Genomic DNA, 144,179 nt, shown 5'->3' on the forward strand with positions numbered 1-144,179 from the left:
TTGAAAAATTATATCTTCATCATATGAAATCAAGTACAACCTCTCCCGTTAGGAGTACAATATCTTATCATTATATAATACATGAGAAGAACGTAACCCGAATCAAGCCAACAACTGGTTTTAAAATAAATGTGTTTATTTCTGAGATACAAATTCACTATGAGTGAATCAATATTAATACCAAAATATGCAAGCCGTAATGACCTGATAACAGTATCGTAACTATATCCTTACGAATAAGTATATTTGAAGACGTGGATAACTTTTGAATGAATGCCGAAATTGTTGTGCTTTGTAAAAAATATTACCAAAAAGTATTAGATGTGAAATACATGAATGTATAATAAGTCTGCATTTTGATTTATATCTACGAATGGTGTCCTTGTAACGATGACACAATTCAGCAATTGTTTGGACAAGTTAATGATGACGAAAACACTGGTGTTATAATTTTTCAGTGATACAGAGATTTCTTTCGTTGAAATCAAATACGTTGTTACATACACAAGCAAATAGAACAAATTGAGTTAAATTAGTCCGATATTACTGTGACGTCCAACGGCTGTTTTACCAGACAATATTGGGCCGTAGTACGTCAGAGCTCGTCCCATATAGAATAGTGGATATTTGCCCGTCCAAATAGATGCGCTGCTTCGTCGCTTCTGGTGCCGACTAACGGCCTTGGAATTATATAAAACGGGTATCAATTTGTTCATTTTTTATTTATCTTTTCATTTCTGTAAGTTTCATATACCTACCACCCTTTATTGTCTTATCTTTAGACGGTTTTCACAGATGTTTTTCCGATGGGTATTTGCTAAGTTTAGTCATAAATTGTAATAATACAGAAACAGGTCCGCAATATAATGTGGTGCACAATTAGTCCAAATCGGAATTCAGATAACCTGACGATATACGGAAACTCATAATCTTTCAGTCAGTTTAGTTGAAGTCTGGAGCTGGCATGTCAGTTAACTGCTGTTGTTATTTATGTATTATTGTCATTTTGTTTATTTTCTTTGGTTACATCTTCTGACATCAGACTCGGATTTCTCTTGAACTGAATTTTAATGTGCGTATTGTTATGCGTTTACTTTACTACATTGGTTAGAGGTATAGGGGGAGGGTTGAGATCTCACAAACATGTTTAACCCCACCGCATTTTTGCGCCTGTCCCAAGTCAGGAGCCTCTGGCCTTTGTTAGTCTTGTATTATTTTAATTTTAGTTTCTTGTGTACAATTTGGAAATTAGTATGGCGTTCATTATCACTGGACTAGTATATATTTGTTTAGGGGCCAGCTGAAGGACGCCTCCGGGTGCGGGAATTTCTCGCTACATTGAAGACCTGTTGGTGACCCTCTGCTGTTGTTTTTTATTTGAGCGGGTTGTTGTCTCTTTGACACATTCCCCATTTCCATTCTCAATTTTATCAATTGCAATTTCAAGTGCAGTAATAATATCAAAGAGGTCCAATTGACATATTTCTTTTGTTTTTGTTATTGAAAAAAATAATCTAATAAAGTTTGAACATTAATATTTGCATTTTTAAAGGCCTATACAAACAGGTGTGTGAATTTTTTCTCAATAAGATTGTATTAAAGGTAAAATTGTATATAGGGTATAAAAATCAAAACTTTGAACAAAATCGAAATCATGCAGTTTATTAAGTACTTCCAAAAGTAATTAATCCCACTATTTGTATATGCCTTATTTGCACTATTTATTACAAGACTTTTGTATGTAAAAAATGTACGACACGTCTAAACATCAACCCAAAAATGTTAGATCTGTAAATTTGCTCTCGCAAATTTGTTGTTTTTCCCTCGCCGGGATTCGAACCCATGCTACTGTGATATCGTGACACTAAATCGCCTGCAATGCAGCCGTCTCGCTAGACCACACGACCACCTGGGCAAATTTACAGATCTAACATTGTTGGGTTAATGTTTAGACGAGTTGTATATATATAATGTACACAGCCATGTATCACCATCATTGATGGCGATCCGATGGATAAATCTGTTGTAGAGATGTCACTGACTCAGACGTACTTACAAAATGTACGACATATATATAGCTAGTAAGTAGGATAAAAAGTTTAGTAGTGAAATAATGTCTTGAAGAAAAGATAATGACTCGACTAATAAAAGGAAAATTATAGACCAATCACAAACTAACATGGAAGTTTCTAATAACTCTTTTAATCATATATAGTAATTGTCCTATTATATTTGAAAATTTGAGATGACTCCTTTGGCAAATAAAGAAAAGTTATAAGCACGTTCATTTGGTCCTGACATGGATGATATTGGTTCGTTATTGCCAACGTTGATCAGGTCATGTTTTAAAAGTATTATTTCTTTGGTGTGTTTTTTTAATATTTAAATACTAGTATTGAATAATGAAATGTAATTATAGTTCAAATTTAAGACCATTACTATTAAAAAAGTGCCAATATTTTCTGTTTTGTAATATTATGCACCTTCATCTATATCATGTTCATTTTGTCCATATAATAAGGATAAATAGTTTTACACAAATTAAGAGCTCTCTAAGTCTATGCATGGTTGCTAATATTTATGTCGATAACAATAAATAGTGAAACTTTTTCTCTTTTTTTATTTATATAAGTATACTTGTCTGTTAATGGAGTACTTTTTTTTTTTTTTTTTTACCTCGAATGGATTGTTAGACCTTAAAAAATAATGAAATATGCGTTTATAATAGCAAAATTTGTTGTCGCATAAAAAAAGTTCCAACATTTTGATTTTGTTAGAATATTAAACTATGGTATTTACATGATTAAACCTTTGATTTTGTTCCGCTAAAGATGACTGGTTTTACACAATTTGAGAGCATTTCGAGTCTACAGTTACTAATATTTATGTCGATAACAATACAAAGTGATAATATTACTTTTATTTTTAATAGTATTCTTGTTCGCCCGATAATTAAGAACGTTTAGTACCTCCGGATGGATTGTTATACTTGTAAAAACAAGAATAGTTTTACACAAATATAGAGCTATAAGTCTACAGTTACTAATATTAATATCAATAACGAAAAAAATGACAATGGTTTTTTTATTTTTATAAATAGTCTTCTTCTTGCCTAATAATTGTGTACTGCTTGTACCTCAAGATGGAGGGTAAGACATAAAAGTTTTAAAATTAAAGTTTAGAATTACAAGATTTGTTTGAGAATTAAAATAATAAAAGGTGCCGATATTTTTGATTTTGAAAGACTTTACAAAGGCATTAAAATCATGTTCTGTATCAATAACTAAGAGTAGTATCTACGAATATGAACGTAGATAACGAATTTATCCCCGATCTTAGTCCGAATTGGGCGAGTTTTATGGAAATTCGTGTACACAGTGTAACGTGAAAACAACGTTTTTTTCATTAACTTAAAAAGTTTTATCGAAATTTGGAAATTTTACATATTTTTTACGGGGTGTAGGTAGAACCTTTGGTAGAACCCTAAAGGTAGTCAAATATGAGACGTTTTTAATACGGAGACAGAGAAACTGGATTGAGTAAAATTTGGCGCTCAGTGTAGTGAGAGTTACGTCATATATGGTTTGACGTCAACGTGGGTCATTTGCATAGCTAGGTCAGTAGTCCCATTCCTTGAAAATGAGGCAGTTAAGTGATGCATTTAATGAAATGAGTGTAAATGATCGGCATAATAGGACAAAATCGTTAATGAATTGAATATTTAATTACAAACAATAGTTCACACGAAGCAATCATGGAACTAAGGAAAACTTGCGTGAAGTTCCCCGGGATAATGGTTAGCAACGTCCGGGGATATGGGTTAGCCACACCAAGGGGCTATGGGTTTTGTAACGACGTGTGTTAACCAATCGAAATCCTAGAAATATACTAAGCCGGGGATAATAGTATTTATATATCGATAGCAATACAGATTGACGATATTTTGTTTTTTTTTATATTATTGTACTAGCCTGATAATTGAGTACTTTTAATTCTTAATTGCTTATTGTGGCTACAAAAAATGGGGCGAACAAGCGATTATTTTTTTTTTATTTTGTGAACATTAAATAATAGGTTTCGATAAAATTGAAGAAAATGGATTGAAACTTGATTTACTACTTATACTTTGACATTTCTTTGATTTACCAGCTACTTACATGTTTTTTCCTGTTTACCACGAAATAATTGAATAATTATTTTAACGTCCTAAATTATCTCCATTGAATTGTCATAGACAAAGGATAGATGTATTTCCTCATTCACTGCAAATGACTTATAACAAGCAAAATGATGGCTGTCTTGCAAGAAGCGGAACTGTGCTTCTTTCTAGAACACCTGTGTTCACCTAAAGCTTTTTTGGGTACGAACTGTTCGTTGATATCTGTACCTTTTATTTTTTTGGTGTTGGTTGTCTGAGTCTCTGTCGTTTCAGTGATCATTTTTGTTCTTTGTCGTTTTGGTAATTGTATATAAATAAGATGTGGTATGAGTTTCACTGAGACAATTCTTTATCTAAGTCATAATCAGATTGGGAAGAACCTCTCAATGTTATAACTATCCCTTTTTATAAAGGGTACATTTTATGGGATATACAATACCAATTTGTAAAAAAACACACACTTTTTTAGTACAAAAGGGCACATATTTATATTACTTTAAGAACCTTTTCTCGAAGAACTGTACATCTATCTGGTATTAAATGATCAAGTTTGTAATAGTCCTTGATTTTAATATGTCTTTTTTATTATCAAAAAATAAGTAGACCCGTCTTTTAAAATAGTTATCAAAGGTACGAGAATTAATGCCAAACGCGCGTTTCGTCTACATATGACTCACTTGTGAGTCAGATCAAAATAGTTATCCAGCCAAACATGTCCAAAATTGAAGAGCATTGAGGACCCATCAGATCAAAATAGTTATCAAGCCATACAAGTTTAAAATTGAAAAGCATTGATGATCCAAATAAACTCATCATAGATACCAGGACTAAATTTTGTTTATACGCCAGACGGGCGTTTCGTCTACAAAAGACTCATCAGTGTCGCTCGAATCCAAACAAGTTAAAAAGGCCAAATAAAGTACGATGTTGAAGAGCATTGAGGACCAAAATTCCTAAAAATTTTGCCAAATCCAGTTAAGGTAATCTATGCCTGAGGTAGAAAAGCCTTACCAGGTTATTGATATGCATATCAACACCGAAGTGCTGACTACTGAGCTGGTGATACCCTCGGGGACGAAACGTCCACCAGCAGTGGCATCGACCCAGTGATGTAAATAGTTATCAAAGGTAGCAGGATTATAACTTAATACGACAGACGCGCGTTTCATGTATATAATACTCACCAGTGACGCTCAGATCAAAATAGTTATAAAGCCAAACATGTCCAAAATTGAAGAGCATTGAGGACCCAAAATATCCAAACGAATTGTGCAAAATACGTCTAAGGTAATCGATTTCTTGAATAAGAAAAAGCCTTAGTTATTCAAAAAATTCAAGTTTTGTAACAGGAAATTTATAAAAAAATCACCATATAATTGGTATTCATGTCAACACCGTAGTGCTGACTACTGGGCTGGTGATCCCCTCGGGGACGAAAGAAAAGTTATTTTGAAAATGATGAATTTTCACCCTTTTTTACTTTTCTTCAACAGTTAATTGACCCCTTGTTTGAGAGACATTCTATCACTTAAAAAATTATTCATTTGAAGTGTTGTTCCCAACTTGATAATTTAAAGTTAATACAATTACACGTCTAGTACGGCCTTCAACACAAGGCTTTGGCCCAGACCAAACAGTAAGCTATAAAGGACCCCAAAATGACCAGTAAAAATCATTTCAAACAGGAAACCAACGATCTGATAAATATACAAACGGAAAAATACCTATCACCCACACCAACAAACGATAATTACTAACCACCAGACTCCTAACTGAGTTCAGGTGCATAACATGCATTGGGTATGAATAGTTTTGTTCCGCCGACAATCACCATTTCAGTTGAAGGCAATATTTCTCCTTCTGTGTACTTAATTTTAACAACAAAAATCAGCATGCGTTTGCAGTGATGTAAGTAAGGGGAAGGAAACAAATGTTGAAATGCTGGGATCGCTATTTTAATGTTTACCAAAAAACCGCGGGTAATAGACACAATTATTTTTCGGATGCGGGAAGCGGGAATAATATATAAAACAAAATTATTTTTTTTTTCCGTCAAGAGAAATTATCAGAGGGAGGGTCCGTCGAATAAGGAATTATATTGGTGTGGCCTGACTAATATTTATGACAATAACAAAAAAAAATAATTTCAGTTTAAAACTGCAAAATGTTTTGTCTCATCAACAACAGATGCCAATATTTTCCATTTTGTTAGCAAATTTTACAATGGCCTTAACATCTGTTCATTTAGTCCCTAAATATACACAGTTTTTACATACATTGAGAACTCTCTAATTCTACTGTTAATAATACTAATGTCAAGAACAATAAAATGTAGCAATAATCTTTTCGGTATTTATATTCTAGTACTGGTCTGATAATTGAGTATTTCTCAAATTTGTTTAGACATAAAGTAAAGATATATGTGTTTAAGATTGCAAAATTTGTTGCGTCATAATAAAGCAGTTGCTAATATTTTCCATTTCATTAGATTATTATTCAACGGAGGTTAAAACTTGTTCTTTTTGTCCCTAAGTATGAATAGTTTCACACAAATCGAGAACTCCCTCAGTCTACTGTTCCTTATATTTATGTCAATAACAGTCAGAGGGATAATATTCCTCTTTAGCTCACCTGGCCCACAGGTCCAAGTGAGGATTTGTCATAATTTAGCGTTCGTCGTCGTCCGTCGTCATCGTCGTCTGGTAACTTTAACAAAAATCTCCTCCTCTTAAACCACTGAGCCAAATTTAACCAAACTTGGCCACAATCATCACTCGGGTATCTATTTTCCAAAGTGTATCCAATGACCCTGCCCGACAACCTAGATGGCCGAGATGGTTAAGAATATAACATAACAGTTTTTGGCTTATATCTCTGAAACCAAAACATTTCCAACAAATCTCACACGGTGAAAAAAGGTCAATCAGGTTGAGATCAATCTGCCCTGGAATTTTAAGATAAATCTGACAACCCATTGTTGGGTCGCTGCCCCTAAATTAGTAATTAAAAGGAAATTTTGCCGTTTAGGTTATTATCTTGAATATTAGTATAGATAGATATAAACTTTAATCAGCAATAATGTTAAGTAAGATCTACAAACAAGTCAACATGACAAAAAGTGTCAGTTGACCCCTTAAGGAGTCATTGCCCTTTATAGTCAATGTTGAACAACTTTTTGTAAGTTTTTGAAACCTTTTACAAAAATCTTCTTCTCTGCAAATATTGAGAAAGAATCAACCAAACTTGGCCGCAATCATTTTTAATGTATGTTATGACCCGCCTAAAACCAAGATGGCCGACATTGCTAAAAATAGTACATAGGGATAAAATGCAGTTTTTTTTGGCTCATATCTCTGAAACCAAAGCATTTGTAGCAAATCTGACGAAATTATTTTTCAATAGCCTGAGGTCAATATATATCTGCCCTGAAATTTGCAGACCAATCAGACAACCTGATGTTGGGTTGCTACCCCTGATTATGTAATAATAAAAATTTCAATTTTTGGTTAATATCTTAAATATTGCTATAGATAAAGAAAAACTGTAAACAGCAATAATGTACAGAAAAGTAAGATCTGCAAAAAAGTGAAAATGACAAAAATGATCTATTGATCCCCTTTAGGAGTTATTGCCCTTTTTTGTAGTTTTTTATAAAATGTTTTCCTATGAAACTAATAGGCCAAGTTGATGAGTCTTTTGTAGACGAAACGCGTGTCTGGCGGATATACTTAATTTAGTCCTGGTATCTATGATGAGTTTATTTATCATAGATGAAAATAATTGTAAGCACCACGAATATTAAGGGAAGTAAGATCTACAAACCACAATTTGTCATGACTCCATGTGTGTCCTTTGTTTAATATGCAAATAAGCCAAGGTGAGCACACATTCTCTTTAGAACCTCTAATTTAATAATATTCTTGTATTTCCCTGAAAATTGGGTACTTTATCTCCCTCAGAATTGGCGGTTAGACATAAAAGTGAGGAAATCAAAGTTTAGAATTGCAAAATTTGTTGTCGCATCATTATGAGTTGTCAGTATTTTAACTTAAAAATATCATGTTACAGCATTAAAGGGGCACAAGATGTCAAATTCATGATAACCGATTTAAGTCAAGTTCTCATATTGGATTTATTACTATGTAAAACATTCATCCAAATTATATAAAATTTACATGGCTTGGGCTCGAGAATATGTTGATTTGTTTTGTGTGTATTATAGTCTTGACTCCACCTAACTAACTATCGAGTTGACATCCGATGGTAATATAAGCGTTATAACATTAATATTGATATAAATAGCGATATCGTGCAATTTGATTTTTCTAGGTCTGTTTAATTTGATATTATAGATTAAATATATATAAAATATCGATTATCCCTGTATAAGAATGAACTTTTGTGGATCAAATCAGTCAAACAAATGATTTACCTTGACATTCTTTTACATTAAATTACCAAAAATTCACACGTCATGCGTTAAACATCTCTAGGAAAGAGGTTACATTGAATTTCACATGAATACGGATTCAATGGGGTCGAATTATTCATTTGCAATTCAAAAATTCATCATGAATGTTTCTTAACTTAATTTTAAAAAAAATGAATCATACTGTCTGTTAAAAGCGAATTATTATTTCCCTATTTGACTTTCATTAATGATAAGAAAAAAAATAACTTGAGATTTTTTATAAAACTCGCATCAAGTGCCCCTTTAACATCCCGTTTGTGTCGTACATAATGACGGACATTTTTACCTAAAATAAAAGCTTTTTAAGTCCACTGATTACATGTATTATGGTAATAAATGAAATTATTTCTTATCATATAAATAAAACTTGTGTCATTGTACTGGCGGGATGACTTTTTAAACTTTAGAATGGATGGTTTAACATAAAAGGGCAGGGTATATATTTCGACAATCTTTTTTTTTCAAAAATAAACATTCTTTATGTCTGCAGAGATGAACAGATTTTATAAAATTGACATGTAATATCTAATTTATAAATGTCGATTTTAAATTCAATAAACCATGGAATACGACAAATATTTTAGAATAGGAGTATTGTCTGATAGCAAAATATATAGATAATTTGATGTAAGCTGTTTTACTTCGTGTCTTGAAACTTTGTACTCATAAATCTACCGTAATGAATATTCATTGTTGTTAAGGTATAAAACTTTTTTTATGTTTTGCAGCATAAACTTAACCAAATAATTATGGATGAAATGTTGTAGTGATACTATATATATATATAATATTCATCATATTGCAATTTATTAAAAAGCAAGAAAAAAAATATATTTATATTTGCACCAAATAGTTAACGGGAATAGTAAACATGTGTTTTCTAAGTGCACGTTGTTCACAGGTAAAGATGTAAAATCTGTAGTAATCGTCTGTTTATCTTCAACTTAACGGACACAAAAGTAAAGCGGATTTATTTGAATTGACATTTGAATTCTCCATTAGCGTTAATAATCACAGGTGTGCACGCGGAGTTAACTTGCATTTTATTCACGTTATGCTTGGTCTGAGCCAAATGTAGTATCTTTAATGTTTATTTACTGCTTAATATTGTCAATGTATATTTGTTCCATCTAACAGAAGTTACAATGGAAACTTTTTTTCTGTTCCTTTTGGAACAAATATTATATATCATTTATTCCGTTAGGGACATTTACTGTAATATTTATTCCAGTGGAAATACTATTCCAGAATATTGTTTCCATTTAGAACTGATATTATGAAGGAATTTCTATTCCGTGACATCATTACATATATGGGTTTGGTTCATATTGATATAACCTATACAAATATTATTTTATGCGTTACTTCGATTTTAGAACGTTTATTCATTGTGGTGAGAAAATTCACCAATGTTAATCTTAACAATGTTGTATTCAAGAAAAACAACAGCGTAAAAATTTGAACGTAAAAACATGATTGTAACAAATATTTTTTATATACCTCCGTCATGAATGCTATCATTATAATAAATATCATATAACATAAGTATGAATGTTTATTAAGATCAATCAGGGATGGGCACGATTACTGACAAATGTAATCGATTGATAATCAATTACATGAAGGATTTTTGTGCAATCGATTAATAATCGTTACTCAAATTTTAGTATGTAATCGATTACAATCGATTACTTTATCAAAAGTAATTTCATTACTTTTCGATTACTGTCAATTACATGCTTCAACATTTCAACAAAAAAACAACATGAGTAAAACACAATTATATTGCTCAACATTTGTATCGTGGAAATTCAAAACTTAACCAAATGCATCATTTAAAGAACTATTTCTAAATTATAAGTTAATAGTTGTTGTTTTTTTTAGATCAAACCTCTTCATGAAGATTAGATTTTTTTTTTTAATCTTGAAATTTTGACTTTCAACATAAATGAAAGATGTCATCGCATTGCAGCAATCACTTATTCATAACTAATTGTTTTTCAAAAATTTTGCTTTATTACTGACTTACGTTAGCTTTTTTGTTTTTACTCTAAAAACATATTTAGCATAGTTTATTAAAATGTTTAAGGAAATATGAAAAAAGTAGAAAAATTAGTTAGTTCAGCTAATTTTTAAGATCAACATTTATTTTTATAATGGCATGCATAATTTAAACCTTTTGTTTGGATAACCACCCTAATTACAGATTATTTAACTGCCACTGAAGTACAATTTATAACCTAGGGCTAAATATTGTAAATTTCCTTCTTAATTAGACATAAGATAATTGAAATAAAAACAAAGTATGTTTGTCTTTGATTATCTCATTAGTATTTAGGCAAGAATGTTGTTAAGATTTGTTAACTTCTCCAATCAAAATTATATACAAAATATATTTATAGTGTCAAAGTTATACATGTATCTATTTCTAAAAAGAATTGCAATGCATTGCCATTGGGTCATTGTTAAAAGGATTTTTTATTCTTTTTTAATTTTATTTATATACATGCATGTATATCATAACATTTAAGAAATCAACTGTTTATCTGATCTAAGTTTTTAATTTCAACTCTGATTGAAAATGATGTTTTCAGGAAATATAATACAAATAAGCTGACTACTTTTAAAAATGTAATACAGAACTTAACGAAAGACAGACACATTATTTAAGATTTTTTATATATTTTATTATTTCAAATCTATTTTCTTATTTTAATATTGAAGCTCTTGAATTATTGACAAGCACATACATCCATTTGTTTCAAAAGCTAGATATAAAGTAGATTTAGGTAGGGGATCTGGTTGCTCAAAATGCAGCTTGAGACAAAAGATGCAAATAAGGCAGTTGCTTAACTCTCAAGTATTGTTGATGCTTAATATTTTATCTGAACTATAAAGTGATAACATACATATTTCCCTCTGAAATAGGTTATTTTTCATCATACTATTTTACTAAAGTAATCGATATGTAATCGAAAAGTAATCGATGATTACATCCAAATTTTTGCTGTAATCGATTAAATTACGATTACATGTAATCGAAAATGTCTTCGATTACAGATTACTATCGATTACTTGAAAACATGTAATCAATTACAATCGATTACGATTACAGATTACGATTACCCCATCCCTGATATCAATTATGCCTCAGCGTTGACTTCGTAGTCGGGAATGTGACATCACAGACGTTTATGGGTTCAAAATATGCAACCATATTTAAGAAGCGTCAGCAAGAGGAATAGACAAAATAGTAATGATTGTGTTTTCTGAATCACTGCAAAAAAAGATACAATTTTTCATTTTTTTCTCAAATTGTTTCCATGGAAAATAGCATTAAATTTTAACCGCTCCCACAAATTCAAAAACAATAATTGCAAGGTTTATCCTCTCTGTTTTTTAATCGATTCTTAATTAGATAAAAATAACAGATTCCTCCACTGCAACAAGTGTATTATGATATTTCTCCACTCGAGACAGTTAAATTTTATTATTTAAAGTGCAAAGCTTGTCAAGCTTTTTAAATAGTTAAAATTGCACCGGCGAGAGTGTAGAGGTTGCATTTCTGTAAATATAGACAATGCAATTTCCCATAGGCACTCCTTTTACGGCTGAAACTGTACCACTTTTACTATGAAGATTTGAAAAAAATCTTATCCTAGAATTGAAAGTTCATTTGCACTACAATATTTTTCAAAGGTAAAAATATAGGGCTGTGCAGCATTATATACACCAGTATGTAAACAAAATTAACTTTCTATGAATACTCAAGATCTCCCCAAAAGAGGAGTGTTTTGAGAAACAGCTGTATTCACAAAGTGCAACCTATACAAACATTTATTCAAATAGAAAAAGTTTTTCTCACATTAGTACTCATTTATCAGAATTATAGCCTTAAAGAAATATCTGCATATACTCTACCTTTTTCTTTATTGTACATTTTATACTCTCTCCCCTGTTTCAATTTTTTAAAGAATTTAAAAACAAGACTTTAATCATTGCCAGCTTACCCTATTTGCATATTTTCTGATAAAAAGTGCATAGAACCTGTTTAAAACTGTTTTGATAACATATTGAAAGCATATTAGAACACTATAAATGTACTTGTTAGCAGTCAATCATTACATTATTCAAGATTATAAAGTATCCTATCCAGCCTCTGTCTCCAGTCCACATCATAATGTATGACTATTTGTCAATTAAAGTACACATTTTCTGCCTCAAATGGTCAATTTAGAATTCTTGTCACAACAGTATAACCTGTTACCATATATATCTGACACAATTTAGCTAATTTATATACTAGAAGTGTTCAGACAAAGCCATATTTTCAATAGTTGTATGTATGCAGATACCAGTCTGAGATATAAATTCACTTGAAATGTTATAGAGATGACTGCTAACATCTAATTTTTGCATAACTTCCAGGCATAGTTATTGTTTTCTATATCAAGAACTTCAAAAATATAAAATCAAAGCATTTACAACTTACATTATTTGTTTTATTACCCAGGGGGTAGGCAATTTTCTCTGTTTTTTGCCCCTGATGCCTCAAATTTCCTTCTGTTTCTAGCAATTTGAAATATTTAGTACATATTCAGGATAGCACACACTATTGTACGTTTTGTTGAGATATTTTTATTTTTCTAGCTTGTATTTATGATGCCGTGGTGATAAAAAAAAACCAGATATGGGTGTTGGGGCTTACTTTTGGGATATCAAAAGGACACACACACCCCATACATAATATTCAGGAAGGATCTAATTTCAATGACTGCGAAGAGTAAAAATAAGCACTTCTTAACAATTTAACTTACCAATATTCCATTATTATGAATCAATTTTGTGTCCCGCACTGTCAGTAAACTATGTATACTGTAAACTGTGAATGTATGCTGAGTCATCATATTTAAGGCCCAGGATTCTATCAATCTTCAATAAATATTTATAAAACTTCATATTTAAGTTAATTACTTTTAAATCTGCGAAATAAAGCAAATTTGGTTAAATTCTGAATGTTCCCCTTTTCCGCCCTATGAAGGTTGCAATTCTGTAAATATTGACATTGCAATTTCTCATAGGAACTCCTTTAACAACTCAAACTGTACCACTTTTACTATGACGTTTTGAAAAAAAACTTATCCTAGAATTGAAAGTTCATTTGCACCGCAATTTTTTTCAAAGGTCAAAATATAGGGCTGTGCGGCATATTTTCAACGTTTATAGGCCCTGAACTTCTCAGAGTTTAAACTAACATTAATTTTCTTAACTACCCCTAACTCGAATGAAAGGTTACCACAGATCTCAATATAAACAATGTGCACATGTAAATGTACTGGTAATATTCCCAAGTTATGTCTCTGTGAGATGGAACACAGAGAACACAACTGGGAACCAGTATGTAAACGAATTTAATTTTCTATGAATATTCAAGATCTACCCAAAAGAGGCGTGTTTTGAGAAAGAGCTGTATTTACAAAGTGCAACCTGTAAATATCGTAATATCGTAAAACACGAGCTACAGTGTCAGAATCTGTTACTCTGAAGATTTTCAGTGTTCTTTATATGAACCGTCACCAGATATGATCGCCTTTTTCCATGACGTCACAATATGAGAATTCAAAAGAAAAGAAAATAGGCTGACGTCATAATTAGATTTCGAACAGATATTTCACTAGTGAGAAGAAATATGAAAATAGCACGAAAATAGAGAAATTATATTCCAGTTGTCTTTTATATAAATTATCGTTTATCTTATTTCAGTAAGCTAAGCAAATGTTCTTAATTTGTTATGCAGGTTTTATCTAACTACGATACAAGAATGGAATACGTTATGAATTGTATGGATAAAAAGGAGACAGATCAAAAAGAGTCATTCTGGGTAAAATCATCATCATCATCATCATCATCATCATCATCATCATCATCATCATCATCATCATCATCATCATCATCATCATCATCATCATCATCATCATCATCATCATCATCATCATCATCATCATCATCATCATCATCATCATCATCATCATCATCATCATCATCATCATCATCATCATCATCATCATCATCATCATCATCATCATCATCATCATCATCATCATCATCATCATCATCATCATCATCATCATCATCATCATCATCATCATCATCATCATCATCATCATCATCATCATCATCATCATCATCATCATCATCATCATCATCATCATCATCATCATCATCATCATCATCATCATCATCATCATCATCATCATCATCATCATCATCATCATCATCATCATCATCATCATCATCATCATCATCATCATCATCATCATCATCATCATCATCATCATCATCATCATCATCATCATCATCATCATCATCATCATCATCATCATCATCATCATCATCATCATCATCATCATCATCAATCAGTATCATCATGAAACTCATATACACTGAGGTCATAAAATTTATTAGAAAGGACTAAAATTCCTTTAGAGGCCATCTTGGTTGGTTGATCTTGTAATCGGACTCATTAGATTATAATTATAAATGTTGATCTTTAAAAATAAGCTTAACTAACTAATACTTCTACTTTTTTTTTACTTCAGAGAAAACTTCCAACATTGTTATAACTGTGCTAGAATATATCTGCTTTTAATGAATAAAAACAAACAAAACCATCATCATCGTCATCATTAAATCAGTACAAAAGCAAAATTATTGAGAAAAAAAACATTAAACATATATATATATATATATATATATACATAAGTGATTGGTGGAACATAAAGTCATCTCCTATTCATGTTGAAGGTCAAAGTTTCAAGATTTTTTAATAATTCTGATCCGCAGTAAGTGATTCCATCGACATAACAACTGTCAACTTAGAATTTGCAAACAATGCTTAAATGCTGTTTTTTTTGTAAGATTCTAAATTTCCACTTTACAAACGTTGATCAACATAATTGGTTTAACTTACTTTTATTACTTTTTTTAATTTTGAAGCATGTAATTCACAGTAATCGAAAAGTTATGTAATTACTTTTGATAAAGTAATCGATTGCAATCAATTTCATACAAAATTATGAGTAATCGATTAATAATCGATTGCACAAAGTACCTTCATGTAATCGATTATTAATCGATTACATTTATCAGTAATTGTGCCCATCCCTGATTCAAAGCGATATAATGTTGTTTCTAAGAAACAGATGTATATAGTCCCGTTCTATTAGACAAATTGACAAATTGTCCAAACAAAAACAAAGTGAGGAAACAATCATGGTAGCAAATGATACCCATATAATTTGATTTCGCTGATTTGAAAGTGATAAAATTTCACATGCAAATGAGCTGACAAATCACAATAACAAATTACAAAATTACAAACAAATTGCTTCCAATTCACAGGCCAAACATTAACAAATTGTGAAGAAATTGTTTTGAAATCATTAACAAATCAGAGGTAACTGCTATCTTCTTGCAGCAGATCGCAAACAAATTTGTTTTAAATTGCAAAGAAATTATAAACAAATTGTTATCAAATCGTCAACAAATCAGAATAAAATCACATTCCTACCTCAAGAAAATTACAAAAAAAATGTTTTTAAATTATGAAGAAACTATAAGAAAATCAAGTCTTTAACAAATCAGAAATGAATCATCTTCCAACGTAAAGTAAATCACTATCATTGATTCAGAGTAAATTATTCAAATCTGGAGGAAAAATCTGTTCTGCCCGTCAGACACTCAAACTTTGAAGTGTACTTGTCTTTGGTTTTACCTTAACTACTCCTCTCATTGTTAAGGAAATATTATTTCGGGTTGTCATGAGGGAGCAATTATTCCCTCTGTGAAAAATTTCTCTCACTTCTTCAGAATTTGAATATAACCAGATTTGACAACCATTTGGGAAACAACATTGACTAGCAGCCGATGGGTCAAATCTGCTACAGCTCTAGACCTCGCCAGTAAACATCATAAAAATTAAAACATAAAACTTGCGAGTGCATACTGTCTGCTAACTCAGGAAGCTACTCTTTGATTTCTTGTCTCGATTTGTTTTTCACATATTTTTATTTTGAAAAAAATTTCCACACAGTACTCAATTATAACGAGATATTGAAATGCAAAGTTTCAAAATATTCAAGGTTAACACCTTTGACATGTTTGAATATTTTAACAATTGAATTCCTCAAACACTAATCTAATGACCATGATAAAGATAAAGACAAACACAGAAAATCTGAATGCAATAACATTGTTTTCATTTTAGTAAATCATCAATGAATCACACCATGATGTATAGCTAACAAAGTTAACAAATCATTTTCAAATCATTTCCTAATATTCGAATGCCAGTTAATAAACTCATCATAGATACAAGGAATACAATTTTCTATTTACGCCAAACACGCGTTTTGTGTACAAAAGACCCATCAGAGGCGCTCGAATCAAAAATGTTTAAAAGGCCAAATAAATACGAAGTTGAGGAGCATTGAAGACCAAACATTCCTGAAAGTTTTGACAAATACAGGTAAGGTAATTTATTCCTGAGGTAAAAAAAACCTCAGTATTTCAAAATTTAAAAGGTTTGTTAACAGTAAATTGATCCTTATGAACATATCAATGATAACTTTTGTACAAATCATAACAAAATGACACAATTTTAGCGAACAAAGTTAACAAATCTTTTTGAAATCATTTTATACGATATTCTAAGTAAACAAATCATAAAACAATCACACAAAAACAGAATCAAATATTGTTTGCAAACCATACAATTGAAAGAATACTCCAAGAAATAGGATTTGGAGAGTTTGGCGAATTCTGATTCGTTTATATTTTCTTTAATGAATCGCAAACGAATGTTACTTACAAATTGCAGAACTATGATTGAAAGAAATTTGAATACGATTTTCAACCAATTAGTCCATTTATTTATCTGCATGAGTTGTATGAACAACCCAAACGAACATAATTGGTTAATGCAGCAATGAACAAACAGCCAAATTTTTGTCCACATACGTTATAGATATACACCATAATTTGATTTAAAAATGTGTTGCTAACAATAAATCAAAGGCGAAAACAAACCCATGATAACGCAAGAATCTTACTTCTGCGATTGATATAAAAGTATTAAACTTACAAAATATTTCAGTACGAAATTTCCAAAAAAGTGGAAAAGTACCAATGGCACAATCAAATAACTTATGTCGTGACTGCCTTTGTATCTATCAAGAAAAAGAAATTAATAATTGTAGACATGTAAGACGCCAAGTGTTCCTTCTTAAACGTTGACAACATTAAATCTTAGAATTTGTGTTTCGTATTGGGTATACACAAGGTTTATTTACTAAGCATGTATTCACATTTTAGTAAACTAACATGACTTACCAGGACTTATTTATTACTTCCAATGTATTGCTTCACGGGTATTTACATGGATGGTCTGTTATCTTACCTCTCATACATTTTTAGGAATATAATTGAGTAAAAGCGGGGGGACTGTGTATATTTCATTTTAGGTTAATTGTAGTACCCGCAGATGCACGTTAGTGGTGGTATTACATTTCTTAGTAATAACAAAACAATGATACAAAAGTAAACTGACAATTTTATAACAGACTAAAAAAATGATGATGAACGTTTGAGTTTTATTCATAAAAGACACATTTCAAGGTACTAAGTTCTTATTGTTTGCATTTATTTTTGGTATAAACCAATTAACGTTGGTGCTTAATACTAAGTAATGAAGACTTGATCCCTTTGATAGGACTGTAGTCTAAATACCATTTGTAAAGATAGTCGGGAAGATCAATTTGTTGCACAGTGTGATAGTGACCTAATTTATATTTATCATATACTTAGATCAATTAACATATGATTTTTACTGTATGATAATAGCATTAAATTAACGTAAATTCCATATTTTTCGAATTGGTGTTAGTGGGCTGATATGAAAAGTTTATCACATGCCTTTCCGTAACGTTATCGCATGGCATTCCGGTAATACTCGGCAAATTCCGGAAAATACACCTCAATGCTACGTTTTCAGTGAAAAACATAACAAAGTAGTGTAAAAACAGTTATTTGGATACTGGAAAGTAAATTTTGTAAAATAATAATAATAAAAAACCAAAAAAACCCAAACAAATTATTAAATAAATGCATTTTTTAAAAGTGTCAAACATAATTTAGAAAGTTACTTTAAAAAAGTTGACTTTTCCAAACTGTTCATTATGTATATTGTTGAATTGTTTTTTTGTCGATTCGTCCATATTAAAATGTTTTTCTTCTCTGTTGATTCATATGATAGAAAGATTTCATATCGAATGTACTAAAATTGTGGTACGAGGTCCATGAACTTTTCACTCTATGAACTTCTAGTTTGGAACCACGTAAAAGAATCACTATATGAATCTGTTATTTTTCTCTATGGTTGAAGCATATGATAAAAAGATCATAACATGTCAATTTCTATAGCGCATGTATTATCAGCAGCTCTTGGGCTGATATTGAACGATTTGTTGGCCTTTTAACTTTTTGTGATCTTCATCATGGGGTATAAATATCAATCCAAAGGCTTAAACAGAGAAGATAGCCAATATTATTCTAAATGTAATAAATAACTATAACTCAACGTGTTAAAGTTATTAGTTTTATTATGTAATTTTCATTAAATATATGTATTATTGTTTGTTGTTTTTTTGTGTCTTTTTCAGAGCACGCAATATTGGATTGGAACAATGGAAACTTTATGCTTTGGTTCTGCTATTTTATCAGTCATGTTTATATGTCATTATTTTACCTAAACTGCGCACCTGATGAATAGTTTGTAGACGAACGATGGTCTTAGATTTAATTTGAAAGAATGTTTGTGTGTTTTCCTTTTTTAATCAATATATTATATCAAACTTCAGGGATAGTACGTAAGTTTATTTTAGAATTTGTTTTATTTGAAATGTTTCTATTGTAAAATGATATATATTAGTTTGTTATATAAACAAAAGTTAATTTAGCTATCAATTTTTTATTCTTCGATTTTTGTTTAAGACATTGTTGTTCTCGTTCTTTATTTCAGTGATTAGACTTTCATTTACCTGTAAGAAACTATTATGGTACCTTCAACTGTCCATTTTTTTATGCACTACCGACAATAGTAGAGGGACATTATGGTTTCTGGTCTGTGTGTCCGTTCGTCCGTTCATCCTTCTGTCCCGTTTCAAGGTAGGGTTTGATGAAGTTAAAGTCTAATCAATTTTAAACTTAGTACACATGTTCCCCATGATACTACTATCTTTCTTATGTTAGTGCCAAATTAAAGTTTTAACCACAATTTTCTGTCCACTGAACACAGAAAATGATAGTGCGAGTGAGGCATCAGTGTACTATGGACACAATCTTGTTAAGAATAGCTTTGATTTTGTTACTTTTCTGTTTTTCTTTTTTTCAAAAGATTTATCCTCGTTCGTCGTGCTACCTCCGGTTTACATAAGGCGACTTCTGGTGTCAATAAAATGTTATTAGATTATCTAAGCCGTATTTGGCGCATTTTTTGCGCATTTTAGGTCCTCTATGCTCTTCAACTTTGTAATTATTTGGCTTTATAACTATTTTGATCCTAACGTCACTGATGAGTCGTATGGAGACGAGACGCACGTCTGGCGTATTAAGGATGTACACCTCTGAGGAGCCAAAAACTTCTAGAATTAAACTTTTTTCTAAACCTGATTTTGGATTTATAAGTCTGTTACAAAATAATTGGTAAAGAAAACATCATATGGTGGTGCACTTCTTTTTTTTTGCTACGTCCCTTTGAAAATGCCCAAATTTTGATGATTTTTCCATTTTTCATCGATTTTTACCTATTTTTTCGCTATTATAGTGAAAAAAATCACGGTTACACAATTAAACTTTTTTTCATACTTTCTATGAAGTTGAAGTGGAACAATTTGAATATATGTTACTCAAAAAAACTATAGGTAGGTGTTAATATAAGAATGTTTTATCATATTTTGACGCTTTTTTGTGTAAAATTTACCATGCTGTCAATTTTGTAGAACAAAATGCATACTATTTTAACTTTTAGTTATGAGTGATTGAAAAAATACATATCTAAGAAATTTGAAAAGACCAAAATGATATGGGGTGTACCTGATTCTTGTAAAATAATTTTTTGGAACCCTAAAACATTTTCTCAAAAATTTTGCTAAAAATACTGTCTTGATTGGTCGTAGGGGCTTTAAGGGTCAAAATCGGCCCCACTTCAAAAGTAGACAATTTTTTTCTCAAAATATCCTATAGGTGTCTGCTTTCCAAAAATATATATATATTGTATATATTACTTGAAATCACTGTGTATGACGTCATCAAAGTGAACCCCTTTATTAATACCAAAAACGAATTTTTAATCAATTTTGAAACTAGTGTTGTTATTATTGCACGTATTTGAGTTAAAAAATCAAAACAAAGATACCTTATTATATACAAAACACACAAAAAGACGTTATAAGAATAAATAGTTAGATACTTTCTCTTTTGTGGTCTCGATTATTTGTATTTACCATAGCATATGTTACCATGGTTTCAAAAATATGACGATACAAAATCTTACCCTTTTTTTACCGTGTGTGGAAATTTTGTTTCATCTTAAAAAATGAAAAGTCTTTTTTTAATTGTTGTTTCTGAAATAGCAGACAGTTTGGTCGATGCTTTTTGAAAATGACATTAGTTCATGTATATTTAACCACAAATTAACCAATAGTCTTGAAACGTAAAGAATTTGTAGAATATGTTTATATTATTTCATCTAGTATATCTGTAATTTTTTCTGTGTGTCCGACTGTGAGTATGCATATGTCATTTTGAACAAGAACAACTGCAAATAGTTTAATTAGAAACTGTTCAACAGAGTTAAAACACATAGCATTTTGTATTTCCACAGTAACCGCTACCTATCAACAACATCAATATGTTAAAATTGTAATTTGAAGGAGCGAAAATGCCTCAAATGCCCACCACAATTACTGATGGCTGCTGTAACTTATGTTTGTTGTGGTGAAAAGAATGTCTGTGTAAACCACTATTTAACAAGTACTATTTATTTATTCAATAGAACTTTTTATGGAATGAAACCCTTTAAAAGTGATTAAATTCTAAGTTAAGTAAATGAACAGATGGTTTTCAGTAATACAGACATACTACATATATATACATTAATATTTTAAATATGACTATAACATTAAAAACTTTAATTACAATATCAAGATGTTAAAAAAAGCGGGACAATAGATACCAAATGAACAGTCAAACTCAAAGACGAATAAAATGCACTAGTATAAGGCCCAATTCAACATATTTATCGAAGATTTCTTCTATGTAAGATATCATACTCTTGAAATCGTGAAAGGGGTTGAACATGTGTAACCTTTTTGTTGTCATAACTCTCAACAAAGAGAGATTTAATATGATAGATTGCTAACATCATGATATAAAAATATTTTAGCACATAACATAAAAGTTGACATGAGCTACACAATCATTCTTCAACGCAGTCACTTTCATCACTTTCATCAATAATTTCGGGTTCTGGCATATTACGTGCATCTATGAGATATTTTGTCCAATCGTCACCAGAACAATAGGGTATGTCCAAACAGCGAGCATACCCTAAATACCAGATAACTGCCGAAACGTGTGCACACATACCAACTACTCTTGCCCCAGCACGACATTTGCAGAACCAGCCAAGAACAGTCACTTCATCGTATTGAATCCATAACAAATGAGCTTTAGATGAAACATGTCTACTTTGGATTTTTGCACATATCAAATTGTTTTCCTGTTTATGTACTAGTACCTCAAAGTCACTGTTTTCAGTAACATGTTCAGCTACGTATGATTTAGCCAATTTTATCTGGTAAACGCCTAAGGTAAGGTTTCTGAGATCTTCTTCAGTAATAGAAGGAAATTCAATAGACGCAGCATCAATCTTACACCAAGTAGTAGAATTAGATCTAATGCGGTCAAGATTTTCCGACTCAATTTTTTCTTTAAGGAGATTATTTTGCTTAGAAAGATAAATCATTTTACATCCAAGTAATTGGTCTTCCTCTGGATCACCAGAACTAAGTGGTTTGAAATACTTGTTGCATATTGAGCATACAATGCGTAGGTAATCTCCAATATACGGTATTTGTGAGTTAGGCATCACATGGTTAAAGAACACCCATGTCTTAATTCTGCCATTTGCGGATTCAACTACCCAGCGAATCTTTGTTATTAATCTTGAAGTATTGCTTTCTTCTGTAGTAAACTGTGCCTGGCCTTTCTTTAAGAACGAAGGCATTTCTGTTTGTATTCCTAATTCCTCAAGCAGATCAATTGAGTCCCGAAATCCACGGTCAACAATGAAAACATCATCTTTCTGCAACCAACTTTTAATCTGCTCATTGTCTGAGGCAATTATATGCTTAAGTATATTGGCGTCATTATTTTTACTATCTGCCAGGTATGGACCCATAACGCTGACAAAATAACCTGTAGTGGTTACGAAAACCATGGGTTTGACAAGAGGCCGATGCTTATGCATGCTGAATGTACGGCGTTGAAACTGAAATTGACCGCTTTTCTGGATATATATGTATGTTCCGTCAATTACAAGAATTGCAGGATTGAATTCATTGCCAAATAATGTCTGGGCAAGAGGTCTAGTATGGTTTTTTCAATTAAGTTCTCTCTAGAAATATGGTTGAATCCTAAGTGCTTTGGTACGAATGTCTGCATAAGATTTTTTCTGACTGTTGTAACTGCTCGGCGGATCGAATCTTTTCCTACGTTAAAAATAGTTGCCATAAGTTTGTTGGACATACCTGACCGCATTTTTGTCAAAAAAATGCCTAAGCATGTTCTTGAACTACGCACCTTCGTATCTCTAATTGAAACGAGATGTGATGCTAAATTACTGAATGATGTTTTATCAATGCCTGTTAAACTGATGTACTCTGCATCACTTAATGTGGAGTCTTTATCAAAATTCAATCTTTTGTCTTCATTTTTTAGGAGTAGCATTCTTATTTTTTGAAGAAGGTCCAAAATATCACTTCGGTTAAAATCTGTTGTTTTTCTTAAGTCAGATAAACATTCAATGGCTTGTTCACTGAAATTCTCATCAGAAATATGACCAGGGCAACATCTCGCTCCTGCAGGTATTATAATATTATTTTGTACAAATGTAGTTAGCCTTGTTGAGGAAGAAACAACAATTAGTTTAGGACCTCGTTTCCTGCAAACGAAGCAGGTTGAGTGGCTTCCACCTATTGAAGACAGCGACAACGTTATAGTTTTAGGCGAAACAAGTGTCTGTTGTGATGTGCTTGCTGCTGGTAGTACCTGTTTGTCTGGTTTAGCATTGGTAATTGACTTGTCATCATATTGTCTGTAATATTTACGTCTACATGCTCCACATATAACATCACATATATCAACATTAAGGAAAAAATATTTGTACAAGTATTTGCGTAGTCCTTTATTACCTTCTCCACCAAGAAACCGTCTATCATGATTTTTTGTCCTCTTAGTACAGAGAACACACGTAACTCGTGCTACTTTAGACATATCCTGAAAGATGAAATAGAATATTATTGGAATTAACAAAGAAATTCAATTTCAATTACAAGTAAATCATTAATATTTTTTTCTATTTTGAAACTGTGCGTGTACTGTTTTAAATTCAGCTTAAAATTAAACCCGTTCAAATATGAAGAAATCATGGAGTAGACGGCAAACTAACAACACACTACAACTAAACGAGACAATGAATTACGAATTGTTACATTTAAATAATAAAAGAAAACGTGAATGTTAGTATTCGTATTTAATCATATCTATTCTATTTTATTTTATATTTTATTCTGTGATTTATCTGCTTCAACTACTCGTAGAGCTCAAATCTGTTATACTATTTTTAATAGAGAATGCGATTTGAAAAAAAATAAAACGAAAAGAGAACCATAAACAGTTATTATTATTTATATATTAGTAGACGTATGCGAATCGCTGTAAATTGTCCTATCCTTTGAGATGCACCATTGACATTGTATGTGCAACTAGTATGCTCTGATGTACACTGTTTAAAGCATGCACAAAGAATAGATGTGGTATAATGAATCTTCGTATTGCAGTATAATGATTACTTTAGATATAGGCGTATTATTGAATATATCGTTTGATCAAAATTATCACTTGGTGTAAATTAACCAATTATCATAATTGACGAACAGACGCCATTGATGCCTTGATTTGAATTTCACTACAACAAATAACAAACACTGATTTTGTTTGGATATTGAATTGTCATGGCAACATTTAATCAAAATTCATTCATAAAACAACAACAACTGTTACAACAACAGTACACAACCAAAATATTTGTCAATCAATAAAATGTTGATGACGATTGAACTAATCATTGTATCACAGCTGGGCGATCCAAAGCTGGTGTACTGAAGGGCGGTCCATTCAGCAATATTTCAGAATTAGCAGCTGGGCTATCCATAGTCTGCATAAAATGAAGTAAATTTCGCTCCGGTTGGGTGACTGCTTCAGCATGTTACCATGACGGATATTTGTATGAAGACTGGAGCATCTGAAAAATAAATAAAACCAGCAGCAAACAAAGTTCAATTCTTAAGGGTGGGAGAGGATGGGTCTTAATTTTTTAACGTCCACTCTGTTCAGTTTTCAAGGTAAAAGAGACCGTTAAATTGCACGAACTTTTATTACTCGGCTGTCACATGCTCAAATTAGCATAATAAGAGTAAGGACGACTCGATTTGTCGAGTCTCAATACATGTATATGTTAATTCAATAATGAATTTAATTTTCATTTAATTAAATTCTATTATTGAATATATCGTTTGATCAAAATTATCACTTGGTGTAAATTAACCAATTATCATAATTGACGAACAGACGCCATTGATGCCTTGATTTGAATTTCACTACAACAAATAACAAACACTGATTTTGTTTGGATATTGAATTGTCATGGCAACATTTAATCAAAATTCATTCATAAAACAACAACAACTGTTACAACAACAGTACACAACCAAAATATTTGTCAATCAATAAAATGTTGATGACGATTGAACTAATCATTGTATCACAGCTGGGCGATCCAAAGCTGGTGTACTGAAGGGCGGTCCATTCAGCAATATTTCAGAATTAGCAGCTGGGCTATCCATAGTCTGCATAAAATGAAGTAAATTTCGCCAAAATTATAATTCGGACTTTAGTACAGAATGATAATCCGCCACAAAATTTACCCATGACAATTCAGTTATCTCAAATTCTATAATCAACTTAAAAACATTTAAACAGTCAAAATAATAAAAGATATTGCGAATTCAACATTTATATAACAACCAAATTTCACAAAATAAATGTATTTCCATCCATTGTCAATATGAACTATGTTTATTTTAAATTAAATGTGATCGTGAGGAAATACAACACAATGTGGATACTTTATGAATGTTTCAAGTGCTGATTGAATTTGATTCAAGAAAATATCATTTCCAATAAATGATAGATGTACTCCATCGTCAGAATATAGCGCTGGATGACGGTCGTCAAAATCTGGATATTTGATAACGTATCCTCCATGTTTGAGTATATAAGATCTCACTCCCCTATTTATTCTCTTTCTTGTAACTTCCATGGCATGGTCATCGCTTGAGTAACGCCATGAACGCCTGGGAAGAATGCTTGACCATATAAGAGAGCAATTTGGGAGCATTTGAGACAGAATTGCTATTGTGAATTTAATGTGATATAGCAGAGCACCACATGGTACATTTCCTATGTCATTTCCACCACAATGCAATATCAACGCATGTGGAATTTTGCTGCATAAATTAATTATGCTGTTAACGGTGCCAACAACATCGTCCCATTTCATACCAGATTTGCCTGCCCATCGCAAAAAACAATTATTATTTTTTAAAAGACCTAAATTACTACCTGAAGGTCTGTTCTCTGAGTGATCACGAGCACTGCATATTATTGAAGAACCAATAATCCATATTTCATTACTAAGACAAGCTGAAATTATAGGTTATTTGGTTAGCTCAATTCTTATATAACGTTTAAAGGATGTAGATTTCCAACGACCTAAAGTCATAATGTTTTTATTAGTATGGCCATTTATAGCAAAATGTGTAGCTGCACCTATTCGAAATGAATGCGTGTTGTACTCATTTGGATTACAATCAATAAATTTCATGGTCTTGCATAGTACACTAGAAAATTGATATCGTGTTACACCGGTTTTGTTAAAATGACAAAAAAGTGGTCCATTGTTTTTGTGTCTGATTGAAATAAAGTTTAATAACAATCTCACCGGGCAAATATCTACTTGATTAAACCTTTCAACTGTTAATGTTGTAGATAAACCTTTTTGGTCTGTTTTCGAAAAGGGAATCGTGATATATGCAGATTGTGAATGATGTTAAACATTGACATCGTCATTGTTAATGACATGTTGCGTATTTCTATTAATTGTAATTTCACCAATTCTCAAAAATGCAAAAAATGCTAATGAAAACATGGATCTAAATAACGTACATTCATATACTGAAGAACAGACAAATTGCAACGAGTTTATTAATCGAGCTAATATTTCTAAAGTTATAGGTTTGCGACTATCTACTACACCATATAATTTGTCCATTCCTTTCAACATTTTTTGTATAATGAACGATGAAGTCAAATCTGTGAGCTCATTTATTCGTAAATGATAGCTTAAACCTGATAAGTACACCTTAACCGTTGCAGGAGCATACCCTAATTTTGATAAATAAGCAACATAATTTACTAAATGCGAAATACTGGGCGGCCATGTATTTCCTAAACCTTCTTCTAATCTAAATGAAACAAATGAAGTCAGTCCATTGTTATACGTTTTCCATGTGTTCTGAGAATTCGATGCGTCCAATAGCTTTGCTATTTCTGGCCTAAAATGATCCAAAATTCCTCCGGAATTGTAGCTGGATGTGTATCTGATGTCAGAGCCAGACTTTTGAATTTCTGAAATTTTTTACGAGAAATACAATCTGCAATTATATTTGTATAACCAGGAATGAACTGTGCTTTTATGTGAAAATTGCCTAATAACGACCAATATACTATGTGTCTAACAAGGTTCATAATTCGTATAGATTTTGACGTCTTCTTATTTAAAATTTCAACCACGGCATTATTATCCGAATTAAATAAAATTTTCTTTTTTTGAAATAGATTACCCCATAAATAAACAGATAGTGCAATAGGTATCATTTCTAAATATGATATATCCCTGAGAACTTCAGTACCAGACCATTCTACAGGCCATTTAAGAAAAGCCCATTTACCTTGGAAATAGCAGCCACACCCTTTTGTTGAACCACCAGCGCTGTCAGTAAATAGTTGTAAAACTGAATTTGAAGTCCAATCAATGTCAAGCATGTACTAATGCCGTTAAATTTGTCTAAAAACAATTCCCATACCAATAAGTCTTGATACATGCCTTCTGTGATTCTGACATAAATTAAATGATGCGGTTTCTTTGCGTGATTACTTGCCAAATAAATTCGGCAGGTAGAGCTTTTGCACAAAAAGCTAATGACCCACACAAAGATTGTAGGTCCCTTAAAGTGATCTTTTTCCTACCCAATACCCATTTAATTTTCGACTTTAACTCCAATACTTTGTCCTCCGGAATTTGTATTAGCATTTTTTCTGTGTCTATAAGTAAACCTAAATAACTAAGTTTTGTTGTAGGGCCTTCTGTTTTTTCATGAGCAATTGGGACTCCAAGACGACAACATACTCTATCAAAACTATTCATCAGATTTTTACAATCCTCAGTATTGCTTTTACCGGCAAATAAAAAATCATCCAAATAATGATCAAGATTATCTGAATTGGACTCATTAATTGAATAAAAGTTGAAAATTTTTCGAATAAGCAATTTGATTCTGAGTACCCCATAGGCAATGATTTATCTATGAAATAATATTCATTAAGTTTAAACCCTAATAGATCAAAGTCCCCTGGATAAATTTTTAGCAATCTGAAGGCGGATTTAATGTCCTTTTTCCAATTTCCACATTTGAACCCAATCTTTTAATCAAATCAATAGCATTGTCGAAAGACGAATACTTTACTGTAGTAAACTTTTCATCAATAAAGTCATTTACACTCAAATTTGGCGGAAAAGATAAGTGCGTAATCAACCTAAATCCACAAGTTTTCTTAGGAATTACACCGATAGGCGAACACCTTAGATTAGATATAGGTCTAGTCAAAAAAGGACCAGCTATGCGACCATTTTTTACTTCACTCATGACTTTTTCCCATGCCACCCAAGGATTTTGGATGACTGAATGTAAATTTTTTGATTCAATCCTACATCGTGGACCAAAATAATTTAACCTAAAACCTTCAGAAAATCCCTTATATAATATCATTGCATCATGTTGATTTGGGTAATTGAAAAGGAGTTTATTTAATTCTGTGACATTGATCGGAGTAAAGCCAAGACACCATATGTCCAGCGGATTAATTAAAGATTCTGAAAAATATAAAATTTAATTGTTAAATGTGTGTGGTGCGGCCATTCGAAGGGCAGGGAATCTGCTTCCTCGAGGTCTAAATCCTTGATTCGAATTCGCTGCTCTTTGAAAATGTGTTTGAGTTCTAAGTGCAAAATTTCTAGCAACTCTTACTGTATTTTGATATGTGCCTCGGGCTGCATTTTGAGCACGAGCATATGCCTGGTTGCTATTTGCTTGTTGTGGACAGCCAGCGAAAGGGTGGGCCATTCCGCATTTCATACATAAATGGGTGTAAAAACAATTTTGTCGGTGACAAGCTCCCTTAAAATTGTAATCATAGCATGGTCGATTACCTACACTTGTCTGTTGAATTGTATTACCCTCCGGTTCCCCATTAGCTATGACGGTGTACCATAAAATGCCATCAATGGAAGACCAAGATCTTGTAGGATTGTTTGCCATTCTTAATCTAAATTGCTGGTCATAACAATAAATCTTCTCAAAAGACACTTGTGTACCTCTAATGATTGACATATAAGTGGTCAATTCATTAGCTAAATTTGGAAAACGTTAAATAAATATTTTCATATAGTTTATAAATGCATCAGTCCATGACTCAATGTTTTGAATAGATTTAACTTCGCTGTTTTTGTTTGATGTGATTACAAGTGAACCGGCTGCATTATCATAACTTATAACATTTTGAGGTCTGTCAATTTGACTAATAAAGTTTTGATAAAGAAGTAATGACAAATCTATGTATTCTCTATTCCATATTTTTTCTTTTAAATTTTGAGATACGTAAACATCACATTCTGACTGATTAGGTATAAGCATAGGATCATTATTTATCTCACCATTTTGATTAGGCATTGGTACAGGAGCTGGAATTTCAACTTGCGCAAATGGCGCTTGTACGTTCAGCGCTGGTGTTACGGGACCTTGCAAGGCAGGCTGTCTTTCAATAGGCAAAGGAGCCTGGATTGGTATAGGAAGCGGTGCTTGTACTTCACCAACAACTGCCCCACATCTTAAATTCCTGGTGCAGCAACTGCACGGTTCCTCCTTCCGAGTCGTCTCTCTGGTGGTTGAGCTTCAACAACGGGCACTCGTGCGCGCCCATTCCCATTTCTCCGTCGACCAATTCTAGGCATTTGTATAAACGAAATAGGTTAAAAATTGAAGTACTGACTAACATCACATAATTAGTATCATCTGTCTCTTAATTTAATTTATTTTTATAACAGTATCAATACATCGACTTCAATATTAATTTACTCATATCTATCAACTCAATCATTTAATCTTAAATCAATAATTTAATTCCTTAAATTGTCTCTTATCTAAATAAATGTCTCACCGGTACATGTATATCACGAGAATGACGTGTAAAATATATAAATAAGAATAATTAACTTAATCTGTAAACATACACATACCTGCCTCTACGAATTATAACAGGTATAATACTTTTACATTCTGCATCAAGGATAAATTAAAATGTGAAATTAAAAATATTTAGGCAATGCATGTACTAGTAAAAATTATTCATTTAAAATTTTTCAATACCACGTGGCCCATCCGCACGTTAAATTCGACGAAGTAATAAGTTAATTTAATTATTACAAAAAACATAAATGAAATCTTTAAATCCGAATTAAATTCAAAATATGAATTCTTAAACGAACTAATTAAAACAATACTTATCTTGATAATGTATGTAAAATATTTCTCTTAATTTTTTAACGTCCACTCTGTTCAGTTTTCAAGGTAAAAGAGACCGTTAAATTGCACGGACTTTTATTACTCGGCTGTCACATGCTCAAATTAGCATAATAAGAGTAAGGACGACTCGATTTGTCGAGTCTCAATACATGTATATGTTAATTCAATAAATGAATTTAATTTTCATTTAATTAAATTCTATTATCACACATACCTTGTCTATTAATATTGGTAGATTAAAACACTGTGCGGGACAAATTTGCCATTCCGGTATCGGCAAATCTGACTTTGTCGGTTTACAAGATATCAAAAAAAAAAATTTACCCAGTGATAGATTATTGAAAAATTGAAAAAATGCCATATGTCCCAACTTGTCACTGTTGTCACTCTTGTCACTGCAGCTGATTAAAAGTACATTTCCCATGGGAAATTTGATAATTCCCATGGGAATATTAGAATTTCCCATGGGAACATTGGAAGTTCCCATGGGAAAAATTACTTTTCCCATGGGAAGTTTAGAGTTCCCATAGGAACTTTAAAGTTCCCATGGGAAAAGATGAATACAAAAAGTTCCCATGGGAATTAATTCTTCCCATGGGAACAAATTTTCTTCCCATGGGAACAAATTTTCTTCCCATGGGAACAATTTTTCTTCCCATGGGAACAATATTTCTTCCCATGGGAACAAATCTTCTTCCAATGGGAACAATTTTTCTTCCCATGGGAACAATTTTTTTTCACATAGGAACAATTTTTCTTCCCATGGGAACATACTATATTACAATACAAACATTATTTTCCATTTGAATTTTTTTCTTCAGAAAAATTACAATTTGTTGCAAATACTGGATATATGAATGTATGAGAATAAAAGAGAATATACTTCTGCCTTAGCTGGATGGAAAGCTGAAGGGCATAACACATTTTTGGAACCTTGTAAAACATCTCAGAAAAGCAGATTTGTCTCCGGGACAAGTTTGCAATTCCGCTGAGTGCAAAAGTTGTTCACCTTAATTTTTGGAGTTAAGTCAAAATGAAGTTGATAACTTGGTTGGTATTGGTTCCCTGATATTTGTCCTAAAATTGTTTGGCTCTAGCACCACTGTTAAAAAAGTTATGCCCCTTTTTTCAACAATTTCCTTAGAGGAATAGTTGTTTTCCTCAAGGAAAATCAAATTTCCCTAAAGGAAAAAGATTTTTCCTCAAAGGGAAATTGTTTTTTCCTCAAGGGAAATTGTTTTTTTCAAGGGAAAAAGATTTCCTTCAAGACAACAAATTTCCTCTAATGAAATCATTGTTCTTCAAATTTCCTCTAAAGAAATTTCTGAACATCAAATTTCCCTTATTTGTTCTTGTTAAACATTTCTTCGCTATACCATGTATACAAACAGTATGAATATAATTATTACAAGACTGTATAGTTGATGCAAATGATATTCAAAACTTTCATAAATGTTTGACTCAACATTTTAATGACATTGAAAATTGATAAAGTCTGACTGTTTAGATCTAGGTATTGTTCATACTTTTTATAAAATTTAACTATGATTAATGAAAAAAATTTGTAGCAAATGATTCTGTTTTCTTTGTAATTGTTTCAATGCAATACATTAATAAGCAACCAATTTGAATGTCATACCATTTGTGGTGTTCTAAAGAATTTGTTTATATATTCATGATATTTGCAGATTAAATAATAAAATATACACTTTTCGTGTTATTTTAAATTAAAATTTTCTTCTGTTTCAGCTTGTATACAATTTTCAATCCACTACGTAAGAATTCAGTGAATACATTATTCCATTCACTTTATAACATTTTCCTTCAATTCTAAGAGAAAACATTTTTGCAAATTGTTCTTCAATGATCTTCTTCCGTATATTTGATATGAGGGAGCGATATAAATGAGTGGATAAAACTGGTGTTCCTTTGTTCTGCATTCTCCTTTCTTTCGAATAATATATATAATATGTTGTTGCTTTTATGCAATAGTGTTTTTGTGTATCTATGATAGAACTCCATTTTGTTTATTGGCATTATCATGTGATAATGATGAAATTTCCTGTTTCTTTTTTTCAGGAAAGCACACATTCCAGTTCAAATTAATCCAATTATGCACTTTGTAAATAAATTTCAACTTTAAGTTTCCTCTTCAGTAATGACCTATTGATCATGAAAACCAAGATGTCTGATCACCTATAAATACACAAAATAAACAAATAAAATGTTATAAATGGAGAGAGAAACAGCAATAAATGTTTTTCATATGTATCTTTCTTTATTAAAATTCATTAAGTAAACTTGAAACTTGCGAAAAATAATTAGCTGTGATGTAGACTAGAAAGTATAAAACGCAAAATAAAGTAGTCGCGAAAAATTAGTTGATTTACATTAGTCCAGCATGTCCAGTCTGTGTTTGCAGGAAATTTACATCATAGGTTGCCATATTCCTATTGTGCCTGTCCAAAGTTCAGAGCCTGTAGTTTTTGTAAGTTTAGTCTGACACTAAAATTTAGTGGTTGTTGTTGTTGTTGTTTCATACCGGTTATATTTATTTTTTGTAATTTATTTTGTAATAAACTAGGCAATTAGTTTTACAGTTTGGACATGTTGGATTGTTTCAATTTTTCATCTTTGGGTCTTTTATAGCTGCCTTCTTTGGCTATAGGGTATGGATTTTCTCATTATTGAAGGCCGTCACAGGCCTACAATTGCTTTCTTAAAGCCATGATAGTTTTCATATTTAATATACCACATCTTTTAATTTTTATAGTAATCATGATCATCATCTTTCAAGTTCAACAACTTTAAAAAATAAATAAAAGTGGCCTTACCATTTAGGTTTAGTTTGCTTCTGCAAATTTTAAATTGCCTATCATTTCTGCTGTTTATAATTTCTCTGTATCTTCTATAGTTCTTGTCCTATACATAAAAGAGTAAAAGTTATTATTGAATGGCATCTTGCATCAATATTTTTTTTTGCTGTTTAATGTACATGATGTATATTAATGTGTGTTTAATAAGAAGAGTGCACACGCTGAAATGTCTCGCCTTCTTTTACTAATCATTGATAATATGTTGATAGTCCTAAGTATAAAGCTTTATCACAACTGTCACATAAACTTAACATTAACCAAGATAAATAAATAAAGACTAATGAACCATGAGAATGAGGTCAATGTCAGATGAACCATGCCAGGCAGACATATACAGCTAACAAGGCTTCAATGCAACAATTATAGTTGACCTATTACTTATAGTTTAAGAAAAATAGACCAAATCACAAAAACACTGATCAATGAACCGTGAAAATGAGATCAAGGTCAGATGACATCATCCCACTAGACATGTACACCTTACAATCATTTCATACAACAAATATAGTAGACCTATTGCATAAAGTATGAGAAAAACAGACCAAAACACAAAAACTTAACTATAACCGCTGAACCATGAAAATTGTCATAAATAGCATAGACACCTCTTAGTTTTGAGAACAACATGCGTTAATTGTGCAAGTATAATCATTGATAAATCATGCACAAGATTGACTTTTTTTAAAAAGCCTATATATTGAAATTTTCTGAAAATATTGCATGCATTTATTAATATGACCAATTTCAAGAAATGCGCAAAGATGTGAGATGATTTATATAATTGTAATTTCAGGAATTTACAGTAAAGGCTTTCATCCCCACTGCATTTTGCACTTTTCCCACGTCAGGAGCCAGAAGTTATGGCCTTTGTGACCTTTGTATGATTTTTATTTTAGTTTCTTTTTTAATATCAAAGAGTTTAATATGACGTCCATTATCACTCAACTAGTATACATTTTTGTTTAATGGCAAGCTAAAGCATGCCTCACAGGCAGGGATCCAGGAGGGTCTGAGGGTTGGACATGTTGGAACCCCCCTTTCTACATTGTTCTTTATTGGACGATCAATGCATTTGAATTTTAAAATTAACACCATTCGAACGTAAATATATTTCAAAATTAAGATGCTGCAATGTACAATCCCAGTAGAGCTGGGAAGATGGTATAAGTCATTCCAAAAGAAGAAAGGACATGCAATCTGTGTTTAACTGCAATTGGCAATGAATTCCATTATTTATTTGAATGCAATTCTTTATTAGTTAAAAAATATCAGAAATCAGCATATTCCAGAGTACTATGTGAAATATCAGAATTAAGCAAAAATGAAAGGACTAACTGTCATTGACAAATATTAACTTATTATTTAAAAATGTGTCTATATTCATTTCAAAGTTAACTAAAATATTATAATGTTAAAATATTATAATAAAGTAATTTTCCAATATTTTATTTCTAAGTTGTTTTATTTTTTTTTTAATTGTATGTGATTGTATTTTGTAATTTACCTCTTGTTTCACATGTCAATGTGACGGAGTGTTTTTCAAAAAAAGCATATTGTATTGAATGGGGACATGAAGTTGGACCCCCCCCCCCCATTTGTCTTTGGTTAGGAACCCCTCCTCGGGTTGTGGGATTTTCTCGTTGCATTGAAGACCCATTGGTGCCCTTTGCATGGCTGCTATCTGCTCTTTGGTCTTTTGATACATTCCCCATTTACATTTCGATTTTATATTCAGTTCTATTATAAATGTGAGACTTCTTGTTGATTTGGTTTCACATTTCGGCTTCGTCAGAGGAAAGCGTTCCAGAAATAAAATAGCCTTGCAAGACGTCATAATTATTTGGACTAGATTTTCACCACCATCAACATTGTAAAGCTTGTCTCACTGTGGAAGAAATGAGTTTGGCGCGTTTACAAAAATATAATTGTCTGTGCTGACAGGGGAGTGTGTGTGCATACCATTATTTAAATTTTCTAAACTGTCAGACCTCGAGTGCTGCTTTACAAAAACGATCAACTTACAAGTAATGTAGGGGAAGGAAACTAGCTAAAAAGACCAAAAATAAGCCACAACTAATGGGGTCTCATTGGGGGTTCTGTTCACGGATCTCGCTTTATAGTTACTATTTATTTTTTTTAGATTCCCGCATCCCGCTTACACTATGTAAGTAAACAATTCTAATATTTTTGTAATTTCCTATGTCCCGCTAAACTTCATTTCCAGTTTTCACGGCACAATAATTTGACTATTAGTGACACTAAGTACTGTGGTATTTTCAGTGGGTATTTTACCAATAAGCTAGGCCATATATTTCGGTGTGTAGAAATACCGCAAAGGAATTCTTAATGGTACTGACTAAGAAGAAAGTTTTTGCATTAAGGACACCAGAGACATATATACACATGTGTATATATGTCTCTGAGGACACTAAAACGATGTTTTTAGATCACAGAGAATATGGATATATAGGAGGATATGATTAAATACCTAATATCTGTAAAGTTAGGTATCAATAGATATTGTAATTTTGAAGTTAAATGACTTTTTAATCAACGCGTGCCACTCGGCACGTGACCAACGGCTTATTGCAAATTCACTAATCATCATGTTCAATCAACCTAATCCAATAATCTTTTTATCGTTACTTATTGATTAATTAATGGTTGTTGTTGAATAAACCTAACGGTTTAGCGTGGTAAAATTTCAAGTTTATGAAAGAAAAATAAAAAAAAAATGAATTTGGTGTTTTAAAACTTTGCCTTTGTTATATTTTGTTTTTAAGGAAATTGCTATGCAAGCTTTTTTTTAAATTAAAGAACCCTATTTTGAGATACAAATTGAGACAAAAATGCTTTTGAGATTTCGTTTCCTTGTTAAGGTAACACGATACCGAATGGCATATCTCCCGATTTCCAAATTTTTTGGCACACGTGTTCTTTGAATCGAGTTACATTGGAATATGTAATAAAAAATGGGGGTCACCATTTTTGTTTTCTTGGTATTTTCACATGAAAACGTCAATTTTGGCGACAAATTTACATAGGTATATAGGGGAAATGCCTATTTTCGGCTTACTTTTATAGATTTGCCAATGAATGGCTATGTTCTTATATACGGAGAACAACAAAAAACTAACATAATATCCAAGATTGCAAGCTGAATGCAAACACGTATAGAAAATCATATGTCACTCACCATCCTTGTTTTTGAGATAAATGGCTTCAAAGTTGATGGATACTCTTAGAATTTGACCGAAAACGTGTGACGTTCTTGAATACAGAAGGTAACGTGATTTCTACTCAGAGATATGGAAAATAAAATATGTGTCGGGATCTGAATGGTGTTTATTTTATTTTCATTTCCCGTGTTGGGTTTCGTAAATTCCCTAGTAATGCAATATAAAATTCTACTGATACTTATTTCGTCCTGCACATTGAAATGTCACTCACATGAATTAACATTAATCTCGTCTGATTTTCACACCAAACGAGCATAATATACTTGAAACTTGCTTGAACTGGTTGATTCCACGTGAATCTTATGATAATAATTCATGAAGAAATCACCGGAATTTGGTACATGTTAAATTTACGTAAATTTTTAAAATAAGATTATTCCAATAATATCTTTATTCTGAGATTTAATTAAAATCATGAAAAAACCTTCATATTTTTGTAAAGAACACGTGAAAATAACATGAAATTTTTACGCGTGATTCAGTGAATTACTGAGTTTTTTCAATTTAACTCCATCAATGTCATCAATGGTGGTATCATTGCTTCACCCATGCAGATATAGAGTATACTTTAAAAACTTGATTCAGTTAACAGTTGCTCGGTTTTTGATGGTCGTTAAATGTTCAGAGGCAAATAGTTCATGCATTTTCGGGACGATACATTACAATTTTGAAAACAGTTGTTTATAAAAGACACATTTGATGCACCAGTCAAAAAAGGTTTAACATTCTGTTTGTTGTGAAATCTATGAGAGAAAATAATGATCCTGAAAAAATACATTCTAAAAAATGAAATAACAAACTCAAAGAAAAATTCAAAACTTATATTCTTGACTTTCTACGTACATTCGTATAGTGTACTCTGCGTGGTGTAAATTTTTATGTGCGAGTTGGTTGCTTTTCAAGTTGGAAAAACATTGTAAAATGTATGCAAAATTTCACAAAGTTCAACAGTCTGTCATTTGTGGAAAATTATTTACAAAACAAATCTTGAGATTATATATGCATTCTTTAAAGTAAAACAAACTGCGAAATATAAAAGTTCCAGCTTGAAATTCCACATGTTGGAGATGTAAGCCGGAGTATGTGCTCTGCGTGCCTTCTGTTTTTGATTAAAATGCCTATTCCAGCAATCTGCCATGAACAAAAAATACAGAAAATCCAGACAGTGGCGGATCCAGGAATTTTCGTAAGTGGGGGCCCGCTCAAGTCACGCTTCAATTATTCCCTATATAAGCAACCAAATTTTTCCCCAAAAAAGGGGGGCGGGCTCCCTTGGCCCTCTCCCTAAATCCGCCTCTGCCAGACGATATGTCACATTGTGCACCTTTAATATGAGTAGTAACACCAGGTTCATAATTTAAACCTGAAGCAAAAAGACTACGAAGTACGGGATTGACGATCAACCGGACATGGGTGAAACTATACGATGATACGTGCTCTACTAGTATTTTGGTGACAAAACATATTTTTGATTATCATCAATATGCAGTTCATATAATGGAAAGGTAATTTGGAGATCTAAAATGAAGCAGCAATGTAAGCAAGCTGACATTTCCGTCATTTTGTCTTTGATGGAAAGTTGATTAATTGGCAATTTTACCTCACTTCCTTATTTCATTATGGTTTGAATTTTCTCCAGAAGAACAAAAGTTATAAGACTTAAACAAATATGTATTAGACCGTTGGTTTTCCCGTTTGAATGGTTTTACACTAGTAATTTTGGGGCCCTTTATAGCTTGTTGTTCGGTGTGAGCCAAGGCTCCGTGTTGAAGGCCGTGTATGGAGAGTTGTCTCATTGGCACTCACACCACATCTTCCTATATCTATATAAGAGACTGAAATTTTACTGTGATAATTATACTCCACATACTCATCTAAACTCTCCAATTTAGGGGCCTAACGTTCACTAAATGGCTACAAATTAGAAATAAAAAGATACTCGTCCAATTAGCATTAATCACAATTTGCTTGATGTCTGGTTTTGATGTCGTTAAATGTCCATATGTTGCTTTCTTATTAAGTGCATATCCCATATCTCCATTTATCAATCTAACAGAAAACTGTTGTACATATTACATATTCCATATACTTTTTCTTTGTATTTGTACCTTTACAAATAAAGTCTCATGTTACCCAACTTCCATAATGAGCAAGCAGTAACGTAGATAAGTCTTTGTGCGTAAATGTTCGTAAAACTTTGTCGATTTCTTTTGAAAAAAATAAGAGTCAATGATCTAAATTTTAACAACTAAAGTTTCAAGTGGCGGTTGTAAATTGTAGGATTGATTGCTGGTTGCTTAAAGTCCAGTGGCAAATATTTTATGCATGTTCAGGACGAGAACACGTTTACAATAAATAATACATCCTACAGAGCCAAATGGACGCCCCACTTTGGAAGCATTTTACTGCCGGTCGGAATAAGACCAAGAGACCATATTTCTATCTCTAGTCACCCTTGGGTGTAAATTGTAGGATATACACAAATATAAAAATTATGTACATTGTCAGAAATATAAAATGTACATCTATATATAAATAGTATATTTATCCACACAAAGAAATACATACAGTTCTTTTTTTTTCACATGTATATAGATCTACATGAACGTTGCATGCTTGTTCTAAAAACTCCTTTTAAAAAGGGGGGCGATACGGCGTGCATGAAGAATAAGTATTTATTGCAAAAATAAACCAAGAATATTAAAATAAAGTAATACATGTAAAACACAGTCTATTATGCATCGGAACATATATAGATAAATCGTGCTTAAATTTCAAAGAAACAGAATATTTAAAAGTAAAGTAATACATTTTTAAAGATTAACAATGAGTAGTAGAATTGCCGGAAAACGATAAAACAAATTAGTTAACCGTTATATATTGCATCAAAACTCTCTGCACTCTGCATCTATAATAATTTTCCGTTAAAAATGTCACATAGTATTATTTTTAATTTACTTTGTGATTGCAAAACCTGCTTCATTGGCTTGTATGTTTGAACGTTATTCGATAACGTCAGGAACGGTAACTCGTGGCGTAACGTCATTCGGTATCGTGTTACCTTAACAACACAAGAGTTTACATATATTATCATTATACCTTGAATGAGTGACATATGCATGAGAGTATGTGGTGTCCGTGGGGTTCTTCAAAATCCGATTACAGAAGTAATATAGAAAAACTCCAAGAGGTAAAATTATATTACGTTTTAAAAAGAGACTATAAATCATAACTGTCTCCTATGAACAATAACTTTAAAACTGATGTCAATGCTTTTTTTTTAACAATTCATCTTTATTTCAACAATTGAAGATGAATACCATTTTATTTTATAATGTAATAAGTATCGTGATGTAAGAAATATAATTCACAATGTGTAGGCGCGAATCTAGAGCTTGAAGCGGAGGTTTGGGGGAGGGGGTACGTGATAAATGTTTAGAATACTAGAGAAGTTTTCTTGTTATATAAAACCATATGTTTTTTCAATAAATGGCAAATTTTTTGTTCATCCGGCATATGGTTACTCTAAATAAACTTTTGATTAGTTTAATTATTTGATTACAGATCGTATCTACCCGTTTTGCAATTGCTGTATCACCCTAAATGAGGCTAATAAAGATATGTATAATAAAATATAGAGGTAGCAGTCTTGGATTGTCTTAATTAAATCCTTTGATCCTCTAATTATCAAGTTACCCTCTGGCCAATGTAATTATGACTTGTGTATATTTAAAGAAGTTACTATATATATCTTTATGCTCATAAAGCAAATGCATTACATCGGTACAGAGATAACAAATACAACAATAAATATTTACAATATGTACAAAACAAGCGAGAAATGTTACAAAAGTTACAAGCCAGGAGTACAAGCACGGGCCGACAAACACAAGTATTTATATTTTCTATAAAAAAAACAAAGCTTCTTCAGAACTGGTTTTCTTGTACTTGACATAACTTCAGAGAATTTAACTGTATTTTGCCGTTTTGTAAAATATGCAGTTAAAAACTCTTTTCGTTTTTGATTGAAAAATTTGCATTCAAATATAAAATGATATTCGTCACCTATTTGTCGATTGTTACATAGACTGCAAAAGCGGTTTTCTCTGATTACGTTTTGCCATCTTCCTGTTTCAATCGGCAACTTAGTATTAGTCGTTTGAAACCGACAAAACACAATAGCGTCTTTGAAGTCCAAAATATTAAAATATTCTTCAATTTCAAGTTTTTCTTAAAATTTTTGTAGTTTATACCTTTTGACGAATTTTGAATGAGGGAATTCCAGTTCTGAATATATTGATCTAGCAATCTCTGCTTTATGACAGTTTTTAACCATTCTTTATTAACAAAATTTTGTGACTCCCATATGTTTGAGAAACCACAATCTTGAAACATTTTTTGTATAAACAAGATCCATTTTATCTGGTTATTATGTAGCGACAACGTGTCACCCTATTCAATATATAGTAAAGATAACATTAAAAAATATTTTAAGATTTTCAAGCGGTGTGGTTGGGTGTCACGTTGACATGGGGGGGGGGGGGGCTGGGTTCACCTTAATTATGATTAAAACATGTTTTTTGTACTGCCTCTAATCAACAGAAACTAAAATCTCATTAAAAATGAAAAATCAGAATATATTTTAATATAAAATTTGTAGAACAGTAGTTAAGTATCCCATAAAACATAATGAATCATTATGTATACATGCAGAGATCAAAGCAGGAAAGATATAGTCAATAGAATCTATTTGCATTTGCCTATGTTCTATCCTTATAAAACCTTGCTGTGAGGCATGGTCCCTGACATCAGAAAAATGAATGAAGTATTGGCAACTGGACGTTAAGCAACCAAATATAAATCCTCACTTTTCCGTGAAGTGTTCACAATTATTTGTCTTTTTAAAATTAAAAGGATTAAAAATTCCCAAACTGAAAAGAGTTGAAAATACTTTATTACTTTAGAAGTAAAAATTATAACAGACAGAATAAATACGGCAGAAACAAACAAATGGGAAAAAAATAGAGAACAATTTAAAATACCATATATACATGTTTAAACAGTATACTAGCAGATTATGAACGGGTCAAGGTTGAGCGAACGTGAATTTCTACCTATTACACTAAAAAGGTGACAATCAATTTTTTTAGGCACGTGTCGAATACACATTCGATAACTTTCTAATTAAAAAAAGGTATAATTGTAAAATTTAAAATTATGAATTTTTAAAAGTCTATTTTTATATGCCATGTCCTTTGTAACAGTTGTATCATTCCATCAGGTCCTTAGTGCACATTTTTGTTCTTAGTGCACTAAGGAGATCCTTTGCGGTATTACTACGGACCCCATATATTTGGAACTGTTCAAAATACTGTACATTATAGGTACGTGTATCAGATTGAACAATAATTGTCATATATATAAAAAGAATAGGTAATCTGGTATGAAATATGTCCACTGGAACGACCGTGCAAGTGCTATATATATATTATAGCCAGTCAAGGTCGTTAAAAACTTCCATTTGTTGTTGACCACTGAAAATAAGCTCTTGAATACACGAATCCCCGTTTTATTAATGCCAAATTTATTTGTTAGTATTTCTTATTCTTTTTCTTATGATTTTATCATATTTTTTTTGTGAAATTTTCTGTGTGGTTGAACATGAAATTGCCTCCGATGCTACAAAGAAAATTTGTTTAATGTCAAATGTTGCAATATATGCTAAGTATTACACGTGGACAGGATGTTCCCCAAAAAATAAGTTATACACACCCCAAGGGTACACGCTAGTGTCATATGGAAAATTACTGGGTCACCTGTAAGATGGTAATCAGCCATGCAACTAATCAGGTTACTTAACTGACCATGTCACTTCAATTTAAAGTTTATCGGTAGATCAAAATGATAAATTCGTTTTAATTAAACATTTCAGATCTAAAGGATTTATCATTATAATGAAGTGAAATAATTAGACCATATCGTATTATTTTCAAAAGATTATTTATTTTCATATTTTTTTTATCTATGCCGGGAAAGAATTGAAAACTGTATTTATAATTTTTAAATTTATTTTATAAAAATCCGTGTAGGTCTCATGAAATGGAACCCACGCATTCCTACTTAAGATTTATAAAGGAGTAGGTTCAGTAAGACCCCTTTTCGGCCCCAAAATATAGCAGTTTTACTAAATTGTATAGTACTAGAACCGAACACCTGTTTTGGGATATATATACATATAGTTATTTTACCGTAAATAACTGCGAGAAAATGAATAATACACAAGTTGATAATTGTCTCTTCTCTGCTCATTAATTTGCATGCAATATTTTCTCTGATTTACTTGTGAGATCACCGACACTAAAAATAACACCAAAAAAAATAGGTGCTCGATCCGTACTGGGAAGATCATATCGGATCCTATCAATTTATTGGTTCCATTCCCCCAATTAAATGAGTCTACACGTCTCCTTAGAAAAAATGCCTTGCAATGCGTCTGAACTACTAAGTACTTCCATATAATTTCGAAAACAGATAATAATCTATATCACTGGATGAGATTGGGCTGACGGATTTTTAAATGGAAATGTATTAATTTTTATTTATAGCACAAGTTTTACAAGGCAAGATTATTCACCCTGTTCGCCCTACAAATCAAATGGTTGCCTCCTTACACCTACACGAGCTATAACATATACATATGAACATTTGATATCATTTATTTTGTGTGACAACTCTTCACCAATGACCTGAGTGAAAGGTTGACATGGGCAGATCCAGAAATTTCCATTTTTTTAATTTTTTGTTGTTTTTTTGGGGGGGGGCAGAGGGGGATGCTTGCTCCAGTCATGCTTCAGTGATTCCCTATATAATCAACAAAATATTTCACACCAAAAAGGGGGGGGCGGTGCTTTCTCCTTAATAAGAAATCTCTGTTTTCAGGCATAGGCTCATATAAATTTGCCTTTTGAAGAACTGAAATGAGTTTTCAGATGCTTTACATTAAAATACATCATGTACATACATGTGACATACACAATTATATCATTGTATATATAAATGTAGAATCAAATCTTGATAAATGTATGTAGTTGAAATCGTTAGCTTTAAACATTAAAAAAATGAACTCCCAAAGTTTAAACACAATTAAGAATGACCATGTACATGATGTACATGTAGTCTGTAATGTATGCCATTGCCATGAAGCTAGATCATTGTAGGTAAACTGTCATCTATTCCCTTAAATCTTTGTCCCCAGTCACCCCAAGTTTGATTTAAATTAGGGAGCTTCCATTTGATTTTTATGGGGGGGGGGGGCTAGGATGAAATTTGAAAAAAATAGGCAGAACAGGAGTTTTGAGAAGAAAAAAAAGGCAGGATGAGACACTAGCAAAAAAAAAAGTCAGGACGACAATTTTGGTAAAAAAAGTCAGGATAAACTAAAAAAAGAAAGGCAGGAACGAACAGAGTGAAAAATAAAAAGGCAGGACAGAGATTACAGCTAAAAAAAAAAATGCAGGATAAAATTTTTCATCCTAGCCCCCCCCCCCCCATAAAAATCAAATGGTAGCTCCCTTAGTCAAGTATATATCTACTCTATTAGGTCTATAGTTTGGATAGTGTATAACTTGCAAATTAAAATCATACTCCTTCCAAATTTCTTTCTTTAAAATATTATGGATGAAATAGCAAGTAAAGAATGAAATTAAATTGGATGAAATGTGTCAAATTTTTTGGTAAAGTAGTATGTCTGAAGTTGTCAAACTTAATGATAGACCCTTCAGGGGCGGATCCAGTCATTTTAAAAAGGGGTTTCCTAACCCAGGACAAAAAAAGGGGGGGGGGGGGTAATTACATGTCCTCATTCAAATGTATTGATAGTCCAAAAAAGGGGGGTCTTTGACACATTCCCCATTCCCATTCTCAATTTTATCATGTAGTCGTCATAGTCCGAAGACACTTAGTTTTCGCATAATTACTTTTAGTATAAGTTAACAGAAATCTATGAAACTCAAACACAGGGTTTGTGACCAGAGTTTTTGTCCAGAGTTTAGAAATTACATGAATTAGGGACCAAAAGGGGCCAATATTAAACTTTGTTTGATTTTATAGAAAATTGAATTATTGGGGTTCTTTTATATATATATTCCAAATCTAACTGTGTATTTAGATTCCTAGTTTTTTGGTCCTGTTTAAATTGGTCTATCTTAAGGTTCAAAGGGTCCAAAATTACACTTATTTTGATTTTAATAATATTTAAATTCTTGGTGTTCTTTAATCATGTTAATATGCTGAATCTGAATATTTACTTAGATTTTTAGTATGGGCCCAAATTTCAAGTTGGTCCAAATTGGGGTCCAATATTTTACTTTGTTTGATTTCAAAAAAATTGAATATATATATATGGGGTTCTTTGATATGCTGAATCTAACCATTCATTTAGATTTTTGATATTTTGGCCCGTTAACAAATTGGTCCACATTGAGATCTAAAGGGTCCAAAATTGAACTTTATTTGATTTCATCAAATAATGAATTATTTGGGTTCTTTGATCATGTTGATATGCTGCATCTAACCATGTATTAAGATTTTGAATATTGGACCATTTTAGAGGTTAATTGTCAATTTAAAATTTTTAAGTACTTGGACCACATTCATTCAATGTCAGAAACCTATGCTGCATCAACTATTGAATCACAATCCAAATTTACAATTCAGAGTTGTATCCATAAAATTGAGAATGGAAATGGGGAATTTGTCAAAGAGACAACAACCCGACCAAATAAAAAAACAACAGCAGAAGGTCACCAACAGGTCGTCAATGTAGCGAGAAATTCCCGCACCCGGAAGCGTCCTTCAGCTGGCCCCTAAACAAATATATACTAGTTCAGTGATAATGAACGCCATACTAATTTCCAAAGTGTACACAAGAAACTAAAATTAAAATAAAACAAGACTTACAAAGGCCAGAGGCTCCTGACTTGGGACAGGCGCAAAATGCGGAGGGGTTAAACATGTTTGTGAGATCTCAACCTCCCCCTATACCTCTAACCAATGTAGAAAAGTTTGAATTGAATGTTGTGTCCATACTTGCTCCAACTGTTCAGGGTTTAAAGTGTACGTTTGTATCAAGCTGAGCCATGCATAGCATTCTTATTGGTTATTTATATATTAATTTGAAATTTTGATGAGTTAGACACATACAGATTATACTGTAAACAATATTTCAGAGTTTAACGTAGTCAAGCAAAACAAATCATAGAAGAATAGTTGAATCATGTTTTTGTTGTCCAATGAAAAATTAGTACGAACACCAAGAAAAAGTATGGGAATGTTTGTTTTTTAAACTATTGACCAGGGTGAAAATCTTTGAAAGTCATGACTGACCAAAAGTTTGTGAAATGAAATAGCACAAATATTCCATTCTTATTAAATATTATTGTATATAAAGAAAATACTGATGTTTAATAATAGTTTTTACCCTTTTTATGTTTTATAGGACAAGAAATATAGAAAAATAATGAAAAATATAAACAGTTTCAATAGAAATGAGCGACAAAACAAGATAAACAGAATACAACAAGGCCTAAATGGTAAGACCACTTCTATATACTGTAAATTCAGAAATTATTGCTTGCATTTATTATTTTTCAGGGAATGGACAACTTATTGTGATTACAAAAAAAATCTGCATCAATTATATATACATGATATATATATATGCTTCTGTTATCAAAATATGATTTCTTATTTTTGCGATACTCACCCAGTCACATGAGTCATAAAAACCTCTGGATAATTTCTGAATTACAGTAATAAACATGATAAAAGTAATTGCCTTTGAATGATGACTCTTATAAAAATAAGAAGATGTGGTATGGTAAATGAGTGACTTATCCACCAGAGTTCAAAGAAGTGGATGCAAGAAATTAAAGGCCAATGATGGGCTGGCCTTCAATAATGAGACAACACTTCCTTTATAGGTCAGCCAATAAAGATCCCAACATGAAAAGATTTAAACAATCCAATTTAGTTCAACATGTTCAAAAACAATAACAATTAATAAAAAAATATCATGTCTGTGAGCACTCAACCTCTTACCTGACCATAATATAGGACAGTGGTTCAAATAACACAGCATACACGGTGGGTATGGTTGTCCTGCGAGAGAACGTACTGTGCTGGTGATTTGGTCCTGACGGGTGCTGGTGATCAATGAAAAAATGTAAACAAAGACGAAAATAATGATTTTTGACGTTTTCACTCATAAAAAATGGAAGAAAACGGTTGAGATTTTTCAATTTTGTTTCTTATGGGTTCATATGTAAATCATTAAAAAGTTGACCCTCTAAACTTTTTCAGTAAGCGTAACACAGAAATGCTCATTTTCAGAAAATCTCGAACTGAAAAAATAAAACAAAAATGCTCATAGAGTCCGCTTTCTATACCGCAATCCACGCGACGAAACTATTTTGTGAAAAAACATTGCAATTTATTAACATTTAGCATTTTCTCAATTTATTCATGTCCTGATACTGTGCTGGTGGGTCCTGTCATTGTGCTGGTGGGTCCTGATACGGTGCTGGTGATTTTGGATAAGAAGTTGGTCATATTTGAAACAAATGTTACAAAATCAATAAAATTGGGCAGATATTTGTTGTCAATAGGATCTATGACTCCTATTTTAGCTCTTGTGCATCCATTTGGCTGTTTAATATGTGTTTTGAAATGATCGTAACTTGTATTAAATAATTACATAAAAGGGCAACATCTTTCGTCCAATATCAGATAACAATATATAGTATCTAAAATAAGAATAGTTTTATTAAGATATTTTAAATGCCCCTTACATTGATGCTTCAACAATGACCAAAGCCAATGCCGCACAGACATGTTTGTTAGCGCTCCGCATACCCCTCCCCACTTCCACCCAACCAACCCTCCTCATTTCCTCCTTCATTGTTACAGTGGTGTACCAACACAACAATTTATTACATAAAATAATAACACAAAGACACACATTATTGAATAACGAATGCTTGCAGGTACTGAAAGCTAGTTCAAAGCCGCATTTTCAACTAATAGATAAACCATGTTCTCATATACAAAAATCCCAATCGTGTAGATTAAAAAAGTCTCAAAACTTAAGTTCACATTTTAATGTTTGATGAAGCAGAACTTTAAAAGTGTGCAGTGAATCTTGTTCTCAAAACAGTTATTGTCATAATTATGTTTACATAAGACTCATAAAGGAATTAAGAAGGTACCAAGCAATATTTTACAGTTCAATTTAATGATCATGAATGGAAGGAAATGGTACGTAAGTTTACATAGGACAAAAAGAAATTGATAGTATTTTTTGGCGAAAGACTTAAACGCTTCCTTGCATTATATAGTACAGCTCTTCTATAAAAGCATGCAAAAAAAAACTTTGATTGACTTGCTTGCTATGTTTGCTTGGATGTTTTCAAACAATAGGTAGGCGGAGTTTCAATACATACTGGGATTTGATTGGACAAATACAAACTGACAGGAATTGAAGTTAATGTTTATTTTCCCAATAAATTGTAGTATATAGTAAACAGACTACTTACCTGTCGTTTACAAACATCCAAACAATCATAGCAAGCAATTTAATCAATGGTTTGCTTTGCATATATTTATAGAAGAGCTGTAAATTCTAAAAAAAAAAAGAAATTTTGTTGTCGTAGATGGTTAAATCCTCAACAAAATCACAATATCTTTGTTGGAACGAATAAAGGTTTTAAATCAAATTTTCGTGGACTTTTTAGCTTCCACCCTGACGAGACATGTTAGCTGTTCGTATGCTGTTGCACCTGACGCACGGAAACTTTCACATTTCCATCTTCTTTTCTGAAATATTTTACCCAGCTCATACTTGACAGGACTGTTATCCTAGTAAAAGGTGTAACCAATGAATTGAACACAAGTTAAAAATTCCATAATACTATATAATTCATTTTATGTGTCAATTTGTTCGAAAAAAGTCGAAAAGAAGAGAGTTTTTTTAGTGCCATGATTATCTGCCGCTTTCTAGATCTATGCTTAGTATTTATTCCAGATGACATGGACTCCTCACCCTGGTGACCCTGCTGCCTTTCATAACTTTATCCGTATACATATATTAATAGATAAACAAAAGGCTGCAACTGGTATTTGATTCGTTGTAACGAGAATATTTGTGGTGAATGGAAACTGTGAGGGTCAAAATCTTAAATTGCATATAAATGTTGCTGGACCCAGTTTCGTTATCTGATCTGAATTTTCTGAAATGTGCAAGGTGATAGACATTTTGATTTTTTTTACTCGGTAAGTTTTGCCCTAATTGCTTGAACATTTGCAATATTAAAGCCGATTTCAATGAGTGTGTAGACAAAGGGAATATCTTTGGTTATCTTGCTTGCTGAACAGAAAAGTCATTGTTAGGTTATGTAAACTACCCTACTGTAAGAGTATTTTTTTACGTTGATTGTTAAAGTCCTGAAAACGGATAGATAGAAACAAAAATGTTTGATTTATCTGGCTTTAGATTCAGTTTTTTTTTAAATATAAATTAAGTCTACATTTTAATATAATAATACTAAGAATTCACAATATAAAAAAATGCAGAAAAAAAATGGAGATGTGAAATATCTTAATAAGGAGTCATTACTACAGAGATGGTGTGTTTGACACACAAAACTTAAAAGCTTAGTGATATTACCAATATTAAAATAAAAATGTATTTTAGTTTGGTAGTTTTTCCATTTACTCATTTTCAATCATAATTAAGGCACATTCGATTTTTTATTCATAAAAATATTTAAATATAGAAAAGTAGGACACATTGTTCACTTCCTCCCCTGTAATTCTTTATCAAAAATATTTATTTATTTTGGAATTTTGAAATGAAAACGCTAAGAAATCTTAGTTTTGTTAATGTTCTCTAGGTTATCTCGTCTTCATTCTCTGACATATTCTCTGACATATTCTAGTCTGCCCTTTCATAAAATAGTGATTTTTTTTAGTGTTCTATCGAACTTTCGAAAAAAATACCTGATAACCGTTCAGACAAAAAAAATATGTTGAAAAAATCTTACAGATACAGCAAGTGATTCTTAATAGCTGTAAGATACATTTTTCTTTTAAAATACAACTTTTAAATCTTACGGGAAACTATTCCAAGCTTAACACTTTCACTGTAACCTCTCTCTAACTTATCCCCCATCCCCCCAAAAAAAACCAAACAAACAAACCCGCAATACTATTGTCATTCTTATAGTCAGCACTCAATTTTTCACAAACAAATGTGTTTTAAGCTGCTAAAGACATATGATTCAAACGCTCAGAAAGTCCTTTCTTATATATTTTTGCTCTCCATTTTTATACAAAACCTTTTACATTTTTATTTTATGGGTTATTGTTGAAGGTCGTACAATGACGAATGGTTGTTAACACATACTTTCTTTGGTTTCTTATGGAAATTTGTCCATTGACAACAAACATACAACATCATCTACTTTATATAAGTATTGTATAAATTACAACGTATTTTGGCGATCTTGCAAAATGATCGTAATCCCGAAAATCGTAAACATATTTTCTTATCTTAAAAGGGGGCAAGAAGGGTTCCATTAACAGGCCAATAAATAAAATCACGGTTAATTATAAAAAGAATAAAAAATAGGTGTTTTTTCTCTCATAATAACAGTAAACAGATTCATAACAATGTCAATTTCAAGAAAGCAGACAACAGTTAATTACTAGTAGTCAATAACAGTACAGCATCAATGATCTTGACTGAATATTTGCCACTTTTAACTAAAATATAAAGGCACAGAACCAGGACATAGGAGCACAGAACCAGGACCGTTTTTCTTATCACCAGCACATCGTCAGGACAATTCCGTTTAACGAACTTGCACGACTTTTGCAATTTTATATTGTTGTAATATACTTTGCATGGTACTTATGACGCATCAGAGAAAAATTAAGCAACAAAACAGTCGTTTTATTGCCGTTCTGATACAATGTAAACAAACCCACCAGCACAGAATCAGGACCCACCAGCACCCGTCAGGACCAAATCACCAGCACAGTACGTTCTCTCGCAGGACAACCATACCCACCGTGGCATATGAACATTCTATAACAACTTTTGCAAGTGGCTAAACTTTAAATATCACTGCAAGGCACTAAACAACGAATATTTAATCTTGGACACAAAGCACTGAAATAAGAGAACTCATATAAAGCATGACAAGTAAGAATATCAAATGAAAGTTTCTCAAATGTTAAAGTCATATGAAACGAGTGAGTGATGAAAAATAAAGTTTGTCCAACTTTTGAACCAATGCATGTATACATCATAAACTTAGTCCTCTGTGCACGATTTTATCATTATTTTCACAAGTATATCATATAAATCGTCAATTTTTTTTTCTCTCCGTTTGTTATGATTTAACAAATAATGCTGCTCATTAAATGCCGTGTTTTGAAGCTGAGTTTTACCGATTGCCACCTTATAGTAAACAAATCACAAAAAGCATGGGTATTGAGCACGTGTTTAACATGTCAGTCGGAAACCAGGTTGAAGTAGAACAAAAGAACCGAAGCTCTCTATTAGAGAAGGCGATAAATGTTTACTGTATTGTTTACTATAGTGACAAATTTTTAAAAAGTTAATAGAAACAAACAAAACTGCAATTTTCTTCTCAATTACGAGGTGTTTTATTTTAAAAACACCATTAGCATAAGTTTTCAATTTATCTAGTACATAGTTAAGCAGAACAATTAGATATCAAGTCGACGACATGGGTATCTTTCAAGTTGGATGACAAAAATGCATAACCTCCGATTTTTTTAAAAAAATTACCACGGACGGAAAAGATATCAATCTATTAGTTCAGTAATTTTCGTGTCTGCCCTTCCATTATGTGACTGAAGAAAAAATTCCAAAAAATAGGTAACAATTGTATCGAAAAGAGAAAATCGAGTGCACCTTATTATGTTAGGGCGTGTTTGAGTTGAGTATTTTGTCTTGATATCGTTCAAAGTAAGAATATTTCATACATCGTCTCGCTTCAGATTCTATCATTTTTATATATTAAAGCTACAGGTTGACTTTATAACACAAAAAAATAACAGTACTAAAAGATGAAATATATGGGTCAAGTGAAATACCTATCTAATGAGTCACAAAAACAGGGAAGGTGTGTTCGAATAGCTATTTTTTTACTGAAAGTACTTGACGACAGTCTTACAAGTTGGATGATGAAAATGCATATCTTCGAAAAATTCTAATTTTTTGTGTGTGATAACTAGGGTTTATAGTCTTCAACCACTAAAAAAATCTAGTCTGCCCTTCCACGAAATATTTAATTAGATTTTTTTTAAATGTTTATGATTTTTCGAAAATTCCACCTAACAACCGATCAGACAATAGTTTTAAGTTGAATCAATGCAGACAATATCATTAACTGATGCTCATTAGCTAGTTGATACATTTGTCTTTTAAAATATAACTGACATATAAGGATCGTATTGGTGCAATGTGGATAAATTTATCGGTTTCCAAGAGCAAAATTGGTAGCGCGTCATCGCTACAATGGCTTCCATTTTTACGATTGTGAAAATGAACTGGCGTAATGGGGAGATAATTTTGACGAAGTAGGATCCTGACTGATGTATAATCAGCTATTTGTTTATTTCAATGACAGATCCTTGCATATTGTGGTCACCGGATTTTTACGAGGAGGGTTACGCTCGGGTCACTATGTATATGGAAAATATGTATCGGCGAATTGCTTCCTGGAAGCAAGCAATTAAAAATAAGTAAACTTCTTCTAAATGTGGACAAATTAAAGAATTTTCCTCAGAAAAAAGTATATGTACTTAAGTTGCATAATGAAAACTATCCATTTAGTTATAAAAAACATAATTATTATACATATTTTTTTTTAATTTGAGGTTTCTTATGACTTTAATTAAAACATGATAAAATAAGCCTATTTATATTGCTGTTTTTTTCTCCATTTATCATGTTTATAACTTCTTTTTTTTATTTTGTGTATTTATAGGTCAGATATCTTGGTTTTTATGATCATCGTCAGGTCCTGCAAGTCTATACTGAAGAGGAAACTTATTTGTTAATACTTTTCTACATAATGTGCTAATTGGATTAATTAATGTGAAATGAACTCAATTGTGTGTTTTTCTGGAAAAAGAAATAGAAAAAATTCTACAAAATTGCTTTAAACAAAATGGAGTACTATCAAAGATGCACAAGGACACAATGGTGTAAAATGTAACAACCTACATATTCACTGATGGATTATGGAGAAATTAAGAAAAAAAATAGTATCTTTGTCATGTTTGTTGTCGAAATAAACACATGCATTTTCCATTCATGTACATAATATTATGTACATGGCTCTCCATCATATCAAATATACAGAGAAGATGTTTGAAGAACAAGTTGCCAAAATTTATTCAACCAATTGAAGGAAGATGTCTTGTGAATGGAATTATTTATGCACTGAACTGTTATGTAGGGGGTAGAATAATTATACACAGCAGCTGAAACAGAAGACAAGTTAATTTGACATGAAAAGTGTTTATTTTATATAATCTTTTGTATCAACGTGATCAATAATTCAGTCTAGGAGAAAATATATTTATACTGTTTGTCAATGTTTGTACTGTTATGAAATTTTTATAGAGGAAAAACATTTCCTTAAGGCAAATTTGATGTTCAGAAATTTCCTTAGAGGAAATTTGAAGAACAATGATTTCCTTAGAGGAAATTTCCTCAAAGGAAAATTTGAAGCGGCAAATTTCCTCAAAAGAAAAAGAATTTCCTCAAAGGAAATAATTATGCAGCAAATTCCCTATTATAAAGGGAAATCTTTTTCCCTTGAGGAAAACTCTTTTTCCTCTGAGGAAATTGTTGAAAAAAGGGGCATTACTTTTTCAACAGTGGTGCTAGAGCCAAACATATTTAGGACAAATATCAGAGAACCAATACCAATCAAGTTATCAACTTCATTTTGACTTAACTCCAAAAATTAAGGTGACAACTTTTGCACTCAGCGGAATTGCAAACTTGTCCCGGATACTGTTAATATTCTTATACAAGACCTGTTTATTTTCTCTTGCTTATGACCTTAGATATATTATTAATGCTGTATGTTTATGCTTATGACCTTAGATATATTATTGCTGTATGTTAATGCTTATGAAATTAGATATATTATTGCTGCATGTTTATACTTTTGACCTTAGATACATTATTGCTGTATGTTGATTGTCACTTGCTTATGACCTTAGATATATTATTGCTGCATGGTTTTTTTAAAATGCTTATGACCTTAGATACATTATTGCTGTATGTTGATTGTCACTTGCTTATGACCTTAGATATATTATTGCTGCATGTTTATGCTTATGACCTTAGATATACTATTGCTGTATGTTGATTGTCTTTTGCTTATGACCTTAGACATGTTAGATATACTATTGCTGTATGTTGATTGTCTTTTGCTTATGACCTTAGATATACAATGTATAATATTGCTGTATGTTAATGCTTATGAAATTAGATATATTATTGCTGCATGTTTATACTTTTGACCTTAGATACATTATTGCTGTATGTTGATTGTCACTTGCTTATGACCTTAGATATATTATTGCTGCATGGTTTTTTTAAAATGCTTATGACCTTAGATACATTATTGCTGTATGTTGATTGTCACTTGCTTATGACCTTAGATATATTATTGCTGCATGTTTATGCTTATGACCTTAGATATACTATTGCTGTATGTTGATTGGCTTTTGCTTATGACCTTAGACATGTTAGATATACTATTGCTGTATGTTGATTGTCTTTTGCTTATGACCTTAGATATACAATGTATAATATTGCTGCATGTTTATGCTTATGACCTTAGATATATTATTGCTGTATGTTTATTGTCACTTGCTTATGACCTTAGATATATTATTCATGTTATTTGTGCAGGTTTATTGACATGATTGACACTTGCTTAAGTTATTTTATTGCTGTTTGTTTAATTTTCTGTTTTTGTTTCACACATTTTACTTGATGCTGTTATCTCAGTGAAAGATGAAATATTAAAACACAAGTGCCTTATTGGTTATACCAATTGTAATGTTTTGTCTTTTTGAAAATGATATTCTCAAATGTACATAACTTAAATTAAGAAGTGTTGAAATTAAGTAAGGATATGGTATGTGATTGCCAATGAGACAACTAAAAACCAGAGATAAAGGTATTTTCAGCCAGTGACTGAACAGCCGTCAACAATGAGCAAGACATTTAAATGTCTGCATGAAAAAGACACAAAAACATTCAAATGGATAAACATAAGACACTGTGTGCAATGGTGTGAAAGCTATATATGCAAAACTTATACTGAAAATTCAGAAATTATTGCTAGCAATTGTAAGTGCGATTTTTCTCAATTTCATCATTTTTTTGTGTGCAAAATTTAGAATAATCCTGTTTTGTTCATAAAAAAATTTCAATATGCAAGTGTATATTATTGTGATTATAACCCTGTCACTATTTTCACAATAATAAAAACAGCAATAATTTCTGAATTTATAGTAGTTAAATTTTTGACACATAGTGATTTACTTTCAATTAAGCATGCCTAGACAAAAATCATGGAACACACAATTATATATTTCTACAATTAAGATTCAAAGAAATACTTGTACCCATAATAACTTAGTCCGTTTTGTGAAATTGCTTCACTCATGCAATTAGAGGATTTTTTTATGTTTTCTTTTTAGTTATATCACTTCCCATGTGAACAATTATTGTTCCCATGGGAAAACATATTGTTCCCAAGGGAAAAATTATTGTTCCCATGGGAAAAATTATTGTTCCCATGGGAAAAAATATTGTTCCCATGGGAACAATATGTTTTCCCATGGGAACAATAATTGTTCACATGGGAAGTGATATAACTAAAAAGAAAACATAAAAAAATCCTCTAATTGCATGAGTGAAGCAACCTTGGGAAATTTAGAACTTCCCATGGGAACAAACAATTTACTTATGTTCCCATGGGAACTTTAAAGTTCCTATGGGAACTCTAAACTTCCCATGGGAAAAGTAATTTTTCCCATGGGAACTTTCAATGTTCCCATGGGAAATTCTAATATTCCCATGGGAATTATCAAATTTCCCATGGGAAATGTACTTTTAATCAGCTGCAGTGACAAGAGTGACAACAGTGACAAGTTGGGACATATGGCATTTTTTTAATTTTTCAATAATCTATCACTGGGCAAATTTTTTTTTTGATATCTTGTAAACCGACAAAGTCAGATTTGCCGATACCGGAATGGCAAATTTGTCCCGCACAGTGTTTTAATATGTTTCTTCTATCTTCTTCATAAAAAAAAGAGTCTGAAACAAAATATAGTTTTTTTAGTGTAGTATAAAAACAATCTCATTTAAAGAAGCTGTTAATTTTCGCTCTGATACCAGAGTATGACAACATCGGATTTTATTACAGATAGTCTATAAAGAGTTCAATCAACAAAGTGAAAATAATTGAGTTTGTTAAAAAACATTATTTAATGTTGTCATGTAACATAAATTATACAACTCCGTTTCTTTTGAAAGAAAAAAACAAAAAAGAAAAAAATTCGGTATGTGTGAGATACAAACTCAGACGGCAATCTCTAAACGCCACGACCTAACGATCGCAGCTATAAAAACAAACACAATATATGAAAGTAAATATTACTATTTAAAACTGGTGGAAATCTATCGCGTTATAAGCTTGACGTCTGCAAGCGTAAACTTGTTTTTATTAATACTGTGTAAACTACATGTCTGATTTCTTTTATACACATCTTTAGAATTATATTTGCTCAAAAATTATATGATTTAACATTTATTGCAAAAACCTTGGTCTGTTACTACAACGGAGTGGCTATTTGTCCGGCTAGCCGGACAAATAGTACTGAGACTATTTGTCCGGCCATTGCAATGCGCATGTCACAAATTCATCATACACTTGCGCGTATGACGTAATATTATCTGCAGCAGCAGCAGGGGTCAGCGTGAAACCCGATCATTGAAATGCTGGGATAATGACTGAACACGGCGGTATTAATGTCGGGGATAAATTTTCCAGTTTTTCAGCTCTTAATACGCGAATTCGACAGTATGAAGTACAAAAAAATATCGAATTCTATAAAAGGGATTCAAGAACAATTGAATCCGCAAGGAAAAGGGGAATTAAAAGGGAATTGAGCGAGGACCTCCAGTTTTATCAAATCCGATATAGCTGTATAAATGGCGGAAAAGAACACAACAGCAAAGCTAATGGAGAAAGACCTAAACAAAGGTATGTTTATACAATTAAAAACATGAAAAAGTGACGATTCATTTTCAAACACCAATAATATTTTATTTCTGATACGAAAAAAGGGGGGTACATCCACCTCCATCGGCGACAGACCTGAATCTTTTAAAGCTGGTTTTACCTTTTACTAGTATATACAGGTTGGAGATATTTTAACGTACTGAAAATAAGTAAATTATCTTTTGTTATACATGTTATCTCTCAGTCTGGGTGTTCCTTATAAAGGAAGCTGATACGGAGATTATAAGGAATCATAAACACTGTTGGTCGGTTACTGTTCCTTTCAAACAAGCTCCCATGCCGGAACACAACTTGAACTTGACACAAGCATAAACATATTTATAACATAACTATAATGTGGAAGATGAAAACTAAAATAGGCATCCGTCATCGTCTGTTCAATCATCGATATCGGCCGCCCGAAAATGACTGCTGCATACATAACAGTAAACACAGGCACTTGTTTTCCATATACTACTACTAACCAAGGTATAGTTGATCTTGCCATGGATAGAAAACAAGTGCCTGTGATACATATCAGTAAGTTACATACCTGCCAACTTTTTAAATGCCCATGGCATGGGGTTTCTAGTTACAATATGGCTCTTGCAGTTATAAAAAACCTTAAAGGGGGGCTTTAAATGCATTTTTATGTTGTTTTTTTATTTTTGCTTCTCCATACTTTTTAAAGATATTTGTCTGTTATTTAGGAGATAACTGTATTGTATTTAAAGCTCCGATGGCATCAATTGTGGATTTGATGGTCGCACATTAAGTTTACTGGCGACGCGTTGCTCATAGGATCTGATATGAGAAAGGCATTTAAGGGGAAACAAATTAATTTCTTTCAGCCACCTTCTGTTGACCTTAATTTTGTGTGACTACATTGTTACGTACTAATAGAATTATAAATTAGGTATTCATTTCTTTTTCCAGCTCATTCAGGAAAGGTTGTCCAGCATATATTTCAGTGGGTGTGTCAGAAGATGGAAAGTTTTTGGTTGTGAAAAGCATTGAAGACCATCATAATCATGTGATATCAAAGGTAACTAACGATAGATATGATACATGTTGAAGTCAATCACAAATACCACAAAAAATAATGTACAGCAGTAGTAGTGGGTCTCATTCATGTCATTAGGATCTAATAGATATAGGAAGATGTGGTGTGAGTGCCAATGAGACAACTCTCTATCCGAATAACAATTTAAAAAAAAGTAAAACCATTATAGGTCAATGTATGGCCTTCAACACGGAGCCTTGGCTCACACGGAATAACCAACTATAAAGGGCCCCAAAATTACTAGTGTAAATATAAAAAAGAAGATGTGGTATGATTGCCAATGAGACAACTATCCACAAAAGACCAAAATGACACAGACATTAACAACTATAGGTCACCGTACGACCTTCAACAATGAGCAAAGCCCATACCGCATAGTCAGCTATAATAGGCCCCGATAAGACAATGTAAACCATTCAAACGGGAAAACCAACTGTCTAATGACTCGTGAAAGTCAAATTATTGTGCCATGAAAACAGGAAATGAAGTCTTAACGGAAATGACACAAAAATGAAAATTGCTTACTTCAAATAGTGTAAGCCTGATACAGGAATCTGACATTTTTCAAGATACTGACCAAGCTTAAATACAAAATGTAACAACATGTATTTATCAACTAATGTGGAAATCTTGATTTTTAGGGTTTGTTTGAAATGCTCCCTCGTGAGAGGAGACTACCAGAAGAGGAGCTAAAAGAAGCAGAAAAACTGGTTTCCTTACAGGTGAACAACAAGCTAATGAGGGATCACTTGCAGGATAAAACTGGAAAAAAAGTTATCCTGAAAGACATCAGCAACATAATTTCAAAAGTCAATGCCAGCAAAAAGTCAGATAACATTGAAAGTCTTGTCAGTAAATTAAAGAAGACAGGTAACTGAAGATTCATAATAGACAGACATTTATTGGGACATTGTTGCACTAACCCATTATGGTATAAATGAGAATACATATAAATAGTTATCAAGAACAGATCAAGTGTGAATATGATTTAAGCTTTTCACTCATGTTTTATCTATTAATGACAATCCACTCAGTATTCATTTTATGTGAAATATGTTGAGTTTAAAATCAATTCTAGTTTGTATTTGAGAAAATTAAAAAAAAAGGAAACAGTAGAAAATAAAAGACAAGTTGTCATTTAATTATATCTGCTAGGAAACCATTTAATCATGTACCAGTATATTGCTTTTGATAATGATGGAGAATTGACCATTGCACCTCAGCTTATCTATTTTTTGTCTTTGCAGGATCTGTTGTTGAAGTTTTTCATGATCTCAATAACCAAGTACAAGGAGTTTTCTACCAAGATGAGGAAATGCAAAAAATATTCTCTGCTTACTGTGATATTATCTTTGTTGATGCCACATACAAACTTAATGACCTCAGGATGCCACTGTATGTCATTATGATAGAAGACAGCTTAGGGCAGAGTGAAGTTGCAGCAATTTGCTTACTTAACTCTGAAGAAAAGCCAGTTCTACAGCACCTTATAAAATGCTTTCAAAAGCATAATCCAGACTCCTCGGGGATCAAAGTAATCATGGCAGATAAAGATATAGTAGAAAGAGATGTTTTTAAAGAAGAATTTCCAGATGCCTCTCTGCTCATTTGTAAATTCCATGTATTAAGAACATTTAACCGTGAAATAACCACAGAAAAAATGGGCATTTCATCGGCCCAACGCTATGTTGCCTTAGAACTAATCCAGAAACTAGTACACAGCAGTTCAGAAGAAGATTACAATGCTAACCTTAAACTCATTGAGACAACATGTCCCAGGCAGATATTTAACTATATTGATACTAACTGGCATAACATACGCAATGAATGGGTTTTAGGGCTGACTTATTTTGAAGGATCACTGATGAACACTACTAACAACAGAATTGAATCGTTCAACCAAAAGTTAAAACAAGTTATTAAGCTGTATTCTGGCCTTGACTTATTTTTTGAAAACTTTATTTCATTGATAGGCACACTAAGAAATGAAAGAGACTATAAAGGTAGTGTAGAGATTCAAAAAGTACCTGTTCATATAAAGGCAATGAATACCACATCTGCAGAATATAAGTATTCACAGCTCTTGACGGGCTATGCTAGTTATTTCGTTATAGATGAGTTAAAGAAGGCTAGAAAAATGGAGACCATTTTTAAAACAACCAACAGTACTAGTCACTCTGATGATGATATGGAACTTAATACAAATTCATGTACATGTAATTTTAGAAAGTCGATGGGACTACCATGCAAGCATATTTTTTTTGCAAGGTTGCTAATAAGTATTGATTTATTTGGCACTGAGTTATGTGTTAGCAGATGGACTCGTTCTTATTATAGGGAAAATACAAGACTTTTCAGTCCAATGGTTTCTCCAAGTAAGACATTTTGTAACAGTTCCAACAAAGTTAGCAATGCATCACAGGTGGTAGATCCAAGAAATACCACATTATTATCAGAGAATCAAAAATATAAGAAGGCATTCTTTGTTGCTCAGAAATTAGCAGCTGCTTGTTCTGCTGTTGGAATGAAGGAATTTATGTCGAGAATGAAACTGTTGACGGAAATAGAAGAGCTGTGGAAAAACAATCACACAGTTGAAGTTGAAGATTCATGTACCGGTAAGTGAACTTTAAGTGTAACAATATAAAAATAAGGAAATGCATGAATTAATTTACGGATCCTTGGAGATGTGGTTTAATTGCCAATGAATCATTTATGATACAACTATCCACCAAAGTTCAAATGGAGTGGAAGAAAGATAGAAAGAAAGAAAGGCTAGAAAAGTTCCAGTCGTATACATTTTAAAGGAAATAGTTTATAAATATTTGCAGTGAATTAATAACTAGGGATACCTTGGGATCTCCAGAACCCTGGCACTGTTGTTACCATTATATTTGGCTCTACTTTATCAAAATTGTAATTTATAACATTTTTTTTTATATTCCAGCATCCACAGAAAAAGCAGAGCCTGTGTTTGCTTTGGATATTGATAAGCAAGTACCAGTGTATATTGATGGAGTCCATGCAGTCTCAAATGGTAATTAAATAATAAGGTTATTATGATAATAACAGACAAATTAAGAAAAAAATAAAAAGAAGCTAAAAGTTCACTTTTATACAATGAACAACCAGATATTTTAATAAACATTAGTGGCACAGCAACTAATCAACAAAACAAGTAGCATGGATTTCTGCGCTTTTTACAAAATAAACGTCAGTCAACGCTTTAACACCCTAATGAATTTACAAAATAAATATTCAATTCTTACTGAATAGCATCTTAATCTCAATTCTTATTTATTTCCAGAGTCCACTGTAGAAGCAGATAGCTGTTTTATTCTTGAAGGACAGACAATAGTTCCTGAAAATGCTAGTGTTCAATGTATTGACATTGTTCTTGAGGAACATACTACTTTTCCTGAAAATACTGGTGTTGAATGTATTGACAGTAAGAACTTTTCAGTTACAAGCACAAGAAATTTTAAACATTTTTATATGAATTCAATTCCACTGAATATTGGTATTTTATAGGTTAAATATAAGAAAAAGAAGATGTGGCATGATTGCAATGAGACAACATTTACAAGAGACCAAAGTTTGGTTTTGAGGTAGTTTGTGGTCACATCATCTTAAAACCTAGTACACTAGTACATTATTGAGTGATTTGTTTAATACAAATGCCTAATAAGAGTGTTGAGCAAAATCTTATTGTTTGATAAACAATAGTAATATTTTTTATACAAATACTATTATTCAATGCATCAAATGTGTGTAGCTTTATTAATCTTACAAATATTTTTTTACTTTTTCATAAAAGAGGGACAGTCAAACTCACAAAAAAAACTGACAATGTAATGACTAAAAATGAAAAAGACAAACAGACAAACAATAGTACACATGACACAACATAGAAAACTAAAAAATAAGCAACACGAACCCCACCAAAAACTGGGGGTGATCTTATGATCTTAAGAATGATTTTATTTATTATTTATAATTTATAAGTATATTTGGTATTCAGTTTCAGTTCCTACAACCAGTCATAGAGCAAATAGTATAGCTAGTGTAAATAAAGATGGTCTTAGTATAGCGGTTCAAGGTAAGGCTTAAAATTATACATACTGGTACTTGTCTGCATCCTGGCAGAAAAAAAGAATTATATAAGAGGGTGAAATATTTAATAATTTTATTTGTTTTACATATATACTATTTAATCTCAATTTTATCTATGAACTGTTCTAGACAATGCATGATGCTCTATCCAAAAAAAAGGAATAATATTTTGTATTAAACATCTCTTTGGCTAAATACATGATTAAAGAAATTGAAATGTTTTTTCAGAATTTATTCACACAATAGCTGACCAATCAGCTGCTCTTTGTGCTGAAAAGGGTACATGCAGAATCGATGGAGATGAAGTCAAGAATTGTTTGGAGGAATTGCTACCATCAGCTGAAATGTTATTAAATCTCAATAATCAGGCAGCAGCCAAACCATATTTCACAGAGGAGGGCTGGTTGACAGTAGAAAGTATATTAAGAATACTTGAAGGTATAAAACTACTATCACTTTTTGATATTTTATGCATGATCTATTGTCAGTAATTTTGGTACATATTGTTATGTATAAAAAAAAGAAGTCATTTAAGAACTGTGAATGAACTTTTAGTATATCAATGATATTAAAAAAATAATTTGGTTATAATTGCAATGATCAAGATCTTTGATTGAAACTACCCATAAATAGTCATCAATTATACTTCATTTGTTCTAATGGCTTATATGCTTGAACATTTCATACTTATTATTTGTAGATCAATATTTGAAGCAAATAAAAAGGAAAGAGTTTCCATCCAATGTTTCACAAAAGAAAGGAAAAGGTATTTATAACATGTTGATATCTTATCAGTTCCAGAAGCAACAGTTAATAAGACCAAATTATGAATTCATGTGAAAGAAATTTCACCTTTGTAAAATAGTTGAACCATAAATTGCAAAAGTATTTGTCAAACAATTTAGACTGTGTGACTTAAAACTATTAAGAATAATGTAGAGATGGTCATTTAACATATTTTTCATTTAATGAAGTGTTCTAAACACATACCTTTTTTTTTTATATAAATATAGACAAATCTGTAGAACATAACTCCTGTAGATATTTTTGGCAATACTGCTTTCAAAAATCAAGGATAATCAATTTTTTTCTCTTTCAAATTTCTCCATATACTTCACTAACAAGAGTTATTCATCTTTAGTTCTATATTTAATTGATTTTTGAGTATTTTGTTTTTTATAGGCAAAAAAACTTCAAGAAAAAATTGTTCTCCAACCAAAGGTATAGAAAGTGAAGGAAATAATAGGAAAAGGAAAAGGGACGTACCAGATCTTGAAGACAACATTTGTAATGATAAGGATGGCACTATTACTTTCTTTCCTGATGTAATGGAAACCATGCAAAGCTTGAGAGGAGAAATTATTGATTTCATTAAAACGTATGACCCCAAAAAAGTTCTGCCTCGAGTAGGAAATCCTATAAATACGGTGTTCAAATACCATGATGGGACTAGAAGTTTGAGCGATGATCAAAGAGACAGTATTACACAGTATTTATGTACTTTCCAAGAAGTTCGATCATTGTCTCATATAGATAATGCCAGTCTCATCCACAGCCTCATTGAGTTTATTATCAAAAGAAAAACAGAAAATGATCTTCATCAGAACAGTATGTATAACATTTGAATAGATCAAAACACAATTCTCAGATTAAAGGAGTATTATTTGGGCACTTTATCATGAATATATAACTCATTTTGTTCTGCTGGGTGGCAGGCTAAAAAATATTTCTGAAAAAAGTTTACCTCATCCATTTCAAAGTTAAATGTTGTTCATCATTTCTGTTCCATAACATGAAAACCATTCTTTCAGGTGAAAATTTTGATATGGTCATTGAAATTGAGACTATATTGATTTTTGTCTATTGTGCTATTTATGACTTATGATCCTTGCATACTTTTTACAATGACAATAACAAATGTAACTATTAACTGTTTGGGTTCATTTAAACAGACTACATTGACCTATAATGGTTTACTTTTATAAATTGTTATTTGGATGGAGAGTTGTCTCATTGGCACTCACACCACATCTTCCTATAGCTTTTCTGATCTCCCTTGACACCATTTTCAAGTATGGTCCTCAGGAAACAATGATAGTCTGTCGGAAGGGGACTATAAATGGCTGACCCATGTTAAGAGAGAGCCCTATCTCTTGCACTTTAAAGACACCCTTGTAGATTTCGAAAAAGAGCAGGCAAATGCTGCTAGAAGGCAGCACTTGAACCCGCAAAGTGGAAAGGGATTAATATAAGTTCTCATATAGTTGGTTTGAAACATTTTTTTTATTTTAGATGGAAGCCTTAGTGATTTAAAGATGCCAACAAAACTAAAAAGAAAAGGAAGGCCAAAAGGAAGCCAACAGACTGTAATTGGTTTACCAAAAAAAAGAGGAAAGAACAAACTTGTTCCTTTCTTTAAGAGAACAGTTGATGAAAAAGAAAGAGGTTTGTTTTCTTCTCCTATCAATACTAAATTATGTTAGAAATTTGCCAATTGTATTCAAATATCCATTTTTGTTAAATCAAGATACTTTGTTCATAAATAGTTAAATTAGATGTAGAAGACAACAAGCAAAAAGTTAAAAACACAAACAACAAGACATCATGGCTTAATAACACACTCAAAATAAGGCGATGTAGTATGATTGCCAATGAGACGACTATCCACCAATAATTTAATTTTGGATGTAACGAGTCTTCTGATTGGCTGACGTTATTTTGTTATCAGCCCATAGACATAATTTAGTCATGTGACCGTGATTTCATCAACGTTTTTTCATGGTTTTCTACGGTTTAACAATTTAGAAAAAATGTGGTGCACACTGTTAAATAAGGGGGAAAACCAATTTTTTTTTGTTCTTTCTTCATAGACAGAAAAAATATTACAGTCATTCCTTAATTGTTCAAATAAAGCGGATAAAAGCTTTTTGGTTTAATGCTTTGATTATCTTTGAAAAGATATTAAACTAATTCTTGAAATAGTTGTTGCAATGATTGTTTACACTCATTGAACCTTATGTTGCCTTTTGAATACATATTGTGCATTATGTATAACTTACTTATTTTTTTTCTTCAGAAATACTTAGTTGGTTAGTTAGTGTAGATAGTGTAATGAAGTCATCAGGAGGGACATTACTGGATGAAGAAGATTTGGTTGGATTATCGGAGGACTCATTACCTTACCGATGTTTAGATGATTATGTTGATTTGACAATTGTTCAAAAAAATTTCACTTCATCTGCATGGTTGTATTTATCATCTATTGTAAAAGAAAAACAACAAAAGGGTGGATATATTCTTTGTACATACTGTAATGTTTTTATTACTACAGAAAATGATGATGCTGTTGAATGTGACTTTTGTTTGTTATGGTGGCATATAAGTTGTATCAAATTAAAGAGCAAGCCAAAAGTTAAACATTGGTATTGCAAATCATGCAGGTAAAACTGAACTTATGTGTCAATATGTATTTGTAGTTTTGTTGTCGAGCCTGCAACTTTTGTTGCAGAAAGCTCGACATAGGGATAGTGATCCGGCGGCAGTGACTACAGCGGCAGCGGCGGTGTTAGCTTACTTCTTTAAAGCTTTATATTTTAGAAGGTGGAAGACCTGGATGCTTCATACTTTGTATATAGATGCCTCATGTTACGAAGTTTCCGTCAGTCACATGTCCAATGTCCTTGACCTCATTTTCATGGTTCAGTGACCACTTGAAAAAAAAGTTCAGATTTTTTTGTAATGTTGAATTCTCTCTTATTATAAGTAATAGGATAACTATATTTGATATGTGCGTACCTTGAAAGGTCTTCATGTTTGTCAGACAGTTTTCACTTGACCTCGACCTCATTTCATGGATCAGTGAACAAGGTTAAGTTTTGGTGGTCAAGTCCATATCTCAGATACTACAAGCAATAGGGCTAGTATATTCGGTGTATGGAAGAACTGTAAGGTGTACATGTCCAACTGGCAGGTGTCATCTGACCTTGACCTCATTTTCATGGTTCAGTGGTTATAGTTAAATTTTTGTGTTTTGGTCTGTTTTTCTCATACTATATGCAATAGGTCTACTATATTTGTTGTATGGAATGATTGTAAGGTGTACCTATCTAGCGGGCAGATGTCATGTGACCTTGACCTCATTTTCATGGTTCAGTGGTCAAAGTTAAGTTTTTGAGTTTTGGTCTTTTTATCTAATACTATATGCCATAGGTCATCGATATTTGGTGTATGGAAATATTTTATGATCTTTATGTCAGTCGCGCAGGTTTTATTTGACCGTGACTTCATTTTCACGGTTCATTGCACAGTTTTTAGTTTTTGTGTTTTGGTCTATTTTTCTTAAACTATAAGTAATAGGTCAACTATATATGTTGTATAGAAGCAGTGTTAGCTGTACATGTCTGCCTGGCATGGTTCATCTGACCTTGACCTCATTTTCAAGGTTCATTGGTCTTTGTTTAGTTATCTTGGTTAATGTTAAGTTTATGTGACAGTTGTATTAAAGCTTAGCTTTATACTTAGGACTATCAACATAATATCAATGATTAGTATAGAAGGCGAGACATTTCAGCGTGTGCACTCTTGTTTAACATGTATTAGTTATTATATATAGTTTTCTCAAATGTTTTGCAATGAGATAAACTGGGATTATTTTGGAAGTTCAGAAGGTAGAACACCTTGTATGTAGATACATTATGAATTTGTTTGTTATATGTTTATTGACTGTGACCTCATATTCATGGTTCAGTGACTGGTTGAAAAAGATGTAGTTGTTTATCATGTGAAATACTGATTATGAGTAAAAGGATAAATATATTTGGTGTATGGGATCCTTGTTAGGTCTACATGTCTTTCAGACAGGGTTCATCTTACCTTGACCTCATTTATGTACATGTTGTAAGCAATGTATCTGATATTTTAAAATTAGTGAAAAAATATTTAATTAGAGTTATGCCACTTGGAAATAATAATTTATTGAATATTGCATTGTAAGCTCCTACCAGCCTGAATTAAAAGAGATTGTTCATATCAATAATTATATTTTATTTAAATGAGTTTTAAATTCAGTGCCAATCAACGATTTATACATGAACTTTCATCACTTCAACAGATCAATTAGAGACATTAGACATTAGAACAAAGTTCTTTTGTGAGTATTTAAAGGGATCCAATATCAACTGATGTTACAGTGATATTTTAGCATTGTTTTAAATACAGATATTTTGTAGTTTTATGAAATCTAATTTATTTTAATGTACATACAATATATTTATTGCTGTTATATGAAGTTCAATTTCATTCTTTGAAATTGTATAATAAATATATGTGAAAAGATATTGTTTTAAAAGTCTTTTAATTTCATGATTCAAATATGGTGACTGTGCATCTATACTTCTATAATGTCCTTGTTTCAATAAGGGGAAATATAATTTATATTAATATTAATATTTCTTTTTTTGATTCTGGTTTGTATCCTTTTTCTTTCAAACAGTCTTGTCCAGGACAAAAACTTTTTTTTCATTTGACCTAAATATATAATATTTGGCATTAAAGTGTATGTTAACAGAACACCATTTCTGGCACAACACCATGACTTCTGAACCCTGAACTATGACATAATGGTCCAATAATTTATTTCTGGGACATTTTTGTGTCTAAAGTATTGAAATGGCTGCAACATAGAAAGACTTCCTACCAAAGATGACCGTTGAAATTGACCCTTGATATATAAACTCAAATAGTTGTTTTATATAGGTCAATCCCAAAATCATATTTATATACGGTATATATACAAGTCTAAATTGAAAACAATGTTCAAACCTTTGATTGTGTTGAATAAAAATAGCAATTTTTTTATGTGTACATGCAAAACAAATTCCTCGATAGAGGCGTTTAAATACAGCACAAACAAATTTTTCTACAAGACCTTAAAAGTGAAATAGTATTTTTTTTAACAAAACTCATTTGACTTGGTTTGAATAGGACAAACACAGGATGTTTTTATACCCTACTGACTGCCATTGGTTGTTGCCAAATAAACATATCACCGGATGTAACAAAATGGATCTTAATTATTTGTTTTTATACCAAACAGAAAACAATTATTGCAAGACTTTTTCTATGACATCATTGATGTTCCCATGGGTCATCCCCTTTGTCATAGTGATAATTTTTAAAATAGTTAAATCTCTATTTATTATTTAACAAACATTTTCTACCTGAGGGTCATGGTTCAACTCTTATCATTCATTGTCCTATATTTTGAAAAATTGATATTTTGGTCCTAAACCATGAAGTTTCTTTACTTGTCATGCTTGTCAATTGTCTAACTTAAGCATCATCCTGCTTGTTTCTTGCCTGGCGATCAATTACTTGTGGTAAGCACCAAAAGATATAGAAATGAAGATAAATTACACACCTATTAACCAAAACCAAGGATTTGAATAGTGTCACTACACAAATCTTGACCAAACATAATACAGTAGATTCCGGTTATTTGCATAGCCTAATTGTCAGACAAAATTATGCAATAAAGCGGAGTATGCTTATATCCGAAATGCCAAATGACAGAGTCAAATAACATCGATAGAACAGATCAGTAAAAGAAATCCCTGAAGAAAGATGAACGTCTGTAATCCACTTACAATATACTGAATGTTGATTTATTCTAATAAAAATTTTATGTTTACTCTAGTGCCATATGTGTTATTTTATTTTGTTTCTTTAAATAAAGATTATAAACACATTTAGTTTTAGTTTATTTGCATTCACACTTTCCTTTACCTGGGATACGAAAATAAACTGTTCTAAAAATAGATTTGTTTCTATGACCCATATGTACAATGTACATTGGTAGGCTTTGATTAAAATAAACTTTTAAACAATACTTCACAGTTTATAATTATTTTAACAATAGATGTGTAATGAATTGCTGTTGATATGCAGTTGGGCACTGAAGTAACAACTTGTTAGTTTCGTATATGCAAAGCAGTAATGGTGGGGCCCTGTACGGGTTAATTGCTGGACACAAGTGTTGCAAGTGAGAAAATATAATAATTAAAAGTAAATGCTCTTTTCATAAAATATTAAAAACAAATGATTGATGTATAAAATTCTTTAACCATATGTAAATGCCCTATAATATTAACATTAATACAGATCACCCCAAGCCCAATAGAGTTCACATTGGTTATGATCGATAATTAGCAAGAGTTTTTGTTTTAAGAATTCACCCCAAATGTAATCTATGGACAATTGTTTAAATCCAATCAATTATTAACACCCTTTGAAGTAGAATGGTCAGTGTTTTTACAACAATTATCTGTTTGACATTTTTATGACCTCGAGGCTTAAAATAGAACATGGGAAACTTTACCTGTGTAGACATCGAGGTTTATTTTTAAATCAAATTCCATAATATAAACACGAAAGAAACTGTTTTAAAACTTTATTTCAATAACACAAAAGTAAATATGAAATAATAACGAAAATAAGGATGCATTCAAGAAAAATATACTTACCAAATGACCGTTTCCGGTCAAAAATCTCGTCAGTTTTAACTAAGCATATCTAGACGGCTATAATTTTCTATGCAATAAACCGAAAGGCCACTTGTAGAGCTATGCATATAACCGGACAATTTAACATTAGATGAATGGGAAATGGTTTTGTGCAGGAGAAAACTATGCAATTAACCGAATTATGCAATTAAGCGGTATGCAATTAAGTGGAATCGACTGTATACAAATTAAAAAAAAAACAACTGGAGGAATATAGTCCCTACAATTTTAATGCAGCTAGTGATACAAATATTACCAGCACTATTCATCAGGCTAGCCGGACAAATATTCTTAGCAATATTATTGTGACTATAGCCGGACAAATAGCCCCAGCACTATTCTTCCGGCTAGCCGGACAAATAGCCCCAGCACTATTCATCCGGCTAGCCGGACAAATAGCCTCAGTACTATTCGTCCGGTTAGCCGGACAAATAGTCTCAGTACTATTTGTCCGGTTAGCCGGACAAATAGCAACTGCCTTACTACAAACACACAGAGACCGACGAGTTTTCTTTTTTTTTCCCCCAGTTTTTCTTAGTTTTTTATTTGCCGGTTTCTTTCGCTTTGATTTTGTAAAGATCGAGATAAATACTTTTGAATGAAGTTTCTCACTGGAATGTAAAAAAAAATATAGCGTTGTGTTCATTTTGTTTTAAATTCATGTTCGCTTCATTGATCGATTCTGACTTCAATTCTTTAACTATTTCTAACATTTTTTTTTTTTTATATTTCTCATATTTACCTCCAATTAAGTCAAACAGCACCATATTCTTCACCTTTCTGCTTACAATAAACGTAATCATACCGATATTTCAGATTTGTTGTTACAGTATTATGTCACCATTTTGCAGATCCGCATAATCATGATAATCATGATCGAACCACAAGTGCGGAAAGTTTAAAGGGATAATTCGCGATTTTTCACTTTTCATCTTATTATGTTCATAATACCATAAAAAAACATATTCACCAAGTTTTATTTTGATATGAAATCTAATAAAAAAGAAAATTGGGAATTATTAATTTTATTTTTTGAAACTTCCTGACTTATGTGACGTAGTTTAAGTCTTTGATGCATGCCGGGAGTGAAAATATCTCATTTAAGTCTTGTTCGTTAACCATCTAATAACGCGATTTAAAGCGCATCGACGATTTTTGGTGTAGCTATTAACCAACGAAAAATAAGTGATAGCCATGCAACTTTTAAAATTAGATCGTGTGGATTTTTTAAAACGAATTTTAATAATAAAAGTAAATCATACAATAGAACATTTTTATGAAATTTTTTTCTAAAAATACTTTAAACAAACATATGAAACTGACATGATCGATAGTGTATTAAAAATACATGTTTGTATTCTGATCTTTTTGCTTCATTCCAGCAATCATTTTCACTTGCTTGTACGATGGAAACAATAAAATGTGTATTGTTTTGTGACACCTAAAGCAAGGATTTATACAAATCCTTGCCTAAAGAATGTGGAATGCGTAGTTTAACTCAAGGTAATTAAAAGATTAGCATTATGTAATTCTAATCTTTTGATCCTCATTCAGTGAAATCTAGGCGTCACGGTTCACTGGCATTTCAGGTGTGAAGAACATTTCGTATCAATTGTAAACGGGAGTCAGACAAAGTTTCAGACACATGAGTGTAAAAAAAAATAATTAAAATTAATTAACGGGAATAATAAGATCGCACAATAACTGGATAGCTGTTGTATATTTTTATATTTTGCATAAGATCACTTTTAATGAATTATTACTTTTGAATACTTTAGTGACGATAAAATACTGAATTATTTTAATTGAAGTATTTATAAATAAAAATAGCCTTCTAAACACGAGTTTATGAACTAAAAATTGTACTATTTCAAATTAGGATCGGCAGCCTTAAATATTTCAAACAGATCATTAACAATTGCAATTATATATTTTAGTCAATCCAAAGTGATCTTTAATTACCTATTTAGGAATTAATGTGCTCATCAAAATATTTTAAATCTCACAACACATGAATACTTCAGATATTTGAAAAAATTGACAGGAAATTAAAGGATCTAATTGGAATGGAATCAACAAATTACGAACATATATGCTTTTCAAGTGTGAAAAACATCAACAAAATTTATACATAATCGGGAATGTCCTTCTTAAAATACTCTTCGTCTCACACCGTAACTATATATAATACTTTAGCTATTTGACCAACGATGTATAAAAAAAAAAATGAACGAATTAAATGTCATCTTTCCCTATTTTCTAATGTAATTATAAGTCTGTTTCAACTGGCAAGAATACCAGTAAAGCGGACAAGCAGTTTATTCTGCAAATTGCTGTCATTGAATATCAAGAGAGAAAATAAATCCCGAAATTGATTTGAAACTTTGATACTCTATAGTTTTCCTGGAAAATATTCACATCCCTCGGTATTAGTGTACTTCCAGTTGCGTATATTTATTACATGCATGTCGGAACAATTGTGATGATGGCGAATTTCTTCCTTTTTTCGAGAACAATCTAATTGATATATAAATGTCCATAACTTCGATGAGTCAAATAAAGTTATATATATATCGACCAGTATTTAAATCTCTTCTTCTTCTTCTTTTGGTATACAATAGTCTATCGACATTTGATGATTACATACTGTAGGCATACGTGAACTTGTCATTTTACAAAACTTTTACCCCAATTTACGCAAAATGTATGTTTCTTTCTTATGTTCTATGTATACATGTATATATTTTAATTTGCGCTATAGTTCCGTAACTTATAATCCAGGCGTATATACGAATGGTCGACAAGTGCGTAAATTTTTTTAAATCAATATTTCTGGCCTTCACCATTGACAACGAGTATATATTACATTTTTCCAAATTTACACTTGGAAAAAATACGTATATAGATTTTTATTTCATCAAATCTGTTTTTGTTTTTTTTTGGTATTATTTATATTTTATAAATAAATTTCTTTTCACCAGAAATGTTATTCATAAACAAGCGTATGAGTTTAGTAATATCACTTTCGGACACGCAAGATAGAGATGTATATTATACACCTAATAGTTCAAAATAGAAAGTTATAAGTTATCGGCCGTGTACACTTATCAATACACTAAGAAGTGAAACGATGCATGAATTTGCAAACTCGACAGGAAATCGCTTGAATACCTGGACGTGTCACCTCACACCCCCTCCAATACCTTTGGGAGTAATACCTTTAGCCATGCGGGTGATCAGTGGAGCGAAGATCCTAATTTATTTGAATAAAGTTTATTACATAAAGGAATTATGAACTATTTAGATTTCCGAAAACAATTCAAGTTTCACGGAAGACTTATTTATGATTTGAAATTTTGACTTTTTCACTAATTCCTATATTATCAGTCTAAAATTAACAGATCCTGGTTATTTAAAAAAAAAAGAATAAAATTTTCCGTATCAAGTTAGTTAACTAGTCGGATAAAACAACCGTACGATTGACGAGATATCGACGCGCAATTACGACTACATCGGGTTACTGTAGTTTTGGTCCTTAGACATATCTTGACTGCAAATCGGAGAAGGTGACAAAATGGCCGACCTTAGAGAATTGATACTCTAAATTTAAAATCGATGGTGATCTCTTATCTAGCAGAATAAAACTTTAATATCTATGAATTTGAGCATTTTTATACAGAATAAACATAATATCAATTTTTGATTTTTTTGCGAAGTTTCCCTTTAAACGGAGTTCCGAAACCTCTAGACTTGAATGACTGTATTTTGTATCATTATAGATCTTAGTACAACGATCTACTACAAATTATTATCAAGATTGAGGCACTATAACCCAATAAGATAAGCAAAGTTATTGTTGGCAAAATTGGCTTTTTTTTTAATCCGGGCTTATCCGTTATCGCAGTCTACAATCTAGAAGTCACCGTACAAATTCGTTGTTTTTCAGTAAGATTTTTTTTACGTACTAAGTCTCAATAAATAATTTGAATAAATTCTTAATGTTTCCAGACATGTTTTTATTTTTTGGTAATTAAAAGTTAAGAATATTCAAGAAATAGGAATGCACAAATCGGGTTTTGGTAGAAGAATCTCACTGTAAAGCCACTATCCTAGGCTAGTATTGCACTGCTTGAAAATGAAAAAGTTAAATTAAAGTATCGCACCAATCTTGCACCAAAAAGAATTTTTAGGGGATGTTTCAAAAGTACATGCTTAACAACATATTAATTTTTTTCTTTGGTGCAAGCATGGTGCGTTGGTCAAAATAGAGAAAGAACATAGTATTTTTGTTATTTTTTGTACATTTCTATAATTTGACGTCATTAACACCCACCATTATGACGTCATCAACATGTTTTTTTTTACTGCAACAACACTTCTCAACTCTATGAATCATGTTTTAGTAAATTATTGCAAAAAATCGGCAAAATATAACTTTTTATTTTTTTGAAAATCTGGGGCCATTTTAGGCTGTTATAGCCCCTACTCCTTTGAAAATTGGATTTCTCAAAAACCATTTATTGTAAATAAGCAATTTTTTTCACACAGTTATGATTGATTATAATATTTTTAAAACTCATTGATATTTTTCACTTGTATCACACGTTTTCGAAGAACGAGATTTCAACGAGACTGAACGAGACTAAAAAGTCAGAGGAATGCATCCTAAAATTATAATCCTGGTAACTTTGATAATTAATTGTATACTGATTCTAAACATGTATGGTATATGTATTTTTTTCCTTGAAATAGTGCAAAAATTGCAACTTCCAGCTTTCACAAGATCACTTCTGATTGATATACATTGTACTTCAAGCACGTGTGTCATCCAACTCTTTGACTTTGGAATTATCCTGTATCGCAATGAAGTTATATTCTCAACCAAAAAAATTCCTCAAAAATTACTTTCCCCAAAAAAAAAATTTCCTCAAAATTCTTTTTTTTCCCTCATATTTTTTACCTCAAAATTTTTTTTTTTCTTTCTCAAAATATTTTTTCCTCTTTATTTTTTTGGCAAATATTTTTCAACTTAAAATTTGTTTTCCCTCATTTTTTTTCGTTTCCTTATTTGGTTTCTATTTCCTCATTCGATTTTCATTTCCTTATTCGGTTTCTATTTCCTTATTCGGTTTCTGCTTCCTTATTCCGTTTTGTTTTCTTTTCCTTAATCGGTCCCTTTTTCCTTATTTGATTTTCATTTCCTTTTTCGGTTTCCTTTTCCTTATTGGAATAAGGAAAAACACAAACCGAATAAGGAAATGAAAATCGAATAAGGAAAAAGAAACTGCATAAGGAAATGAAAATCGAATAAGAAAGAAGAAACCGAAAAAGGAAATGGAAACGGAAAAAAATGAGGGGAAACAAAATTTAAGGGAAAAAAAGTTCGAGGAAAAATAATTTTTGAGGGAAAAATAAATTTTGTGAAAAAAAATATTCAGTTAGTACTTTTTTTCAAAATTTAAAGTCGAAAAAGGAAAAAGGAAACAACTTGTGTCTGGTTAAAATATCACTAGATCATTTCGAACTTAATGTACCGTTTGCGTGCCAAAACAGTCAAAACAATTAGCATCAGTTTTTTTATATGTAGCTTTCATAATATAGGATCGCAGACTAGCTGAGGCCAAAAATTTAGAATATGCCCGTGACCCTTGACCTTAACATGTTTTTTTGGTGGACTAAGGATCTCAAACTAGGATACCATAGGTCTCGATCACTTACAGTTCTTGAATTACATTTTAATACCACCCATGTCAAAAACAAAAGTGAAATACCTATTGGGTGAAGTCTCTGTATTCATTCGGTTAAAATTGACCGAAGAACCCTGAGGATTATACTAGCCATTCTGAAAAATAAATTTGTCGATTTCTTTTACAGTTGCGAATGAGATGCACACAAAAGCTAAACACTGTTTAGGGAGATAACTCTTATAAACAATATTGTTCGGTTAAGCAGGGTTAAAATTAAAATCTGATAAACTGTTCTTTAACATAATCATACCAAATATCTAAGCGAAAATGTTACGAAACAAAAATTACATGCAAGATGAAATTTGATGGTATAAACAAAATAATTATCAGAACAATTACAATAGTTTTTTCCACAAAAAAAAATACATTCTTCTGTATGATTTAAATTCTTCATTGTCTGCATTTGCTTTTGAATACGCCTGTTTACGGGATGTAAATGATAAACCGTTGATCGTCTGTCTGTCGGTCCGTCAAAAACCCAAAACACTTCGACGTATTTTAATGAAACTTGACTTAATTGTTAAGTACAGCTCTTTGTAAGAACCGGGCAGAGTGCGATACATGATGGTTTCAGATTTTCTCTATAATTGGCCTAGTAGAAGCAATCAATGAATACTGCTCAAAAAATAATTTTGAGTGGGAAAATATGAGTGGTTGCCATGGTAACGGACACTCTATTTTTTGGTTGTTAAAGGTGGAAAAATCTTTCAAATATCAGCTAAATCACCACAATTCAGAGCCTGATTATGAATAAAATCGTGCATTTTTCATTAATTTTCATATGTAACATTGATAGAACTTGGTTTAAGCTTCATTTTAGTGAAGATTGCATATCAACCAAATTTGTCAATTTTATGTAAAATTTTGTGAAAAAATGCATATTTTCAACTTTTCTGAAATTGGGATTTTTGCTGAATTATCAAATTTTCTCTGGTGTTTTTCAGAAAAGTGCAAATGTGTACAGAATAGTTAGCACTGTAGTTATGAAGTTTGGATACTTCTTTACCAAATTAAATAGTGAAATGCGTGGGATTTTCTCAAGTTTTATCACCATAGCAACCGATTTTTTCTTTGGAAACGGAGTTTTTATTTGCAGAATATTGCAGTTTAAGAGCTTAAATGTCCTGAATTTTCATAACCGATAAGAAAAATACATAAAAGCTAACGCAAACTTTAAATTACAATCGTCAAGTGTTGTTGACTTCAATTGTTTCCACGGAAACACATATTATCCATAGCAACACCCACTCTGAAATTGCATAAATAGAAATTTATGTAAAAAAATACATAAATAGAGGCTGTTGATTTTCAAATTGGAATATGACTGCATACTTTGCTTCACTTACAGTCTTTTCTGTTCTTTTCATATGGTTCAACAAATGTAATATTGGGGTTGAAAAGTTAAAAAAAAGGGGGGGGATTAGGTTTAATTTTTAAAGATATCATACATATGTAGATTCTTGAAAAGATTATGTTTGGTCGGAGAGCCTGATTATAAATAGAGTCATTTTTTTCAGAAATTTCGTATATAAGATCGATAATCCCTAACTTGGTTTTAGCTTCAGAGCTTAGTTAAGGTACATTGAAGTTCGCTTGTCATGTTTTGGGATTTTTGTCAGATTTTCGGAAACCTCAGGTTTTATTCATTTGAATGCCTTAAAAACAATGGCATTGACCCCGATTTATCTTTTTATAAATCTTTTACATGTATAATGATAAGCCATCTTTAGAAGTCTTATAAAATTTAAATTATTCTTTGATAGTTTTTGTACGACCGCAAAATTTGAAAAAATTTTCGTCGTATATTGCTATCACGTTGGCGTCGTCGTCTGCGTCGTCGTCGTCGTCCGAATACTTTTATAGGATTAATATTCAACAGCATAGTGAATTGCTCTAAGAGAAAACAAAAATTCTAAGTTCATTAGAACACATTCATTCTGTGTCAGAAACCTATGCTGTGTCAACTATTTAATCACAATCCAAATTTAGAGCTGAATCCAGCTTGAATGTTGTGTCCATACTTGCCCCAACCGTTCAGGGTTCAACCTCTGCGGTCGTATAAAGCTTCGCCCTGCGGAGCATCTGGTTGAGAATGTAAACTTGTCAATGATAAAGCTATGAAAAGTCAAGAGAGAATATTTTCCCGCCAAAATTTCAATGGCTAATATCTCGAAAACAAGCACATTGATCTGTATATTTTTTTACTCCTTTGATTCCTTTATTAATCCTCTATCGATATTCACTTATATTTAAATTGAAAGATCCAAAATAATGTCATACAATTGTGAAACTTCAAGTCAAATAAACAAATTTATCTTTCTGCTTTAAAATGAATTTTTAATAAGGAAACATTTTTTTTAAATCTTAGAATATGATCAAGATTCTTTGATAGAAAGTCATTGAATTTTCATTTCAATATAATGAAGTACTTTTAAGATGCTTGGGTAGCAATTTGAATAGAGAGAACATAATTTTATATGTAAAACATCTTCATTCTATATATTTATTGCCAACCTACTTTACACAGTTCTCAAACGAGAGCTTACTTTGGAAGTATATCTATATTCGGTTATAGCTATATTAGCAGGGTTGATTTTTGTTCTTCCTTATAACCTCAATTTACTCAATTTTCTTTGTAATATATATACTAGTAGTAACAAGGATATCGTTTCTGGGGGCCTTTGTAGTTTGTTGTTCAGTGTAAGCCAATGCTCCGTGTTGAAGACCGTACTTTGGCCTATGATGGTTTACTTTTAGGAATAGTGACTTAGATAGAGAGTTTTCTTATTGGCATTCATACCACATTTTCTTATATTATTCTGCTCATTATTGAAGTCAATGATATAATCTAATTATTCAAGGATTTTACTTTGCAATGACTACAATGGTGATCAATTTTAATATATACAGCCTCCTCTATTAATAACTACTAGCTGTTTCCTTTGAATCTTAAATAAGAAATAAGATAAAACATTTAGGTTGGCGTTATTTCGCAAAGGTGTGCGTTGTAACGCAAACATTGGAAGAAAAATTTTTAAAAATGTGTGGCGCTAATACGCTTCCGTAGATTTCAAGAAAGGTAGTGCATATGTTAGTTAAGAATTGGTGCTCACCCATTACATTAAGAATTGAAAAATGCCAGGTACAGCTGATAGAGTTGAGGATGAGCGTCATTTTTCAATTGATTGCTCACTTTATAATAATTTGAGGGAGGAACTCTTTCAGCACATTTCTAACACATCTCGATGTTAACACAAGAAAACTTGACTATTATGGGGGATACTGACGATTGTATTGTTAAACAATAGTTCTTTTGAATTATCATGATTATGTAGTACATGTCTTGATACGGACTGTTATTTGATATTATATAGTTGTTTTTTTTTTCTATTTTGTTTTGGCTCCGATTGTGACTGAGGGTTATGGTGCTATAAAGATAATTATATCATATTATTATTGTTGTAAAGTCTTTATGTTGATCCAATCATTATACCGCCGCTTCAAAAAAGTGGGGTATACTGTTTTACCTCTGTCTGTCCTTCCTTCCAATCGTCCAGTTCATCCCTCCATCCCATGAATATTTCCGTTGCATTTTTTTCATGAACTACATTACAAGGATTTCTGAAAGGTTTATTGAAGTCGGCTATATCGTGTGATAAGTTTTCAGATTCATTACTCAACCCCTTCTTGTTAACCGAACACTTTTCACATGACAGCCAAGTTAAAAAAATCGTCATATTTTTTGAGGAACTACAATACAATGATTTCTGAAATTTGGTTTCAGGGTTTATATTAGTCAACTATACTGTGTGATGCTTTTTCAGATTCACAACTCAACAACGAAATATTTGGGCGGGGTATCATCAGTAGTTCGCACCATCACTGATTGTTTATATGCTCTTTATAGACCCTTTAATTTGGAAAAATGAAATATTCTGTTCTGTTTTATTCTATATACAGATTTCGAATTGAGTATATAGAAAGTATTCGAACTACTGTTGGAGCAATGGATTGTCGGACTATTGGGTTGTTGGACTAATGGGTTGTCGGACCAATGAGCTGTCAGACCAATGGGCTGTCGGACTAATGGGCTGTCTGACCAATGGGCTGTCGGACTAATGGGCTGTCGGACCAATGGGCTGTCAGACTAATGGGCTGTCGGACCAATGGGCTGTCGGACTAATGGGCTGTCGGACTAATGGGCTGTCAGACTAATGGGCTGTCGGAATAATGGCTTGTAACCGTCTCATTAACAATTATACCACATCTTCTTTTTATACAACCGCAAAAATTGAAAATTTTTTGGTCGTATATTGGTATCACATTTGCGTCGTCATCCAAAGACATTTGGTTTTCGCACTCTAACTTTAGTAAAAGTAAATAGAAATCTATGAAATTTAAACACAGAGTTAGTGACCATAAAAGGAAGGTTGGGATTGATTTTGGGTGTTTTGGTCCGTCCCAACAGTTAAGGAATTAGGGGCCAAAAAGGGCCCAAATAAGCATTTTTTTTGGTTTTCGCACAATAACTTTAGTATAAGTAAACATAAATCTATGAAATTTTAACATAATGTCTATGACCACAAACGAAAGGTTGGGATTGTTTTGGGAGTTTTAGTCCCAACAGTTTAGGATAAGGGGCCAAAAACAGGTCCCAAATAAGCATTTTTCTTGGTTTTTGCACCATAACTTTAGAAGTTGATAGAAATCTATGAAATTTTAACACAAGGTTTATGACCACAAAAGATAGGTTTGGATTGATTTTGGGAGTTTTGGTCCCCACGAATTAGGGGCCAAAAGGGTTCAAAATTAAACTTTGTTTGATTTCATCAAAAAATTGATTATTGACGTTATTTGATATGCCAAATCTAACCGTGTATTCAGATTCTTAATTTTTGGTCCTGTTTTCAAATTGGTCTACGTTAAGGTCCAAAGGGTCCAAAATTAAACTTAGCTTGATTTTAACAAAAAATGAATTCTTTGGGTTCTTTGATATGCTGGATCTAAACATGAACATAGAATTTTTATTATGGGCCCAGTTTTCAAAGTGGTACAAGTCGTGGTCCAAAAATTAAACTTTGTTTGATATCAACAAAAATTGAATCCTTGGGGTTCTTTGATATGCTGAATCTAAACATGTATTTAAATTTTTGATTATAGGCCCAGTTTTCAAGTTGGTCCAAATTGGGGTCCAAAATTAAACTTTGTTTGATTTCAAGAAAAATTGTATATATTGGGTTCTTTAATATATATATATATATATGTTACAGTAAATAGATGAAATTAGGAATTACATGTAATTACTAAAATTTAGGAATTACATGTAATTCCCGATGCACATAGTAAATACAAGTAATTCCTAAAACTGCCCAGTAATTACCAGTAATTACTGATTTTAAAATGAATTTTTACACCTATTTACTAACTGTTAAAACAATGTTGTAATATGGTCAACTGATCAAAAGTTATGGTAATACTATTTAGAAAATCAGTGAGTATTCAGCTATCGAAATTTTAAGGGTTTTTAAAAAATCAGTAAATACCTGTAATCACTGAAACAACTAGTAAATACATGTAATTACTAAATTAACTAGTGATTACAGGTATTCACTGAAATGTTTAGTAATTACGTGTAATTCCTAATTTCACCTATTTACTGTAACATATATATATATATATATATATATATATATATATATATATATGCTTAATCTAACCATGTATTAAGATTTTTGATGTTTGGGCCCGGTTATCAAATTGGTCCACATTGAGGTCTAAAGGGTCCAAAATTGAACTTTATTTGATTTCATCAAAAATTGAATTCTTGGGGTTCTTTGATATGCTGAATCTGTCACTGTTAACTGTATAATTTGCCTTATATGGCCTGGTTAACTAAAGAAATTTCTAAAAGTGACCATTTGATCTTAGGAGAACCTTTCTGGAGCCCTCTTCTTGTCATACATTCAATATTATATTTTTCGACTTTCATGTAGATTTTTTTTTTTTTATCTTTTCTGTAAAATTAAACCAAATGCTCCACAGGGCACAGCTTTATACAACCGCAGAGTTCGAACCCTGAACAGTTGGGGCAAGTATGGACACAACATTCAAGCTTGATACAGCTCTGAATTTTGATTGCGATTAAATAGTTGACACAACATAGTTTTCTGACACAGAATGAATGTGGTCTAAGAACTTAAACTTAAAAACTTAAAAATTGGACATTTACCTATTATGGTCCAATATCCAAAATCTAGATACATGGTTAGATTCAGCATATCAAAGAACCCCAAGAATTCATTTTTTGTTAACATCAAACTAAGTTTAATTTTGGACCCTTTGGACCTTAATGTAGACCAATTTAAAAATGGGACCAAAAATTAAGAATCTACATTCACAGTTAGATGCGACATTTCAAAGAATCCAAATATTCAATTTTTTATGAAATCAAACAAAGTTTAATTTTGACCCTTTGGGTCCCTAATTACTAAACTGTTGGGACCAAAACTCCCAAAATCAATCCCAACCTTCCTTTTATGGTCATAAACCTTGTGTTTAGATTTCATAGATTTTTATATACTTATACTAAAGTTATGGTGCGAAAACCAAGAAAAATGCTTAATTTGGCCCCTTTTTGGCCCCTATTTCCTAAACTGTTGGAATCAAATCTTCCAAAATCAATCCCAACCTTTCTGTTGTGTTCATAAAAATTGTGTTTGAATTTCATAGATTTCTATTGACTTATACAAAAGTTATTGTGTGAAAACCAAGAAAATGCCTAAATGGGCCCTTTGTTGGCCCCTAATTCCTTAACTGTTTGGAACAAAACTCTCAAAATCAATCCCAACCTTCTTTATAAAGTAATAAAATTTCATAGATTTCTATTAACTTAAACGAAAGTTAAAGTGCGAAAACCAATGTGTCTTCGGACGATGAAATGCAATTATCTTTTCAAGTATCTACTTGTATGCAACATTTAAAAAAATCAACATACCCCCTCCCCCAACCCCAATGTTTCATTACATATAACATTTATTGAACAATCTGAAGAAAGAAACTCAGACAAGACTGTGAGTGAAGCAAAGAATGAAGTCATATTCCAATTTGAAAGTAAACACCCTCTATTTATATATTTTTTTACATAAATTTCTATTTATGCAGTTTTTTAGTGGATGTTGCTATGGATAATATGTCTTTCCGTGGTAACAATTGAAGTCAACAACACTTGACAATAGTAAGTTAAAGTTTGCGTTAGCTTTTATGTATTTTCTTATCGGTTATAAAACAATTCAGGACATTTAAGCTCTTAAACTGCAATATTCTGCAAATGAAAACTCCGTTTCCAAGGAAAAAATCGGTTGCTATGGTGATAAAACTAAAAAAAATCCCACACATTTTTCTATTAAATTTGGTAAAGTAGTATCCAAATATCATAACTACAGTGCTAACTATTCTGTACACATTTGCACTTTTCTTAAAAACATCAGAAAAAATTTGATAATTCCGCAAAAATCCCAATTTCAGAAAAGTTGAAAATATGCATTTTTTCGCAAATTTTTTCATAAAATTGACAAATTTGGTTGACATGCAATCTTCACTAAAATGAAGCTTAAACTAAGTTCTATCAATGTTACATATGAAAATTAATGAAAAATGCACGATTTTATTCATAATCAGGCTCTGAAATGTGGTGATTTAGCTAATTTTTGAAAGATTTTACTACGCTTAACAACCAAAAAATTGTGTGTCTGTTACCATGGCAACCACTCATATTTTCCCACTCAAAATTATTTTTTGAGCAGGATTCATTTATTGCTTCTACTAGGCCAACTATAGATGAAATCTGAAACCCCCCATGTATCACATGTATATGGCACTCTGCCTGGTTCTTATAAAGAGCTGTACTTAAAATCTTGATGTAAAACCCTTTTCTATTTTTATAAATGTTAGATTATACGTTTAAAAGTTGTTTTACTTAGTTTGTAAAAAGTAGGGATTTTCCCATTTCCAAACAATGACTCTAAAATGCTTTGAACAGTTTTATTAAATTTGGTGATTGGTTTAAGCTCCCTTTAACATTTAGGAGTTGGGAAAATGTATATAAATAGCGAATAGTAAATTCTTACCTATACGTAAACCATGTAAGCCAATGGTAAACATTTGTCTGTCTCTTTTTATTATTGATTTAATAATTTTAGGTTCACAGATTAAAGAAAACCTACGGTTTCTTATTGGGCATTCTTAATAAAATATTGATCTATCTTTATAACTTTCATCCGTATACACCTCCACTTCTTGCATTGTTCTGGATAAAATAAAAATGTCGTGTATGAAAATATAGGTCTATTGTATTAAGAGATTGTTGTGTTGTTCTTTCAGATGAACTTTATTTTAAAATGTCAAAATATGGCATTGTAAGAAAATTCTATATTAAAAAAAGTATTATTATACAAATGCATTAGTCCAGTTATTAAAATGAAAAATGTTAAGGAATTTTAATCTTACTAAAAGTCGCAACGAATAAAAAATGTCTTTTAAGTGATTTATACCTAATAAATACTGCCTCCGATGTATTGAAAATGTTCTGTTAAATATATATGATAGATCAGTAACATTATGAATATTTTATCCAACTTAACAGATTTAATTATCCAACTCTATCTATTTTTTTATACATCTAGTTTAGATTACTATGATGTCTAACGGCTGTTTTGTCAAAAAAGCTGGGGTCGTGGGGCATGATTCAGAGGCGGATTTAGGGGGTTGCTTAAATAGGGAATCACTGAAGCGTGACGAGACAGCCAGTGAATCCCCACTTATGAAAATTACTGGATCCGACACTTTGATTAACATGACAATGTTGTCCAATTCAAGTTTTAAAATGTTTGGATTTGAAAATGCAAATAACCTGGCACCTGCTCAAAGTTTTACACTGAAGCTTGGCATCAGCTTGGCCTTTGGTTTACTAGGTTCTCCATAAGGAAGTAGATTCAATTCCATCCAGATATACACTTCACATATTAATACATAACTTTAAAACATCAAAATGAACGATCCATTCAATTCGTCTCCCAGGGAAGATCGCCCGATGATGAAAAGGACAAGTGCGTGATGTGTTTACATTCCTTCTATCAACTAATCTTCCTATGCCGGTACAACAGATGTGACAACCAGTTGCATTTAAACTAAACACATTATTTCCACATCACGATAAGACGAAGAGACTTAAATCGGCGTACTTTTGTTTTAGGTAAAACGCATTCGTCTGTGTTAGCAGCCGACCGAGTCATCCATATTTGTTTACCATAACTTCTATTTCCGGATTGTCAAAATTGGACTATTTATAGAAATAATGAGGGTTTACTCTATAGTTATTGAAAATATACTTTAATTAACCCTTTCTGATATTTCAATCCTTAATTTTAAAATAATAACTACACTTTCGCTTACTAGAGCTTTCTTACAAATTGACGAAAGGTACGAACGAACGTAAAGGGAGCACGTATTTCATTTTTACAAAAACAGTTAAAAGAGTCTTTGTTTTATCCAGTAAAACAGCATTCTTTTCTAAATCAAGTTTATTTTAAAAAAAAAATAATATCGCAAATAATACACGATTATAATATAATCTAACAGAGAAAAAAAGTGTCAAATACACTTACGTCCGATACGTTATTTACGTAAACCACGAGTACACACATTTCCGCGGGATTTTTTTAAGCACGAGTTTCACGATTAACAATTCAATGACATTATTGAAGATCGTTAGTCTAAGTTTAACGACAAGATTCACATTTATTTTTATTTGTTACAGTACACTTTCAGCAAATTATCAAAGTGGAATATCGAGATTTGCTATAAAATGATGATACAATTATTTTAAAAAGTAATGTTGAATAAATCTAAAAAAAAAAAAAAAGACTTTGTATATCAAGAAATGAATCTACAGTTTTACACCATATATATTGTGGATTTTATAATGACGATTTAACAGTACACATGTTTGGAAGATAGACACGAAGTTGTCACTTATCGTCCAGTGGCTAATATTTCATGAATGTTCAGGACTTAGGCAAAACGCAGTTATACGCTAAAATAACCGTTCCATTGCTCCGGTGTATCATATATCACATTAAGGCGATGGTTCAAAAGTTATGAAATGAGCACCAGCATATGGAATAGTGTAAAGATCATCCTATTTTTTTCATTTTATTATTTTAAGCGTTGCAAATTATGAATCAAGGAAGTATTTGTATTTCTGTTAGGGAAGAAGACATTTGTATTTGCTTTGATATTTTCTTGGGTTAAACAGTTCAACATTGTAATATTAAAAGTGGGGGAGGGGTCGGTTTTTAGTTTTCTAGGGGACATTTTTTTCGTCTGACAACTCTATATTTAGAATACTTTGTAGTGTTACCTCCTCCGACCTGGTGGTATCAATAATCATATTCTAACCTATCGTACGTCCCGAAATCCGAAATATATCTCAAGAAAAATCCAATTTAATAAGTGTCGTAGCATGCACGATTATTGTCCGAAGTTCCACGACTATTGTATAAATGTGTCAAAATAAAGGATCCCTAAAACGAGTCTTACGTATGATTCGTCAAGCATACGTACCTTTCGTCAATTTGTAAGAAAGCTCTACTAGGCGGAAAATACCGAGGTGTTGAAAAAATTGACACCTCGGTAAACTTCGGAAAACTTTCCGTAAATCTTTATTATCGGTCGGATACCTTAAGTGTTTTATACCTAATAAATATTGCCACCGATGTATGTAAAATGTTCATTATATGATAGATAAGTATAATTATGATACATGTATAACCAATAGTACCTCTCATTCATCTAGTTTCTCTAGTCTTAAAACTCTTGTTTTGAAAAAAAACTAAAGGGACTTATATGGGAATCGTCATACTTTTCAGAGTTGGATGGAGGGGGACACGAACCATCCCCTTATGCAGCTACATACACATGTATCTAGGTATTACAGAGGTTTTTTACATGCTCTACTCCTACCATTGTATAGTTTGAAAAAGTTTTAACAGCTCTGGATTTGCATCTGGTTTTAGTGGTTTAGTCGACTTTCAAGATCAGCGGACATTTATTTATCCGATGATATTTTCATTTTTTGTTGAAATTGTAAAACCAAATCAGTTCTTTAATACGAGCCTCAAGCGAGTTTAATCGAAAAACGTTTAGCCGCCCTTCATTTTGCATTGTGTATAATAATCATTTGGAATATATTACACGTTTGGTGCATTATATAGAAGCTAGATTTAATCTTCGTTAACATATTTTTTTTGTGTCTTCTATTAATAGAAATGTACATTTGTTTATTGTTATCCTGGACACACAATTAGTATGTGCACAGCAAAAAACACAAAAGGCAAGGGAACAGTTGTTTTATTACTGGTCTTCATCTTCCACAATTATCAATTGAAACACAAATCCATGGAGTAATATCTATTAAATAAATCTGTCAAAGAAGTCAAATATACACTGTCATGATTATAGCCTGACTATCATACTAAAGGGTACCAACAATAAGACATTCACAGGATAAATCAAGTTAGTTCAAGTGAAATGAGATTAACGTGAACAAAATTTGCCTGTATATATTACTGAGCTACACTGTTAACGGTTTCCCTTAAACTAGCCTAATCGCAAGCTCATATATTATTGACAGAGCTACCACTAAAACAACACGTCGAAGTCACTTTTTTTACTTAATGGAGGGGATGCAAAAATCAAAGTTCAAGTAAGTCTTATAAAAAGCCTGATAATTCTGATAGTTTAATTTCTAGACACCACATTTGTGGACTAGTCATTGGGATCAAAATTAAACAATTAAAATAATTTTGTTCTTTTAATGTTAATGTTTAGCTTTCTAAAAGCTTGAAAGAACATTTTTTTTTGTTTCATATATACTTAACCACTTTCTTGGAATGGTTACTGAAATTATTTTATATAACAAGATAACATTTAATAAAGTATTCATCATTCAATAATTGACATATTAACATGAGGGTAAATTGGTTTTTGTCTAAACTGTACTTGACATCTGTTTTTGGGCCATAACGAGACAACCAACCACAGCAAATCAAGTTGCAAGATATATGGTAGATAACTTGGTAATGCTCATACAAATATGACATCTGTATCTTATTACTTTAATTTTCAATTGTCCATTTACTTTTAGTTATGTTATATATATTGACATATATGTCCAAACATGTTGTTGTTCAATAACTTACTATCATCTGTTACCCAGTCTCAATACCAGTTGACATATATGTCCAAACATGTTGTTGCCCAATAACTTACTAGTATATGTTGCCCAGAGTGTCAATACCAGTTGACATATATGTCCAAACATGTTGTTGCCCAATAACTTACTAGTATATGTTGCCCAGAGTGTCAATACCAGTTGACATATATGTCCAAACATAGTGTTGCCCAATAACTTACTAGTATATGTTGCCCAGAGTGTCAATACCAGTTGACATATATGTCCAAACATGTTGTTGCCCAATAACTTACTAGTATATGTTGCCCAGAGTGTCAATACCAGTTGACATATATGTCCAAACATAGTGTTGCCCAATAACTTACTAGTATATGTTGCCCAGAGTGTCAATACCAGTTGACATATATGTCCAAACATGTTGTTGCCCAATAACTTACTAGTATATGTTGCCCAGAGTGTCAATACCAGTTGACATATATGTCCAAACATGTTGTTGCCCAATAACTTACTATCATCTGTTACCCAGTCTCAATACCAGTTGACATATATGTTCAAACATAGTGTTGCCCAATAACTTACTATTATCTGTCGCCCAGTCTCAATACCAGTTGACATATAAATGTCAAAACATGGTGTTGCCCAATAACTTACTAGTATATGTTGCCCAGAGTGTCAATACCAGTTGACATATATGTTCAAACATAGTGTTGCCCAATAACTTACTATTATCTGTCGCCCAGTCTCAATACCAGTTGACATATAAATGTCAAAACATGGTGTTGCCCAATAACTTACTATCATCTGTTGCTAAGAGTCTCAATACCAGTTGACATATATGTCCAAACATGTTGTTGCCCAATAACTTACTAGTATATGTTGCCCAGAGTGTCAATACCAGTTGACATATATGTCCAAACATGTTGTTGCCAAATAGCTTACTTTTATCTGTTGCCCAGATTCTCAATACTAGTTTACATATATGTCCAAACATCTTGTTGCCCAATAACTTACTATCAGTGTTGTCCAGAGTCTCAATACCAGTTGACATACATGTCCAAACATGTTGTTGCCCAATAACCTACTACATATATTATCTGTTGCCCAAAGTCTCAATATCAGTTGACATATATGTCAAAACATGTTGTTGCCCAATAATTTACTATTATCTGTTGCCCAGAGTCTCAGTACCAGTTAACTTTATGTCCAAACAAATAACTTACCAATATCCAGTACCCAAAGTCTAAATACCAGTTGACATATATGTCCAGGTATGTGTCCAAGTATGATGTTGCCAAATGATAATTGTGGCAAAGTTTGGTTAAATTTGGTCCAGTAGTTTCAAAGGAGAAGATTTTTGTAAAAAATAACGACGGACGACGGACCCAAAGTGATGAAAAAGCTCACTTGGCCCTGTGGGCCAGGTGAGCTAAAATCAACAAAATTTCCTTAAGATTACCAATTCAGGGGCAGCAACCCAACAACCAGTCGTCTGATTTATTTGACATTTTCAGGGCAGATAGATCTAGACCTGATAAACAAGTTTTTCCCATGTCAGATTAGCTCTAAATGCTTTGGTTTCAGAGTTATAAGCCAAAATCTACATTTTCCCCCTATGTTCTATTTTTAGCCATGGCGGCCGTCTTAAATGGTTGACCGGGTCACCGGACACATTTCTAAAATTAAATACTACAATGATGATTGTGGTTTGTTTAAATTTGGCCCTGTAGTTTCAGAGGAGAAGATTAACCAAAAAATTGGTAAAAAAAAAAAACTATAAAAGGCGGGTGCAGATGAACTGTTATGAGAACTTTTTTTAGGGTAACAAAAGGATTTTAAGATTACAATTACTTAAACTAAAACAATAAAGTAATAGTAATGTTAAAGTGATACACAAAGCATTTAAGTACATCATATAATCATAATATTAGGAGACAATGTAATAAAAAACTACAATCAATTCAAAATTTTATTAACTTTTTAAATATCAAATAAATAAAGATAAAAGTTCATTTCTTGGAGATATTTATGCTTTAACCATTCAGTGCACAGGTTTAATAGGTTACAAACAATCTATTTATGTATACAAGACATACTAGTTTGAGTGAAATAAAATTCCAATAATAAGATTTTTGTTTTCATTTCAATACATTAATATTACTTTATTGTTTTAGTTTAAGTAATTGTAATCTTAAAATCCTTTTGTTACCCTAAAAAAAGTTCTCATAACAGTTCATCTGCACCCCAAAAAAAAATTTCATGCATTTTGGCCAATCTTTTTAAAAATAGCAATGAACAATAAATCATAGCAGAAATCAATTTAATAATCCTTAGCACAAACTGATGTTTCTCAAAACTTCTGATTCAAAAAATAATAATAATCTTACAATTTGCTTCATAACAAACTTGTAATAACATACTTATACCTTCATTTTATCTTCTTATGATCCCTTTTCAGAAGAAATCACTCAAATTCAATTTTAAGGCTATACATGTTTTTAAATCAACAATTGTCACAAAATATAATTCATGTACTTACAAATAAAGAAAAACACAGATTTGATGATAACTATAAATATTCTGGTAGGGTTTCTTTTCTTCTTCATTAAACAAACATTACAAGTCAATATCACAGTTTATATCACAGTTTATTTCAAAATCGATAATGAATAAAAATATCACAGTAGACCGTGTATATTTACGCCAAACATTTTTCTTTTTGAGCTGAAAAAATAGATTTTGCAAAATACTCTACAAATTTAAAAGTTTATTGGTTTGATAAATGTATCAAAAAACTGTTGAATTCACTTCTGAAAAATATTTTCGTTATGAGATTAGAAATTTGTAATTTTCATGATATTACAATATTTAATTTCACGAGGATAATATAAAAAGTAATGATAAGTTTGTCTTTAAAAGATTTCATTTTATCAACAGTTTGAATAAATTAAAACATTTGAATTTGATTGCTTTAGAAAAAAACAAATTTCAATCTCCTTCCTAAGAACAAAATATTGAAATTGCTGAACCTTAAGCATTTTTCAAGTTTTTAAAAAATTGAAAAATACTCCAACGTGGAGCATTTTCAATTTGCCTTTAAGAATTGAAAAATAAAAAATGCTCCAACGTGGAGCATTTTTCAATTTGTCTTTCAAAATTGAAAAATGAAAAATGCTCCAACTTGGAGCATTTTTCAATTTGCCATGAAATATTGAAAAATGAAAAATGCCCCATATTGGTTGAATTTTCATTTTTTAGAAAATTTTCTCAAAAATGAAAATGTTTTTGTGTGTAGCATTTTTTTATTTTTGTAATCGTTTGACAAAATGAAAAATGCTCTAAAAAGGCTAAAGAAATTGTTATAAAAGATATTGAAAAATAGATAATCAAATTATTTTTTCATTCATTGTTAACACTTTAGAAATTCTGTTTTTATGCTTTAAATATAATACACATGAGTGTATGTGTGAACCCGTAAATGCACATTTATAACCTAACCCCGAAAAGATAGGAGAAGAGCAACGCACCAGCAATTTTTTACTGATGTGGCTCAGAAAATCATGCAATCTTTATTTCCCTTCCTATGTCGTTATAAACATTCAGGTAGTCTTAATATTCTATATGTATCTGTTAAATCAAATAGATATTGGTATGTTGAATTCATTGATAAAGATATTTAATTTTACTCTCAAGTTTAGTATTGTTTTAAAAGTTAATAAACATTTAATATAAGATCTGAGCCATTTATGAGTGTTATGATCAAGGTATAACTATGCCTGATTTGAAAACGAAGTTGAGGTTTTTTAAATGAGTATGCAAAGCTGGTAACAATAACAAAGTGATCTAAGCCCCAACGACAGAAGAAAGAGTTATTCACAAATGTAAAGTAAAAAAAAAATGTAAGATGGACTTTTAATAAATTAGAATTTCGTACTTTCATGCACTGGCTATACGCGTTTGGTAATATCCTCGGTGACAACCTAGAAAAGATTTAAAGATAAAAACAACACCTAGGAAAGCTGTTCTTTTCCCAATCTCCATGTATAAAGGTGATGAATGTGCCATATTCCTTCTAAATACGGCTTATTTTGGAAGTCATTTTTTAACTAGATAACATTAATTTTTTCACTGTTTTTGATTTAATTTATTTACTTAGCTATTAAGATACCAATAGTGCTTTAACATTTGGCATCCATCGTCTCAGCTGTTCAGAATTACTCAGGTTACTTTTTGGTCCCGCAAGCAGGGTGTTGAATTTTTTTTTCTCTGTTTTTAACTGAAATACATTATTTTGGGAAAACTAATCAGGAATGAAGTCGACTAAAGATACGACTGTCGTTAGGAGACAATTTTGAAAACTTAGGTGTATAATTGTTCATGTTGTCTTTTGTTTTTATATTATGGTTTATTTGGTAAATGTATAGTAAAAATAGGCTTGATGTTGTCAAGACTGATATTGATGATTACTTTGTTCATTTTGAGACAGATTTTCTATTATTTAGAATGAATGTGAGGTGGCATTTCAGTTATAAATGAACTTCAAATGTGAAGCTAGCTTACGTTTCTCTAGATATAAGAAGATGTGGCATGAGTGCCAATAAGACAGCTCGTCTTCTAAGTCACAATTTTTAAGATAAAAACCATTATAGGTCAAAATACAGTCCCTACACAGAGTCTTGGTTCACACCAAACAGTAAGCTATAAAGTGTCCCGAAAATGACAAGTGCAAAACTATTCAAACGGGAAAAACAACGGTATAATCTATATACAGAACGAGAAATACTTATGAATCACATGAACAAACGACAACAAGTAACATTAGAAGATAACAAAACCTTTAAACAGACTTATTAAGAAGGGATATAGTTACTATACTGTTGTCAGGTCATTAAAGTTTGCATATTTTGGCTTTAATCGTCTTTACATCGGAATTAAACAGATTTATTTAAAAAAAAAAAACAGTTGTTGGCATGACACGGGTTATGTTCTTCTCTTAAATACTTTATGATTGTATAACACTAAACCCCTAACGGGAGTTGCCTGGAATTCCTACGATGAAGACGTAATCGTTCAATCAGTTTAATTGAGGCTCGGAGCTGGCATGTCAGTAACTGCTAGTAGTCTGTTGTTATTTATGTATTATTGTCATTTTGTTTATTCTCTTTTGTTTTCTGACATCGGACTCGGAATTCTCTTGATCTGAATTTTACTGTGCGTATGGTTATGCGTTTACTTTTTTACTTTGGCCAGATGTATTGGGGGAGAGATCTCAAAAACATGTTTAACCCCACCGCATTTTTGCACCTGTCCCAAGTCAGGAGCCTCTGGTCTTTGTAAGTCTTGTATTATTTTTATTATGCCCCACCTACAATAGTAGAGGGGCATTATGTTTTCTGGTCTGTGCGTCCGTTCGTCCGTCCGTCCGTCCGTTCGTCCGTCTGTCTGTCCGTCCGTTCGTTCGTCCGTCTGTCCCGCTTCAGGTTAAAGTTTTTGGTCGAGGTAGTTTTTGATGAAGTTGAAGTCCAATCGACTTCAAACTTGGTACACATGTTCCCTAATGCCAAATTAGAGATTTTACTCATATTTCACTGAACATAGAAAATGATAGTGCGAGTGGGGCATTCGTGTACTGAGGACACATTCTTGTTTTTATTTTTTTGTGTTTAGTTTGTTTAGTATGACGTCCATTATCACTGAACTAGTAGATATATATTTTTTTAGAGGCAAGCTAAAGGACGTCTCCGGGTGCGGGAGTTTCGCGCTGCATTGAAGACCTATTGTTGACCTTATGTTGTTGTCTGTTCTATGGTCGGATTGTTGTCTCTTTGACACATTCCCCATTTCCATTCTCAATTTTAGAAAAGGGTATTGTCTATATAAAAAAAATAGAAGGTTCAAAATTATTATGTCTGAAGCTGTCAGGGACAAGATAAAAATTATCAATATTTTGAGTCAGAGATCGGAGATCGTCAAATGATGCCAGCCCCTCCCCCTCCAAAAAAAAGTAAACAACACTAAAATCTTATTCCGACATTACATAATATGAAATTTTATTTCATTCACGTGAATGATGTTTGAGTGACTCGGTAAGCGCCTTTTCCTAATTATATATAAATTCCTCTTTTTTTGTTCTCCAGATCCCACCTTTGGTGTCCCCTTGATTTCATTACCCAATTTTTATAATCCTATATCCAACATCCCCTTTTTGTAACCTCAACATCACCCCTCTCTATACCCCACTTCGAGGGCTACTTGCAAGATTCATTTTTATCAAGATGGATTTTATGCCCAAAATTATCAGCCTGATATGGAACAGTTTCGTGATCCCTGTAAAAAAAACCAAAAAACTTGTGACTTTCTGTTTACATAACGAATATAAAATGGGAGCGGATGAGCTACAAAAAATATATTAGTATAAAAAAGCGGCAATATCGATAAGTGTTTTAATAAAATTATTTAAAATTTCTCAAATTACAAGAGTGCACACGCTGAAATGTCTCTACTTCTTTACTAATCATTGATATTATGTTGAGGGGGGTCGGAGGGGTCCTGATTCCGAAATTATGGATGTAAAACATGAAATAGTGAGGTCCCGAAAAAGGTTCTGCCCACCCTCTATGTTGATATTCCTAAATATAAAGATATCCTACAACGATCACATAAACTTAACATTGTCCAAGAAAATTAGGCCAAGATCATTTAAACACAACAAGAAATACATGTACATCTGACAATAAATCACTAAGTATTATTGACCTTTTTCTTATAGTTTCTAAGACGACCATGAAATTAAGGTCAAGGATCCAAACCTTGACAGGCAGAGGTGCACAGCTTACAATTCTTCCATACAGCAAATATATTTAACATATAATTGCTTATAGTGACACGTTTAGAATTTCCTAAATATTTGACGTGAATAGAAAATCCTAGTTTGTCGTAATTAGAGTTGTCGATTATATATACATGTGGTTGTTTTGTTGGTGTGTTTCGTTTTTGTTAACTCTATAGTCCGTCGGAGATGAATAACAGTATTTGACAATCCAAATGATCTAGGCCCGTTTCAGATGACAGAGACATTAATCATGGCAACATACATTAACCCGCCGCTGCTCGTAGATCGAGAGCGGGGCAAACCGGTGCGTCACATGGTTCTCTCTATTTATATCCCCTTTTCGTTTCAAAAGTAACCTTTATAAAATATGATCATAGAAACGTTTTTGACCAATGAAAACAGAAAAGGGTTGATGACCATTGTTATCAAAAAGTATTCTCACGACATAATCTTAATCTTAATCCATAAATATTTCCTAGTAACGCTGAAACGACTAATACATGTCTTTTATAAAATTATTTGAAAAATAGTTCAAAATCTTGTTTCCTAATAAAACGCATTTCTAGCGTAATGAAAATATTTAAACTAAATTACGCACAAGAAATAACTGTTGATGCCAAACACGACACAAAAAGATGAAAATTCTAAAATTCACAATTTCACGCATTTTTACAACATGACAATAGTTTAAGAAAATTAGACCAAAACTAAAAACAACTGAACACTGAGCAATCAACAGTGAAAATGAGGTCAAGGCCAAATAAAACCTGCCAGACTGACATGCACATCATTAAATATTTCCATACACCAAATAAAGATGACGTATTGCATATAGTGTTAGAAAAAAAGACCAAATATAAAAAAAACTTAACTTTGACACCTGAACCATTAACTTTGATCAAGGTCTGATAACCACTATCATGCTTGACAAATCTATATCATTTCCGCTATGGTTCAATAAAATATCGTCCTTCGATCTCGATGGACCAGCAACGCGTTGTGACTCAGGTTGGATTGGTTGATCCGGCATGTTTACTGGATCAAAATTCGATTCAGAGGCTCCTCTGATTCTACATCTATCCCTACCATCACGCCCCCTATTTCTGGTACATTTTGTTAATATGCCTGTGTTGTTTTCGAGAATTCTACGTATTTTAAATGACAATTAGATGGAATTAAATTGAACAGTATTTATATGGAACATGATGACCATCATGTTGACGATATTGACGAGAGCGTAATTAGATCACGGTATGAAAGTGGAAAGGTCTTAGACTGATCGTTGTTAGAGCGTGAAAACAATGAAAATCCAAACTTTCATCCTGCTCGTACCGTGATCTCACCTTTTAGATCGCGGTGAGCGTTGTGCAATATTGGTCTAGTGTGATTTGGGCATAAAACATGCTCCTTGTTTCTCTACCTTTCCTATTGTTCAAAATGAGAAACTGGTTCTCGTCTTGTATTTTAGCTACCATACGTAACCTGCTTTCATCGTGTCAGAATACATTTTTTAATAATCATGTTATATATATATCACTTATAGCTCAGTAATTTCATTTATTGTTATTGACCGTAACGCAATCAATAAACATAATCAATACAGATGAAACTATCTTACTTTTTCTTAGTTTCCCCATTAGCATCATCAATTGATACATGTACATTTATAAAAATTCATATATATGGCACATGAAAATATATAACGCTGCCGCACGCTCTCCGTGTATTCATTTACTCTATTCGTGAATGGCGTGCTTTGTAACTGACCTGACGAGTACTAAACTAAGTGTTTGTTTTATTCATAATTTCATAAAAAAAAAAGATGTGGTATGATTACCAGAGAAACATTTTTTTCCCCACCAGACATTAAATGATGATGAAGTAAGCAAGTATAATTCATGGTACAGTCTTCAACACTTAGGAAAACCAATACCTCACAGCAAGCTACAAAAGATTCCAAAATGAAAAATTTCAAACAATTCAATTCATTCGAGAAAAAATAATTTTACGGCTCATATATAGAACTCTAAGTGATTAAAGATCACGAAACTCGTTTTAGGTGCGCAACCATCCCCTTAGCATTGAACAGTGATAAACAGCATATTATAAAACTTCTTATAAAATCAGTTGAAAAGACTTGACTCAAGTATATATAAATATACTAAATAAATAAATGATTTGGAAAATACATTGAAGGTATAAAAAGTCATGAGAATTCCGAATGCAATTAGGTTACATCCGGGCACTCTGGTTCTAAACCTTGGTTCCATCTGGGTTTTCTGATTCTGAACCTTGGTTCTTTGGTTCGAAACCATGCATGGTAACTGGTTCAACATCCGGGTTGTTTGGGTAAGGTAACCCAACTTCTTGGTTCCATCTGGGTTCTATTCTAGCACATTCTAATGTTCCCGTTGAACATAACAGAAGATAACCGCAAGTCTCCGAATAAAAAGGTAAAGTAGGTCAAAGACGCTATTTTTTTTTATAACATTAAACATTTCAGCATCGGCGGTAAAGGAAGCTCTTTTAATTATTTTCATTATTTACGTAAATATGTCTAGACAGTGGCGGATCCAGAACTTTTCCTAATGGGGCTCCATTCATGCTTCAATGATTCCCTATATAATCATCCAAATTTCCCCCACAAAGGGTTTGGGGGCGCCCCCTGGATCCACCTATGCTAGAAATTTTAAAACCACCCAATTAGGACATGTTGTTTATATGGCTAACGATATGTGCATCTAGCCACTTGACCAGTTGACGACTTGCATATATATTTGATTGCACATTTATTATCAAGTTCGACTGAATTTTATTGAATGGATTTTTGATAATGTCAGATTTGAAAGAAATACATGTGAAGTATATGTTAGAAATCTTTTTGTTCAAAACAGAATGTTAAAAGACATATAAAGGAAAGTTATGATCAATAAGTTGGTAAGCTTTAATTAGTTGGAAACTGAAAAGTTATAAAATATAATAAAATGTATAATTATGTACAATAAATTTGTCAAATTTGATACTCATTCAGTCGTTGTGAAGGACATGCATATAATCATTCGGCCAAAAACAAAGAAATCAAGATTAAGATTGAATATTTTTATAATAAAATTAAGTGTACATGTGTTAATGACAGTGCTAGTGGGATGTGTATCACCAGCACAATAGTAAGAACTTCTGTGTTGGCGCCATGATTTAGGAACATAAAGAGTTACACTAGTCCGTCTGTCCCGAATGTCCCATAAAAACGGGTTCTGCTCTTCTTACTTTAGTTTGCCTCAATCAAATACTTCAAAACTTATACACAATATATAAAAGAAGCTGATGCATGAGTGCCAATGAGAACTCTCCACAAGAGACTAAATGACACAGAAATTAACAATTATACAATGTAGCCTAGGTCACCACACGGTCTTCAACAATGAGCAAGGTTCATACCGCAAAGTCAGCTATTAAAGGCGTCGACATGACAATGTAAAACAATTCAAACGAGAAAAAAAAAACGGTCTAATTTATGTACAAAAAATAAACGAAAAACAAGATAGGCACGTGCATATAAAATAAGGGGGTTAAAAATGTTAGCCGTATCCCAACCCTCCCTCGTATGTGGCATGAGTGCCAATAAGAACTCTCCACAAAAGACCAGGGAGCTTATTCACAAAGCATCCGTTAGCTAACGGACCCGTTAACATTTCCGTTAAATTTCCGCTAATTTTATTTCGTATTCACAAAGCCTCCGTTAATTAACGCACCCGTTAACGTCTCCGTTAAATGTTCCGTTAAACCCGATAACTAACGGGTACGTCAACGTATCCGTTAAACAAGCACTATGCATATGAATACGGATTATTTCAATTAAATCTGAAGATATGCTACATGTAGAAAATTAAATATTTATTAGGGAATAAAACCCAAGCGTTAGCAATTTCTGTTGTTATGTATAAAGCAAAACTGTTAGCTGAATGGCAATTCGTCCAGACCCTAACAATTATTTTCACCCGTTAGGCAAAGCTGTTGACTTTTTTTCTCAAACCCCTTGCTCTCATCATTGATCAAATGAATTACAATTCTATTTCTGTTTACAGTAATAGAATATATGATTGGTAATACTTTTTTAATATTTTATACACGGATTGTCACTTAACAGCATTTTAAAAAGGTTTAAGAAAAATAAATAGATATTAATGTATATTTGTGGAAATAAAATATGTTTTTCCATCATTTTTTTTAGGTGCACCTGAGACATACATAATATTATTGTGTGTGTGTGTCCCCCCCCCCCCCTTAATGATAACGACAGTGTCTATGTGACGAAATTCGTATCGAGTGAAATTTATCCTTCGCTCAGTGAAATGTTTTCTTTTAGGACCATAATTGTCTTGAAAGTAATTATAAGGCTTTCTATCAGTACAACCGTCCATTTGGCGACCCCACTGACCCTCGTACGACTGATACAGTTTTGTATACATTTTTTTAAAGTTACAAATGAACGTAGAAGCTAAACAGCAATGGGTACATTTTATGTTCTTTTATTATAAATTAGGAGATCCCGGCATACCACGAGGGAAGTTGTAACTCATGTAGTAAATTGACTCCAGATATATTTAATTTATAATGGAATCATAGACTTTGTCTCCTCCTAAGTTTTACAAATTTGTACATTTACTCTTTCTGAAAGAAGCATAGGCTAAGCATGGTCTATTGTTGTGGTCTGAGATTACAATTTTGTTTTCAAAAGCTCAAAATATCCCACCCCCTGAACTAATCGAATAACAAGAAGAAACCAGCGCAAGTACTGTTCTGTGTGACACGGGTGCTCCATATTTTTGTTTAAACTCCTAGTTTTATATATATCTTAATCTCATAACCATTGCAGATACATAGGTACAGAGAGAGTGCAAAATATGTACATGAATATGCATCTATTTACAAAAAAAAGGAGAAAATAACTAAGGAAACTAGAACTCTTTGATGATCAAAAACATTTCTTCAGTGGTGCGAGTTTGTAGTATTTTGTTTCTAGTGGTGAACGATCTGATCTCTCTGTGTGACACGGGTGCACTGAGAAAGGGAAAACAAAATAAGGTGTTTTATATGAGTGGTGCGAGTTGGATAAAGTGATGACAGTTGTAATGATTGGTGCGAGAGTGCGTGGTGCAAGCAGGTCGTGAGTCGTTTTGTCATTAATTCCATTTCCGCCTGCTTAGAAAACGAAGACCGTAATTAACCAGTTATGGTACTTTATTTTGGGTATATTTAATTAAAATTCGATAATCAACGTCATTATTATATGAAGTTATAAAGTACATTATATACACACAATATGTATTGATATATAATATTTCGAATGATCTTCGGCTCGGAGACAAATCCGCTAAAATATTTCAGTTTAAAAATTTAAGTGTATAAATATATATAAGACAATATCTGAAAAAGTCTAATTTCCATGTCCCATCTTTCGCCAGCAATTATTTTTTTATTCAGGCATCTTTTTGGAAAACTTTAAGTTTCAGTATTAACTAGAGTATACAATGCACCAACTGCACCCAATTAAACATTCTTTTTAATATTTCTTCTAATAAAATATCATAATTTAAATGGTCAACCCCCCTAAAAATCATGTTGTCCCCTGTTATTTTCTGAAAATTAAATCATTCAAAGAATATCTAAATTAAGTAAACAGCCGATTTTCACAAATCAGATAGATTATATAAAAAACTTCTCCATTACTGGTGTGGTTTTGCTATAACTAAAGCATGTAAGAAAATTTTGCATTTTTAAGGGTCTTTTAAATGTTGTTCCCAGGGGTAATTTCCCTCCTGTTACCGATCGGTTTTTTCCACCTGTGGACACGTTTGAAAGAACAAAAATTTATTTCTTGTAATGCAATGTGAAGAGCATCATTTCCTGAATGTATGACTCCATATGTTTAGATGAATAGCAACCAATTTAAAAAAATCTGAACTCCCCAAAGATCAGAATTTGGAGGAAAATAATTTTGTTGTTCTCTCCTGTTACAGCCTTTTTGTTTACCTTCTGAGAATATTAAATTGTCAACACTATAACAGTACATGTGTTTTTATAGTATCTTATCAAATTGATATGTAGATGAAAGTAAACTCTTACACAATTCGAGTAAATGAACAAAAAGTACTACGTAATTCCTTTCTGTTACGTTCTGTCATGTTACCTGATCAAAAGTAACAGCATAACCATAATCAGTAACAGGAAGAATGTTCAAGACAATTTCACTGATGAATCAAAAAGTTAATCTACTATATGCCAACCATTTCTCAGTAAGCACATATCTACACATGACTTGAATTTAAACACTTTTAATGTGTTTAAAAATTTAAGTGTTTAGAAATCACTTATTTTCAGCTAAATACGACTATAAACACGATCCTAAACACATTGTACTGAGACAAGACGTAGTTTAGACCCAAACATGTAAAAAAAAAGTGCACAAAAGATGTGCTTAGAAATGTGTTTAGGATCTAAACACCATTTTTACAGTGTAGATAGGTTTCATTGTATGATCAAACATATTCAGGCTTTTTGTTGAGCTTGAAACATTTATGAGATCCTATATTCCGTTATCGGCTTCGGCAGCGTCAATATTTAGCTTCAGTCTGGTTAAAAAAAAATAGTCGTTTATAACTTTGTCAAACGTTCGTGGAGTTTTAGAAAAATACATGCATAAGGATGTTTATGGCCAAAATATAAAAATATAATATCCATGCAGATCAAAACCTTTACAATATGTTTTCTCATTTTTTCGTATTATACTGATAAATGAACTGATCTAGTACACATTTGTATTTAGGGGCCAGCTAAGGCCCACCTCCAGGTGCGGAATTTTCTCGCTGCGTTGATAACGCATTGGTGGCCATGAGCTGTAATCTGCTCTTTGGTCGGGTTATTGTCCCTTTGACATATACCTTATTTCCATTCTCAATTTTAAGCTTTTTTCATAGTAAACATTCTGATCAGTCTGATGTTACAGTTTTTCAGTCATCAATAACTTTGTCAAACCTTTCATGGAATTTAAGGCATTTTGAACAGAAGCTTATTTATTACCAAACTATAGGATTAGTGTAGACACCATCTGAAAATTCATTTGTAAGGACTAGTTAATTTTGCTATATGGTTTATCATAAATATCAAAATCTGCAGCACCTAGCTCTGTCTCTTATAAAATACAAAAGAACAAAACTTTACCAAATTCAATCAAAGTACTGAAGTACTGTCTACTCGTATGGCATCAATATATGTTGGGTGAGGACACGAATCTTAATTTCAGCGCTGTTATACTGACTGCATTTATATGCATCATCTCGCCATCATTATAATCTGGATTGCTATTTGTTATCATATCAATATAAGTATACCAGTGGTGTAGCAGATCATCATTTCAACCTTATATATATATGCAAAGGTTTATTCATAGAATGTCCACAGTTTATTCTTATCATAGTGTATTGTATGAGAAATTAAAGCAGGCACTTTCCTGCATTAATTCGTATTTTTAAAAGAGCTGGAGTTGTGCAGGCAACAAAATATCTATAATCTAGCTAAATGTTTTAGTCTTCTTCCTATTTTAGTACTCAATATACATGGTCTAAATTTAAGCGATTTCTGTAATTTAGTTCCTTTTTTTATTTCGACATTACCTTTTTTTCTCCTATAAGAAAAACATTACCTAAACAAAAATGCATGCTTCTTTTGAAGGCAGATTGTGAGCTTAAATGAACGGTGACCCCATATTTTTATTTTATTTTTCTATAAGGTATAGGATAAAGCTTATTTATAGAAAAATATAGCGAAATCCTATATTAGAAAAAAAAGAAATTTATACACGCTTCAATTCGTTAATCTATTATGTATGTTCAGTTTTAGGCTTTTCATCACCCGGTCCTTTGGACATTTACCTATTATGGTCCAATATATTCAAGTGTATTCAGCTATCAAATTTGAAGACATATTGCACTCATATAAAATGATTTATTTTTATTGAGGTTTTTTTTTATTGTTTAGGCAAAATATGCTCCTTACTTGATCTCTGTTGGAGAGTTGTTTCCTTTGCAATTATACCGCATCTTCTTATTTTATATTCTATTTAAATTTAGTCCAGAAAAAGGCCCTGAAAAGGACGAAATATTAAAAAAAAACAAGAATGTGTCCACAGTACACGGATGACAGTACACGGATGCCCCACTCGCACTGTTATTTTCTATGTTAAATGTACCGTGAAATTGGGATAAAAACTCTAATTTGGCAATAAATTTAATACGGACGAACAAAAATAGGGCATTAAAACACCTTGCTCATTATCATTTAGCACACAACTAATTCAAAGAGAATTTGATTAATTGGATTTTCTAAACTTTCATTTTTCAAAGATTACACGGCATAATTATCTAGTTTTGACTTTAGGAAGCTGACACTTTTTATTATCTTCATCGATGTAGTATATATATATATATATTTATTAAGAAACTACCCCTTTACAACGGGGGCACTTGTAGGCAGGGTACCCACAAATGCGTCTAAGTGCATATACAAAAGATCTCTAAGTGTACATTTCACTCAGCATCTTTTCACTAAAAGTATCAACATATTTATTGATGAAATTGATGTATTACAAGCGATAAGGAATGTTGTTCTCTGTTTAGTTATCAGTCAATGACGATAGCCACGGGGGTATATATATAGAAATGTTTGTGGCAACAATACACTGAAATGCCCTAACGGTCATTCGATGTAAACAAAAATCCTATTAGAACCATTTACTTGAATGTACTTTTTGTGGTTTTCTTAATGCTCAGCGGCATACCGGTATGTTATTTATATTCTTTAAACCGAAAAAATAAGAACAAAAACATAATACCATTGGAAGGTTTTGCATCCGAGTTGACCGACAGGAATAAAGGGCGAAACAGTTATAAAAAATAGCGTATGGGGATAAGAGGAGACATTTTTTTTAATAGGCAACTTTCAGACACTTCGTGCAGGATGTGAAAGCTATTATCTTCACAAGGGGCACAGGACGTTTGCGCTTTTTTACCTGTAAATCGATAGGACATTTGCGCTTTAAATTTTGATTAACCTGTGTCGTGCAAAATGTCAAAAAAATATGTCGAGTGGTCACATCGGCTACGACATATCCATGATGGGTACACAACAGAAAAAAAGAATTGTAATTGTACTGTCGTGGGTCTGTCGCAAGTCGGTCGTGCGACAGTCGTACGACAATCGTGAGTTGTTTGGGGCTATTTCTCAGGTTTTCATGTCATTGAATGCGCGTGTTACTGTCGTGTTACTGTCGTACACCTGTCGCACAACAGTCGTGGGTCACTCGCGCGTTTGGCTCCGACCTACTTGTATATAAGGAAGGCACGATTTATTGCGTGCCATTTGCCATTTGCTTTCAATATTGTTCAGTGTTATTATAAGTTCGGTCCAAGTAAACGACGTTTTTCGTATTAGTTTATATTATAAATGTTCCGCGAATTTAAACCAGGATGCCCCCGAAAAGAAAAAGAAAAGTGGTAGCAGTAAACGTGGATGATGTTGACCAGACGGAGGACCCCTACCATAAGCTGAAGCATATGAAGATTCGGAAACTACTGGAGACGTCACTGGGGTCGGGGACGAAAATATTTTGCACGTCGAACGTACAACTGTCGTACGACAGACACTCTATGTTGTGCGAGCATCGTACGAAATTTGGTATTCGTGAGACAATCGTGCGACTGTATCACGAGTGTCTTGCGACAGTCATGAGATTGTCGGACAGTCGTACGATTGTTAAATATTAAAATGGTTTATTTTGGTACCCACAACAATGTGTTTTTCGTGCGACAGTCGCACGGCTGTAGTAAGACATTCTCACGACAGCCACAAGACAGTGACACGACAAAAAATCGTAGAGCAAAAAAGGTACATGTCCAATTTTTGTCCCACGACACACGACAGCGCAACGATGATCAAAATATCGTGCGACAGTCGTACGACGATCACAGATGACCCACGATTGAACAAAAATTCCTGTCGTGGCTCTGCATAGATGTGTCGTGGGTTCGTTGTGACCAGGGCTTAAGGGAAAACAAATATATATATCATGATGGATTTTTATATTGTTCTGATCAAACCCTCAAAAGTAGAGACCTTTCATAGAGATGTACCCTGAACAATTGTAATGCTAGAATTAAAACGGACAATGTAACTACTAATAGTTTGAGTCAGAAAAATGAACATAGTAAAAAATTATTCGTGCTGGATTGAAATATGTAAGAAAACTGTTGGTGAGGATTATTTGCATCCAAGTGATTTACTGTCTGTATCAAAGGTTATGAGTTAGAAGAAAATCTCAACCGAATTTTCCTAAGTAGAGAGAAGATGTTCACACTCTCTTTGAAGGTTATCCCTTACAGACCTCAAAATCCTAAACAATTCCCTGACAGGTCAAACCTGCCGGTCTCAAACCTTGATAAAACATAAGGGAAGTCTTAAACACCAAATATTGCAAAAGCGCAAATGTCCTACGTAAAAAACGCAAATTTACTTTTTTAAAAAGCGCAAATGTCCTTTGTTTTGAAGCGCAAGTGTCCAAAATACAAAGCGCAAATATCCTATGAAAAAACGCAAACGTCCCGCGCCGATCACAAGCCTATTCAATCAAATAAAACATATAAAAAATAGTTTAATGAAAAAATCAAACCGAAACAAGATGTAGTCTTGATTGATTGTTTGTTTTCGACTGAGGTTTGAGAATGCACAACCGCTGGAAAAAGTTAACACTATAACAAATAACTATAAAAAGGTAAAAAAACTCTTTGACCATTGTAGTGTCGAGTTGATTTATAAACCAATGAAAACACCCGACATATCAATTACGTCTAATGTGCATACTAACGCACCCGTTAATAGCACACCCGTTATCACAATGTTAACGGAAACGTTTGTGAATACCACGTTAAATTTTAACGGACGTACCCGTTAACGTCCCCGTTAAGTTAACGGGTCCGTTAGTTAACGGATGCTTCGTGAATAACCTCCCAGATCACACAAACACTAACAACTATGGGTCATATGCAGCTTTCAACAATGAGCATAGTTAATACCGCATATAGTCAGCAATAAAAGGCACTGAAATGACATTGTAAAACAATATTCAAACGAGAAAATAAACGAACAAATTTATGTACGAAAAATGAACGAAAAACAAGTATGTAACACATAAAAAACGACATTCATTGAATTACAGGCTCCTGACTTACCACAAGCACATACATACCGAATAAGGCGGGGTTGAACATGTAAGCGGGATCCCCACCTCAACACAAAATCAAAATTGAAATTTTTAAGTGTCACTTTTATCGTTCAAGAGTTATCATGTCCCTTTAAAAAATATAAGAAGTGCTGACTCTTTCGTTTCCTTTGTCTTAAATAAGTCTGACTCAATCAAATGTTAGGAACCTTATACGCGATTCACATTACCCCATAACACAGATCTGTGAAGCTCAATATTGGGTCCCGATGGCGTCCCTGTTCATGTTTTTTTAGATGTAAGTTGTGGTACGAGTACCAATGATACAAATGTCAACCCGGAGCCTTGAGATAGGAAAACTGCTAAATCTATTGTTTCCGTTCTTTAACTTTAATTTGCCTCAGCCAAATGTTTTGAAACTTATTCACAATGCTTATGGTCACAATACGGTCAAAATTACGCGAATCCTGCATCTATATGTGGAAGTTTACTCATTTTTTTCACAAGCAGGGGCATCTGTGATATATAGACATATTCTACATTTATTTCAGTAATCAGCTTATTTGCTTCCATTGAATTCTTTTTTAAATAAAACTGAACTTGCACAAATTTTTTTCAGGATCTCGGTGCCGTTTGGTAACAGACAGTGATATCAAGTTAAATGTGACCAACTTAACAAAGTGTTTCACTAGATTGAGCTCTCTGTCTAAGTGTACTTTAATGGTTCTTAGCATTGAGTTCAGTTTATTGATATGCGTATACCTTCTGTGTGAATTTTTATGATGTAAAAGCAGACTATCCATACCTACATGTCCATGAAATGAAATCCAAGGTAAAATGATTGAAACATTTTGCATTATCTATCACAACTGGCAGCACATGATGCTACTGAAGCAGTAAATTTTCTTACTTGATATTCACGGAAATTAAACGATTTAGTTTCATCTGAACCAAACATTCTTAAAAACTGAGAATGGAAATATGGAATGTGTAAAAGAGACAGTAACAATGTCAAAAGAGCAGAAAGCAGTCAAAGGCCATTTATGAGTCCTCATAGCTGACTATGCGGTATGGACTTTGCTCATTGTTGAAGGCCGTACGGTGACCTATAGTTGTTAAAGTTTGTGTCATTTTGTTCTTTTGTGGATAGTTGTCTCATTGGCAACCATACCACATCTTCTTTTTTATATCTTCAACAAAGCGAGAAAATCCCTCGCCCAGAGGCGGGCTTCAGATGGCCCTTAACAAAATGTGTACCAGTTCAAACTTCAAATTATAAAATAAACTTACAACTAAAAACATACAAGACTAACAAAAACCAGAGACTCCTGACTTGACGTCAAGGTATTCATACCAAGAGACACATCCAATATGCAAAGGTCAAGAGTCAAAAAGTCATAGTCTGGTCAAGAGATTCTTGTGAATAAAAAGGGATTTTGATAAAAGGGTCATTGTGGTACACAAAACTAACAATATATCTTATGTATCTAATATATCTTAGAAGATTTGGTACGAATGCCAATCATACAGTTAATTCTCCATTTAATTCAAACAAAATATACAAGTTTTACATTGAGGGCAAAGGTCAAGCTCACATGAAGTTTCTCGTGCCAATAGACTCATCATCTTATGACAATACATCTACATGCCACAAATTCAGAAGCAAGGTCAATTGAAAATTATATTTTGAGGTCAAGGTAATATACCGAAGAATACAATGCAACATGATAACACACCCATCGTGCATACATGTAGGTCAGGAGTCAAAAAGTCAAAGTCTGATCAAATGTTCCATGTAAAAAATACACATGTAGCAGTCTTGCACGAAAGCTCATCATGGTACACGTAGCAATGTCTTATGTCATGATGCACTAAACATGCAAAATATAGAAAACCTAGGGCAGAGACAGAAACACAAGACATATAACTAAACTCAATTGAATGGGACTTGTATTGCAGGTCACTACAATTGCCTTCAACAAAGAATATAAACTCTCGCAACAAAGCAAGATTAACCCCGTCTTTCACTAAATTTTTAGCAGCATTCTTTGCAACGATTATCTTAACACATATAATTGAGAATCGAGTCGTGCAGTTATGTCAAGAAATTAAAACGGTAAGATTAAACATTAAAACAGTAAAAACTAGCCTAAGGGTTTACCATTAATTTTTAACCCAACCATATGATAGTACTATTATAAACTTATGGATACACATGATAAAGTCATGAAATTGAATATTTGAAATAGTACGACCAGAATACAAGACAGAGTTGTAAACAAAAGAAAGTAATGATGCATATCGAATTTTTAATTCTAATGCACAAATTAGGAACCGTATTTTTCATTCAATTTATTTATCTAAAATGTACGCTTGGGTTAAACAATGGAAATTAACACTGTATATTTATATAAACGATCAATCTTGTAAATAAATAAATAAATAAAGGGCTACGCTGTAAGCCCATGATACTCCCCTTGTCCTTATGTTTGAAATGAATTTTCTCAACGACTAAATGTCCTTGGCCGTTTCCGACATTTTTTACAGAAGAAAAATTCCACAACTGTACAATATCAAATCAGAAATTATATAAAAAACAAAAGGGTACTTAGTTTAATAACTGAAAAAACATGAAAGGTAGCTTACATGTAAGTCAACAGATATAAACAATTCACTAAAGATTCATAAAATTTTGTAAAAGTGTTTATGAGTGATTGTCCAAACACTGGAGAACAAAAACTTTTTAAAGCATAAAATTTCATGACACGGAAACGTAAAATCTGAAATTTTTAAAAACCGAAAGGGAGCATACGTCAATAGATATAAACAATTCTTCGAAGTTTGATTAAAGTTGATGGAAGCATTTTTGAATTATTGTCCGAAAACTGGAAAATCACCCCTTTTTAAGGATAAAATTTCATAACATGAAATCTACAAATTTGAAATTTATAAAAAATCGAAAGGGAGCTTACGTCAATAGTCAATAATCAATTCAACAAAGTTTCATAAAAGTTGGTGGAAGCGTTTTTTTCATTAATTGCCTGAAGTGTGGACGACGGACGGACGGACAACAGTATACCATAATATGTCCCATTTTAGACGGGCGTATAAAAACCAAGAAACAAGTTATTAAAAAGGCTAAACGCATAGTACAGATACAAACGTGCTTGAAGTTTGTGATGGTAAGTTCTAAGCGAATAACAACCTATAAACCATCATGTGTCTGAATCTACAAAATCAGTCAGTAGAATTGTAATGGGTTTTGACAAAAACAAAATACGATAATTTTATTATCGACACCTGTAAAGGATTATAAATCAATTATGTATCAAATAGATCGACAGTTAATTTTTATCAATCTTTTTCTGTAAGTTTGTATTCTCAGCAGAATCTCTATTAAAACTATGGCTTTATAATTCTCTTCATACCTTTTTTCTATTACATCGAAACACGATGATTTGATATAAACTGATATGAACAGAAAAAGATGTCGCTTACACGGCAGCGAAATAACAACCCAACTAAACACATAACCAACAGTCTCTTGGGAAGCACTTATATTGTATTTAACAGATGACAGGGGTCTCTATACATATATTATGTCAACTTCCGGGTTCAAGTCTCTGTCATGCCATTTGGGAGTAGAAAAGAACGCTACCAAGATAATGATACATAAGAAAAAAGCGACACGACTCACTAGAAGACGATTTTTACACACACACACGAAACTTGTACAATGACGAAAGATTTATCTATTAAATATTAACTTTTTATTGACCTTTCTTTTGACTAGCAAACAAAAATTAAGGCTATTTAAAAGAGATGTTGTAAAACGCAAAATCCATGACCGATCATGGTAACAGTCACGAAAGCAGACGGAATGTAGGATGAAAAACTTCAATCAAATAGTTTGGATGGGAGAGGCGGAGGGGTGTAAAATTGCTGCGAATTTTGTTTATCCAAAATCGATTTTACATATGTCCATATTTTACAATCAATTTTTCCCAAATTAAGTTAAGAAAGGGTGTCAGTGAAAAAAAATATGTGAATTAAGTTTTTTTATGTCGTCCTTTACTTCTTGGCTTTGTGGAAGCGTTGACAATGTGTACTATACGCTGTCATCATTGCAGAAATTAAAACACTATGTTTTTTCCGTTGGTGGCCCCCTTTTTTTGTGGGGAAAATTTGGTTGATTATATAGGTAATCACTGAAGCATGACTGGAGCGCACCCTTTTAAGTTTAGTCAGTGCCCCCCTTAAATGAAAATTTCTGGATCCGCCATTGCTGCTGTCGTAAATGATGGTAGCGAGGATTAACTTTCGCTAATGGTCCGAGAACACAATTAATTCGTAGTGCATTTCTTTTAGAACATAAATGAAAATAAAAAAAATCCCACCTGCGCTTTCTCAAAGAAACTTTTACAGTGTGTTGTACTACTTTTGGGACAAATTATATCAAATTTATAGAAAACTTCATCGCCTCTAACTCAAAATATGGCCAATTTTATGTTTAGGGCGTCTTGAAATCTTTTGACAGCTTCCGAAGTGCTCATTTTCAACCTTTTTCAGCTGGACCAAATCACTACTTTCCTTTAAAATTCTGGACCCAAATTTTTTTACAGTGTAATTTCAACCCCCTTCTTGCAATTTGAGGCAGTGAACATGGAGAAATAAATTTGGAAGGGGTATAAAAATTAATGGCAAGTAACCCACTGTCAACACTAGGGACTATATTTGTGAACAACGAAAATCAAGGGACGACAATGGTGGTCTCGGACCTAATGCTTTACCAACTCTAGCCTCAGACTCGTTGATTCCTTTGCTTGATGAATGGCCTGTCATCATTTTACGACCGCGTACGTGGGTCCAACTTGAAAATAACAGACACTATGCGCACATCATGTTTTAAATGTAACTACTATTATATATTCCATGTACAGGATGCATATTGTTTGGAATACGTTTGTGTCGATCTGTGTCGATCTGGATTTTTTTTTTTCACTTTTTTTTTTTATTTCAAAAGAAAATTGTCAATGACTGAGACCATTTTTTGTGTCGACCAATTTGTCTGACAATACTCGTTTTTCTTTCACATATTAAAGATGTAAAATCATATTGAATAAAAGGTAATAGAATGTACATAAAATAGAACCTCATGGGAACTGTCTTAAGCCCCAGTCCCACTAGACCACGATCGCACCACGCTCACCGCGATCTAAAATAAATTTAGATCGTGGTGAGGTCGCGGTATGAGCGGCATGAAAATGTAAATTTTCGTTGCTTTCACGATCCTGCTACGTTCTCATTACGCTTCTACAACGATCCCACTACGATTATACCACGTTCTCACCGCGCTTATTCTGCGACCTCACTACGCTTGTCAAGATCTTTCTACGCTCATCACGTTCTCACTACGACCATTCCACGAGTTATCCGATTGCAACACGATCTTACCACGCTTCTACTGCGATTATAGCACGTTCTTACCACGATTATACTACGTTCATATCGCGATCTTACTACGTTCTCAGCAATAACGTCAATATCAATACAGTTCCATTCCTTCTATTTCTGATTAATACGTAGATTTCTCGGAAACAATAGTCATTCCACCAAAATCTACTAGAATACGTGGGCATGGAGGTAGGGGTTGATGTAGAGCCAGAGGGAGCTCTGATAGTAACGAATCCTTGGGTTAAAGTGATAAAAAAATGTTCAGTGCTCGGAGCACAAAAATCATGCTCGAAACATGAAATCCAGTATTTTGATTGGTTGATTTTTGAGTACAAAAAACTGACTCGAAAGTTTCATGACTTCAAGGCCTGATCAAGCAGAGATGATCATGTCGGACCGAACAATCCAACCTAAATTACAACCTGTTGCTAGTCCATAAAGCTCAAATGACGATATTTCAGTGAACAATAGCAGAGATGACACATATGTGTCAATAGATATAGGAAGATGTGGTATGAGAGTGCCAATGAGACAACTCTCCATCCAAGAAACAATCTATAAAAGTAAACCATTATAGGCCCAGGTACGGGCTTCAACACCGAACAGCAAGCTTCAAAGGGCACCAAAAATTACTAATGTAAAATTATTCAAATGGGAAAACCAACAGTATAAACTATATAAAAAAAAGAGAATCATGGTTGAGGTATTAGAGAAAATGAAAAAGAAGTTCTAAAAACATACAAACAAACAAAACCTTGAGAGATTTAATATATTTTATGTGAAAATGACAATGAGAATGATGGTCGTAGTATGAACGTAGTCAGGTCGTAAGAGGAGCGTGATGAGGACGGAAAGGGCGTGCTAGAATCGTACTATGGGCGCGAACAGCGTGGTATAGTCGTAGTGGGAGCGTAGTTGGGTCGTGGTGAGAACGTGATGGTCGTAGTGAGGTCGTAATAACGTCGCTGTGAGATCATAGCGCAGTTTTTCCGAATAGAATCACGCTGTCGCTACGCTCTCGTTACGATGGTACAGCGACCTTGGCGATCTTACTACGATCTTAGTGCGCTATCACTACGCTTCGATTACGACCTGATTTCGCCACGACCACACCACGATTGTTTTGAACATGTTCAAAGTTAGCCACGCTCATCACGATCTTGAAGACCTCACCACGACCGTGATACGACCTTACTTCGATCTACACGATCGTACTACGATCATCAAAATTGTCATTTTTTTTTACAGATCGTAGTGCGATCGTGGCCTAGTGGGACTGGGGTATTATGTTTGTTGAAATGCTATTCACATAATTATGATATATTCTTTGCTACATTTGTTTTTCCGGTTAAAGCAAATATAAGAAGTCATTTATCCTTCGAAATATAAATTTACCACAAATACATGCATGCAAGTTAATTTCATATTTTTCTTTATTAGATGATCCTTATTTGATATGTTGCGACAGAGAATTGTGATATTATAAGCTTGGGAAAAACATGTTTGTATTAACAGATTCAAAATATGGGAAATGCTGTACAATGCAGAAAAATACAAATTTGAAATCAAATACTTATCAGAATAATATAACATCTACATCCATCCCTCCCAACCCCAATCCATCCGCGAACCCTGTTCCGTGAGCATGTACAAAAACTGACATAGACAATATCTAATATTCTAATATACTAGTATTCCCTTCTTTTCTAACATGTTAAGTTTGACACATTCAGCCACGATATGGTTAAGATAAATGCTCCTCCATCTTCTCTGCATCGCCTATTAATTTCATTTTCAGAACAAAAACGGCTTATTGTTTGCGCTAATGCATGTTTGATTCCTAAAGAAGTCAAGTGTTGAGAAATGTCTTGGTGTGTTCTTCCGTCAAGTAGCATTTGTTGAATCAATTTTGAAACATCGATGGTCTAAAAGTTTTTCCTTTCTTAGGGGAGGACCATTTGAAATTCTGGGGGGGGGGGGGTTGCAGGAGGATTTGTTTTTGATCGGTTATTTATTTTTGTAAACTAAGAGGACAGATTATTCATTTTCTGCACTATTGAAGCAAGATTTTTCATTTTCATTAAAGCAAGGGACTGATTATTCATTTTCACCACTATATTTTTGATATTCGAAAACATACAATTTTTAAATGATTTGTTTATTATAACATGTATAAATAATACATATAGTATAGTCAAGGCATTATGTACCATTTAATTATATTAACCATACCCCTCTGGAGAAATGAATATTTTAAATTCCCAACTGCATATACATGTATTGCATACATACATAGTATTAAAGTTAAGTTAGAACTAGGCACTTTTTTAAATGTATTGGCAAACATAACGCCGAGCGGAGCGATGCACATTTTTTTTTGAAGGGTTTGGAGCCACTGAAGGCCCAAGAATTGCTATAGAACAAATGATGCAAAGTCATGCTTTCTGGGTGTTCCAAAGACCCTTTCATAATCTGAAAATGAAGTATTGTTTTAATAATTTTTTGACAAAACCTTGGTCTCAAAGCAAAATGCATAAATTCAGTGTAAGACTGAAGTTTCTAGGGACAACATCAAAAGACCAATGTGCATGATAAAGCAAAAATGGAAATCACATAATTAAGTCTGTGGCTGCTGTTTTTTTTAAACTCATGATCAACTTTATAACAAAATTGCTAGATAACAAAAGGCATGTAACACTAACAGAATACAGAAGGGCAATCAATGAACACAAGACAAATAAATAAGAAACATTGATCCCGAAAAATCAGTGCTATAAGTCTGAGGTAAAACAGAACTTTCTGCTTGCAAGGCTGTGAACACAATTTGATATGGAGACAAGCGTTTGGTTTTGAAATTTCCTACATGTAGTTACGGCCCTGTTAAAATAAAAGTGAGGTAAGGTTTCCTGAGACAATATACCTCAAGTTAAATGAAACCAATTTTCAGACATTTCAAGTATATTTAAATAATATTTATACTTTTGTTATTGAAAAATTTGGGAAGTGTTTCCGATTGTTTTTGGGGAAAAAGATGAATTTATGAACAATTAAGAAAAAGCGAAACCCAACGTCCACGGCTTCCCTCTTCATCTTCACACAATTACTATCATTGTTTTCATAGAACATTGCAAGGTTCATGTTCGGAACCAAATCGAAATATATTGGTTTCACTAATGTTTTGCAATAATTATATCACATAATCTATAATTATGTTTATAAAGAGATAGATTCCTTCTGATAAGAAATTATCAGGTTTGTATTATATATGCTATTTATAAATTTTATATGTTTGCAATCAATCCTACACTAATATAGCGTTTCGGCGGTATTTTTTTATGATAAATAAAATATTGTTATATAGGTCCGCCATCATCAGGGATGTCCTATATGTTTCAAAAATTATGGTTTCTTTACCTTGGTCGATGTCAGAATATCTGATAAATTTCTGTGCCTTTTATAAGCAATTATCGGTGTTTTTGTGAATACTTCATTGCAAACCACATTATCTCTTATGAGATGCCAATGTTTTAAAAGGTGTTTTCGTAATTTGCTTATGCAAGGATTATATTTAGTAGTCATTACAAGAGGAATTTCCTCTTTACGTTTCCCTTCCTTAGTTGAAAACAAATGTTTTCTCTCTTTGGTTAAGGCTTCATTGAAGCTAGACATGATTTCAGTGTCAGTGTAACCCCTATTTATCAAATTCTGTTTGAACTTTAAGAGAATTTCTCTAAGGTCATTATCATTGTTTGTTGATCTTCTGTAACGAATTACTTCTCCCCGGATAAATTCTTTAAACACGTGCTCCGTATGAGAGCTATTTCTGTGCAAATATAGAAAAGAATTCGTAGGTTTGAAATGGGTTTTCATGTCTAATATATTATCTGCTATAAATCTTCTGCCCTTGAATAAATGAACGTCTAGAAATGTTGTGTCAGATTCTGAAATTTCATATGTGAATTTGAGAAATTTGTGATGGCTATTAGCCAATTTAAAACATTCTTCAAGTTCAGGTCTTTTACCGTGGTGTATTATTATTCCATCATCCATGTATCTGGCATAATAAAATATGTTTGTCTTGTAAGGAAATGACGAAATAATTTCTTTCATTATTTGATATAATAAAATATTACAACATTCCGGTGCACAACAGGCCCCAATTGCAGAACCTAGACATTGTTGATATAATTGATCATTAAATTCAAAGATATTATGTTGCAGAACATATCCCAAGAGGGAAACTAAATCATCTGTAGAGGGATATTTTATAGTGTAATGCGATTTATCAAATGCATCATATGCTGCTCTTACTGCTAAAAGAATTTCTTCAATTGGACAGTTGGTAAACATCTGACTTATGTCAAAACTACATAATAGGCAATTGTCTAATGGTTTGATTGTTTCTATTTTTTGTATAAAATCAGATGAAACTCTGATGAAAGTATGGTGTTTCTTAACTATTGGCACAATTAAGAAAAAGCGAAACCCAACGTCCACGGCTTCCCTCTTCATCTTCACACAATTACTATCATTGTTTTCATAGAACATTGCAAGGTTCATGTTCGGAACCAAATCGAAATATATTGGTTTCACTAATGTTTTGCAATAATTATATCACATAATCTATAATTATGTTTATAAAGAGATAGATTCCTTCTGATAAGAAATTATCAGGTTTGTATTATATATGCTATTTATAAATTTTATATGTTTGCAATCAATCCTACACTAATATAGCGTTTCGGCGGTATTTTTTTATGATAAATAAAATATTGTTATATAGGTCCGCCATCATCAGGGATTGTCCTATATGTTTCAAAAATTATGGTTTCTTTACCTTGGTCGATGTCAGAATATCTGATAAATTTCTGTGCCTTTTATAAGCAATTATCGGTGTTTTTGTGAATACTTCATTGCAAACCACATTATCTCTTATGAGATGCCAATGTTTTAAAAGGTGTTTTCGTAATTTGCTTATGCAAGGATTATATTTAGTAGCCATTACAAGGGGAATTTCCTCTTTACGTTTCTCTTCCTTAGTTGAAAACAAATGTTTTCTCTCTTTGGTTAAGGCTTCATTGAAGCTAGACATGATTTCAGTGTCAGTGTAACCCCTATTTATCAAATTCTGTTTGAACTTTAAGAGAATTTCTCTAAGGTCATTATCATTGTTTGTTGATCTTCTGTAACGAATTACTTCTCCCCGGATAAATGCTTTAAACACGTACTCCGTATGAGAGCTATTTCTGTGCAAATATAGAAAAGAATTCGTAGGTTTGAAATGGGTTTTCATGTCTAATATATTATCTGCTATAAATCTTCTGCCCTTGAATAAATGAACGTCTAGAAATGTTGTGTCAGATTCTGAAATTTCATATGTGAATTTGAGAAATTTGTGATGGCTATTAGCCAATTTAAAAAATTCTTCAAGTTCAGGTCTTTTACCGTGGTGTATTATTATTCCATCATCCATGTATCTGGCATAATAAAATATGTTTGTCTTGTAAGGAAATGACGAAATAATTTCTTTCATTATTTGATATAATAAAATATTACAACATTCCGGTGCACAGCAGGCCCCAATTGCAGAACCTAGACATTGTTGATATAATTGATCATTAAATTCAAAGATATTATGTTGCAGAACATATCCCAAGAGGGAAACTAAATCATCTGTAGAGGGATATTTTATAGTGTAATGCGATTTATCAAATGCATCATATGCTGCTCTTACTGCTAAAAGAATTTCTTCAATTGGACAGTTGGTAAACATCTGACTTATGTAAAAACTACATAATAGGCAATTGTCTAATGGTTTGATTGTTTCTATTTTTTGTATAAAATCAGATGAATCTCTGATGAAAGTATGGTGTTTCTTAACTATTGGCACAAGAAAATAATCAACATAACGACCTATGTATTCAGTGATCGTACCAATCTGGGAAATGATAGGTCTTCCTGGAGGAACTATTAAATCAATATTAAATCCTATTCTCATGACATTATCATAATCTACAAAGTTTATTTTGTGTATTTTCGGTAATATATGCATTTGTCCCGGTCCGTAATTTTTCTGATTGCCATTTATCATGTATTTGAATGAAATTTCGTCAATTTCATTATGAATGTGCATTCTAGTGACATAATCATTGATATTATTTCTGAGAACCTTGAAGTCAAAACCGTCAAGACTTGTGTAGTGATGCGATTGTAATTGCCGATAAGCTTCGGATAAGTAAATACTCTTATCAAGAACAACAACATTGTTGCTTTTATCAGCTTTCTTAATAAGAATTGATTTGTCTCGCAAAAGTGAAGATATGCTTGACCTCTCACCAGGTTTCAGATTGTCTCTAAATCTCCGAGGCTGCATTGACGACAACTCATGTTTTGTTTGGAAAATATAATTTTCAAGTGCATCACAGCTGTAGTGAGGTTCATATTTGCTATTCTCCCTGAATGGGTGTATATTTTCATTCTTTGAATAAAATAGAAATTTACATCTTAATTTTCTAGCAAATTCATTAAAGTCTCTCATTAAATCATTTTTTGCCCCTTTCAATGCGGGAGCAGGTATGAATTTCAACCCTTTTGAAAGCAGCAAATATTCATTGTCAGTTAAAGTTTTCATTGACAGATTAACCACATGCTGTTTAGCCTGTTTTATTTGGAATTTTATTTTTGATTGTTGCATTGCAACTTTGTTTCTTTGGCGCTTGCCATACTTTTTCTTTTTCATATGAACATTAAAGCGTCTAGCCATGACTGCCGCAATATCGCAGAGATGAAATTGTCTTGTGTGTCAATGCAGACTGGGAAACTCAATGGGGTGTGGCTGGATAGCATAGCTATTATCTGATTGGTCATATGCATATATTACCGAAAATACACAAAATAAACTTTGTAGATTATGATAATGTCATGAGAATAGGATTTAATATTGATTTAATAGTTCCTCCAGGAAGACCTATCATTTCCCAGATTGGTACGATCACTGAATACATAGGTCGTTATGTTGATTATTTTATTGTGCCAATAGTTAAGAAACACCATACTTTCATCAGAGATTCATCTGATTTTATACAAAAAATAGAAACAATCAAACCATTAGACAATTGCCTATTATGTAGTTTTGACATAAGTCAGATGTTTACCAACTGTCCAATTGAAGAAATTCTTTTAGCAGTAAGAGCAGCATATGATGCATTTGATAAATCGCATTACACTATAAAATATCCCTCTACAGATGATTTAGTTTCCCTCTTGGGATATGTTCTGCAACATAATATCTTTGAATTTAATGATCAATTATATCAACAATGTCTAGGTTCTGCAATTGGGGCCTGCTGTGCACCGGAATGTTGTAATATTTTATTATATCAAATAATGAAAGAAATTATTTCGTCATTTCCTTACAAGACAAACATATTTTATTATGCCAGATACATGGATGATGGAATAATAATACACCACGGTAAAAGACCTGAACTTGAAGAATTTTTTAAATTGGCTAATAGCCATCACAAATTTCTCAAATTCACATATGAAATTTCAGAATCTGACACAACATTTCTAGACGTTCATTTATTCAAGGGCAGAAGATTTATAGCAGATAATATATTAGACATGAAAACCCATTTCAAACCTACGAATTCTTTTCTATATTTGCACAGAAATAGCTCTCATACGGAGCACGTGTTTAAAGCATTTATCCGGGGAGAAGTAATTCGTTACAGAAGATCAACAAACAATGATAATGACCTTAGAGAAATTCTCTTAAAGTTCAAACAGAATTTGATAAATAGGGGTTACACTGACACTGAAATCATGTCTAGCTTCAATGAAGCCTTAACCAAAGAGAGAAAACATTTGTTTTCAACTAAGGAAGGGAAACGTAAAGAGGAAATTCCTCTTGTAATGGCTACTAAATATAATCCTTGCATAAGCAAATTACGAAAACACCTTTTAAAACATTGGCATCTCATAAGAGATAATGTGGTTTGCAATGAAGTATTCACAAAAACACCGATAATTGCTTATAAAAGGCACAGAAATTTATCAGATATTCTGACATCGACCAAGGTAAAGAAACCATAATTTTTGAAACATATAGGACAATCCCTGATGATGGCGGACCTATATAACAATATTTTATTTATCATAAAAAAATACCGCCGAAACGCTATATTAGTGTAGGATTGATTGCAAACATATAAAATTTATAAATAGCATATATAATACAAACCTGATAATTTCTTATCAGAAGGAATCTATCTCTTTATAAACATAATTATAGATTATGTGATATAATTATTGCAAAACATTATTGAAACCAATATATTTCGATTTGGTTCCGAACATGAACCTTGCAATGTTCTATGAAAACAATGATAGTAATTGTGTGAAGATGAAGAGGGAAGCCGTGGACGTTGGGTTTCGCTTTTTCTTAAAAGAATCTGGTGCCATCTCATACTTTCGATTAGAACTGCTGAGTTATTTATTTTCTATACATATCAAGTCAGGTAATTTATTTTCAAACTACCACAGAACAAACCATTTATTTTGTGATTATCAAGGCTGAGTTATCTATTTTCAAAATCCTCCTGCCCTCCCCCCCCCCCCCCCAGAATATCAAATGGTCGTCCCCTTACAACATATACATGTATATAAACAAGTGACATCTTTCTTCACTTCGAGAGAACTAAATTAAAGATTTCAACCCCGACAATTCAAAGAAAGACATGACAAAGAAAAACAAAAGTCAGATATATAGACAGATTGATATATACAATGAATGACAGATTGATAGATCGCAAGATAGATGAAAACATGTAGCTACAAAGACAGCTAGATATATAGATAAAAAGAAAGAAGGATTTTTTTTGGTGGTCATTATCGTACTTGTCATTGTACCATTCTTGTTCGGTATTTGTTGATATTACACATTTAGTTCACACACATACACACATACCTTAAACAGATCTTCAAGATATATTGAGCTTAAAACTAGAAAAAAGAAAACGGAAATAGTAAAAAATTTAATAAAAAGTGTCGACAATTTAAACATTTAAAACGCCTATTTTGAAACAAATTACATTTTCGTTCTCATTATTACACATTTAAATAATGAACATTTTTCAAATTTGAATATTGCACAGTAAAATGAAAAATGAAAAATTGGAGCATTTTTCATTTTTCCATATCAAACGTCAAATTGAAAAATGCTCCACGTTGGAGTATTTTTCATTTTTCAATATTTGAAGTCAAATTGAAAAATGCTCCATGCTTGAGCATTTTTCATTTTTCAATATTGTAAGTCAAATTGAAAAATGCCCCACGTTAGAGCATTTTTCATTTTTCAATATTGTAAACTAAATTGAAAAATGCTTAAGGTCAGTATTTTCAATATTTGCTTTTAAGAATGAAATTGAAATCTGTTTTGTTTTCTAAAGCAAACAAATCCAAATGTTTAAATATATTTAAACTTTTGACAAAATAAAATCATTTTTAACACAAACTTATTGTTATTTGTTTCAATATCTTCGTAAAATCAAAAATACAATTCCATGAAAATAACAAATTTCAAATCTCATAGAGAAAATGTTTTTTCGAAAGTGATTTCAATAGATTTTTGTTACATTTTTCAAACCAACTACATTTAAAATTTGCAAAGCAATTTGAAAATTTATTTTTCATTTCAAAATGATAAATGTTTGGCGTAAATGTACACGGACGCACAGTCAATGTAAATCTTTTCTTTCACTGAAAGAATTATATAATAACATAAAAGTCAAATAACAATTATCAAAAATGTATTTTTCCATTCCATTTTTTTAATCTGAGATGCATGTAGATGTTTTAAACCATTACATGAATGAAATATTTTTTTTTAGTCTAAATGTAATTCAACTTTAGTCACTGTTAAAATATTTAAATATATATTTATATATTACAATTTGTTTTCTTTCTAAAAACAATTCTTTTTCTATCAATTCAACTTTCTTTTCATTTTCTTGCCTTCTAATTCTTTTTGCGCTTTTCTCAAAGTGTATATAATAGAATAATAATAGACAGATATATATATATAGCAGACAGACATTTGAATTAATTTTAAATTTCATTTGTTATTACAATCAATGAATCATGAACATCAAATACATAAACACATAATAGCAGTAAAATAATAAACTGTAGGTATATGTATAGGAAATAACAATTTCATATATTTTAACTATATTACATGCAGGGATCAAAATTAGGTATTTCTTTTACAAAAAAGGCCTCAATGAAAGGATATGGTTCACAACTTATAGATTAAAACCACACAATAAAGGGACATGGAGAGACACATTAAATAATAATAATAAATTATTAACATAGCTCACTATAATTTTATCATTTAAATTAATGAAGAGTATTTAAATAACAAAGCAGATATTAGTCATTGTTTCCTGATCTTTTAAAGAAGAATTTACACTAAACTTTTTCTAGAATATCAATTCCCTTTGATACAAAACATTGGGAACTAATTTAACTCCCCTTAGGAAATGACAGTCTATATTTAGTTAAAAATCTGATACATTGTGGACTTAACTTATTTGTAAAAAAAATTGCAGTTAAACATTCATCCACTAAATGTTTATAGATCGTTCCTTTTGATGATGAATCGAAAAACATATTTCTTTTTTGGTCAATAAACCTTTATTTGAAAAAAAATGCTTCTTCGCATACAAATTCTGTGCATACCATACATGCCCAAAACCTTAGCTGAGCAACATAGGTTTAACATTAGTAACCCATGATGACATATTTCTTGATTCAGACTCAACATACATATCATATATACAGCAATTTCTCGTCTGTAGTAGACAAATCCAATATTTTGATATTTTCCTTAACGAGATACAAATAAAGGAAATCTTTCCATTTCAAAATAAACCATTACTGTAGCAGTGGATTTCTTAACAGTCAAAATATTTTTACAAAATTCTACATGAATTTTGTTTTTTTTCTATCAGATGCATTATGAATATTCAACATATTTTACAACCCATCAATAATCTCAGAAAATATAACAGTGTCATCTGCAAACATCAATATAAACAATGAGAGCTCTTTTATGTCTACTGGCAGATATAAGCTATTAATAAACTCATTTTCAAAATCATTAAAAAAATGAAAATAGTATGGTTGATAATGGTTCCCCTTGTAATACTCCTTTTTCTACAGAAAATATATTAGAAAATTCACCTTTAAATTTTACACAGTTCATAGAAATATCATTTTATTGATTATGTCACATATCAGATATCTACCTTATAAGTCCCAGGAGAAGGAAACTGTTTTGTTTTCTCTCTCTCTAAGGTTAATCATAAAAGGAGACTTGAGTCTGAGTAGTACATTTAGTACTGTATACATTGATGCTCCCATATTGTCCAAAATTATATTTTATGGGAAGATTATGATAACCCATGAGAATACCATGACTTTGATACATGTAGGTATATACAGGGCATGTTACTTTGAAGAATGTGGGCTACATCCTTTAAAATTCAAGCTGCAGCAGTCCCTTGTATATATTTTATGCATCAGTTTAAACCTGATCAAAACATTTTCACTCTACCAAGTACTTTATCACTATATAACTGTCACTCAGGTTCACATTTCAACCTATTTAGCAATACACACTTATGGTTACATGTATATAACATCACAGTACCAAAATTTCACTCAGTTACGAAATTGCTATTCAGCAAAAAAAAACAACCTGCAGAAATCTTACAAGTTTTCTTTCACCATGACCATGTAAAGTTATATAATTGTCATCTTTTTAAAATGAGCAAATTAAATTTGTTACCAGCATCCTTTTCTTCAAAAAATAATAGTTGAAGCATGGAATAATGTCAAATTGTTTGAAATATTTGAAGAAATAAAACAAAACATCTGTTTATATTCCAGTTTTAAGGATTTGAAATTAACTATACATGTAATGATGTAAGGAATTTGGGTACTGACCTCATTACAGTATCATGGATTGTTTAGAGGTCATTTCAAACCCATTTTTCTATGACTCTACATGGATTCAAAATTAAATTGGTGTAACTATATTTTAAAGAAGGATAGTCTACAAAATAAGCACAGAATAAACTTTTGCCTGGTACATAAAAAAAAGTTGGTGAAAAAAAACTGACAATATACATGTAGGTGCAATTTGAGTATTCTCATGCTATCAACTTCACAACAGAACTACAAATTTATTTTCATGACCAAAACAAAAAAAAAGGTACAAACCTAAAGGCAATAAAATGCTTCGCCATGCACAGCCTGATACAACCACAGATGTATATTTAGCATTTTAAAAACACCAATTCTTTTATTTTCAGTTGACATCAAACATATTCTAATTTGAAAACAGGTATCAGGTGAACTCAAACATTTCTATTCAGCAGAAGTCTTTAACTCCTTAATTTCATATGATAGTAAGTCCTACAAAAATATAGAAAATGTGTACATTTAATTTTTTTTCTAGCTTCTCTCATGTGAAAGCGGTACCTTTTTGGTCACTATTTATGTGTTGCGTCTAAATAAGAATTGTAACACTTTGTAGTGACTGAACAGGTTAAACAAATACTTCTCAAGAAACAGAAAAAGAAGACAACTTGGAACAGCACAAGTCATGCCAGTATACATGTATGTATGAATAAAAACTCAGATCTGACAGAATAGCATGGACAATATGTTAGGTATATGTCCTTGTGAATATATAGTGAGGAAAGTTATCAATAATTCTACAGATAATGCAATTTTACCAAGTGTTTTGTACATTTTCTGTTGAAATTTTCACACAATAAGTGAAACATTCAAACAGGCTAAACTAAATTTGTATTACTGAAAGTTTCAAACAATGACAAGTGTTTTATTTACCAAATAACTCATGTGTTTCTGTGAGAGAAACAAACATGTGCAATTTTGTTAATTTAAGGGAAAGAAGATCCTTTTGCAGCGCACTGGCGCATATCAATTGTGAATATATATATACTTAGTTACCAAATATATTTTCTTTATCATTGATTGTTGGTTGCTTAACGTCCAGTGGCAAATATTTCATGATACTCACGTCGACATTATCAAGAATTACACATCATAGGAAAAATGCACCAATCACAGATAAAATATTTAAAACACCCTATTTTGTGTGCATCTCCTGCCAAATCAGTATTTGTTGCATCTATATATACTAGACCAGTTAAATAAATGTAATTAAGTTAAATTTTGGAAGAAAACCCAAAAATTTTGAAAAAAAACCAACCCAAAAATGTTGTTCCATAACCAAAAAATCAAGGTGCAAAAATCAATTCTAATTTTCCTTTTATGTATTGATCCTTCTAGTAAAATGTCATAGAGATCCATTCACTTATACTCAAGTTATTCTGTGGAAACTAAATGTGTCTTCTCGAAAACAACTATGACATGATTAAGCATTACTCGAAAGCAAATTTTTGACATGCTTGTATTTCCCATTTCCATTCTCAATTTTATTCTGCTGTCATATTAAAACTTGAAAAGTAAACTACATCATGTACATGTAACAAACAAAAAATATATGCAAGAAATGACAATAAAACTGACTCTTAATACATGAGACTCACAAACTGAAGATGATCAGGAATACAAATGTTTTTTTATTCGAGTCGGATTTTTTTCACCGAAGCCTTTCAGCACTATCAATTAAAAATTAAAATTATTTAGTCAAAATTTAACACTAGTATTAAAGTTTATCATAACAAATTGGCAAATATAGCCATTATCACCTAAAAAAACTACTGTGTACAGACTTATCTGTGCGCTTTGGGAAGTTTTAAATGTTTTTAGATATATAAAAGTTAAATTTATTTTGCATATCTGAAAGATAAAATCATTTTTGGTGAAGGTCTGGATTCAAAATATTTTTTTTGTCCTCTGCTTGAACAGATTTTTTATTCATCAATTTGGGAATCAGGATATTTTTTGAGGAAAAATACCATAACCCCTCCTGCCTTTTCAAGTTCAATGATCGTTCCCTAAACATTTTCCATCTGAAGTTATAATTTTATTTTAGACATAAACAATATGTTAATGTAGCCATTCGTTCTGAACATGCATGAAATATTTGCCACTGGACGTTCAACAACCAACAACCAATCAATATATATAGGACATTGTCTTAGTATTTATTTAATAGTTAGCAATACAGCTTATAGGTATATCATAAATAGGTACATGTATAAAGCTGGCATTTAAGGTAGCGCCTTCCTCATATTAGTAATAATTAATTGTAAGGCAAAAATAGCATCATTTGTGCCATGACCAGGTCAGAACTCAAACTGAGCATCAGCTACAATGTCATTTTCGTTAGCCCCTAATATGAGCCTTTCCTTAACAACACTAGTAATAAGTTTGCAGAAACAACTGCTTAGTGTTACATCTCTATAATCATCAGTAACATTTACATAATTTTTATTTGCACAGTAATAAGTATTCCTTTACACCACTGTTTCGACATATATCCAGTTTAAAAAATAACATTAAATAATTGTAATGGGTAATTAAAATTAACTAAAAACTGCTTTTACCTTCATTACATTTTCAGTATTAGTGGAGAGAAATTTACATGCAATGAAAAATTAATGGTTATGATTTATATGCTATTGACATTCAGTAAATAAGGTATTCTAATTCATTTTTTTAATAGAGACACAAAGTTCAGTAGATATAGGCAGTTGATTTTCAATGAAACTATAAACACACTATAGAACCAGATGCCCCGCAGGGCGCAGCTTTATACGATCGCAGAGGTTGAACCCTGAATGATTGGGGAACTACTCATTTAAATACATCATAAAATATTAAAATGTAAAATAAAGTGCTTGTTATCACTGAATGGTAAAGATTGTTTTAATTTATCAGTTGGTAATGAAAGTGAATATACATTGTTTATTGTATAAAACAATAATTTAAGTTGATTCAACTACTATTCTGGACAAAGAAAGATAACTCCAATTGAAAATTTCTTGCTATTGCACAATATTGTGCAATTAGATATTGCTTGCTATTGCGCAATACTGTGCAATTGAAGATTTCTTGCTATTGCGCAATACTGTGCAATTGAAAATTTCTTGTTATTGCACAATACTGTGCAATTGAAGATTTCTTGCTATTGCTGAATACTATGCAATTGAAAATTTCTTGCTATTGCACAATACTTAATATAATAATTTTGGATCCTGATTTGAACCAACTTGAAAACTGGGCACATAATCAAAAATCTAAGTACATGTTTAGATTCAGCATATCAAAAAATCCCAAGTATTTATCTTTTGTTAAAATCAAACTTAGATTAATTTTGGACCCTTTGGACTTAAATGTAGACCAATTTGAAAACGGGACCAAAAATTAAAAATCAACATACACAGTAAGATTTGGCAAATCAAAGAACCCCAATTATTCAATTTTTGATGAAATCAAACAAAGTTCAATTTTGGACCCTTTGGGTCCCTGATTCCTAAACTGTTGGGACCAAAACTCCCAAATTCAAACCCAACCTTTCTTTTATGGTCACTAACCTTGTGTTTAAATTTCATAGATTTCTATTTACTTATACTAAAGTTATGGTGCGAAAACCAAGAATAATGCTTATTTGGCCCCTTTTTCCTAAACTGTTGGTACCTCAACTCCCAAAATCAATCCCAACCTTCCTTTTGTGGTCATAAACCTTTTGTTTTATTTTCATTGATTTCTATTTACTTATACTAAAGTAATTGTGAGAAAACCAAGAATAATGCTTATTTGGGCCCTTTTTTGGCCCATTATTCCTAAACTGTTGGAACCAAAACACCCAAAATCAATCCCGACCTTCCTTTTGTGGTCATAAACCTTGTGTAAAAATTTCATAGATTTCTATTTACTTAAACTAAAGTTGTAGTGCGAAAACCAAGAAAATGCTTATTTGGGCCCTTTTTGGCCCCTAATTCCCAAAATGATGGGACCAAAACTCCCAAAATCAATCCCAAGCTTCCTTTTATGGTCATAAACCTTGTGTTAAAATTTCATAGATTTCTATTCACTTTTACTAAAGTTAGAGTGCGAAAACTAAAAGTGTTCGGACGACGACGACGCAAGACGACGACGACGACGCAGACGACGACGCCAACGTGATAGCAATATACGACGAAAAATTAAACTTTTTGCGGTCGTATAAAAATTTATGAATTTAAAAATAACCTCTGAATTTTTTTATGGATGGCATGTATTAGATCTTTCCTTTGAACAATTAATTTTGGATTTTTTTGTATTGTTTTAAAACTTTCAAATTTCCTTCCCTTAACATATTTAAAGACAAATCCTTCTATTCAGATCTACCAATAATATCTTCTTTATATTTTATTTTTACTTTAGGCTAGGTAAAAGCTTTAAAATAAGCAAATAAAAAAATGGGGTCACCGACCTCGTTTTCAATTTAAAACGCCATCTTTTTCACGGAATTTGGAAATTGGGACTTCTAGTCAATAGCAGTGTAATATTTTTTTTAAAGTCCATATCCAATAAAAACTTGTTTGTTTTGTTAACCTAGTTGTTAATACAAACTATTTTAATAATATCACCCTTTACTGAATGGAAAATAATAATGATAAGTCGCTATAATAGTTTTCCCGCCTTTATTTATTGTGAAATACCTATAAAAAAAATAAGTTTAAAAAAAATTGACCAATAATTTCTCCATGAGTCTTCAATAGAATATGCGTTGTTCATATCTAAACAAAATAAGGAAATAAAAAGATGGGGTCACCGTAATGGAAAAAGAGATATTTCAAAAAAGGGGATAACAATTTGAATTGGCGGGAACACATTGCGCCAATTCTAAAAACAACGTCGAAAGACGTTCGGCCGTTTTAGGCTATATTCTCACAAATTAGAGACAATCCAGTTCTCGTTATTTGCTGTTTTGTTGTTTGTTTGTTTTAAACTACGATAAATTCACAATAATCTACACATGATAGTACTTAGTTTTCAGTCAGTATCACAGACACGTAATATAAATGCGGTGGTTGGAAAACAATGCGTTGTACAAAAGTACACACGAATGCTTCTGTGAACATTTCATTTCAGGTTATTCATAGTGCTTACGTGTTGAACAGAAATTCTTTTTAAAATAGTGAAGACATTTTATATAATATCATTGTTCAATCAAAGTACATCTGAAAGACAAGACAGAATTAAAATTGCTTCCGGTATCATGAATTTTAATTTCGTTTAAGAATGTTGTTCCTTTTTATTTTGATGATAATTACTTAAAATCATTAGAAATCTAAGACTCCGTTTCCAATAACAATAAAGATCGATCATTTCTGAGATCACCGATCTTTAGTATTGCAAAAATGAGAAAGATCGATCTTCAATCGGACGTAAACATTCCATCCCCAGACGTAGTTTTAAAAGAACGATTTTTTATGAACCGATTTTTCTTCAAGTGAAAACGCTTTAGATACATCGCGATCGACTTTTCAATCAATCAATCGATATAAAATTCCAAGTGTTTTATGTAGATATGAAAATAAATCTGCGCATGGTCAGTTTAAAAATGTTTTCAGTGTTTATTCTCAAATGATTTGACAAAATGTGCCATGGAGATAATAAAAACCAAATTAATATATTCGACGTTTTTTGCGTCATTCTTCTGAAAATATATTAATAAAAAAAGAAAATGTGGTATGATTGCAAATAACACAATGCTCCACAAATGACCAATTGACACTGGAAATTATTAACTATGGGTCACCGTACTGCCTACAACAATGAGCAAATCCCATACCGCATACACAACTATAAAAGGTCCCGAAAGGACAAATGTAACACAATTCAAACTAGAAAATAATAAAAAAAAAAATGATTAATGAAAAACAAATGTGTGACTCTTTTGCAAACAACAACCACTTTAAATTACATACTCCTGAGTTGAGACAGGACCCGTTACAGCGCTCGACTGATACCGTTACTTATTCGTTCCTTATACGTTGAAACACATTGCACCTATTACGAAACAAATCTTTTCAATTGTTTTCTTGTCTCTGGTGTTAGCTATAGGTTCTTAAAAGTGAAATATACCTATTAGCGCGTATGTTCCAGTTTTAGCGTTAGACCGATGACCTGCTACTTATTCGCTTACAATATGCTTGTTATAGGTCACACCTTTTTTTGTTCTTGTCTCTGATGCTATATATTGGTTCTAAGAGATAAAATAACCCTATTCTAAGGCGCAAATACTCGTTTCAGTGGTCGACTGATGCCCTAGCTGTTACTTATTCGTTCCATATTCTCTTACTATACGTGTGTTATTCGGTGCACCTTTTTAAAACAATATCTTTTCAATTGTATTCATTCAGTATTTTTTTTTTCTGTAGATTACTCATCTCAAACGAAATGAGCGTTATAAGTAATTTTTTTCTGACAATTCTTTTTTTTTAATTACTTATGACATGTTAATCAAATATAATATTAATAAATGCAGAAGCATATAATTATCTAATGAACCAAATATTTCCTTATTCAATTTTTTACGATTTTTTGTCAACGAAATGGTTAGGATGATTATTTTAGATATGCAATGTATACTAAATGTAAACGCACAAGTTCTTTTAAAAAGATCGAAAACGCGAGATGCTCTTCAGAGATCGATTTTATTTCAATTCCGTGCAAGTGTTAACGGGGTCTAATTAACACCATTTCTGTTTTGATCACTCATCCTTAGGCATCTATGAATATCGAAATATTCAGTAATTTTGCTAGAAACTCAGCCTAAGTATACTCATACAGCTGTCATACCGTGAGTATGAATAAAACCTAGTCCGACCTCTTTTCTCAAATCTCCTTTTAATTATTTTTTTCCCATATGCATTCCTCTGTAATTTTTCATTCCGACATCTTTTTAACACAGACACGATTATGTTTTTTTAAACAAAAAATACGCATCTTATACATAAATATCAAACAATCGGGACAAACTCAGAATGGTCATATAAAAAAACCTACAATGTTAGAAGATTATATGTTAACTTCTCTAGATGTACTTTGTTTTACATGTATGCGTCATTAGGTTACTGTTTTGTTGGTGTTTATTTGAAATCTAATTATCATATTCATGTAAAAATGTAAGTGCAGTACACATTCAAAATACGTCAGTGCAATTTGCCATATCCATACATATTGCTAAAGATACAGTGAATTTTGAGGACATGATCAGAAAAATTGATGATTTTCGTACTTTCTTAATGATTTGTAAAATATCGATGTAATTAAGAACCTGCAAAAGTCTATACATGTAGAAAATTAAGGAAAAAAGTATTATATTATAATTTGATTGGCTCATCTTGTTGTCGAGTATCCAGATTCTATTTCGTTTCTTTATGGTCATTTTTGTGTATTTTTTTGTTGTTAGATTGCTGTATAGTTGACTCTCTTTTCATTCTCAAATTTTATCCAATTCTGGAACATGTCTATTATTTAAAAACAATTTTCATTTTTTTCTCGGCAAAGTAACCTATCAAAACGATTGTCACTCTCTCCATCGGCTCAAAGAGGAATAACTCTAATAAACGTTTCCAGTTCGCGGAAACCGCGACGTCATAAACCACTGACGGCATAGTACTGTTGCGCTTGTATATGCGCATAAACAATAGAGGGATTTGTCTTTAAGTGGCTGAACTTTACTTAAAATGTGAATAGCAATTTCCAGATCTTTTGATGAAGTTTTCTTGGCATGGCTTGACGTGAATTTAGGTATACTAAGAAGATGGTCTATTTTGTCTCCAATTCGATGTATGATGTCTGCTGAGCTGCTGGCTCTCCTGGAACCATTTTCAGTTTTATTTGCTCCTATATTAATAAACATTATATTCAACTATAAGATCAACAAGTAATACATATGTAACTGATGTTTTCTTTATATTATGAAACTGTTCAAGGTTTTGTCTGCATGTATTGCTCCCAATATCTTACTGTTTAGTAAAGTAATGAAAGTAATATCTTTAACCCTTTTTAATAGATTTAATTGGTCATAAGCAATATTAGATTCATAGTGTGCAGTTGTATAACATGATAATTTATCAGGTTCACCTCACCTTACAAATTTATCCTGATTGTGTTTTTTTACAAATAATTATACATGTATTCAAATTCAATCATTAGGACAAAATACGATCACATATATTTAGATATTAAATTTGAAACTGTTTAAAAATAATAAAATAAATAGGAATACAAAGCAACTCCTTTTTTAAGTTAGATCAATGGTATAAGGGAGATAATTCCAAAATGAGACTTTTATACAGAAGTACAATTACAGTAACAATACTTGGGTGGTTGCAGGCTTAGTCTATTTTTCTTACCTAAACCTCTAATCAAGTCTTTCTGGTTTCTAATGGCGTGCTCCTGCACAAGGTCTGCTTCTTTGTTTTTCCCAATTCCCCCTTTGGTATTGATAAATGCCCCTTCTAGCTGTCTCATATTCATATGAGGGGATGAAAGGTGCTCTACATGCAAGATGGTGTTAATGCACTCAGAAACATATTTACTCATTACTGAGTGGCTGTAAAAAAAGGCTGCATTTTCCTTCATATTTAATATGAGTCTCTCCATGTCCCCCTCATTTGCTGTGTCATTCATGTTCATTATTTGCATACCCCATGTTATTAAATTTGTAAAGTAGTTGTAAATGAAATTATCTGTGCTGTATCCTAGACCTAAAAAATAACTGTTTATATTCATTTGCATCCACAAACAATTTTATAATGTGTAACGATTCATCTTCTTCATCCTCTGTTTAAATATTTATGTATATAGAATTGAGAATGAAAACGGGGAATGTGTCAAAGAGACAACAACCCGACCATAGAACAGACAACAGCAGAAGGTCACCAACAGGTCTTCATATATTATTTATATCGGCCATGTCACTCCTACAATTTATTTTGCTTGGTCATTAGGTGTACATAGAAAAGCCTGCAGTCTTTTATTTCAGCTGTATAAATATGTTATTCTAAATAGTGTAGACTCATTGTTTTTTTTCTTGGGAACCAATTTTCCTGGAATGTGGAATACTGAACTTCATGGTTCTGTCACAGTCAGCATGCATCCATGTACAATTTGAAATCTTTACATTCAATGAACATAAATGTAAAGTAATAACTTTTGCTATCGTACCATCCTAAATTGACTCTTAAAATTCAAGAGTTTATCTAAAAATGAGGGTACTTTATCTAAAAATGAGGGTACTTTTTCTAAAAATGAGGGTACTTTTTATATGGCCTTCCAAATACCGTTTCGATCCCAAACATCACTGAAGAGACATTTATTGTCGAAATCCGGATCTGGTGTACTAAAAAAATATTGACACCGTATGTTTATGGCATAACATCGTTGCCACAAGTTAAAATATTTTTTTCTGTTTAGTATTAAATTTATATTAAGATCCATTTTGTTACATCTTGTGATCAATTTTATTTGGCAATCGCCAATGGCGGGTAGCAGGGTTAAGAGCATTAGTTGTTCGACCTGTTAGTCAAATGCGTTTTGTTAAAATATACTATTTCACTTTTTTGGTCTTTTGGAAAATGTTGTTTGTGCTGTTTTTAGACCCTTCTACAACGAAATTTGTTTTAAAATGCACACGTATAAAAATTGCGGTTTTTATCCAACGCAATCATAGGTTTGAACGTAGTTTTCAATTTAGACTCGTTTATGTTTTCGTTTGGGCTGTATCATATTTTCCCTCCGGTTTATATGATCCGTTCATCCTATATTGACTCTTAAAATTCAAGAGTTTATCTAAAAATGAGGGTACTTTATCTAAAAATGAGGGTACTTTTTCTAAAAATGAGGGTACTTTTTCTAAAAATGAGGGTACTTTTTATATGGCCTTCCAAATACCGTTTCGATCCCAAACATCACTGAAGAGACATTTATTGTCGAAATCTGGGTCTGGTGTACTAAAAAAATATTGACACCGTATGTTTATGACATAACATCGTTGCCACAAGTTATTATTTTTTTTCTGTTTAGTATTAAATTTATATTAAGATCCATTTTGTTACATCTTGTGATCAATTTTATTTGGCAATCGCCAATGGCAGTCAGCAGGGTTAAAGAGCATCAGTTGTTCGACCTGTTAGTCAAATGCGTTTTGTTTAAATATACTTTTTCACTTTTTTAGTCTTTTGGAAAATGTTGTTTGTGCTGTTTTTAGACCCTTCTACAACGAAATTTGTTTTACATGCACACGTATAAAAATTGCGGTTTTTATCCAACGCAATCATAGGACGTAGTTTTCAATTTAGACTCGTTTATATTTTTTCGTTTGGGCTTGTATCATATTTTCCCTCCGGTTTATATAATCCGTTCATCCTCTATTGACCCTTAAAATTCAAGATTTTATCTAAAAATGAGGGTACTTTATCTAAAAATGAGGGTATTTTTTTCAAAAAATGAGGGTACTTTTTATATGGCCTTCCAAATACCGTTTCGATCCCTAACCTCATTGAAGAGACATTTATTATCGAGATCCGGATCTGGTGTACTAAAAGATATTGACATCGTATGTTTGTGGCATAACATCGTTGCCACAAGTTAAAAAAAATTTTTTTTCTGTTTAGTATTAAATTTATATTTAGATCCATTTTGTTACATCTTGTGATCAATTTTATTTGGCAATCGCCAATGACAGTCAGCAGGGTTAAAGAGCATCAGTTGTTCGACCTGTTAGACAATATAAATTTCAAGATTTTGTTAGAGTCTTAATTTGAATTGACATGATTCATTTGTCATCGTGCAATTACCGAGGAAGGATATCTGTTATCCGAAATATCTAACATATTGTTCGTTTTATTGTGTTTTTGGTGATGTTGTACCCTTTTAGACTTGTTATATATTATATTTTGTAGTGTACTGAATCGTTTTTATGATCCATCGCCCCGTAAGATATATCGTTGACTATTTATTCAGTCATTTAATATATATATAACTCAACCTTCTAGCTACAGAATTTGTTATGTATATGTCTTACTATGCAAGACAACAGGTTTGGTCACATACGATTAAAGTCGAACATATCAAATTACGAACTGTTAATTGTGTTTGACAGACTTGTAATGCCATACTAGATACGAAACACCGGAGAATCCGCCATTCTGTTTCAGGATAGGAAACATATTTTATTAGAAAGGTGAAAAGTCAACACTATTAGTCTATTTATCGAGTGATTTTTTTTTTACATTTGGGTCAGAGTTGAAAGCTTAAACTTCATGAAAAACACAGACACACATCAAACAACCAAATATATGGTATGCCTAAGTTCAGTATTGTTGTGATTTTACGGTTCATTTGACATGGAAGTTCGATATTGCGAGTAGGGCATAACGTTTTATCAACAAAAAAGAAAAGAAAAGACATGTCAATCAAATGTAAACCAGCAGAGAATACATTTGCTTACTACTTTGACTGAATTGTTCTAAAACTTTGCCACAAAACTATTAGTCTTTTGGATATATGATACACATATTTAAGTCTTAACTGTTAAAAAAACAGACAAAACACCATAGCTTTTCGAAAATTTCATTTCGTAATATGATTGTCTACCGTACAGGTAATTTTGAAAGGAAATGCTAAACTACTACAAAAAAAACCAACACTATTCATGAATATACATGTAAATATGTCTATCTAATAAAATAATTTAGGTATTATACAGTCATTTAAATTATGACATTTCGAATTGAAATTGCAAGAAAGTTAATCTTAACTTATAGAGGTACAACTTCAGATAATAACATATTTCCGTTTAAGGATGTGGTAGTATCAGATTGCATTAGCGACTTATCCTATATAAACAACAGTTGAGTTTATACTTGTGAACAAGACGGATTTTATCTCATTTCTCTTTCCATATCTTCCAACAGCAATGGAGGCTTTGCACAATTGTACCGGAACTTAGGTATGGCTGCAGAGTCACTATAGGCGATGGTTACAATACTAAAACCCAGTTACTCTGTATTATTCTGAAAATCAAAATTGGTGACACTTTGTCAGTAAAAGCTTTTCATGGAGATGTTTATACTATATAAACTCATCATAGATACCAGGACTAAATTTAGTATACGCCAGACGCGCTTTTTGTCTACACAAGACTCATAAGTGACGCTCGCATCCAAAAAAGTTAAAAAGGCCAAATAAAGTACGAAGTTGAAGAGCATTGAGGACCAAAATTCCTAAAAGTATTGCCAAATACAGCTAAGGTAATCTATGCCTGATGTAGAAAAGCCTTAGTATTTCAAAAAATTCAAAAATTTGTAAACAGTAAATTTGGGATTTCCAGATTGTATTCTATCTGTTTTACAAATGAAATAGGTTCAGAAAGTGTTCAGTAAAAAAAATATGGTTAGAACTAGAGCAGTACTTGCACTCACAAAATATGAATACCTTTTTTATGAAGAATTAATCATACTGTCAATTACAGTGAAACCTGAGTTTATTCGTATAAATTCTTGCTACTTTGTTACTTTTGTCTTACCTTAACCTTTATTTCATTACTTTCCTTCTCGAATTAGCTGGAATATATAAAATATGTCTGTCTGTTCTTTCGTCGAAATTTTTTATGTGAAAATTGTTGTCTTTTTTAAGAGTAAGTTATGCATCGAATAAAAACATGACAAATATTACTGTAGCATTGGAATTCATCGTTTTAAAATTAACTCTACGTCCATTTGTATTTTTGTCCTTCTGATGAGTTTAGCCTTTTTCAACTGATTGTTATACCTCGTTCTTATGCTGTACTATCATACCACTGTTTCATTTAGGGGAGGGTTGGGATCCCGCTAACATGTTTAACCCCGCCACACTATGTATGTATGTGCCTGTCCCAAGTCAGGAGCCTGTAATTCAGTGGTTGTCGTTTGTTAATGTGCTACATATTTGTTTTTCGATCATTTTTTTATATAAATAAGGCCGTTAGCTTTCTCGTTTGAATTGTCTTACATTGTTATTTCGGGGACTTTTATAGCTGACTATTCGTTATGGGCTTTGTTGAAGGCCATATGATGACCTATAGCTGTAAATATATCTGTGTCATTTTGGTCTCTTGTGGAGAGTTGTCTCATTGGCAATCATACCACATCTTTTTTTTTAATCTATTAACCTTAACATCTTCAACTGTTTTTTTAGGTCCGCTGCTTACTTTTACATGTTTTAATTAGATCTATTTCAAAGCTGGCAGTATGTCTGAAAACCAAGAGGTTAAACTGATTTAAAATATAATGATAACGAGAGCTTCTTCTTGAGTTTAATTAATGTTTGATCTATTGGTAGAACTAGAAATTATGGTCATATATAGACTTAAAACCAAAATAGTATACTTAGATTATATTTGTTTTATCTTTGTCGAATAATATTAATAAAAATTTCTGAAAACTTTAATCAAGTAGTGTATAGACTGTCTTTTTATTCTTGATTTTTCAGCAAACCAATATGCATATGGTACAGATTAAAATTCGCAATAACATAATGAGATATACCTTTCTGCGTATATAAAAATAAACAAAAAACGAACGTCTTTGAACTGACGGAAATTTCAAGGTTCAGCGTGCACATAACTACAAGTAAGCTAACAGACGCTGCATTCACATTCAAACATAATTCTGTCTTCTTTTTCTTTTCATTATATAGTTATAGTTCCTTTATCTAGTGCTGTGACAAAATTGACCTCGATAAAATCCAATAGAATTCGAAAAGAAAATGTGATTGGTGGCAAATTGGAACGAATGGTATATCAAAACATCACGTTCTAAAGAAAACAATTTAATTTGTTAAAAAGGGGAAAAACCAGACATCTTCAAAAATTTTAAAACTCAGAGTTTGATTCCATAATGAATGGCAAACGTATACATTTTTCTGTTTGTGTACTATTCTTTTTTTACGGTCTTTGATGTTATATAAAACACATTTGGAGAATTGCCACTTGTATGATTGCCGTTGAGACAGATGTTCACGCGTGACAAATGGCATCAATGACCGCCGTGCAGCTTTCAGCAATGATACAGAAGGCCATAAATTTTACTGTTAACGACCACCAGGTTGCTTGGTATAATAGTTTTACGTCTGCTACATTTATACTTTTATTGATAGTTATGTCACTTGGCAATTACAAATTAAAAAAAAAACACTTTGTGCCTGTACAAATTCCCTATTTTGGATCTATAGAAAATAGGAACAAATGTTTGAAATCTTCTTTCATAAATGGTGTAGTATTTCCAGTCAAACTACGTTGATGGAATTATTCAGAATTTAACCTATCGATTTTTTTATTTAAAATTGCAGTCCTTGATATTTACGATATATTTTCCACAAGACGTTAAATGAACAAATATCATGTTGATTCGATTAACGAACAAACGAAAACATACTTGAATTTGACGAACTTAACTATATTCGTAATACAATTTATAACATTTGAAAGAGATTTAGCATAAACTTATGTTGTAAATTTGTCTACAGGCATATTATTTTTTTTTAAATATTATGTAATAAAAAGGAAAAAAATTCAGAACTTCAAAACCGGATGCATGTCATCTGCATTTTGTACAAGTGTGGAAAAGATGGGAGGGAGTTAAATGTGTGTATATGGATTTATTCAGTACGATGATGTTTTGTCTGTACAAAAAAGATTTTACAGATATACATTTTAAACTTATTACTTTCCCAGCAGAGCCCAAACAGCAAAAACTGATAAAACGTATCGTGGTTATTAGATTCATACATGGATATATTTCTAACTTCATTGCTTTCGGAGTTATCATATTGCTATCTACTTTAAGAGGAATTTTCAATGACATTGATTTTTCTGTGAGTTATTTCATCAGTGTAGTTATTAATAGATTTCATGGACTTCATATGAAATATTGTATTAAGAAGAAAAGCGTCATCACAGCAGTTTTCGGAATGAACAAACTCTTTCGAATTTGGTTTGACCTTGTTTTATGTCTATTGATCTTGGCATTGTTTTAATAGTCAGTGACAATATTAACAATAGTGTTTAGTTGAATTGATATCATGCTGATCTTACTAAATCTGGAGGCCAACTACTATGAAACGACGGAAAGAAATAGTGTTTCTTCGTTTGTAGACATGATGTCTTATATACATTTTGCACCAAATGACGCTGCCGCCTGTTTATTTTTTGACTTTTTTAATATAGGGCAATCCTTGAATCAAATGAAAACTTCACGTAAACCTATAGAAATTTACACTACCGCAAATGACATACAAGATCTTCAAATAGAGCATTATTTTTGACAGAACATTTTTAAAAACAAGAAAACAAAAATAGACAGTGGGAATAAAAATTGTATGCAGAGGAGTAAATGATAACTAATTTTCTTTCTAGATGTCTTGCAAGGATATATCTAAAACTATATATACTGATTTTCCAAGGTACCTAATTTAAGTTTCACTTAGTCTTACATTTACCTTTGTTTATAATAACATGTACATCAATGTACATGATGTATGTGCTCGATTCGATTAAAAAAAAAAAAACAAAAAACAAAAAACAAAAAACTGATCAACAAAAAAAAAAAGAAGAAAGAAAACTGAGAGGTCCATGCACAAACATTAATAAATGTTCCATATTAAAACCAATATCTTGCGCACGTAAGGAAATGTTCTAGGAAATATGATACTGACAGTTGAGTTGTGATTTATAGTTAGTTCCAGTTTGCTATGACGTCATACGACTATTACGTTAGTAAAACAAAATACACAATAATCTAGAGATATTTAATTTTGAAAAGGCATTTTTGGAGCCCATGATTGTGTAATTGTTCTTTACAATATATACATGTATACTGTCACGGTTACGGTAAATAAGGCAATATATGTACACATGTTCGGTAAATTACTAATGTGCACGTTGCATCTTAAATCATATGCATTTGGCAAATTATTTTCGACTTTTAATGCAATAATTTTCATGAATTTACTCAACTTTATACACATGCTACTAATCAGACCTCTGGTATGATGTACAAAAAAAAAGTAAAAACACAAAAATACTGAACTCCGAGAAAAATTCAAAAAGGAAAATCCAAAATCAAAAGGCAAAATCAAAAGTCCAAGCACATCAAACGAATGGATAACAACTGTCATATTCCTGACTTGGTACAGACATTCTCTAATGTAGAAAATGGTGGATTGAACCTGGTTTTATAGCTAGCTAAACCTCTCACTTGTATGACAGTCGTATCGAATTCCATTACATTGTCAACGATGCATGAACAAAACAAACATACTCAAAGAGTAAAAAATGTCAAAAATAGGAGTACAGCAGTCAATATTGTGTTATCATCTTAACATCACTATAAAAACAACAAATGTAACGAAGAAGCACAAAAAGGCATACATCAAATTTAACATACTCATTTTGTTTTTCTTATACGACTTGATTTATCTATGTAAAGTCTACCCATAAAGGATAGAAGGTTTTCAGTACTGGTGTAAAATTGCGCGTTTGAAATTCGCACAGGTAGACATAAAAATAATTTTGTCGTTCAAAGTATGACGGCATACATAAATGCAGAGTCACGTTAAGTAGATATAACAGAAAACAGATTTAACAGTAAAAGTAATAATAATGGTAAAATAATTGTGTGGTTCAAAGTATGACGGGATACATAAGTACAGTTTCACGTCAAATGTATATTATCAAAAAACATACAATCTATAACAAATGATTGATTACTTCAATAGCAGCAAATTATGAAGTACATAACCTTTTTGTGCATTGTACGAGTTTACAGAAGCAGTAATTAGCTTTCATTAGTATTTGCTCTGTATAATGCCAAATCGACGACACTACGGAAGATATACTTATTACGTTTTTTTTTTATTGATTTTGTTGTCACATTATTGTCACAGTGATTTTATTGATTTAAGGAGGCTCGCGGGTATAAACATTTCAGACAAAATTAAGCATTTTTTATTCATTACAAATTTTATTTGTTACATTATTAGTTGTTACTTTATCATAGGGTACAAAAATCATTAAAAGCATTCAATTCGTTTTGGCCCCAGATGACCTTTAAAATGTAAATATCATTGAAAAAAGCTCCAAATTATCTCTCTTTGGTGCAAAAATGCCATTTTTCTGGCATTAAAATTGAGATATCTTTTTTAACTCATCAGTGACCTATATTTTTTATTATTATTTTCAAATAAGCTGTACTTAAACTAGACTATTGTAAATTTTGAGCGATTTCTGTAATTTAGTTCTTTTTTTATTTCGATACTACCTCTATTTCTCCTATTAATTCGACAGAAAAAAAGTACCTTTACAAAAAGTTAAGCTTCTTTCGAAAGCAGATTGTGAGCGTAAATGAACCGTTACCCCATTTTTTAATTTTATTTTTCTAATAAGTTTAATTTTGAATTAGCGTTTCTCATAAAAACGACAAACATATAAGTAACGATGAAACTCTAAATATTTTTGAAAACGACACACTCTAACATGTCTAACGCAAGTATAAAGAAGAAGTAGTTGTATTTTAAGAATGGAAAGTGGACGACAGGAACAAAAGATTATTAAATCTGGAAGAAGAAGACAATCCATACTACGTTTTCATGTCCTCTTTATGATATAGCAAGACAGATATTCTTGAACAAGGTTTTCCAATTTCGTCAAAATTTTATAACTTTGGATAATGACTATTGACTCCAGTATTTTCATTTGTGATTATTTATCAAAAATCCTTTAAATGAGGAGAGAATCTTATTAGATATGTATAATCATTTTCGGTCACAGGTTTGTTTTGACTATGATTAGTAAATATTGGTTACTTTTTTAAAAGTTCAGATGAATAAGACGTTTAGAGTTATTCCTCTTCATACAACTATTTCTGTCTTTGTTATTCGAATTAATAGAAATGTCCGCTATGAGCACATAATTATTTGTTTCTTTGTATTTGTACATAATCATAGATATAAAAGACGAGTAGAAAGAATGCTTTTGGAATAATCAGACAGTACCACTACAATTATTCAAATGTGATATATAACAGTTACAAATGTATTTGATCTCTTAGTCACTACAAAACTCTCTCAAGCAAAGATGACGTAAAAGGAATTTTTGTTTTGTTTTGGGGTAAATTTTTGGTCATTTTACTCTCCGCATATATGTAGTGCTTCACATTTAGGTTATATTACTTATTATTACAGTCTCTGTTTCTTTTTCTTAACCTTTTTCATTTATTAAATAAATTTGTTGAAGATACCAATTTAAATTGCTTAATTTTTTGAGGGATGTATAAGTACCAAGCCACGTACTTCTAGTTATACTTAGTCAAAAACTATTATTACATTTTAACGGCCGTTTGTTCGCGATGTTTAAATATTCAGACTCTGTTGTAGCTACTTTACTCTGTCAATTTCAAATATTTTAAAATTTAGATCCTTCATTGCTGTCTATTTGGTAATTTTACAGACGTTATCATGCTTATACATGTTATACCATCATAATTGTCGTTCCCGATTAAGTTACAGTGTTCTAGAAATTCATTAAGACATCTTAATGAATTTCTAGAACACTGTAACTCTTTCCACCATTCAATAAAGTTTACATATGAATCATCTATGGAGAAAATAAACTTCCTTGATACCTTAATGAATGTCTAGAACACTGTAACTCTTTCCACCATTCAATAAAATTTACATATGAATCATCTATGGAGAAAATAAACTTCCTCGATACTACGAGTTACATCAAGAACGGAACCATTATAACGGACCTCCATACCAAACAAACGGACAAACATCAATTCTTTCTCCTAAAAGTTGCCATCCTAAACACTGCTCCCGTGGTATCCCATTCAGCCAGGCATTGCGAATCAAGAGAATATGCTCTACTGAAAATACGAAAAATGCTAGACTTGGACAACTTCGTAAACATCTAGTTGTTCGAGGATAAAATAACAACATCATTGATAGCGCTTTCGAAAGAGCAAACAAAACTAGTCGCCAAGAACTTCTTGAGTACAAAGATAAGAATAAAGCAGCTAACAGAACACCCCTTGTACTCACTTACCATCCTGATTTTAAAAATGTGTCATCCATTGTTCAGAAGCATTGGAAAATTATAGAAAATGATTTAAATCTAAAAAAAGTATTTTCATCACCACCAGTCATGGCGTTCAGAAGACCTAAAAACATCCGTGACAAATTAGTGACATCTGTATTAGCAAAGCAGCCTAATTCATCGCCCGGTTGCTACAAACAATGTGGTCGAAGGAATTGTTTGTGTTGTAAAGCTGCCAATACAAGCAGTTCTTTCATCAGCTCAGTTACTAAACAAAATTATACCATCTACTATAATTCCAACTGTAAAACGGAGAACTCAATTTATATATTAACATGTGACACTTGTGGCATTCAGTATGTGGGAGAAACAATGGACAAATTTAATATTCGGCTCAATAACCATCGTTCATCGTACAAAACCAACAAAAACTGTCCTCTCACAAGACATCTTCGTTCAACGAAACATCCTTTGGATAATGTTACTTTCCAAATTATAGAAGTCAACACCGAGTGGGACACCACGGTGAGAAGGAGAAGAGAAAACTTTTGGATCCACCAACTCCACACTTTAGAACCTGATGGTCTTAACGAAAAAGACGAAAAAAGATACAGGAAAGATAAAGAATAATTTAAAACATAGCATCGTCCTTTTTATCCCGTAATATTGGCCAATGGACGTTGCTAACTTCAACTACCAATTATGTATTTTTAAGGTAGCTAAATCCAATACAACATATACATTGAGCTGCAAAATTTTCTTATTTTCAAAGCAGCTAAATTCAATTGCTCATAGACATTGAGCTGCAAAATTTTCTTATTTTAAATGCAGTTAAGTGCAACATAGACGTTGAGCTGCAAAAGTTTCTTATCATCTACATTTCACCTGGATAGATGCACGCTTGATAAAGCTAGTTGGTCTAGCGAAATATTGCGTTTATTTTCATCATTTTGTAAATATTTTAAACATTCTTATATTTACATACTAAATAGTGTGTTATAATTACATTGTTAGGCAATATATATATATAATACATTGTGTATGAAAATAATAATATAACATCTACACACGCTTAAAAAACACGTGTCTCATGTCTATCTCTAGATTCACCTTCCGTGACAAGGTAACACTACGACTATTGAAGTTATATTTTTATATAGCGGATGTGGTCAAGTGGTCTAGAGCGCTGGACATGAGGCTAAGCGATTGGTGCTGTAGTGTATCAAAGGTGTGAGTTCGAATCCCGCTGAGGGACGGACAAAAAATTTGTCAGTAT

General features: G+C 32.0%; 2 protein-coding genes and 3 long non-coding RNA genes across 9 annotated transcripts; 2 read left to right on the plus strand and 3 right to left on the minus strand.

Moving 5' to 3' along the window:
* Positions 1 to 21,862: 21,862 nt before the first annotated feature.
* LOC143083742 (uncharacterized) lies at positions 21,863 to 24,322 on the minus strand. The gene has a single exon (XM_076260034.1). It carries the CDS (start codon positions 23,215 to 23,217, stop codon positions 22,165 to 22,167), a length of 1,053 nt encoding a protein of 350 aa, XP_076116149.1. The 5' UTR covers positions 23,218 to 24,322; the 3' UTR covers positions 21,863 to 22,164.
* Positions 24,323 to 25,650: 1,328 nt separating this feature from the next.
* Positions 25,651 to 30,189, minus strand: LOC143083743 (uncharacterized). The gene is made up of 2 exons (XR_012980865.1): positions 30,082 to 30,189; positions 25,651 to 26,732 (listed from the first exon to the last, which is right to left on the minus strand). It is a non-coding gene; the product is annotated as an uncharacterized LOC143083743 (long non-coding RNA).
* Positions 30,190 to 32,393: 2,204 nt separating this feature from the next.
* LOC143083744 (uncharacterized) lies at positions 32,394 to 35,805 on the minus strand. Of its 2 annotated transcripts, XR_012980867.1 has the most exons (3): positions 35,785 to 35,805; positions 33,784 to 33,871; positions 32,394 to 33,145 (listed from the first exon to the last, which is right to left on the minus strand). It is a non-coding gene; the product is annotated as an uncharacterized LOC143083744 (long non-coding RNA). The 2 variants fall into 2 exon arrangements; XR_012980866.1 differs by lacking the exon at positions 35,785 to 35,805 and having other exon boundaries at positions 33,784 to 34,266.
* A 7,728-nt stretch (positions 35,806 to 43,533) lies between these two features.
* LOC143083746 (uncharacterized) lies at positions 43,534 to 55,087 on the plus strand. Its single transcript, XR_012980868.1, has 3 exons — positions 43,534 to 43,649; positions 46,561 to 46,654; positions 53,141 to 55,087. It is a non-coding gene; the product is annotated as an uncharacterized LOC143083746 (long non-coding RNA).
* A 1,973-nt stretch (positions 55,088 to 57,060) lies between these two features.
* Positions 57,061 to 67,982, plus strand: LOC143083747 (uncharacterized). 4 transcript variants are annotated; one of them, XM_076260035.1, is made up of 12 exons: positions 57,065 to 57,454; positions 58,409 to 58,517; positions 59,177 to 59,405; positions 59,783 to 61,153; positions 61,483 to 61,572; positions 61,843 to 61,983; positions 62,557 to 62,634; positions 62,877 to 63,086; positions 63,349 to 63,414; positions 63,831 to 64,256; positions 64,941 to 65,093; positions 65,725 to 67,982. In XM_076260035.1, the coding sequence occupies exons 1-12, from the start codon at positions 57,198 to 57,200 to the stop codon at positions 66,090 to 66,092; spliced, it is 3,498 nt and encodes a 1,165-aa protein (XP_076116150.1). In that variant the 5' UTR covers positions 57,065 to 57,197; the 3' UTR covers positions 66,093 to 67,982. The 4 variants fall into 4 exon arrangements, with proteins under 4 accessions (XP_076116154.1, XP_076116151.1, XP_076116150.1 ...); XM_076260037.1 differs by lacking the exon at positions 57,065 to 57,454 and adding an exon at positions 57,506 to 58,012; XM_076260039.1 differs by lacking the exon at positions 63,831 to 64,256 and having other exon boundaries at positions 57,061 to 57,454.
* Positions 67,983 to 144,179: the final 76,197 nt, after the last annotated feature.

Source organism: Mytilus galloprovincialis, chromosome 7, assembly GCF_965363235.1.
Source record: "Mytilus galloprovincialis chromosome 7, xbMytGall1.hap1.1, whole genome shotgun sequence".
Lineage (NCBI taxonomy): Eukaryota > Metazoa > Mollusca > Bivalvia > Mytilida > Mytilidae > Mytilus > Mytilus galloprovincialis.

What these genes read in the sequence shown, in the direction of transcription:
- LOC143083742 (XM_076260034.1), bottom strand. Translation starts at nt 23,217, where the DNA reads ATGCATAAGCATCGGCCTCTTGTCAAACCCATGGTTTTCGTAACCACT.
- LOC143083747 (XM_076260035.1), top strand. Translation starts at nt 57,198, where the DNA reads ATGACTGAACACGGCGGTATTAATGTCGGGGATAAATTTTCCAGTTTT. An exon ending in TGGTGTTGAATGTATTGACA is followed by an intron (nt 61,984 to 62,556) that starts GTAAGAACTTTT and finishes TTTGGTATTCAG; the next exon opens with TTTCAGTTCCTACAACCAGT. An exon ending in TTCACAAAAGAAAGGAAAAG is followed by an intron (nt 63,415 to 63,830) that starts GTATTTATAACA and finishes TGTTTTTTATAG; the next exon opens with GCAAAAAAACTTCAAGAAAA.